Source organism: Pan troglodytes, chromosome X, assembly GCF_028858775.2.
Source record: "Pan troglodytes isolate AG18354 chromosome X, NHGRI_mPanTro3-v2.0_pri, whole genome shotgun sequence".
In the NCBI taxonomy this organism is placed as follows: Eukaryota; Metazoa; Chordata; class Mammalia; order Primates; family Hominidae; genus Pan; species Pan troglodytes.
In genome coordinates, this window is record NC_072421.2 from 61,669,308 (window position 1) to 61,813,486 (window position 144,179).

At 38.9% G+C, this 144,179-nt stretch overlaps 1 pseudogene; it reads left to right on the forward strand.

Annotated features, from left to right (window-relative positions):
• The first annotated feature begins 50,406 nt into the window (after positions 1-50,406).
• LOC744488 (heterogeneous nuclear ribonucleoprotein D0-like) lies at positions 50,407-51,732 on the forward strand (annotated as a pseudogene).
• The last annotated feature ends 92,447 nt before the right edge of the window (positions 51,733-144,179 follow it).

Below are 144,179 nucleotides of genomic sequence, written 5' to 3' on the forward strand. Positions count from 1 at the left end.
CCAGAAACAGATCCACACACCTACAGTGAACTCATTTTCAAAACAGGTGCCAAGAACATACAATTGGGGAAAAGTCAGGCTCCTCAATAAATCCTGCTGGGGAAACTGAATGTCTATATGCAGAAGAATGAAATCAGACCTCTATCTCTTACCATATACAAAAATCAAATAGAAATGAATTAAAGACTTAAATCTAAGATCTCAAGCTATGAAACTACTACAAGAAAACATTGAGGAAAAATCTCCAGGACATTGATCTGGGCAAAAATTTTTGAGCAATAATCCATAAGCACAGGCAAAAAATAAAAATGGACAAATAGGGTCACATTAATTTAAAAGCCTTCTGCACAGAAACAGAAACAATCAACAAAGGGAAGAGACAACTTACAGAATGGTAGAAAATATCTGCAAACTACCCATCTGACAAGAGATTAATAACCAGAATATATGAGGAGCTCAAACAACTCTATAGAAATAAAATGTAATAGAGAAATACAAATCGAAACTATAAGAAGATATCATCTCACCCCAGCTAAAATGGTTTTTGTTTGTTTGTTTGTTTGTTTTAGACAGAGTCTTGCTCTGTCATCCAGGTTGGAGTGTGGAGTGCAGTGGTGCGATCTTGGCTCACTGCACACTCCACCTCCCAGGTTCAGGTGTTTCTCCTGCCTCAGCCTCCCGAGTAGCTGGAACTACAGGCAAATGCCACCATGACCAGCTAATTTTTGTATTTTTTTGTAGAGATAAGGTTTCGCCACGTTGGCCAGGGTGGTCTCGAACTCCTGACCTCAAGTGATCCACCCTCCTTGGCCTCCCAAAATGCTGGCATTACAGGTGTGAGCCACCGCGCCTGGCCTTGAAATGGCTTTTATCCAAAAGACAGGCAATAAAAAATGCTGGCAAGGATGTGGAGAAAAGAGGAACCTTGTAGACTCTGGGTGGGAATGTAAATTAGTACCACTACTATGGAGAACAGTTTGGAGGTTCCTCAAAAACCAAACATTGAGCTACCATATGATCCAGCAATCCCACTGCTGGGTATATACCCTAAAATAAGGAAATTGGTATATCAAATAGATATCTGCACTCTTATGTTTGTTGCAGCACTGTTCACAACAACAAAGATTTAGAAGCAACCTATGTGTCCACTAACTGATGAATGGATAAAGAACACTTGCTATGTATACAAAATGGATATGTATAATGTATATGGAATATTCAGCCATAAAAAATGAGATCCTCTCATTTACAACAGCATAGGTGGAATTGGAGGTCATTATGTTAAGTAAAATAAGCCTGTCATAGAAAGACAAACAACACATGTTCTCACTTATTTGTGGGATTGAAAATTCAAAACAATTGAGTTCATGGACATAGAGAGTAGAAGGATGGTTACCAAAGGCTAGGAAGGGTAGCAGGGGAATAGAAGGGTGGGGATAGTTAATAAGTACAAAAAACATAGAAAAAATTAATAAAACCTACTCTCTGATAGCATAATAGGGTGACTATAGTCAATAATAACTTAATTGTATATTTTAAAATAACATTAAAAATGTAATTGGATTGTTTGTAACTAAATGGATGAATGCTTGAGGGGATGAATACCCCATTCTCCAAGATGTGCTTATTTCACACTGCATTCCTGTATCAAAACATCTCATGTACCCTATAAATATGTACACCTACTCTGTACCAACCAAAAATTTAAAATAATTTTTAAAAAGAAATCAATTCAAAAATAGACAAAGGATTTGAATAGATATTTCTCTCCAAAAAGATATACAAATGGCCCATAAACACATGTAATGATGCTTAACATCATTAGTCATCACAGAAGTGCAAACAAAATACAATGAAATATCACTTCACACTCTCTAAAATGCCTATGTAATTTAAAAAAGTGAGAAAATAACAAGTGTTCACAAGAATGCGGAGATTGGACCCTGCAGACTTTGCTGGCAGGATGTGGAAAGGTGTAGCCACTGTGATAAACAGGCTGGCAATCCCTCAAAAAGTTAAATACGGAAATACCATATAACTCAGCTATTTCACATGCAGGTATATAGCCACGAGAAATGAAAATGTATTCCTATTCAAAAATTTATATACAAATGTTCACAGCAGCATTATTCATAATGACCCCAAACTGGAAACAAACCAAATGTTCATGAATTGATGAATGGACAAATAAAATGTGGTATATCCTTCCAATAAAACAATATTCAGCTATAGGAATGAATGAAGTATGGACATATGCTACAACATGGATCAACTTTTGGAAAATGTTATGCTAAGTGAAAGAAACCAATCACAGAAAACCCCATATTGCATAATTCTACTTATATGAAATGTACAGAATAGGTGAATCTTAGACACAGAAAGTGGATTAGTTGTTCCCAGGCACTGGGGTGAGAGGGGAATGGGGAGTGACTACTAATGGGTATGAGGTTTATATTGGTGGTTATAAAAAAGCTCTGGAACCAACTATCATAGTTGCACAACCTTATAAACAGACTTAATACCACTGAATTGTACACTTGAAAAGGGTGAATTTTATAATGTGTGAATTATATAAAAATAAAGTGTCAATTTGTATAGGTAAGATAGTGGTATTGTGGTTATAGGAGAAAATATTTTAAATTTTTTGAGATGCATGCTGAAGTATTTAGAGTAAAATGCCATGATGTCTGTAATTTACCTTAAAATATATCAGCAAAAACTTGACAAAATAAGTAGGGCAGTTGTTAGCAATTGTTAAATCTACAACGTATATATCCAAGAGATGCCTTTTTGAGAAACTGATGGGTACATGGGGTCCCACATACTATTCTCTCTACTTTCTAGTACTCAAAAACTATTTGGTAGATGAATGAATAAATGAATGAAGCAAAGGACAAACATTAACCTCATAGACTGGCAACTCTAGGTGTCTTTTTAATTTTTTCCTTATTTTTAGCTAGTTAATATAATTTTATGTAAATAAACTTCATTAACATAGCACAAAACTGAAAACTATTAAAAGATGTGTGGTAAAGTCTATCTGCCTCTCCCTACCACAGGTAACCACTATTAGTTTTTTGAGTAGCTTTCCAGAGGATTTTGTAAATGCATATTAAAAACAAACACCAATATATAATTTAATTCCCACCCTTTTTACACAAACAGAATATCATATATAATATTTGGTACTTTGCTTTTTCAACTTTTCAACTCCACCCCTCCCCCTTTCAAGACTGCTTGGAGACAAACCAATTTGAATCAACCCAAGGTTAATCTGTAAAGAAGATCTAGCCATCTGTAAGTGTGTGTCTTCAGTCAGTCCAGCAAGGTACTGAATGATGATATGGACTCTAGTTAAGCCCAGTTCCCCAATGATATGGTCTGAATGTGTCTCCCAAAAGATCATGTGCTGGAAAGTTAATCTCCAGTGCAATAGTGTTGGCAGGTGGAGCCTAATAAGAGGTGACTGGATCATAAAGTGGAGTCCTCATAAATCATTTACTGTGGTTATCATGGGAGTGGGTTAGTAATTGCAAGACTGGGTTGTTCTAAAGCAAGTTCGATCCCTCATGCTTTTTTTCTATCTCACATGCTCACTTCTGCCTTCTGCTATGGGATGACCATAATCAGATGCCTATGCCATGTTCTTGGGCTTCCTAGCCTCCAAAACCATGAGAAATGCATTTTTTTTCTTTATAAATTACCCAATTGGTGGTATTCTGTTTTATCAGCAGAAAAAAAGACTAAGACATTCATGTCTAAATTCCTGTGCTGAACTGTATTTGCTCCCAACATCTATGTGAACCTGCAGGTGCTTGTGTATTGTGTGGAGGCAGGTGGACACGAAAGGGCTGCTATATTTTGCTGCCTCTGGTTTTGCTGCATACAGAACTCTTAACTAGTATCTTGACAAGTTCATCTATTGGAATGAAGCACAGTGCTAAAACAGAGGCAGACTGCCTTGCCCAGTACCCCAGTTGGGCAACCACTAAATCTAAAATAGGTGAAAAGATAAATAAAATATTGCTTTTGAAATCACCCATTAGGAAGATGGAGGAAAGGAAGAAAAGAAGTGGGCAGTCTTTTAGTGGCTCCTTGGCCAAAAAAAATGACTTCATAGGTCTTTCTCATCTTAGATTATTCTGATGTGCCCAACAGTAGCTGAACACTAAGTATTGGCATGAGGCCCAGGCTCTGTGACTCTCAGTTGTGCCCACACCATTGCTGAGGCTGTTCCTTTCCTCACTGCTTCAGGGGTGAGTTATATACCAAAACAAACAAACATTTCCTCACATAAAATAAGCCTGTATTCCAGTACTTTGGACCCCAGTATGTAGGCTCTCACCTGTGGGATTTGTTTCATAGTGATCAATCTCTTCTGAAGCTGGCATAGAGGCTGTCTTCAACAGGCCTGGTATAGCCAATTGGTGAGTAAACATTTGATTACCCATATTGAAAAATTTGTCCACAGCTCCCTCCTCTTCTCCGTTCCAGAAATCTGATTTGCTAAGGAGAACGCAAAGGAGTCCTCTAGAAGCAGCGCCTGCTCTGATTAGCTAAAATTCCTTGTTGCATTCCACATTATGTCCTTCAATTCCAGAAGGAGTATATCTCAAATCAGTAGAACAGCTGACCATTTGGGTGGGCAAGCCTATTGGAGGTGTGGAAAGGAAAGACTACTATTAACCATGAAATGGTAAAAGGGAGACCTTCAAGGAATTAAAATGTTAATGGAGGCAGGCACAGTGGTTCATGCCTGGAATCCCAGCATTTTGGGAGGCCTAGGCAGGCAGATCACTTGAGGACAAGAGTTCAAGATCAGCCTAGCCAATATGGCAAAACCCTATCTCTGCAAAAAATATTAAAAATTAGCCGGGCATGGTGGTCCATGCCTGTAATCTCAGCTACTTGGGAGGCTAAGGCACAAGAATCGCTTAAACCTTGTGGGAGGCGGAGGTTGCAGTGAGCCAAGATTGTGCCACTACACTCCAGCCTGGGTGACAGAGCAAGACTGTCTAAAAAAAATGTTAATGTGTAGAACTAGGATGTTACATTATGGAACACTTTGGTTTTATCCATAACCAAAATGTCAGTCAGAAAAACATTATATCTTTTCCTTCAGGAACAGCTGTGTCTTGTGCAGAGAAATTCTAAAGATGTTCAGCAGTCACCTCGATCAAGGAACGTAATAGTATAGACCCAATGGAGATAAAATCAAAGAAGAAAGAAATCTTTCCTCTCTTGAGCTCTCCTTAGTCTTGTGTAGGGACTGCTAGTGAAGATTGAGGAAGCAGGAGGAAAAGGGAAGTTGAGGTATACTCATTACTACTGTTGTTCCTGGACAAAAGGGATGTGGGGGTTGTCTCACTTCCTCCCCATCTGCTCTCAAGATAGTGGACGTGCATTAGAGGAATGCAGAGGCTTCACTTGCTATACAAACCAGCTGGGCTCATGTATTAGTCCGCTTACATACTGCTATAAAGAACTACCTGAGACTGGGTACTTTATAAAGGAAATAGGTTTAATTGACTCATAGTTCAGCATGATTAGGGAGGCCTCAGGAAACTTACAATCTTGGCAGAAGTGAAGGGGAAGCAAGACACCTTCTTCACAAAGTAGCAGGAAGGAGAAATGCTGAGCAAAGTGGGGAAATGCCCCCTATAAAACCATTAGATCTCGTGAGAACTCACTTACTATAATGAGAAGAGCATGGGGGTAACCACCCCATGACTCAGTTACCTCCCACTTAGGTATTCTGATCTGATTGCTGACATTTAGACTTTGTTTTCCTTTTGTGAGTTTTGTTTATTATCTATTATTTTCTCCTCTAAGAACTTTGCAAGCCCTAAAACTAGCCAGGCCTTTCAGGGGTCCTATGTGCATATCTTGCCTCCCGTCAGGAGTATACTCAAATCAGCTGGGAAAAAAAAACTTTCTTTTTTTTTTTCCTTAACTCACCCAAAAAAGACTATTATGTAACATTTCTTGACCACACCTCCTTGTGCCTCAGAGTAAGAAAGAAAGACCCCAGTGATCCCTCCCACAAAGGTAGGGATTATGGGAACTACAGTTTAAGATGAGATTTGGGTGCAGACACAGCCAAACCATATCAGCTAACTTTTGGCCTTTTTGGTTCATAGGGCTCTCAGAGGGCCACTATGCTGCACAACTTCAGGAGGTACCATTGACATTGCAAGTTAGATGACTGGCAACCCCTGAAGTTGACCAGTGCACAGTCTGTGTAGCTTTATACATCAGCCTTAGCTTTCTTAGGGGACCCTTAATGACAATTGAGAGGCAGGGGAGAAAATAAGATTTATCATGAGCTGCTGATTACAGGTTTCCCAACAGCCAGGCAAGACAATATTATGTTATGTTATTATATGCTATTATATATTATAATATTATTATGTAATGCCAAGAACGATAGTTTGGCTTCATGCTAGACAACATTAAAAACTTCCTTACGCTGATGCATGAGAAGATGTGGTTAAGAAATGTTACATAATAGTCTTTTTCAGAGAGTTAAGGGAAAAAAATGGAAGCTTTTCTTTTCCTAGCTGTATTGAGTACAGTCCTGACTGGAGGCAAGAGATGCACATAGGACCCTTGGGAGGCCTGGCTAGTTTTAGGGCTTGCAAAGTTCTCAGAGAAGAAAAGCACTGATACGGTTTGGCTGTGTCACCACCCAAATCTGAATTGTAACTCCCACAATTCCCAGGTGTCCTGGGAGGAATCTGCTGAAGGCGATGGAATTATGGGGATGGGTCTTTCCTGTGCTGTCCTTGTGATATTGAATGAGTCTCATGAGATCTGATGGTTTTAAAAAGAGGAGTTCCCCTGCACAAGCTCTCTCTTTTCTTGTCTGCTACCAGGTGAGACATGTCTTTCACCTTCCACCATTATTGTGAGACCTCCCCAGCCACGTGGAACCGTAAGTCCATTAAACCTCATTCTTTTGTAAATTGCTCAGTCTTGGTATGTCTTTATCAACCGCGTGAAAATGGACTAATACAGTAAATTGGTATTGGGAGTGGGACACTGCTGCAGATACCCGAAAATGTGGAAGGAACACTGAAACTGGATAACAGGCAGAGTTTAGAACGTTTGGAAGGCTCAGAAGAAGACAGGAAAATGTGGAAATGTTTGGAACTTCCTAGAGACTTGTTGAATGGCTTTGGCCAAAATGCTGATAATGATATGGACAGTAAAATCCAGGCTGAGGTGGTCTCAGATGGAGATGAGGAACTTGCTGGGAACTAGAGCAAAGGTGACTCATGTTGTTTTAGCAAAGAAACTGGTGGCATTTTGCCCCTGCCCTAGAGATTTGTAGAATGCTGAACTTGAGAGAGATGATTTAGGGTATCTGGTGGAAGAAACTTCTAAGCAGCAAAACATTCAAAAGGTGACTTGGGCGCTGTTAAAGGCATTCCATTTTAAAAGGGAAACAGGGCATAAAAGTTCAGAAAGTTTTCAGCCTGACAATGAGATAGAAAAGAAAATCTCATTTGCTGAGGAGAAACTCAAGCCTACTGCAGAAATTTGCATAATTAATTAGAAGCCAAGTGTTAATCACCAAGGCGATGGGGAAAATGTCCCCAGAGGATATCAGAGACCTTTGCAGCAGCCCCTCCCACCACAGGCCTGGAGGTTTAGAAGGAATAAAAGGTTTCCTGGGCTGGGCCCAGGGTCCCTCTGCTGTCTAGGGACTTGGTGCCCTGCTGCCCAGCTGCTCCCGTGATGACTAAAAGGAGCCAAGGTGTACCTCAGGCTGTTACTTCAGAGGGTGGAAGCCCCAAGCCTTGGCAACCTCCACGTGGAGTTGAGCCTGTGGTGCACAGAAGTCAAGAGTTGAGGTTTGGGAACTACCGCCTAGGCTTCAGAGGATGTATGGAAATGCCTGGATGCCCAGGCAGAAGTTTGCTACAGGGGCAGGGCCCTCATGTAGAACCTCTGCTAGGGCAGTGTGGAAGGGAAATATGGGGTCAGAGCCCCCACACAGAGTCCCCACTGGGACACTGCCTTGTGGAGCTGTGAAAAGAAGGCCACTGTTTTCCAGACCCCAGAATGAAAGACTCACCAACAGCTTGCACTGTGCATCTGGAAAAGCCTCAGACACTCAATGCCAGCCCATGAAAGCAGCTTGGAAAAGGGTTATACCCTGCAAAGCCACAGGGGCGGAGCTGCCCAAGACCATGAGATCCACCTCTTGCATCAGTGTGCCTTGGATGTGAGGCATGGAATCAAAGGAGATCATTTTGGAGCTTTAAGATTTGACTGCCCCATTGGATTTTGGACTTGCATGGACCCTGTAGCCCCTTTGTTTTGGTCAAATTCTCCCATTTGGAACAGCTGTACTTACCCAATTTCTGTACCCCCATTGTATCTAGGAAGTAACTAACTTGCTTTTGATTTTACAGGCTCATAGGTGGAAGGGACTTGCCTTGTCTCAGATGAGACATTGGACTGTGGACTTTTGAGTTAATGCTGAAATGAGTTAAGATTTTGGGGGACTGTTGAGAAGGCATGACTGGTTTTGAAATGTGAGGACATGAGATTGGGAAGGGCCAGGGGTGGAATGATATGGTTTGGCTGTGTCCCCACCCAAAACTCATCTTGAATTGTAACTCCCACAATTCCCATGTGTCACGGGAGGAACCCAGTGGAAGGTGACTGAATTATGGGGGTGGATCCTTCCTTTGCTGTTCTCATTATAGTGAATGAGTCTCATGAGATATGATAGATTTAAAAACTGGAGTTTCCCTGCACAGGCTCTCTCTCTTTTCTTGTCTGCCACCATGTGAGACGTGCCTTTTACCTTCTTCCATTATTGTGAGGCCTCCCCAGCCATGTGGAACTGTAAGTCAATTAAACCTCTTTCTTTTGTAAATTGCCTAGTCTCAGGTATGTCTTATCAGCAGTGTGAAATGGACTAATACAAGCACCTAGATAATAAACCAAACCCCCAAAGGAAAAAAAAGTGTAAATGCCAACAGTCAGATCAAAATATCTAAGGTTGGCAAACACAATCAAGGCAATAACCAGACTAAAACAATAACCAGAATAAGTCAGACTGTAGACAAGTGCACTGAAATGGTGAGGAAATTGTCATTCTGGTGATCCAGCCCTATAACTGATGACATAGCTTTATAGAAAACTAATGCTATTAGAGAAATTTAGGCCTCCTAACATTAAAGATAAGCAACATGGAGTTTTTTTGTTTTTTTTTTTTTTTTTTGAGTCTGAGTCTCACTGTGTCACCTAGGCTGGAATGCAGTGGCATGATGGCTTACTGCAACCTCTGCTTCCCGGGTTCAAACAATTTTCTTTCCTTAGCCTCCTGAGTACCTTGGATTACAGGCATGCCCCAACATTCCCAGCTAATTTTTGTGTTTTTAGTAGAAACAGGGTTTCACTATGTTGGCCATGCTGGTCTCGAACTCCTGGCCCTATGTGATCCACCTACCTCGGCCTCCCAAGGTGCTTGGGATTACCAGCGTGAGCCACCACGCCCAGCCAACACCATAGACTTTTATGTCAAAGTGCACACACACGCACACACACACACACACACATCTCAAAGGAATAAATAACCCAATGATAATTCCACAAAGCGTCTTATTAGTGAAACTCTGATTTCTTCTTTTGATTTTCCCACCATAGAAAAAGACTTGTTTTTATGTCGACTAAGGACACATTTCCTTACAATTAGGACAATTGGGAACCTTGAGGTTTGATTCCACTGAGAAATAGTGGTAAAAGAGACACTGAGCTGGGGTAGAAAAAAGAAAAATAATGATAAAGATAAAAAAAAATACTCTAGTTGGAGAAATCATATATATACAGATGATCCCCTACTTGTTTTGGTTCAACTTATATATTTTTTTTAATTTTACAATGGTGTGAAAGCAGTAGGCAAATAATTATCAATATAATTATATGATAAAAATATTGTAAGTATTTTCAATTTATGCAAAGTTTATCCAGATGTAACCCCATTTTAAGTTGAGGAGCATCTGTATGTGAAACTGACAACACAGGATAATGATGTAATATACATAAAAGTCAGATTATTGTTATTAGGAAAAGAATACAGAATTTTGCTGTGTGACCTTGAACAAATCCCTTCTCTTCTCTCTGCCTTGGATTCTTTATTTCTAAAATGAAGAAATTGGATTCCATTTTTAGAGCGACCTGCTGCCCCTGCTGCTCTTTGGCACTGTAATTGGGGACATTCTGCACTGTGCTAGTGTTGGTAAAGACCCCAGGATTTCAATTATCCAGGTGTTTGGAAAGATTGATGTGTGCAGATTTCAATGATCCCACTTGTAGGTGAAATTGATGAGTGGGGATTTTTATGATTTAGATTTTAGATGAAATTGATGGGCAAGATTTCAATGATTTAGGTTTCAAATAAAATTGATAAGTGGGGATTTTAATGCTTCAGGTGTCAGGTAAAATTGATGTGCAGAGATTTCTATGATAGAAATTTGCCTATTTCCTATGGACGTAAATGAATGAAAATATATTGAACAGGATCAAGTGTGTGCCCTATGCCTTAGACAGTCTTGGGATCAGGCTGCCATTAAGGCTAAGTAAGCTGTTGCTTCCTGCTAACTTTTCTTATTTTCAATCATGTCACCAGGCATTCGTTGTGGAACAGGAATTAAAATAAATTAAAGAATGTGTAAGCAGAAACTCAGTTGTATGTAAGAAAACCCAATTCCCCCTGAGAAAGAGAAAGAGCTGGAGTCCTTTAAAAATTAACTGCCTGTTTTTCTGTGGCTAGTGAGCCTTATCTCTCCTCCTTTCTCAGGCATTGTGAAGACCCTGTTTCTCTAGCTGTGCAGCTGTAAGGTCACTAGACAGATAAACTCACGTCGTAAAACATGTTTTTCCTTGAAAAGTAAGAAATGATGTAATGTATGTCTCAATTAATTGAATAACTGTCTTTGTTTCTCACTTCTGTAATATGCTTCCCCCTGCACAGATCTCCCCACGCCCCAAAAAACGCTTAAGAGGTAACTTAACTCTTTGTTCAGGGCTCAGTCCTTTGGATGTTAATCGGACTGGGCCAGTGCACCTAAAAAATAAATATCCTCCTGAACCCCATTGGTCTCTCTGATTCCTTAAAAAATCCCACCACGATTGGGGCCCTTCTATGTTCAGTATGGGTGAGTAAAAACTACAGCAAACTGAGTGTTAGGAGAAATGGATTTGAATTTCTTCTCTGTCCTGCGACCTTGACCAAGTCTCTTCTCCTCTCTAAACCTAAATATTCTCTTTTGTTAAATGGATAAGACATTTGTCATGTCACATTCACAGGATTTTCTTGAGGTTCAACTAAAATGATAGAGAATGAAGTGATTTTTAGACTATAAAACATCATATTATTATGAGGTGCCCAGTCTTTTGAGCACTATAAACTACCTACCCTTGAAAAGTTTACAATTCAGTAGAGGATGTGAAAGATATAAGTGAAACTGAATAATAAACCAAGGTAGGAAATAATCAAATCCAAATTTGTATTCTACAGACTAAGTGTTACAGGAATTCGGAAATGGGGGAGATCAATCCTGGGGCAGAACAGATCAGAGAAAGCTTACTAAAGAAAGAGATATCAAAAGATTATTTTAAAACTTATTTTGTATATTTGGTCAGATTTTCTTTGAACATAGGATACCACTGCAATTAAAAAAAATCAACACAAACCACCAACCTGGTTCAATTTCTTTTCTTTTCTCTTTCTTTCTTTCTTTCTTTCTTTCTTTCTTTCTTTCTTTCTTTCTTTTTTTTTTTTTTTTTTACAGGGTCTCACTTTGTTGCCCAACCTGGAGTTGTGTGATTGCAGCTCACTGCAGCCTCAACCTCTCAGGCTCAAACGATTCTCCCACCTCAACTCCCAACTAGCTAGGACCACAGTCTTGCACCACCACACCTGGCAAATATTTATTTTTTTTTTGTAGAGTCGGGGTTTTGCCATGTTGCCCAGGGTGGTCTTGAACTCCTGGGCTCAAGCCATCCTCTCTCCTTGGCCTCCCGAAGTGCTAGGATTACAGGCATCAGCCACAACGCCTGGCCCAATTCTTTCATTTTACAGATGGAAAAGCTAAGGCCTGATGCTTGGGCCACAGCAGGGAATTGGCATTTCTTGAATTGTTGGGCCTTAGTGTAATGATCCAGTCTAAAGTACTTTGTCTTTTGGTCATGGTGCCCACTTCTGAGAGTCAGAACTAAAACCCAGACCACCTACTTGTCAAACTCCTGCGCTTTTGATGACAGACTGCTCCTCACAAGAAAGAAGCCAGGGGTTCTGGACATCTGAAATACAGGCTATTAGGAAGATTAAATCTCACAGCATGGGCTGGAAGGACTGGAGACAGGGGAACTTGATGGAATATTGTTTCAGTAACCCAAGCTAGAGAGTAGAAAAGCCTTGACCATGGAAACAGAAAGGAAGAGAAGGAAACTGACAAAGCAAACACTTGATAGGTCATATTGATTGATGCTACAAGACAAGATGAAAGAGAAATTGCAAGGTTTGTATCCAGGATGGGGTGGGAATATACAAGGATATCCTTGACAAAGGCATAGTGGTGCGATTGCTGTGGAAGGTGACAGGGAAAAGTAAAAGTACTGTCAGAGGCATTTGAACCAGAGTGACTCAATTTTCAGTGAGGGCTAGGAAAATGAAGCTGGGACTTGCTGGGCTGCATTCTCAGAAAGTTAGGTGTTCCTAACCTCTAGATATTTACAGTTAAGGGAACAAATTAATAATGTTTACTAAACAGACCCTAACTTGGGAGTGTCCAGATAGCCCAATAACTGGAGAAAAAAGGCATTCCTAATTTTGCTTTAAAGATAATAACATCGATTCTTGCAAAATACAGTAATTAAGAAAATTAATCCTTTATCACAAACCCTTGTAGCAGAATACATCTTTCCATGTATACAAGCATTGTACCTAGGATGGATGCATTCCTCCTCTTACTTTCGGGAACATCCTACTCTGTCTGTGGAGCAGCTGTCTTTTCACCACTTTACTTTCTTAATAAACTTGCTTTGCTTTGTACTGTGAATGCGCCCTGAATTCTTTCTTGCACGAGATCCAAGAACCCTCTCTTGGGGTCTGGATTTGGACCGCTTTCCTGTAATCGTACTTTATTTCAGATAAGCTGTATTTGAGATGATGGAAGAGTGTACAAGTACACATATCCTCCAGGTAATGAGACAGGAATTTAAGATGCAGATTGAGTAGAGATATGAAATTACACAAGGCAATGAATTTTCTGAATTAGTTCACAGGATAAAGACTGGAGTATCTGCATGGATAAAGGGACATATAGATAACGAAGATCCAATGCAGGAAGCCAAAACACAATGCAGCAGTCCATACATTACTGTCTGCAAATCACTGACATATATATTACCCCATGGAATTCTCATAATAGCTCTTGCAGATTCCATTCATTAATTCATTCATATGTTCATTCAATACATATTTGAACACCTATTCTGTAAACAATATTCTCTAAAAGGGAAATTAGATAATAAACAAATGAGAAAAGATTAGTCAGGCAAGGATAAATAATATGAAATAAAATAAACCAGGGTTAGGAGATTGAGAGAAACAAGGGGTGCTGTTTAAAATGGGTGGTTGCAGCAGTGCTCCTTTCGAGTGGGCACCAGCTATGGGGAGTCTGTTCCTTGCAGACCCCTGACCCAGTGATGGATGAATAAATTACACTGAGACACAGAAATTCTGCTCTGCCAGTCCAGCTGAGGTTGTCCGAACCGCTTACAGACTTCCTGCTGAGTTCTGCAAACAGTTGCAACTCCACCCTGATCAGCTAGTCAGACTCGCACTTATTCAGTAAGATTAATGAACAAAAGCTTGAGTCAACACCATTAGAGGGTAACTGACATTGTGGACTTCTTGAGTAAAAAGCACTTAAGCAATTGCGGTACATCAAAGGTTACTCTTAAGATTATATGAGTCCTTTCTTATTACTATTTTAATTTGTTTAACTAAAGGTAAAGGGATCAGGCTGCCTTTGGCCAGATCTATTACCAAAGTTATACAAGCTTCTCGGCCTTCCAAGATTTGTGTCTATTTCTATAACTATCTCTAATATTTCTCCTACCAGCTTGGTAGGACTCCAACAGGTGGTCAGGGAGGGCCTCTCTGACAAAGTGACATTTGAGTAATACCCTGAAAGAAGTGATGGAGTAAGCCACTCAATATCTGAGAGCAGAGCAGTCCAAGCAATGGGGGAAAGTAGGTTCAAAGGCCCCAAGGCAGGAAGGCACCTGTGTGTTTAAAGAAACAAGAAAGTCAGTGTAGTTGGAGTGGAGTGAGCAAGACGAGCAGAGTACAAGATGAGGCCAGAGAGAATAAGGTCATGTAGGGATTCTGTGGGCCATTATCAGGACTTTTGATTTTATTCTGTGTGGATTGGAAAGCCACTGGAGGGTTTAAAGTAGAAAAAAATGTAAAGCCACTTATGTAAAGCTATAGAACTCATGAGTAACAGTGCCAGGATCCTAACCCAGGGTGTACTGCCTCTAGGTCCACAGAGTAGTCAGAGAGGTTGAAGGAGAACTAGGGAAGGAGCAAATAAATGACTACTTTGGTAACCAAGCACCCTCCTTTCAACCCCCTAAAAGAAAGTGGCTTTGGCCTCACAATCCTGGAAGTCAGATGCCCCCCATGCACACTATCCTCAAAACGAACCTCCTTTGTCCAACACTTGTTTCTTCCCTCCCATAGGTCAGAAAGGGGAACATATACCAGGATATTCAATAGAAAAGCTATCAAGATATGAAAATAGAACCCTCCCTTTCAGACCAGTAAACATGCTCATTCTTAACAGTTGCTTGCAAAATGAAAGGGTCCAAAGAGGAAAGGGCATCTATGTATGCTGCAGCCTAAAAAGGAATGATGTTTGGTGTGACTTTTCCCAGAGAGGGACTAAAAGTGACTAGACCCCTAGGACTACCCCCTCTCTGTGGTCTGGCATCTGGCCCACTCAGGGAAGTATCCCTGTTGACCCTTGTACCTTCTGCCCATCACCTACAGAAAACATGACCCTCAAATGACTGGAGAGTGTTTCATTCTCATGAAAATTTAGATAGGGTGGCCATCGTCTCCCACTTTAGGGATCCTCACCTCACATTCAAAATGCAAGCAGCCCTCAGACTTTGGAAAAAATACTTTTCTAGAAAAAGCACATCTAGGCAAATCAAATGTAAGCCGAATCTGATGTTCCCATAAAGGTAATGTCATAACTGGAACTTAGAGACTTATCCGAAGCTTATTATTTAAATATTTATAGTAATCTACCAGAGATCTTAAAAGCAATAGACTTCCAGGGCTGGGCGCGGTGGCTCACGCCTGTAATCCCAGCACTTTGGGAGGCTGAGGCAGGTGGATGACGAGGTCAGGAGATTGAGACCATCCTGGCTAACATGGTGAAACCCCGTCTCTAAAAAAATACAAAAACAAAACTCACCAGGTGTGGTGGTGGGCATCTGTAGTCCCAGCTACTCAGAAGGCTGAGGTGGGAGAATGGCGTGAACCTGGGAGGCAAAGCTTGCAATGAGCTGAGATCGCGCCACTCCACTCCAGCCTCGGTGACAGAGCGAGACTGCATCTCAAAAAAAAAAAAAAAAAAAAGCAATAGAATTCCATAAATTATTTTTATTCCCTGTATAAAGAGTTCTAAAACTTTACTATTTGAATCAATTAAACAGGGCAATGATTTAATTAATTTTATATATTTAAGAATGGTTTCCAAAAATCAAATACCACATGCTTTCACTTGTAAGTGGGAGCTAAACATTGGGTACTCATGGACATAAAGATGGCAACAATAGACCCTGGGGACTACCAGAAAGGGGAGAAAGGGAAGGGGACAAGGGTTAAAAAACTAACGATTGGTTACTATGCATAGTATCTCAGTAACAGGATCGTTCATACCACAAACCTCAGCATCACAAAATATACCCAAGTAACAAATTGGACATGTACCCCTGAATCTAAAATAAAAATTAGAAAAAAAAAGAAGTTTCCCCCTTTCCCCCAACACCAGGAGAGAAATGTACCTGTAATCTGGAGCCAAAAAAGAGGATTTTTCTAAATCAGAAAGATCAATTGAGTTCCACAGGACAAAAGCTGCTTGCTTCAAGTTTTGTGTATATGATCATGGGTACAATTAAGGAATAAAAAAGGTAATGAAGTCTGTAATGGAGTCTCATTGACTTGAAAGTAACCTATAGGTCACACAAAACATTGAGTTCAAACTGTACGTGCTTCTTGTGGTTACACTAACAGGAAATCCTCTGTATTAGCCTGTTCTCATGCTACTATAAAGACATACCGGAGACTGGATAATTTATAAGGAAAATGGGTTTAATTGACTCACAGTTCTGCAGAGTTGGAGAGGCCTCAGGAAACTTACAATTATGGCAGAAGGGGAAGCAGTCATGTCCTTCTTCACATGGCAGCAGGGAAGAGAAGAACAAAAGCCCAGTGAAGTGGGAAGACCCTTATAAAACCATCATATCTTGTCAGAACTAACTCACTATTACAAGAACAGGATGGGGGAAACCACCCCCATGATTATATTGCTTCCCACATGGTCCTTCCCACAGCATGTGGGGGATTATAGGAACTAAAATTCAAAATGACTTTTAGGTGGGTCCACAACCAAACCGTATCATTTCATCACTGGCCTCTCCCAAATCCCATGTCCTCACATTTCACAACACAATTGTGCCCTTCCAACAGTCCCCTAAAATCTTAAATCATTCCAGCATTAACACAAAAGTCCAAGTCCAAAGTCTTATCTGAGACAAAGCAAGTACCTTCCACCTAGGAACCTGTAAAATCAAAAGCAAGTTAGTTACTTCCTAGATACAATGGGGCATTGGGTAAATACACCTATTCCAAATGGGAGAAATTGGCCAAAAGAAAGAGGCTACAGGCCCCATGCAAGTCCAAAATCAAATAGGGCAGTCATTAAACCTTCAAGTTTCAAAATGGTCTCTTTTGACTCCATGTCTCACATCCAGGGCACACTGATGCAAGAGGTAGGTTCCTATCACCTTGGACAGCTCTATCCCTGTGGCTTTGCAGGGTACAACTCCCCTCTCAGCTGCTTTCATGGGCTGGCATTGAGTGTCTGCAGCTTTTCCAGGTGCACAGTGCAAGCTGTTGGTGGAGCTACAATTCTGGGGTCCGGAGGATAGTGACCCTCTTCTCACAGATCCTCTAGGCAGTGTCCCAGTGTGGATTCTGTGTAGGGGCTTCAACCCCACATTTCCCTATTACACTGACCTAGCATAAGTTCTCTATGAGGGTTCTGCCCCTGCAGCAAAACTTCTGTCTGGGCATCCAGGCATTTACATACATCCTCTGAAACCTAGGTGGTGATTCCCAAACCTCAGTTCTCAACTTCTGTGCACCCACAGGCTCAGCACCACATGGAAGCCACCAAAGCTTGGGGCTTGCATCCTCTGAAGCAATGCCCTGTGCTCTACATTTGCCCCTTTTAGCCATGGCTGGGATGCAAAGCACCAAGTCCCGAGACTGCACTAAGCAGCAAGGCCCTGGGCCTGGCCCACAAAATCAATTTTCCTCCTAGGCCTCTGGGCCTGTGATGGGAGGGGTTTCCATGAAGACTTCTGACATGCCCTGGAGACATTTTCCCCATTGTCTTTGTGATTAACATTTGGCTCCTCATTACTTATGCAAATTTCTGCAGTCAGTTTCAATTTCTTCTCAGAAAATGGGTTTTTCTTTTCTATAACATCATCAGGCTGCAAATTTTCTAAACTTCTATGCTCTGCTTCACTTTTAAACATAAGTTCCAATTCCAAACAATATCTTCATGAACACATAAAATTGAATGCTTTTAACAGCACCCAAGTCACCTCTTGAATGCTTTGCTGCTTAGAAATTTCTTCTGCCAGGCACCCTAAATCATCTCTCTCATGTTCAAAGTTCCATAGATCTCTAAGGCAGGGGCAAAATGCTGCCAGTCTCTTTGCTAAAACATAGCAAGAGTCACCTTTATTCCAATTCCTATCAGGTTCCTTATCTCCATCTGAGACCACCTTAGCCTGGACTTCATTGTCCGTGTCAAATGGTCAAAGCCATTCAACAAGTCTCTAGGAAGTTCCAAACTTTCTCACATTTTGTTGCCCTTTTTCTGAGCCCTCCAAACTGTCCCAACGTCTGCCTATAACCCATTTCCAAAGTCACTTCCAGATTTTTGGTTATCTTTACAGCAGCACCCCACTCTCCCCCACTCTCTGTTGTACCTATTTATTATATTAGTCCATTTTCAGTTGCTATAAGGACATACTCGAGACTGGGTAATTTATAAATGAAAGAGGTTTAATTGACTCAGTTCCACAAGACTGAGGAGGCCTCAGGAAACTTACAATCATGGTGGAGAGGAAAGTAAATACGTCCTTTTCCACATGGTGGCAGGAAGGAGAAGAATAAAAGCCCAGCTAAGGGGGAAGCCCCTTATAAAAACATCGGATTTTGTGAGAACTAACTCACTGTCACATGAACAGGATGAGTGAAGCCACCCACCATGATTAAATTGCCTCCCACTGGGTCCCTCCCACCACATGCGTGGATTATGGGAAATAAAATTCCAGATGAGATTTGGGTGGGAACACAGCCAAACCATAGCACCCTGGCATCAGGCCATCTTGAGTAATTCCAGGTGTCACAGTCTCTAAAACAAGCCCTAGCCCACACATCACTGACCTTGGGAATGTGGCCTATGCATAGATGTGCATCTTGACTTAGAGCTCCTCAGGGGGAGAGCAGGACAGCCAATGAACCTTTCCAATGGGTATCTTGAGGGATCCTTCATATCATAGACCCCTTCATCTGGGTGGTGAAAGAGTTGTGACATCAAAAAAGCGGGTGTCAGCAATGAGGCAGGGAACATGATAGGCCTTAGCAAAAAGGCACAGCTCTTTCTAGGTTGTGTCAAGTTTCCCTCTACCAGTTTTATACTTCCCTAAATGCCAGCTTTCCTAGCCCTGCTATACATCCATCTTCTGATTGAGAGACCTGTCATGCTGCTCTCACAGAACTGTCTGGTTGTAAATGCAAAGAATGGAGAAGAATAGATGGACTGGCTGTAGGAAGGGGAAATTAGTTAAAAAAAAGAGGGGCTAGGGCACTAAAATTCTGATTACCAATTGTCTTGCAGGTGCTCTTCAGAGAAGGCAAGCTGTGGCAGAGGAAAATAAAAACTCAATCAAAAATGATAAGTGTGAAGTCCCTGTTGATGTATGTGTTTACAAAATAAGGATAATTAAAAAGTGGGATGCAAAATTCTCCATGCATACAGACCACAGCTAGGCATAAAAAGATTGGGAGGGAGTTTAACGGAAAGGGTTTCTTCCATTAGTGTGCTGGAGCTGACCTGCACAAGCTGGTGAGAAAAGCTATTGTGCCTTCTTTCCACCTACACATTAAGTAACATCATGTCAGTAGCTTGGAATTGTCTATGGTTTGAGTATTTACGCTATGGAAATTGCCAATGAATAAAAATCACGTTGTTGTCGCTGTTTTTTCTGGAGAGTCGATTTTGGTTTTTTTTGAGATGGAGTCTCACTCTGTTGCCAAGGCTGGAGTGCAGTGGCGCGATCTCGGCTCACTGTAACCTCTACCTCCAGGGTTCAAGCAATTCTCTGCCTTAGTCTCCTGAGTAGCTGGCATTACAGGTGCCCAACACCATGCCCAGCTAACTTTTTTGTATTTTTAGTAGAGACGGGGTTTCACCATCTTGGCCAGGCTGGTCTTGAACTTCTGGCCTCATGATTCACCCACCTCAGCTTCCCAGAGTGCTGGGATTATAGGCGTGAGCCACTGCACCTGGCTGAGAGTCGATTGTTAAACATTTACCAAGACATCACTTAACAGAGCCTGTTTCAATTCTCAAAAGATTTGAGGAGCAGCTGAAAGGTAAGGCTGGTATTTTATGTCCAAGGGTATTGGATCTCCTCCACTAGACTATAAGCCACTTGGTGATAAAACTATCCCTTGTTCTTATATGCTTTCTCAACACCAACTGCAATATGTGACACATTGTAGGTGCTCAATCAATATATTTAGATATAAATGTGTACATTCTAATGCAACAATTGATTTTTGAAATTCATGAGTTTTCCTACTCAAGTGAAGAGCATAAATAATTTTTTCCAAAGGTTGCATTTCATTTATTTTGAGCACCTCCTTTATTAATCTTATGTATACACAACAGTGTGAAAAATAGCACAGCTCTGTATCAGGACAGAAAAATTCTAGTGTAAGGCTGCCATGCTGCATTACTATGGATAGATAACATGGGAATTGTACCCTCCAGAGTTGCGTGGTAGGACATCCCTGAGTCCTGACTCTATCATTGGCTGGCTGTGTGTCCTCAGCTTCCATTTCAGGTCCTGTAAAATGGCAGGGTTTAATGTAAGCAATTGTTTTCCAAGTCTTTATTTTGTTTTTGCCATGGAACCCTTTCTTCTAATGAAACACAATGCAGATGCTCAGTGGGGATGCTCTAGTTGAAGTTCAGACTGGAGCTCAGAGCCACCCACTCAAATTCCAAGTATAGCCCCCAGCCAGTGTACCATCAAGGCACCTTTGGTGAATTCTTAAAGTTCTAGACATCATGGGCTGAAAACCACAGGCCTGGCTAGCTTTTTCTTAAAGGACCTCCAGCTCAGCAATCTCTAATTCAATGGTGGGCTTCAGGAACATTTGTTAAATTATTAGTTACGTAAAGTTGGTTTACTTAGAAGAAGGGATAACTGCAACTTCATATTATATTTCTCACCAAAGTGGTTCTCTCAAACCTTGTAGACATCACATAACCTAGTGGGGCAGCTAGCCTATAATAAGTCCACTTTTCTTCTGCCAATTTTGCATGGGGAATAAGATGTTAAGACCTCTGGATCTCCTTTTCCATGCTCTTATACCTTTATACCACAGAGGTAAAACTCTAAAGAGATTTTGCCCCATGGTTTAGCTTTGAGACTTGGATAAAGAAATGGCCTAGTGATGTGGGCTTTCTGTCCTTGATATTTTTGACTATGAAAAACATATGAGATCCCTACCTCCGAACCTTCAAGTGAGTCTACTTCCAGCCATATCAGACTACTCACTATCGTCTCAATGTATAAAACGTATCCTTTACCACTAGTCTCTTTATGCATACTTTACATATTCATTTACTCAACCAACATATATCCATTAGGTATAGTCATACATTGCTTAATGACAGGGATATTTTCAGAGAAATATGTTGTTAGGTGATTTCCTTATTGTATGAATATCAGAGTACTTACACAAACCTAGACTGCATAGCCTACTACACACTTAAATTAAGCTACATGTTATAGCCTATTTTTCTTAAGCTACAAATCTGCACTACATGTTACTATACTGAATACTGTAGTCACTTGTAACACAATGGCAAATATTTGTGTATCTAAACATATATAAACATAGAAAAGGTACAGTAAAAATGGTATAAAAGATTTTTTAAATGGTACACACTATATAGGCTACTTATTCTGAATGGAGCTTGAAGGACTGAAAGTTGCTGCAGGTGACTCAGTGAGTAAGTAGTGACCGAATGTGAAGGCTTAAGACATTACTGTACACTACTGCAGATTATATAAGCACTATACACTTAGGCTATGCTAAATTGATATAAAAACCTTTGTCTTTCTTCAATAATAAATTGACTTTAGCTTACTGTAACTTTTTACTTCATAAACTTTTTATTTTTTTAACTTTTGGACAGTTTTGTACTAACACTTAGCTTAAAACGCAAACATGTTGTACAGTTTTACAAAAATATTTTCTTTCTTTACATCCTTATTTTATAAGCTTTTTCCCATTTTTTTATTTTTTATTTTTATTTTTTACTTTTTAAACTTTTCTGTTAAAACAAAGACACAAACATACATATTATTCTAAGCCTACACAGAGTCAGGATCAACAGTATCACTGTTTTCCACCTCCACATCTTATCACACTAGGAGGTCTTTGGGAGCAATAACATGCATGGAGCTTTCACATACTGTAATAACAATGCCTTCCTCAGGAAAACCCCCTGAAGACCCTGTGGGGTTATTTTACAGGAACCACCATTGTACATGCAGTCTATTATTTATTGATTAGTGATTAGTGATTATTATTAATATGGTCTATCATGACTTGAACTTACTGTGTGCTTAACACTGGATAAAAAGAACAAACAAGACAAACGTCATCCCTGCCTCATGGAACTTCAAATATAATGGAGCTGTTCCATTTTTTGGGAATTGTATCCTCATTCTCATCACAATTATTTTTCATTCAGAAAAATCTTTTTCATCCTTCAATTACCAACTCAGATACCAACTTCTCTGTTGAGTAGTTTTTCCTACAGCATTAAGCACCACATCTATCTTTATAAGTGTATAGCACTTATGTTTATCTTTTCAACTAAATAGGAACTTTTAAAAAGCCACAACTTTGTTTAATTTGCCTTTTTATGTCCTCCTATTACATATCTGGCACACAACAGGTAATAAATATTGGAATGACCATTTCTATAAGTGATATCATTCTCAAAGTATTTTCAAATTACATTTATTATTCTTAAAGCACTGATCTCTTTGGCTTCACAACACAACCATCAGGTACTTATCTCTGGCTTCTCAAGACAAAATAACAATAAGTCAGGTAGGCAAGGCAAAGATTACTATTTCCAGGTTACAAGTGAGTGAATTGGGCCCTGGAGCAGGACTTTGCATCCCTTAAGTTCAAGGTGGGATTGTAGCTGGATCCCTCAACCCTACCTCACTGTTCTTTTCTGTCCATTATGCTGCTGCCCTAAATTCAAGGCTCATTATTAACCTTTTAATACACATGGCAATCTGCAGACATAAGGGAGGGGGGCTGCACAGTATTTTAAAAAGTTAAATTAGCATCCAATAGTTACAAATAAGGAGATTTCACATTTAAAATTTCAGATTTCTACTCTTTCTTACATATTTGCCCATGATCCTAATCAGTTGGAGCTGAGGTCCAGTTGCTCTCTTTAGTCAGAGTGTGTAGTCTTCAGTGTGCCAAAATTCTCACTACTCTTTGTTGTATTGCATTAAACATCCTCCATTTATTTACCCATGTTAATGATTTGGGGCTCATTTGTGTATGCACCCTTGGACTAATCTGAATGCCATCTTTTCCCAAATGAGAAAATGGAAGGATAGGGAGAGAAAAGGACATGTCGAAGGTCACAGAAAAAAATCTAGACCTCTCTCACCACTCCTATTCAACATAGTGTTGGAAGTTCTGGCCAGGGCAATCTAGCAAGAGGAAGAAATAAAGGGTAATCGAAAAAAAGACAAGGAGTCAAACTGTCTTTGTTTGCAGATGACATGATCCTATTTCTAGAAAGCCCCATTGTCTCAGCGCAAAAGCTTCCTAAGCTGATAAGAAACTTCAAAGTCTCAGGATACAAAATCGATGTGCAAAAATCATAAGCATTCCTATACACCAACAACAGACAAGCTGAGAGCCAAATCATGACTGAACTTCCATTCACAATTGCTACAAAAAGAATACAATACTTAGGAATACAGCTAACAAGGGTAATGAAGGAAATCTTCAAGGAGAACTACAAACCACTGCTCAAAGAAATCAAAGAGGACACAAACAAATGTAAAAAACATTCCCTGCTCATGGACGGGAAGAATAAATATCGTGAAAATGGCCATACTGCCCAAAGTAATTTATAGATTCAATATTATTCCCATCAAGCTACCATTGATAGTCTTGATATTCTTCACAGAATTAGATAAAACAATTTTATAATTCATATGAAACAAACAAAAAAAAAGCCCAGGTAGCCAAGATAATCCTCAGCAAAAAAAACAAAGCTGGAGGCATCATGCTACCTGACTTCAAACTATACTACAAGGCTACAGTAACCAAAACAGCATGGTACTGGTACAAAAACAGACACATAGACCAATGAAACAGAATAGAGAACTCAGAAATAATACCATTTACAACCATCTGATTTGACAAACTTGACAAAAACCAGCAATGGGGAAAAGATCCCCTAGTTAATAAATGGTGCTGGGAGAACTGGCTAACCATATGCAGAAAATTGAAAGTGAATCCCTTCATTATACCTTATACAAAAACTGACTCAAGATGGATTAAAGACTTAAATGTGAAACCCAAACCTATAAACAACCTAGAAAAAAACTTAGGCAATGCCATTCAGGACATAGGCATGGGCAATAGCAACAAAGGTGAAAGTTGAAAAATGGGATCCTATTAAACTAAAGAGCTTCTGCAGAGCAAAAGAAACTATCGCCATAGTGAACAGACAACCTACAGAATGGGAGAAAAGTTTTGCAACCTATCCATAAGACAAAGGTCTAATATCTAGAGTCTAGAAGGAATTTAAACAAATTTACAAGAAAAAAGCAAACAACCCCATTAAAAAGTAGGCAAATGATATGAACAGACACTTCTCAAAAGAAAACATTTATGCAGCCAACAAACATATGAAAAAAAGCTTAACATCACTGATCATTAGAGAAATGCAAATCGAAACCACGATGAGATACCATCTCACTCCAGTGAGAACGGCGATTACTAAAGTCAAGAGACAACAGATGCTGGCAAAGCTGTGGAGAGATAGGAATGCTTTTACACTGTTGGTGGGAATGTAAATTAGTTCAACCATTGTGGAAGACAGTGTGGCAATTCCTCAAAGACCTAGAACCAGAAATACTATATGACCCAGCAATCTCATTATAGGTTATATAACCAAAGGTATAAAATAATTCTATTATAAAGATGCATGCATGCATATATTCATTGCAGCACTATCCACACTAGCAAAGACATGCAATCGACCTAAATGTCCATCAATGATAGGCTGTATAAAGAAAATGTGGTACATACGCACTCTGGAATATTATGCAGCCATAAAAATAAATGAGTTCATGTCCTTTGCAGGGAAATGGATAGAGCCGGAATCCATTATCCTCAGCAAACTAATGCAGGAACAGAAAACCAAACACCACATGCAGTGAAAACATGGAGACAGGGAGGGGAACAATACACATGGTGGCCTGTTGGGGAGGGTGGGGGAGGGAGAGTATCAGAAAAAATAGCTAATGCATGTTGGGCTTAATACCTAGATTATGGGTTGATAGGTGCAGCAAACCACCATGTCACACGCTTACCTATGTAACAAACCTGCACACCCTGCACATGTACCCCAGAGGTTAAAAAAAATAAAAAGAATCTAAGGCAGTGAAAGTTCAAGTACGCAGGCCTTCAGTCCCTAGGTTAATGCTTTCTCCTCTGCCTGGGTTTGCATGACCTATAACCATCTGCCATTTCGTGGTTGTGCTTAGGTAAGCTAGGAATCCATGCATCTTACTACAGTGACTAAAGACTTGTCAGGTCACACTATGTGAAGGGAGACACATGCAGCACACATTGGGTCACGTTCTTTCACCCTGTAGTCTGGCTGAGAAAAAGAGTTTGGTGCTGCTCCAGAGATAGCAAAAAGAAGGAAGTTCTGGCTACTGGCAGGTAGGGGAACTGGACTCAGTAGAGGGTCAGGGCCTTGGGGGGCTTGCCATGGAAGTGGGGATTGGGCCTCAGTTTTGTAGGGCCAGAAGTAGAATTTTACTGCCCTATGTTGAGATACGCCAGCTGAGGAAAACAAATCCCCTTAACTGAAGTTTTCAGAGCTTGATATAAGAAAGATCTTCTGTCATCTTGCTAATTTCCCCTGGGGACAGAGCTTATCAAGTTACCCACAACCACAATTCACTCAGTAGCCTTTTTTCCTGGTAGGTCATTTGGCTTGAGAAGCTGAATGTATCCACAGGAAGCTTCTTGGTCATAAGAGAATTAGGACAAAGGAGGTTTAACATTCCTCAAGGATGTTTCTCTTGATTTAAGGAGACTGTGGTTCAAATTTTCCTCTGAGTATCAGAGCCAAACTGACTCCTTCTTAGAAATTGTAAAACTACACTACTCCCCCTTTTCCAGCCTCTACATATCCCCTGACACACACACTCTGTTAAGACAACACAACAACGACCTCAGACAAGTTACAATACATTTGAGTGGAGTCATCAAGTATTTTAGCTAGGAGGTACTTAGATATCCCCTGGTCTTATCTCTTCATTTTAGAAATAAGGAAACCGATCTCCACTGAAAAAGCAGGATTTTCTGAACATCATGTGGTAAATTAAGAGCAAAGCTAGTATCCAAACTCTAGGGTTCTCAATCTCCATGAGAACTTCTCTCTCCAAAGTAAGATACTTTTTTGAGGATCAACTTATCTACCTGACTGAATTGAGAAACACAGGGATCCTGTCACCAGCCATTTGCACATGCCCTCCTCAGTTTTTGGCTGGGTCACTTTTGTAGTCAGCTAGCCTCATCTAGTAAGAGTTGATGTTTGCTAGTTTTTATTTCAGGGATCTTGGCCTGCTTTCATACCCTGTGATTGTTAATTTTATGTGTCACCTTCATTGGGTCCAGGGGTGTCCAAATTAAACACCATTTCTGGGCATGTCTGTGAGAGTGTATCCAGATGAGATTAGCATTTGAATTGGTGGACTCAGGAAAGTAGATTTTCTTTCCCGTTGTAAGGAGGCATCACCAATCTGTTGAGAGCTCAAGTAAAACAAAAGGCAGAGGAAGGAGGAATTTGTTGGGATTCTTCCTGCTTCAATGATTGAGCTCGAATATCTCACCTCATCTCATCTCATCTCATCTCATCATCTCATCTCATCAACATCTCATCTCATCTCATCTTATGTCATCTCCCCCTTGGACTGGGATTTACACAGTTGGCTTCCCTGGCTCTCAGGCTTTTAGACACAAACTAAATTACACCACTGACTTTCCTGAATCTCCAGCTTGCAAATGGCAGATCTTGGAACTTCTCAGCCTTTATAATCCTGTAAGCCAATTCATATATATCACATGTCTGTTTCTCTGGAGAACCTTGAGTAATATATACCCAGTGTCCTGGGACTGTAGCTTCTTTGACTGTTGTAGGTCTTAATACACACCCATAGTGGGTTGTGGTCCCTTTCTGTGCTGGAGGAGCCTCTTTCATATCTGGAAAAAGACTTTGAAGTGGGGTTGCAATCCTCCTGAGAACTCACATTTAAGTTTTTTCTTCTGAAAAACAGAAAAAGGATCATAACCCACTCCTCTAGAAACTCATTAACAGAAATGGGAAGCCCTTTCAGGTCTGAATGTTTGTATTCCTCCAAAGTTCACATGTTGAAATCAAGTCATCAGTTTGTTGGTGTTCAGAGCTGTGGTCTTCTGGAAGTGATTAGATTGTGAGGGCAGAACACTCATGAATGGATTAGTACTCATAAAAGAGGCCCCAGAGAGACCTCTTGCACTTTTCATCATGTGAGAACACAGTGAGAAGGTACTGTTAATGAACTAGATAGTGAGCCCCCACCAGACACCAAATCCGCTGGTGTCTTGATCTTGGACTTACCAATCTCCAGAACTATTTCTGTTGTTTATGTGCCACCACGGTTAATGGTAATTTCTTATAGTAGCCTGAACAGACTAAGCCATCATTCATGAAACCGCATGCATTAAAGAATGTTCCTTTCTCCACTGACACCTGACTGGCCTGTCCCTATGGTTCTCTTGGCATCTTTCTGTCATCTGTCTTTATATCCAGAATAGAAGCCCCAGGTAAAGACAACCATCCACCATTAGCGTCATTGGCAGAGGAGGACACATAAACACACACACACACACACTACACACACACACACACATACACACATATATATATTGCATGAGGCCCAGTATCAGCTGTGTTTCTCATCAGAGGTGTTTGGGAAAGCAAGACAAATGGGTAACTTTAGCCCATCCAGAGATGGAATAAAAGTATACTGGAATGTCTGTGTCTTGACACTAACTGTATAAAAAAGTCTCAAGTCTAGCTTTCATCCCAGTTTTTAGCACCTGATCTCTTTCCTGGAGCTTAGGGATGGCTCTGTCCAGGTGAAGCTTAGAAGAAGACTGAGAAATGCTCCAGACTCATTCTGAAGGGTAACTGAAAATGCCCTTTGCTTGCTTTTCCATAGTCTTCTAAACATGATCCTCCAGAGACCATCTTCATCCTCCTGCAAGAGTCAGAAGTGTTCTTTCCACCAAGAGTCACCTTAATCTCTTAGGAAAGACTGTTTAAAAGTTGCTATTGTCATCTTCAAAGCATGCTCAAAATATCCAGAAGGAAAAAATGATTTAGCTCTTTAAGTAAGAAAATTTTTGAAGAAAGAGAGTCTTTGAAATTTCTCCTGTAATAAGGTAGAAATAACAATATACAGAATTTTGTCATCTAAACTCTAGGGGAGATGAGATGACCAGATACATATTATTTAATGTACTAGATAGGAAAGGCTGGAGGCATCTAGAGTTTTATATGCTTCCATCCTGAACTCCAGCGACCAAGGTTCTGGAAATAAAGAAAACTGAACCATAGTGGAATGATATATGCATAAAGCCCAGTCACAGTGGCCTGAAGACCGGAAACAAGGAGACAGGGATTTTGGTATATTTTAGGAAAAGAAAACTAACATTTACACAACATCTGCCATAGGACACACTGTGCTAGACACCCTACATGTTATCTCATCAATCCTCATAACAATTCTATGTAGTGGGCATGATTATTTCAGTCCTACCGATAAGCAAAATGAGGCACAGAGAGGGTGATATGTATTTTGGCTGCCAAATATGCATTTCCCCTCCTCTCGATAAAATACCTCTGGTTGTATTTTAAGGACACAAGCTCCCCTCTGTTCTCAGTACATGTGCTTCAGGCACAGTTCCAAGAGTCGAGCATGTGGCCCAGCCATAGCCAATCATCACACTGATTCCCAGCCACCATGAACTATACATGCAGCCACAGAGAACTGCATATGATCTGAAGTGGTCAGATTAGAGTGAATTCTATACTTGCATGGGAATTTCCAGGAAGCATCCCTTCTCCAACACACACAGACATGCACGTGTGCACACGTGCATGCAGGGGTGTGCACCCCCCCCCCCCCGCCCCACACACACACACTTGGAATTATGTAGCATGGAACTGCTGGCAGATATCTTGCCACCCTGAAAGGAGAACCTTCCTATGTGTGTAGCCAACCAATGAAACAGGACCAAGAGAGAGAGAAAGAGATAGAGAGACAAAGACAGAGACAGAGGCTAGATACAAGTGACAGACTTGGAGCCCCTGGATCAAGCTCCATCTACCCCTGAATTTTTCAGTTATATGGGCTCATACATTCGTTTTTCTGCTTAATCCAATTTTATTTGTAATCTCTGTCACTTGCAATGAAAATAATGGACTAATAGAGTAAATGACATGTTCATCTTTATCAACCTAATAAGCAAAGAAACTGGAACTGAAATTTATGTAACTAAGCTTTTTCTCAACTATGTTGCCTCCTAGAGGATCTTTAAATCCTCTAGGCCAATCCTTTTCTTGAATCGACTTCAAGTCTATGTATACCCTGAGCACTCTCCTTTAGCCATGTTTCAGATAATTAAATGCTTTCTTAAAGGGTAGGGCCAGAACTAAATGCAGTCCTTCAGTTATGGCCTGGGCAGCCAGGAAAGAACAAGATGACTGCTTTCCTTCTTATAGAGCACATACTTCTATATGTGTAGCCTCAGATCACATTAGCTTTTTTAAAAGCCAAGCCACACTGTTGACTCACTATGAATATAACTATTAACTACTATCCCTGAATCTGCCAATGCTAAACCACACTTTTCTCAGCCTGACCTTGACTTAGTAGATATTTTAAATTATTGTTACAATTCAGCATTTTTAGTATATTCACCAAGTTGTACAACCATTACCACTATCTAATTCCAGAACATTTTCATCACCCCATAAAGAAACACTTTTAGGACCTGCACCACATTTTCCCTTCCTATCACCTTCTAGAAGCCACTAATGTACCTTCTCTGTCTATGAATTTTCTCATTATGGACATTTAATATGGGTGAAATCATACAGTAGGTAGCCATCTGTGTCTTGCTTATTTCACTTAACATGTTCTCAAGTTTCACACGTTATAGAATATATCATTATCTCATTGCTTTAAAATTTTTATTGTGGGAAAATGTATACAGTATTTATCATCTTAATCATTTGTAAGTGTACAATTCAGTGACATTAATTACAACCACAATGTTTTATAACCATCACTAGTATCTGTGCCCAAAACCTTTTCATCATTCCCGACGTAAACTACGTACCCATTAAACAATCCTTTACCTTCCTACCCATCTTCCCTCAGCCCCCAGTTACTTCTATTCTATTTTCTGTCTCTATGAATTTGCCTATTTGAGGTACCTCATATAAGTAGAATCATATGATATGTATCATGTTGTGCTTGGCTTGTGGTAATTATCATAACATTGTTGCATGTAGCAGAATTTCATTCCCTTTTAAGGTTGAATAATATTTTTTGGTTATACCATATTTGTTGATCCATTCATCTGTTGACACAGGTGGTTGTTTCCACCTTTTAGCTATTGTGAATATTGCTGCTATAAACATTGGTGTACAAGTATCTGTTTTAGTCCCTGATTTCAATACTTTTGGGTGTATACCTAGAAGTGGAATTGCTGGGTCTATTTCTAACTTTTTGAGGAACCACCAAATTGTTTTTCAAAGCAGCCATACCATTTTGTATTCCAACCAGCAATGCATGAGAGTTTCAATTTCTCCACATCTTCAGCAACACTTGTTATTTTCTGTTGTGTTTTATTTCATTTTGTTTCTAGCCATCCTAGTGGATGTGGAGTATGGCATTGTGATTTTGATTTGCATTTCCCTAATGTCTAATGATGTTGAGCACCTTTTCATGTGTTTTGTGGCCATTTGTATATCTTTTTTGGAGAAATGTTCATTCAAATATTGTGTTAATTTTCAATTGGGTTGTGTGTCATTTTGTTGTGGATTTGTAGAATTTCTTTATATATTATGGATGTTAATAGCCTGCCAGATATATATTTTGTAAACGTTTTCTTCTGTTTTGTGGATTGCCTTTTCACCTTGATATTGTTCTTTGATGCACTAAAGTTCTTAATATTGATGAACTCCAATATACCTATTTTTTGTTTTGTTTGTTTTCTGTACTTTTGGCAAAGTCCAATGCTATAAAGATTTTCCCTACATTTTTTCCTAAAAGTTTTATAGTTTTAGCTCTTATACTAAATTCTTATATATTCTGCAGGATATATATTCTCATTAGCACATGGAATGTTCTCCAAAATAGACCATATGACAAGCCGCAAAACAAGTCTCAATACATTTTTTAAGAATCAAAATCATATTAAGTACCTTCTCAGACCACAGTGGAATAAAACTAGAAATCCATTCCAGAAGGAACCCTCAAAATTATATAAATACTTCAAAATTAAACAATCCACTCCTAAATGAATTTGGGGTTAACAATAAAATCAAGATGGAAATTTAAAAATTCTTCCAAGTAAATGATAACAATGACACAAGTTATCAAAACCTCTGAGATACAGCAAAAGCAGTGCCAAAGAGGACAGCTTATAGCATGAAATGCCTATATTGAAAAGCCTGAAAGATCACAAATTGACAACCTAATGTCACCTCAAGGAACTAGAGAAACAAGAACAAACCAAACCCAAAGCTAGCAGAAGAAAATAAAAAATAAAGATCAGAGCAGAACGAAATGAAATTGAAACAAACAAAAAGAAAACAGGGCCGGGCGCGGTGGCTCACGCCTGTAATCCCAGCACTTTGGGAGGCCGAGGCGGGCGGATCACGAGGTCAGGAGATCGAGACCATCCTGGCTAATACGGTGAAACCCCGTCTCTACTAAAAATACAAAAAATTAGCCGGGCGTGGTAGCGGGCGCCTGTAGTCCCAGCTACTCGGGAGGCTGAGGCAGGAGAATGGCATGAACCCGGGAGGCGGAGCTTGCAGTGAGCCGAGATCGCGCCACTGCACTCCAGCCTGGGCGACAGAGCGAGACTCCGTCTCAAAAAAAAAAAAAAAAAAAAAAGAAAACAGTACAAAAAATTAATGAAATGAAAGTTTGGTTCTTTGAAAAGATAAAATTGATAGACCATTAGCTAGTTTATCCATTTTTTGGTTAATTTTTATAAGGTGGTAGGTAATAATTCAATTTCATACTTTTGCATGTGGTTATCCAATTCTCCCAGCATGATTTGTTAAAAAGACTGTCCTTTCTTTATTTAATGGTCTTGATAACCTTATCAAAAATCAATTGACCATACATGTGTTTTTTTTTTTTTCTGGACTCCTCTATTTTATTCAGTTGGTCTACATATATGTCCTTATTCCAAAAAACATATTGTTCAATTGCTGTACCTTTGCAGTAAGTTTTGAAGTAAGGAAGTCTGGGTCTTCCAACTTTAGTTTTCTTTTTCAAGATTATTTTGGCCACTTCGTGCCCCTTACAACTGCACAAGAATTGGAGGAATGGCTTTTCCAGTTCTGTGAAAAAAACCTGTTGACATTTTTTTAGGAATGCTGATGAATCTATAGATTACTTTGGGTAGTACTAAAGTCTAAACAATGCTAAGGCTTCCTATTCCTATTCATGTCATTCATTTATTTATATCTTTAATTTCTTTTCACATTGTTTTGTAGTTTTTAGCATACAAATCATTATCCTTAGTTACATTTATTTCTAAGTATTTAATTATTTAGATACTCTGGTAATAGAGTTAGTTTCTTAAATTCCTGTTTGGGTTGTTCATTCTTGGTATATAGTAACACAATGGATTTTTGTGTGTTGATCTTGTAGCCTATAACTGCTCAATTTGTTTTTTAGCTCTAGTAGCTTTCTTGTGGAGGCTTTGGGATTTTTGTATATATAGAATCATGTTCTCTGTGAATAGGGATAGTTTTACTTCTTCCTTTTCAATTTGGATAGCTTTTATTTCTTTTTCTTTTCTAATAGCTCTGGCTAGAACTTCCAATGCAGTGTTGAATAGCAGGGGTGAAAGTGGGCATCCTTGTCTTGTTCTTAGGTGAAAGCTTTTCTTTATTCACCATTGAATATGATGTAAGTTGTGGATTTTTTATAAATACCATTTTTCATGTTGAGGAACTTTCTATCATTTGCTGTCTGAGTGCTTTTATCATGAAAGATAGTTGATTTTTATTCAATTGCCCTTTCTGTGTTAATTGAGATAATTATTTGGGTTTTTTTCTTTATTTTATTATTGTGAATGTATTACATTGATTTTCTTTTTTTGTTGTTGTTGTTGCTGCTGTTTTTGTTTTTGAGACGGAGTCTTGCTCTGTCGCCCAGGCTGGAGTGCAATGGCATCATTTTGGCTCACTGCAACCTCCACCTCCCGGGTTCAAGTGATTCTCCTGCCTCAGCCTCCCAGGTAGCTGGGATTACAGGCATGCACCACCATGCCGGGAAATTTTTGTATTTTTAGTAGAGACGGTGTTTCACCATGTTGGCCAGGCTGGTCTCGGCTTCCTGACCTCATGATCAGCCCACCTCGGGCTCCCAAAGTGCTGGGATTACAGGCATGAGCCACCTCGCCCGGCCATTACATTGATTTTTCTAATGTCGTACTACCCTTGGATTTTTAAGAAAAATTCTGCTTAGCCATGGTGAATAATTCTTTCAATGTGCTGTTAGATTCTATTTGCTAATACTTTGTTGAAGATTTTTGCATCATACTCATAAGGGATATTGTTCTGTAATTTTCTTTACTTGTGATGTCTTTACTTGGCCTTGGTATCAGGGTAACACTGGCCTTATAAAATGAGTTAGAAAGTATTTTCTCCTTTTCAATGTTTTTGGAAGCATTTGAGAAGAACTGGTATTACTAATTCTGTAAATGTTTGGTAGACTCGAATAGTCAAGCCAGAACTTTTAGTTTTGAGAAGGTGTTTGATCAACTTTTTAACTTGTTATAAGTCTATTGATATTTACTGTTTCTTCTTGAGTTAGTTTAGGTTGTGTGTTTTGAAAAATCTGTTTTTCAGGACCAGGTTGGGCAACATAGTGAGACCTCATTTCTCTATATTTTTTTAAGCCAGGTGTGGTGCATGCCTGTATTCCTAGATGCTTGGGCAGCTGAGGCAGCAGGGTTGCTTGAGTCCAGGACTTCAAGGTTGCAGTGAGCTATTATTGTGCCACTGAACTCCAGCCTAGGCAATAGAGCAAGACCCTCTATTAAAAAAAATAGACCCTAACTAAAAAAATAATAATAAATAAATTAATAAGTAAATTTGTTCATTTCGTGTTATCTAATTTGTTTGCATATAATTGCTCATAGTATTATCTTATAATCTATAATCCTTTTGTGTCTCTGTAAGGTTGGTAGTAATGTCCTCACTTTCATTTCTGATTTTAGTTATCTGTATCTTCTTCAGTCTAGCTAAAGGTTTGTCAATTTTGTTAATCTTTTTAAAGAACCAATTTTTGGTATTATTAATTTTCTGTTATTTTTCTATTTTCTACATTGTCCTATCCTATTATCTACATTCTCTACATAGGTCATCTCTGCAAATATTTTTTCTTCTGCAAGTTTTGGGTTCATTTTGCTCTTCCTTTTCCTTAAGGTTTAAAGTTAGATAATTTATTTGAAATCTTCCCTTTTTTAATGAAGGTATTTGCAGCTATAAATTTTCCTTCTGAGCACCACTTTTACTGCATCCCATGAGTTTTGGTATGTTGTGCATTTATTTTCATTTGTCTTTAAGTGTTTTCTAATTTCTTTCGTAATTTATTCTTTGATTCATTGGATGTTCAAAAGAATGTTGTTTAATTTCTGGTGAGATGTGCGATCTATCCTGGAGAATGCCCCATGTGCACTTGAGAATACTGGGTGTTCTGCTGTTATTGGATTAGTGTTCTGTATCTATATGTTAAGTATAGTTAGTTTATTGTGTTGTTCGAGCCCTCTAGTTCCTTACTTAGCTTTTGTCCGATTGTTCTATCCATTATTGAAAGTGGGGGTATTGAAATGTCCACCTCATTGTAGAGTTGTCCATCACTCCCTTCGATTATGACAATGTTTGCTTCATATATTTTGAAGGTTGGATATTAGGCTTGTAAATTTTTATAATATTTATGTATTCTTCGTATATCAAACTTGTAATTAAAATATAAGGTTCTTTTTTTTCTCTCATAGGCTTGTTAGATGTAAAGTCTGTTTTGTCTGATAGTATTATAGCCACTAGCTATCTTTTGGTTATTATTTGTATGGAATATCTTTTTCCATCTCTTCATTTTCAATCTATTTGTGTCTTTAGATCTAAAGTGAATCTCTTATAGACAGCATATAATTGGGTCATTTAAAAAATCCATTTTGCTTATCTTTGCCTTTTGAATAAACTACTTAATCCATTCACATTTAAAGCAATTACTGATGAGAAAGGACTTAGTTCTGCCATTTTGCTAGTTGTTTTCTGTATGTCTCATATAACATTGTTCCTCATTTTCTTCATTAGTGCTTTCTTGTGTGGTTTGTCAAATTTTTGTAGTGAAGTGTTTTGATTCCCCTCTCATTTTCTTTTGTGTATATTCTATAGATATTTTTTGTTATGGCTACCATTGGGATTACAATTAACATGCTAAGGTAATAGTAATTTAATTTAAATGTATACCAACTTAACTTCAACAGCATATAAAAATTTTACTCCTAATCAGCTTCAAACACCTTTTTGAATTACTTGTATCACAAATTACATCTGTACACTGTATGCCCAATAACATAGGTTAATAATTGCTTTTATGCATGTCTTTTAAATCACGCAGAAAATAAAAAGTGGAGTTACAAACCAAAATTATAATAATTCTAGCTTTTATAGCTGTCCATGCATTTACCTTTATTGAGAACCTTTATTTTTTCATATGGCTTTGATTTACTATCTAGTATCCTTTCATGGCAACCTGAAGATCATCCTTCAGCATTTCTTGCAGGGTAGGTTTAATGGTAATATGCTCCCTTATCTTTTATTTATCTGAGAATGTCATAGTTTCTCCCTCATTTTTGAAAGACAATTTGTTGAGTATAGAACTCTCAATTGACAGGATTTTTTTCTTTCAGCTTTTGTAATGTATCAACTCAGTGCCTTCTGGTTTCTAACATTTCTGGCGATAAATCTGCTGATAATCTTATTGAGGATTCCTTATTTGTAACAAGATGCTTTTCTCTTTCTGATTCCAAGGTTCTGTCTTGACTTTCAACAGTGTGATTATAATGTGTCTCAGTGTGGGTCTCTTTCAGTTCATTTTATTTGGATTTCATTGAGCCTCTTGGACATTTACAGTCATGTCTTTCATTAGATTTGGAAAGTGTTCAGCCATTATTTCTTCAAATATTCTTACTGTTTTATTCCCCTCTCCCTTCTTCTTCTGGGATTGACACAATAAATATGTTGGTCAGTTTCATGGTGTCCCACATGTTCCCTAGACTCTGTTTACTTTTCTTCTATCTTTTTTCTTCCTCTTCCCCAGACTTGAGTATTTCAATTGTCCTATTTCATATTTGATAATTCTTTGTCTGCCAGATTAAATCTTTTCTGAAGCATCTAGTTTCTTTTTCATTTCAGTTATTACAGTTCTTAGCTCCAGAATTTCCTTTTAGTTCCTTTTTATATTTTCTCTTTATTGATAGTCTCGTTTGGTTCATACATTATTTTCCTGTATTTGTCCATGTCTTCCTTTAGCTCTTTAGGCATCTTTAAGACAGTTGTTTTAAGGTCTTAGTCTGGTAATCTCCCAGCTACTTTTCTTCAGGAGAGGTTTCTGCTCACTTATTTTGTTTCTTTAATTGAGTCATACATAGTTTCCTGTTTCTTCATATGCCCAGTGACTTTTTTTGTTAAAAATTGGACATTTGCATCGTTATAATGTGGTAAATCTGGAAACTAGATTCCCCCTTTTTTGAGAGTTTGCTGTTTATTATTATTTATTGTAGAATTTTTCTTTGCCAGGGATCAGCCTGAGGTGAAAAAATAAAGTCTTCTGAGGTATTTTCTGAATCTGTGTCTTTCCCTGGGCATATGCAGTGTTTTTGTAAATCCCTCCTGTATATTAAGTTGCTTTGAATATTCTAGTCCTTAAATGTCTTTCTCCCAAAAAAGGTGAAAATTGGAAAAGTAGAAGACACAAACAACAAAACCAAAAAATAATCACCAAACAAAAGCAACAAAAAAGGAGCTGTCAATTTAAGTCTTTTGGAAGCTTCTTCAGCTCAAGAGGGATGAACCAATACATGTGGGGGATTAAACAATAGCAGCCTGCCTCTGTGTCTGCACCAATGTGATCAGAAGCAGCAACCATCTATTAGAGCACAGATTCCTGATATTTGCAGGATAAAGCCCATATTGCTGACTCTGTCTGTCTGCAAAACCCTTTCCATAATAAGGACATGGCTGCCTATCATGAGGCTGAGTTGGGGAATGGGTAGTTGATACTGCTGATACTGCATTAACGGCTGAAATTGATTGAAACTGATTACAATTTATCATCCAGCTTTTCCCTTGATGCTGAAATTGTTTGGATAGAATCCAGAGTTCCAAAATAGACACTTCATAAGTTTTGATCCTATAGTTCTTGTCTAGGTGGAGAGACAGATTTCTGATGCTTCTTAATCTGCATTCTTGCATCTTTCCTGATGTCATGTGTATTTCTTTGCTTTTAATGATGTTGAATAATATTCCACTGTACAGATAAACCATATTTTGCCTATTCATTCTTTAATTGATGGAGATTTGGATTGTTTTCACTTCTTTGGCTATTATAAATTGTACTGCCATAAAAATTGTTTACAAGTTTTTGTGTGGACATAAGTTTTCATTTCTCTGGATTATATATCCAGGAGTGGGAATGCAAGGTCATGTAATTACTGTATGTTTAACTCTTTCAAGAATGACAGACTGTTTTCCACAGGGGTTATACCATTCTGCATTTCCACCAGTAATTTATAAAGGTTCCAGTTTCTCCATATCCTCACCAACTGTTGTTAATTTTTATTTTTTATTATAGACATCAAAAGAGATATGAAGTGGCATTTCATTGTGATTTTAATTTCCATTTTCCTAATGATTAATGATGTTGAGCAACTTTTAATGTGTTTATCAGACATTTGTATATCTTCTTTGGAGAAATGTCTACTTGTATCCTTATGCATTTTTAAATTGTATTACTTGTCTTATATTGTTGACTTTTAAGAGTTATTTAGATGTTCTATATACCAGACACTGAGAGAAACGATTTACAAATATTTTCTCCCATTCAGTGGGTTGTCTTATAACTTTCTTGATTATATTCTTTGAAGTGTCAACTTTTTAATTTTGATAAAGTTTATCTGTTTTTTCTTGTGGTGGTTAAGCTTTTGGTGCCATACCTTTAAAAACTATTGCCTAATTCAAAGACATGAAAATGTGTAACTATGTTTTTTTCTAGGATTTTTGTCATTGAAGTACTTACATTTAGGTCTTTGATCCATTTTGAGTTATTTTTAGTATATGGTGTGCGGTGGGGGCCCAAACTTATTATTTGTCATGTGAATCTAGTTTTTCCAGACATTTATTAGAAAGACTATTCTTTCCTCATGGAATGTTCTTGTCATCCTTATCACAAATCAATGGACTACAGATTACTGCTCTATTTATTGTTACTAGTCAAAATATTTTTGTATTTAACCTGATGCAGTTTATACTATTAATTTTAATAATATAGCAGCAAATGGTGAGAGCAAGATGGGTGACTGGAAGCTCCTAACAATAAACAACAAAACAAAAATTTAAAAAAATATAAACAAAAGCAATGAATAAACAAGTACTTTTTGGATAAAATAACCAAAAAACAGCATGACAGAACAGCATAAAAGCAAAGAAATTCTATAGAGCACAGAAACCCAGTATGGCTGAATGGAGAATGGAAGAAAGTGCCTTGCCTCCACCACTCTATTCCTCCAGTTGGGATTATCTCAGAACCAGGAGAGACTGCATGGAAGAGGTAAGCAAGAGGACCCCAGGAGCCCCTATCACCAGAGCAGAACATGCAGTCTTTGTTACTGAAGCCTCCTGCAGTCATCACAGGCTTGATCACATCTGAGGAAGCTCCCCAAAGTCTACATACTGAGCTAATCCCAGAGGAAAAGCCAATGCTATGCCTCAACTCCCACCCCATGGCCCATGCTGCTACTACTCTGTACTATCTTGGAGCTGGAGCCACTACTAGAGTGACTCCATGGAGCGAACAGCTATTGCTTCTCTTTATTCCTGAAGCTCAGCCACTTCTGCACCATGCCCACCCAGCCCACCCAGTAGTGTGCTGTCATTGAGCGGAGCTGCTGCTATGCCCTACCCAATAGAGCCAAGCTACTGGAAAGCTGTTCCATCCCCCTCATCCCAGTTGCTGGTAAACCTTCTCTTAGGGCTGAGCTGAAGTGGCTCCCTATGCCCCAGGACCCAAAATCTAGATGGACCATAGAAATCATGCCCTCTAAATGCCACAGCTGATGTAGCACCCTATGCCTCAGGTCCCTCAGGCTGCCTGCACACTGGAACAGTCATGCTCCCTTGGCACTACAGCTGAGATATCACCCTGCCTCCAAGGGACCTCAGGCCTTCTGTGCACCAAAGCAGTGGTGCCCCTAGCCCCAGAGCAGATGCAGCACCCCACCAGAGACCTCAGGCTTCCTGTACACCAGAGTAATTACTCCCTCTAGAACCACAACTGAGACAGTGCACTGCTCCCAGAGGACCTCACACCTCATGCACACTGAGCAGTCACATTCTTTGACCCTACAGCTGAAGGAGTCCCATGCTCTCCACCCAAGGACATCAGGCCTCCAGCACACTGGAGCAGTTGTACCTCTCAGCACGACAGCTGATACAATGCCCCACCCTTAGTGATCCGAAGGCTACATTGACCTATGTAGCCACTTTCTGAGGCTGAGCAGACAAAGCGGCTTAAATCCCATTAAATCAGAACCTTGGCTGAGTTGAGCCACCCTGCCCTCCAGGCCATACATCCAGAGCATTTCACCCACCTGGAATTCAAGCAGCACCCCGTGGTCTGAGCCTCTGTTACCCTTTCTCTCCAAGAAGTAGAGTCATCACTGCACTGTTCCCCCTCCCACTGAGGCCCAAGCCACAGTGGCATCTTGCCATTCCTGGATCCTTCTTGCTGCTGTACCTGGCCTCACAGATTCTAGCCTACTTTCATGTTCCACCATCCTAGAATTTAGAGTCACCCAGGAGCCTGAGCTACCACTGTGCCCTGTTGGTTCTAGGTCCCAAATTGCAGCTGTGTCCTGCTGGAGTACTCCTTCTTCTAGAGATCAATACCAGGGCCAGAAACACAACTATATCCAGTCCTCTGGGACTGAGCTGCTGGGATGTGCCTCAACAATAGACCACAAGTTAGTGAGAGAACCACAACTGGATATGCCTTAATGAATAAACCTGCATCTCAAATCCCAGGTGGTATAGTAGTTTTGCATGACTCTGAACCCAGGGACCTGGCTCCCCAGCCATTCCAAGCACTTGAGTCCTGAATCTCTGCTCTGTTGTGGCTGCTTGTAAGCCATGCCAAACTCAACCCCAAGAGAGATTCCCACAGCTAAAACTCTGCACTGTGAGGAAGACAAGAACAGAAGGACCCTAGAGCCCTTACTTAATAACTTAAACAGCCACCATCAGAGCTCCAAACTCCTGAAGCCTAGACCACTGAGGCACCCACAGTCATTGCTGATGACTAAAACTGAAGAAGCTACATGGACACCACACCACTGCTCACATGAAACCAGAGCCAGCACACCTTGCTCAACTGGCACCTTCAGGCCCATCTACAGTTAAAAGCCTTCTCCTATGAATGCCACTCTAAAGTTTGAAAGATGTAACTGCATCATCAGAAACACAGACATCAACACAGGGACACAAAAAATATGAAAAAGCAAGGAAACGTAATATCACCAAAAGAATACAATAATTATTCAGTAAATGATCCCTAATAAACCAAAAATTATAAATTGCCTGAAAAAGAATTCAAATTAATAATCTTAAGAAAGCAAGATAAAAGAAAATACAAATAGACAATTCAATGAATTCAAGAAAATAACTCATAATCTGAATAATAAATTTAACAAAGAAAATATCATAAAAAAGAACCAAACAGAAATCTTGGAGCTAAAAATTCAATCAACTAAATAAAAAAAATTATTGAAAGCTTCAACATAGACTAGGTCAAGAAGAAAGAATTGGTGAAATTTTAATATAGGTCTTTTTAAATGACTCAGAAGGAAAAAAGAAAGAAAAAAATATTAAAGACAGGCTATAGGACTTATGACACACTATTAAGTGAACAAATATTTGCATTATGGTATTTCCATAAGGAAAGAAGACAGAGAAAGGGACAAACAGCTCGTTCAATAAAATAATTCCTGAAAACGTCCTAAGTCTTGGGAGAGATATGGACGTCCAGAATCAGGAAGCTCAAAACTCCCACAATAGATTCACCTCAATGAGGTTCTCTCCAAGTCACATTATAATCAAATTATCAAAATTCAAAGACATCACTAATCATTAGAGAAATACAAATCAAAATCACAGTGAGATACCATCTCACACCAGTCAGAATGGCTATTATTAAAAATTAAGAACATAACAGATGCTGGTGAGGCTGTGAAGAAAAGGAAATGCTTATACACTGATGGTGGGAATGTAAATTAGTTCAGTCATTGTAGAAAGCAGTATGGCGATTTCTCAAAGAACTTAAAACACAATTACCATTCAGCCCCACAATCCAATTATTGGGTATATACCCAAAGGAATAGAAATCATTCTACCATAAAGACACACACACACATACTTTATTGCAGCACTATTCACAATAGCAAAGACATAAAATCAACCTAAATGCTTATCAGTGGCAGGCTGGATAAAGAAAATGTGGTACATACATACCATGGAATACTATGCAACCATCAAAAAGAGTGAGATTATGTCCTTTGCAATAACACAGATGGAGTTGGAGGCCATTATCCTAAGTGAACTAATGCAAGAACAGAAAACCAAATACTGCATGTGTTTACTTATAAGTAGGAGCTAAAATATTGAGTACACATGGGCACAAAGAAGGGAACAACACACACTGAGGCCTATCAGAGGCTGGACGGTGGGAGGAGGGAAAGGATTGAAAAACTGCCTATTGGGTACTATACTTACCATCACCATTACCTGGGTGATGAAATAATCTATACACCAAACACCCATGACATGCGATTTACCTATATGACAAACCAGTACATGTACCCCTGAACCTAAAATAAGTTTTTTTTTTAAACTCAAAGACAAGGCTAGGCATAGTAGCTTGTGCCTATAATTCCAGTACTTTGAGAGGCTGAGACTGGAAAATCGCTTGAGTCCAGGAGTTCAGGACTAGCCTTGGAAACATGGTGAAATCCCATCTTTACAAAAAATACAAAAAAAAAAAAAAGTTGGGCATGGCAGAACACTTGTGTAGTCCCAGCTATTCAGAAGGCTGAGGTAGGAGGATCACTTGAGCCTAGGATGTTGAGGCTGCAGTGAGCCATGATTGTGCCACTGCACTACAGCCTGGGTGACACAGTAATACTATGTCAAAAAAAAAAAAAAAAAAAAAAAGAAAGAATCTTAAAAAGTAGCAAGAGAATAGTATCAAATCACATATAAGGAAATGTCCATTAGACCATTGGGATATTCTTCACAGAAACCTTGTAGACAAGGAGAGAATGGGATGATATATATAATGTGATGAAAGATTAAAAGTGCATCGAAGGATACTTTTTCCAGCAAAGCTGTCCTTCCGAAATGAAGGAAAAATAAAGTCTTTCATAGACAAGCAGAAGCTGAGATAATTTGTTACCACCAGGCCTGCCTTGCAAAAAAATGTTTAAGAGAATTCTTCAAGTAGAAACAAAAGCTCAATAATTACTATCATAAATAAATATGAACATATAAGACTCACTGGTGGAGGTAAATATGTAGTCAAACCCAGAATACACAAATACTGTAATGGTGGTATGTAAATCATATATATCTCTAGTATGAATGTTAAAAGTCAAAATGGTCAAAATAAATAAGGCCATAATAAGTTGTTAAGGGATAAACAATAGAAAAAGATGAAAATTGTACATCAATAATGTAAATTTGGGGAAGGATGGTAAAAGTCTAGAGTTTTTGTATGTGACAGAAGTTGTTATTAGATTAAAATAAATTATATGATGTTTTATGTAAACCCCATGGTAACCATAAAACAAAAAATACAGCAGATATACAAATAATGAAGAGAAAGGGATCAAAGCTTAGAAATACAGAAAATGATTAAATCACAACAGCAGACAACAAGAAAGGAAGAAAAAAAGGAGGCATAAAACAGCCAGAAAACCAAAAACTGCAGTAATAAGTTCTTAACTATTGATGATGACTTTGAATGTAAATAGATTAGATTGTCCAAGCAAAAGACAGACTGGCTGAATGGGTTAAAAATAAATAGGATCTAAGGGCAGAGCAAGATGGCCAAATAGAAGCCTCCACTAATTGTCCCCTGCAGCAGGAAAACCAATCTTTACAACTAGCTACACACAAAAAAGCACCGCCATAAGTACCAAAAATCAGGTGACCAATTGCAGTACCTGGTTTTAAGTTTACATGACTGAAAGAGGCACTGAAGAGGGTAGAAGAGATAGTCTTGAATCACTAATGTCACCATCTGCCACCCCCCAGGAGCAGCCATGTGGCCCAGAGAGAATCTCTCCATGCGGGGGAAGGAGAGCACAGCAACAGAGGAACTTGGAATTGAACTCTGTGCTGCCCTGTAAAGTAGAGAGAAAGCAGTGCTGGGCTCAGCAGGTGCCCACTCATGGGGGTAGCATTTGAACCAGCCCATGACAGAGAGAAATCATCCATCCCAGCAGTTGGCATCGAGATGCTCTGGGATACTAGGTAAACGTGAAAGGCAGTCTAGGAGAAAAGAACTGCAATTCCAAAGCAAGTCCTATTGCTGGACTGGGCTTAGAAACAAAGGACTAAAGCAGCACATAACTTAGGGAGACACAGGCAGAGCAGCTAAGAAAGTGTTTTTACCACCTCTCCCTCAATCCCAGGCAGCGTAGCTCACAGCAACAAAAGTAACACCTTCCTTCTACTTGAGGAGAGAAGTGGGAAAAGTAAGAGGACTTCTTGCTGCATCTTGTATACTAGCTCAGCCATAATAAGATAGGGCCCCAGGCAGAACTGTGACAGCCTAGCTCCTGAACAACATTTCTTGACACATCCTGGGCCAGAAGAGAACATAGTTCCTTTTAAGGGATGATGCCAGTCCTGATAGAATTTATCACCTGCTGATTAATGGGTCTCTGGGCCCTGAATAGATAACAGCAATACCCAGGTCACATGTCATGGGCCATGGGTGAGACTCTGAGATGTGTTGGCTTCAGGTGAGACCCAGAACATTCCCAGCAGTGGTGGCTACAGTGAGAGACTCCTTCTGCTTGAGAAAAGCAGAGGTAAAAGTAAAGGGGACTTTGGCACCTTCGGTATCAGCTCAGCCACAGTGAGGTAGAGCACCAAGCAAGCTCTTGGGGTCCCCAGCTTCAGGCCTAGGCTTTTGGACAGCATTTCTGGACCTGTCCTGGGTCAGAGGGGAGCCCAATGCCCTGAAGGGTGAGTCTCAGGCCTGGCAGCATTCACCACAAACTGACTGAAGAGCCCTTGGGCTTTAAGTGGACATTGGAGGTGGTCAGGCAGAATTCCCCAGGAAGCAATGATGGTAGTGGCCACTGGGAGATACTTCTCAGCCTTTAGAAAAGGGAAAGAAAAACAATAAGGACGTTGACTTGTAATTTGAGCTTCAAGCTTAGCTTCAGTAGAATAGACCAGGAAGTAGATTTCTAAGGTTTGTGATTCCAATCCCTGGCTCTCAGACAAGATCTCTGGATCCACCAGAGGCCTGGCGGAACTTGGTGCTCTGAAGGGAAGAACACAAACATGGTTGGCTTCACCATCTGCTGATTGTACAGAGCGAGGGACTTGAATGAACATAGGTGGTAGCCAGGTAGTGGTTACAGCAGGCCTTGTGTGAGACCAAGTGTTATACTGCTTAAGTTCTGACCCATTGCAGTCCCATTGGTGGTGGCCAAAGTGGTGCCTGCATCACTCCATCCACAGCTCCAGGTGAGTCAACATAGAGAGAGTGGCTCAGTTTGTTTGGGAGAAAGTAAAGGAAGAGAACAAGAGTCTCTTCTTGGAAATCCAGAGAATTCTTTCAGATCTTATCCAAGACTACCAAAGTGGTACCTCTAAGAGACTGCAAGAACCACAGCGTCACTGGGCTTGGGGCACAAGTCACTTTGAATATCTAGAAAATCTTTTCAAGAAAGATGGGCACAAGCAAGTCCAGACTGTGAAGACTGCAATAAATACATAACTCTTCAATGCCCAAACACCAGTGAACAACCCCAAGCTTCAAGACCATTCCAGAAAACATGACCTCACCAAATGAACTAAATAAGTCACCAGGGACCAAACCTGAAGGAACAGAGATATGGGATCTTTCAGAAAGAATTCATAATAGCTGCTTTGAGGAGCTTCAAATAAACTGAAGATAACACAGAGAAAGAATTTAAAATTCTGTCAGATAAATTTAATGAAGAGATTGAAATAATTTAAAAGACAAGTATAAATTCTAGAGTTAAAAACTGCAAGCCTCATACTGAAGAATGCATCAGAGTCACTTATTAGCAGACTAGATCAAGCAGAATAAAGAATGAGACTGAAGACAGGTTATGTGATAATACACTGAGGAAACAATAAAAAGACTACAAGCAATAAAGCAACACCAAAAAGATCTACAAAATAATCTCAAAAGGTCAAATCTAAGGGGTGCTGCCTTTAAAGAGTAGGTAGACAAAGGCATAGGGGTAGAAAGTTTATTCAAAGGGGTATATCAGAGAATTTCCCAAACCTAGAGAAATATATCAACATTCAAGTATAAGAAGGTTATAAAACACCAAGCAGATTTAATCCAAAGAAGATTACCTCAAGGCATTTAATAATCAATCCCAAATAACAAGGATAAATAAAGGATCCTAAAAGCAACACGAGAAAAAAAGAAAAAAAAATAGATAACATACAATGGAGCTCCAATGCATCTGGCAGCAGATGTTTCAGTAAAAGCTTTACAGGCCAGGCTAGAGTGGCATGACATGTTGAAAGTGCTAAAGGAAAAAAAAAATACTTTTACCTTAGAATAATATATTCAGTTAAAATATCCTCCATGTGTGAAGGAGAAATAAAGACTTTCCCAAACAAAAGCTGAGGAATTTCATCAACATGAGACCTATCTTACAATAAATGTTAAAGGGAGTCATTCAGTCTGGAAGTAAAGCATTTTAATGAGCAACAAGAAATCATCTTAAGATGCAAAAGTCACTGGTAATAGAAAGCACCCAGAAAAACACAGGCTAATATAACACTGTATTTGTGGTGAGTAAACTACACTTATAAGTAGAAAGACTAAATCAAAAATAATAACTACAACATTTCAATACATAGAAAGTACAAGAAGACATAAAGAGAAACAATAAAAAGATAAAAAAAGTAAGATGCAATGAAAGTGTGGAGTTTTTATTTGTTTTCCTTGTGTGTGTTTGTTTATGCAATCAGTGTTAAGTTGTCATCATTTACAATAATGGGTTATAAGACAGCATTAGAAAGCCTCATGGTAACTTCAAATAAAAAACATACAACAGATACACCAAAAACTAAGATGCAAGAAATTCAATCATATAACTAGAGAAAATCTCCTTCACTGTAAAAAAGATAGGAAAGAAGAAAAGGAAGAGAAGACCACAAAACAACCAGAAAACAAATAAGAAATGGGCAGGAGTAATTTCCCACTTATCAATAATAACACTGAATGTAAATAAACTAAACTCTAATTAAAATACATACAGTGGCTGAAAGGATTAAAAAAAAATACAAGACCCAATGATCCATTGCCTACAAGAAATACACCACCTATTAAGATACATATAGACTAAAAATAAGGATAGGTAAAAAGATATTCCATGACAATGGAAACTTAAGCAGAGCAGAAGAAGCTATACTTATATCAGACAGAAAAAATTTCCATAAAAACCTATAAGAAACAAAGGTCATTATATGATAAAGGAATCAATTCATAGACAGGATACAACAATTGTAAATATATATGCACCAAACTCTGGAATACCAGATATATAAAGCAAATATTATTAAACAGAGAGAGATAGATTTCAATACAATAATAGCTGGAGAGTTCAACATCGCATTTGCAGCATTGGACAGATCCTCTAGACAAAAAAAAATCAACAAAGAAATATCTAACTTAATCTGCACTATGGAACAAATAGACCTAAAAGATATTTATAGAACATTTCATTGAAGGCCTGCACAACCCACATTCTTCTCCTCAGCACATAAATTATTCTCAAGGATAGACCATACATTAGGTCACAAAACAAGTCTTAAAACATTCAAAAAAGTGAAATATCAAGAATCTTCTCTGACCACAATGAAATAAAACTAGAAATCAATAACAAGAAGAATTTTGCAAATTATACAAATACATTGCAATTAAACAAGATTCTCATGAATGACCTGTGTGTCGATGAACAAATTAAGAAGAAAATTTAAAAATTTCTTGAAACAAATGATAAAGAAAACACAACATACCAAATACTATGGAACACAGTGAAAGCATTACTTAGAGGAAAATATAGCTATAAGTGCCTATATTAAAATGAAGCAAAACTTCAAATAAGTAACTTAATAATACATCTTAAAGAACTAGAAAAGCAACAGCAAACAAAACCCGAAATTAGTAGAAACACATAAATAATAAAGATCAGAGAAGAAAGAAATAAAATTGAAAAGAAAAATGACACAAAAATAAATAATATGAAAAGTTAGTCTTTTTAAAAGATAAATCAAATGGACAAACTGTTAGCCAGGCTAACTAAGAAAAAAAAGAGGAAATCAAAATAAATATAAGCAGAGATTTAAAAATTCAAAGAATTGATGGTGGCTACTATAAACAACTATATGCCAATAAATTGGAAAATCCAGAAGAAATGGATAAATTTCTAGACACATACAACCTACCAAGATTGAGCCATGAATAAATCCAAAACCAGAACAGAAAAATGACAAGTAATAAAATGGAAGCCACAGTAAAGTCTCCCAATAAAGCAAAACCCAGGACTTGATGGCTTCACTGCCAAATTCTACAAAACATAAAGAACTAATACAAATACTAACAAAACTAATCTGAAAAATAGAGGAGGAAGAAATACTTTCCAACTCCTTTTATGAGGGTAGTTTTATTCTGATACCAAAACCAGACAAAGACATATCAAAAAGAAGGCCAGGGGCAGTGGCGCGTGCCTGTAATCCCAGCGCTTTGGGAGGCCGAGGTGAGCAGATCACGTGAGGTTAGGAGTTCAAGACCAGCTTGGCCAACATGGTGAGACCCTGTCTCTACTAAAAATATAAAAATTAGCCATGCGTGGTGGCGGGTGCCTGTAATCCCATCTACTCGGGAGGCTGAGGCAGAAGAATTGCTTGAACCCAGGAGGCGGAAGGTGCAATGAGCTGAGATCATGACATTGCACTCCAGCCTGGGTGACAAGAGCAAAACTCCATATCAAACAAACAAACAAATAAACAAACAAACGAACAAAAACCTACGGGCCAATATCCCTAATGAATATTGATGCAAAAATGCTCAAGAAAATACTAGCAAAACCAATTCAATAATACATTAAAAAATCATTTAACATGACCAAGTCAGATTTATCCCAGGGATGCAAGGATTTGTCAATATACACAAATCAATCATTGTAATACATCATATCAACAAAAGGAAATGCAAAATCCATATGATCATCTCAATTTATTTTGAAAAAGCATTTGATAAAGTTCAACACTTCTTCATGTTAACCACTATTAAAAAACTGGGTATAAAAGAAACATACCTAAACATAATAAGAGCCATGTATGACAGACCCACAGCTAGTATTATACTGAATGGAGAAGAACTGAAAGTCTTTCCTCTAAAATCTGAAACATGACAAGGATGCCCACTTTCACCACTGTTATTCAACACAGTACTAGAAGCCCTCACTAAAGCAATCAGAAAGAAATAAAGGGCATCTAAATCGAAAAGAAAGACTTCTTATTATTCTTACTTGCAGATGATATAATCTTACATTTGGAAAAATCAAAAAGAGCTCAAACAACTCCTTAAGAATAAATTGAACAATCTGATTTAAAAATAGGCTAAACAGCCAGGCGTGGAGGCTCACGCCTGTAATCCCAGTACTATGGGAGGCTGAGGTGGGCGAATCACGAGGTCAGGAGTTCGAGACCAGCCTGGCCAACATGGTAAAACTCCATCTCTACTAAAAATACAAAAAAATAGCTAGGCGTAGTGGTGGGCACCTGTAATCCCAGCTACTCGGGAGGCTGAGGCAGGAAAATGGCTTGAACCCGGGAGGCAGAGGTTGCAGTGAGCCAAGATCACGCCACTGCCGGGACCACAGAGCAAGACTCTGTCCGAAACAGAAATAAAATAAAATAAAATAAAAAATGGGCAAAACTGCATTTTAGGTGGCCTGCGGGGGCGCCATCAAAGTGAGGAGGAGGCAAGAACTGTTGCCACTGCTGCTTATTTTTTTATTTTTATTTTTTATTTTGAGACGGAGTCTCGCTCTGTCACCAGGCTGGAGTGCTGTGGCGTGATCTCAGCTCACTGCAACCTCTGACTCCCTGGTTCAAGCGATTCTCCTGCCTTAGCCTCCAGAGTAGCTGGGATTACAGGCACGCGTCACCACGCCCAGCTAATTTTTGTATTTTGGGTAGAGACAGAGTTTCACCATGTTGGCCAGCATGGTCTCGATCTCCCGACCTTATGATCCTCCCGCCTTGGCCTCCCAAAGTGTTGGGATTACAGGCGTGAGCCACCGCGCCCAGCCTGCTTACTCTTTTTCAGTGCAGCCGGAGAGAGGCGGAGTGTGAGCCGCTCGAGAGTGGGAGGCGAAGGGGGAAGGCCAGGGAGAGGCACAGGAGCCTTTGCGGCCATGTGCGCGCCTTCCTTGTCTTGTGTGCTTCGCCAGGTAGAGCGGGCTCACAGCAGTGGTGGGGATTACTTTGCTGCTAGTTTCGGTTTGCAGCATGCCGCGGGTGTAGTCTCGGTGGTGACGGAGACGGTAGCACTATGTCGGAGGAGTTCAGCTGGGACAGGGCGGCGGCGGCAGCAACCGCGGCGGTAGGCGGCTTGGTGGGCGAGCCGGAGGGAACTATGGTGGCGGCGGCGGCACAGGAGGCAGCAGCAGTGGCGGGAAGCGGAGCCGCGATCGGGGGCTGAACCGAGTCTGGAGGCACCAAAAGGGACAGCGCCGAGTCGGAGGGGGCGAAGATAGGCGCCAGTAAGAACTAGGAGGATGAAGGCCATTCAAACTCCTACCCATGACACTCTGAAGCAACGACGGCACGGCGGGAAGAAGGGAAGATGTTTATAGGACACTACAAGGAAAGATCTGAAGGACTACTTTTCCATTTTGATAAAGCTGTAGAGTGCACCCAATCACAGGGCGATCAAGGAGTTTTGGCTTTGTGCTTTTTAAAGAATCAGAGAGTGCAGATAAGGTCATGGATCAAAAAGAACATAAATTGAATGGGAATGTGATTGATCCTAAAAGGGCCAAAGTCATGAAAACAAAAGAGCCATCTAAAAAAATTTTTGTTGGAGACCTTTCTCCAGATACACCTGAAGAGAAAATAAGGGAGTACTATGATGGTTTCAGTGAGGTGGAATCCATAGAGCTCCCCATGGACAACAAGACCAATAAGAGGCTTGGATTCAGCTTTATTATCTTTAAGGAAGAAGAACAAGTGAAGAAGATAATGAAAAGGAAATACTACAATGTTGGTCTTGGTAAATGTGAATTAAAAGTAGCCATGTCAAAGGAATAATATCAGCAACAGCAATAGTGGGGATCTAGAGGAGGATTTGCAGGAAGAGCTCGTGGAAGAGGTGGTGGCCCCAGTCAAAACTAGAACCAGCGATATAGTAACTATTGGAATCAAGGCTATGGCAACTATGGATATAACACCCAAGGTTATGGTGGTTATGGAGGATATGTCTACACTAGTTACAACAACTACTATGGATATTGTGATTATAGCAGCAGAGTGGTTATGGGAAGGTATCCAGGGGAGATGATCATCAAAATAGCTAAAAAACATACTAAATTATTCCATTTGCAGCTTATCCCCAACAAGTGGTGAAGCAGTATTTTCCAATTTGAAAATTCACTTGAAGGTGGCTCCTGCCACCTGCTAATAGCAGTTCAAACTAAATTTTTGTATCAAGTCCCTGAATGGAAGTATGATTTTGGGTCCCTCTGAAGTTTAATTCTGAGTTCCCATTAAAAGAAATTTGTTTTCTTTGTTTTATTTCTTAATTGCTATGTTTCAGAATCAATTTGTGTTTTATGCCCTTCCTCCCAGTATTGTAGAGCAAGTCTTGTGTTAAAAGCCTAGTGTGCTAGTGTGACAGTGTCATGATGTAGTAGTGTCTTACTGGTGTTTTAATAAATCCTTTTGTATTAAAAAATAGGCAAAACGTTTCTCGAAAGATAACATGCTATCTTGACAAAATGAGAAATAAGCATTTCTCAAAAGAAGAAATGCAAACGGCAAACAGGCATATGAAAAGATGCTCAATATTATTGATCATCAGAGAAATGCAAATCAAAACTCCAATGAGATATCTCACTCCAGTTAAAATGGCTTTTATCCAGAAGCCAGGCAATAACAAATTCTGATGAGGATTTGGAGAAAAGGGAATCTTTATACACTTTTTGTGGACATGTAAATTAATACAGTCACTATGGAGAACACTTTGAAGGTTTCTCGAAAAACTGTAACTAGACCCACCATACGTCCAGATATCCCACTGCTGGGTATATACCCGAAAGAAGATAAATCAACATATCAAAGGGATATCTGCACAACCATGTTTGTTCCAGAGCGGTTCACAATGGCCAAGATTTGGAAGCAGACAAACTGTCCATCGACAGATGAAATGATTTTTTAAATGTGCTACATATACACAATGGAGTACTATTCAGCCACAAAAAAGAATGAGATTTTGTCATTTTTAATAACATGGATGGAAGTGGAGGCCATTATATTAAGTGAAATAAGCCAGGAACAGAAAGACACTTCTCATGCTCTCACTTATTTGTGGGAGCTAAAAATTAAAACAATTGAAATGGAGAGAGAGAATGAAACAATGGTTCCCAGGGGCTGGGAATCATAGTGGGTGTATTTGAGGCAGGTAGTGAGGCTTGGTAATGGATACAAAAAAATAGCTAGAAAGAATGAATAAGATCTATTATTTGTTAGCAGAACAGGATGGCTACAGTAAAAATAATTTAATTGTATATTTTAAAATAACTAAAAGAGTATAATTGGATTATTTGTAGCATAAAGGATAAATGCTTCAAGGCATGGATATCCCATTTATCCTAATGTGATTATCTTGCATTGCATGCCTGTATCAAAGTATCTTATGTATCCCCTAAATATACACACCTACTATATACCAACAAAAATTAAAAATATAAGAACTAACTATATGTTGCCTACAAGAGATGTATTTATGCTTTAAGGACACACATAGGCTGAATATGAAAGATAAAAGAAGATATTCCATGCAAATCATAACCAAAAGATTGCAAAGGTGGCTATACTTGTGACTAGTAAAATAGGCTTCAAGTCATAAACTATTGCAAGATATATGTATATAAATCTTCTTAATGAATTGACATCTTTATCATTAAATACTGACATTCTATATCAGTATATATATTTTTAAAAAAAAAAAAGATAAAAATGGGGTAGGGGCCAAGATGGCCAATTAGAAGCAGCTGTGTTCTTCAGCTCTCATTAAGAGGAATGGAAATAGAGAGTGAATTCAGCGCCTTCAATTGAAATATTCATGTTCTCACACTGGGACTGATTAGGCAGACAATTGGACCCACGGAGAATGAGGGAAAGAAGGGTGGGGCAACAACCGACCCTGAGCAAAAGGAACCAAACTGGAGGAATCTCATTATGTGACTTCAAATTATACTACAGAGCTATAGTAATCAAAACCACATGATACTGGCATAAGAACAGACACATAGACCAAAGGAACAGAATACACAACCCAGAAGTGACATGAAGCCAAAAGAACCCCCACCCCTTGCTAAGGGAAGCAGTGAGTGATTGCATGACCCCACCTAAGAAACCATGCTTCTCCCATGGATCTTTGCAACCCATGGATCAGGAGATCCCCTCATAAGCCCACACCACCAGGGCCTTGGGTTTGATACACATAGCTGTTTGGAGTCTCAGCAGAGCAGTTGCTTAGGCTCACACAAAGATCCAGGAGTTTTACAGACTCTGGCCCCAGGAATCCTGGCAAGGTGGGAGATCCATCTGTACATTCCTCTAGAAAGAGGACTGAAACCAGAGAGCTAAGCAGCATCATTCTGTAGGTCCCACTTCCATGGCACCTCACAAGTTAAAACCCACTGCCTTGGAATTCCAGCCAACCAGCACAACCAGCTGGAGACTGCCTGAGATGAATGAGTTCCTGTGGGGAGGGGCAGCCACCATTTCTGCAGTTAGGTTGACTCAGACATTCTAGCCTGCTGGCTCTGGGAGATCCAGGTGTTCCTGATGAGAAGGAGCACCCCACAACATAGCACAGCTGCTGTACCAGATCGTGGCCAGATTGCTTAAGTGGGACCCCGATCCATCCCTCCTCACTGGGTGGGGCCTCCCAATGGGAATTTCAGCAACTCCAGCCAGGGTTATACAGACAGATTTCTGATCTTTCCTTCAGGCAGAGCCCCCAGGGGAAGGGGTGGCCACAGTCTCTGCAGTTTAATCCACTCAGCCATTTTAGCCTGCTGGCTCTGGAAAGTCTAGGTGGCCTGGACAAGGAGGAGCCCCCACAACACAGCGTACCTGCTGTGTTAGGTTGTGGTCAGACTTCTTCTTTAAGTGGAACCCCGATCCATCCCTCCTCATTGGGCAGGGGTTCCCAGTGGGAATTTCAGCAACTCCAGCCAGGGTTATATGGAAAGAACTCTGATCTCTCCCTTGGATGAAGACCAGAGGGAAGGGGTGGCCAATGTCTCTGTAGTTTAGTTAACTCAGCCATTCTAGCCTGCTGACTCTGGAGAGCCTAGGTACTCTGGATAAGGAAGGGTCCCCCCAATGCAGCACACCTTCTCAATCAAAAAGTAGCCAAGCTTCTTTTTAAAGCAGGTCCTTGATTCTTTTCCTCCTGACTGGATGAGAACTCTCAAACAGAGGTCTCCAGACACCTCCTACAGGAGTCTCCAGGCTAGCATCGGGTCAGTACCCACATGGGATGGAGCTTCCAGAGGAGGAAGCAGGCTGCCATCTGTGCTTTTACACAGCAAGCACTGGTGATACCTCCAGGTAAAGAAAAATCTGAGGCAACTAGGGTCTGGAGCAATCCCCCAGCAAACCACAGCAGCTTTACATAAGAGTGACCTGACTGTTAAAAGACAAACAAACAAACAAACAAAAATCAACAACAATAACATCAAAAAAAAAAAAAAACCCACAAGACCCCATTCACAGGTCAGCAACTTCAAAAATTGAAGGTAGATAATAAGATCACGAGGATAAGAAAGAATCAACACAAAAATACTGAAAACTCAAAAAGCCAGAGTGCCTCTTTTCCTCTAAATGATTGCAACACCTCTCCAGGAAGGGCACAGAAGTTGGCTGAGGCTGAGATGGATGAACTGACAGAAGTAGGCTTCAGAAGGTGGGTAATAAAAAAATTCATTGAGCTAAAGGAGTATGTTCTAACCTCAAACCAAAAAGAGCTTGTATAGCCAAGACAATCCAAGGCAAAAAGAACAAAGCTGGAGGCATCACACTACCCGACTTCAAACTTTACTATAAGGCTACAGTAACCAACACAGCATGGTACAGGTACAAAAACAGACACAAAGAACAATGGAACAGAACACAAAACTCAGAAATAAGACTACACATCTACAACCATCTGGTCTTTGCCAAACCTGACAAAACAAGCAATGGGGAAAAGATTTCCTATTTAATAAATGGTACTGGAAGATCTGGCTAGCCATATGCAGAAAATTGAAACTGGATCCCTTCCTTACACCTTATACTAAAATTAATTCAACATACATTAAAGACTCAAAAACCCAAAACTCTAGAAACCATAGAAGAAAATCTAGGCAATACCATTCAGGACTTATGTATGGGCAAAGATTTCATGACAAAAACATCAAAAGCAATAGCAACAAAACCAAAAATTGACAAATTTGGATCTAATTAAGCTAAAGAGTTTCTGCACAATAAAAGAAAATATCTTCAGAGTGAAGGACATACAGAATGGGAGAAAATTTTTGCAATCTATCAATCTGTCAAAGGTCTAATATCCAGAATCTACAAGGAACTTAAACAAATTTATAACAAACAAACAACCCCATTAAATAGTGGGCAAAGGACATGAACAGACACATCTCAAAAGAAGACATTATACATTTATGAAAAAAAGCTCAATGTGACTGATCATTAGAGAAATACAAATTGAAACCAGAATAAGAACCATCTCACACCAGCCAGAATGGCTATCATCAAAAAGTCAAGAAACAACAGATGCTGGTGGGTCGTTGGAAAAATGAGAACGTTTCTACACTTTTTGTGGGAATGTAAATTAGTTCAACTATTGTGGAAGACAGTGTGGCAATTCTTCAAAGACCTAGAACCAGAAATACCATTTGACCCATTAATCCCATTACTAGGTATATACTCAAAGGAATATAAATTATTCTATTATAAATATACATGCATGACTATGTTTATTGCAGCACTATTCACAATAGCAAGACATGGAATCAACCCAAATGCCCATCAATGGTAGAGTAGATGCAGGAAATGTGGTACATATACATCATGGAATACTATGCAGCCATAAAAAGGAACACGATCATGTCCTTTGCAGGGACATGGATGAGACTGGAAGCCATTATCCTCAACAAACTAATGCAGGAAATGGAAACCAAATCCCACATGTTCTCGCTTATAAGTAGGAGCTGAACAATTAGAACATATGGACACATGGGAAGGAACAACCCACACTGGGATCTGCTAGGGGGATTGGGTGGAGGGAGAACATCAGGAAGAATAGCTAATGGATGTTGGGCTTAATACCCAGGTGATGAGTTTATCTGTGCAGCAAACCACCATGGCACACGTTTGCCTATATGACAAACCTGAACATCCTGCACATGTACCATGAAGCTTAAAATAAAGGTTGAAGGGATAAAAAGGAAAATCTATCCAAAATAAATAAATTAATTAACAAAATTGATAAACAGATAGTATAATAAAAATAGTTGGAAGATTCAAAATTTAAAATGAAAGTAGAAATTATAACAAATGCCTCAGAAACAAAAAGGATCATAAGGTAGTCGTAAGAATAATTTTATACCAATAAGTTGAGTAACCTAGAGGAAATGTATAAATTCCTAGAAGAATACAACCTACCAATATTGACTCAGAAATATAAAGCTTGATTCGATCAATAACAAATAAAGTTATTAAGGAAGTAACAAAAAATCTCCCAACAAAGAAAAGCCCAGGATCAGATGGCTTCAGAGCTGAATTCTATCAAACATTCAAAGAAGAATTAATACCAACACTTCTTTAACTCTTCCAAAAAATAAAGCTAGAGTGAATACTTACAAATACATTTTATGAGGCCAGCATCACCTTGATACCTATGGCAGAAAAAGACATCACAAGAAAAAAACTTACAACCTGATAAATATTGATGCAAAAATTCTCAATTAGATATTAGTAATCCAGATACAATAATATGTCAAAAAGATTGTACATCATGACCAAGTGGGATTTACCTGTGGCATGTGGGTCTGTTCAACATATGCAAATCAATCAATGTGATACACCACATTAAAAGAGTGAAAGATAAAAACCATATCATCATCCCAATCGAGGCACAAAAGCAGTTGACAAATTCCTAAATACTTTCTTGTTAAAATCTCTTAACAGTTTAGGTATAGAAGGAAGTTCCTCAACATAATAAAAGCCATTTATGAAAAACTCACAGCTAACATTATAATCAATGGAGAAAAACTAAAACCTTTTCCAGTAAGATTGAGTACAAGGCAAGGAAGCCCACTATCACAGTTCTATTCAATGTAGTACTGGAAGTACTAGCAAGAACCGTCAGACAAGAAAAAGAAATAAATGGCCTCTAAATCCAAAAGGAAGTAAAATAATCTCTATTGCAGATGAGATGATCCTACATGTAAAATCTCCAAAGATTTTACAAAAAAATTGTTAAAACTAATAAATTTAGTAAAGTTGCAGAATATAAAATCAACATAAAAAATTTAGTAGAATGTTTATACTTAAATAATCTTAAAAAAGAAAACAATCTTATTACACATAGGATTTTGAAAACACCTAGGAATAAATTTAACCAAGGAAGTGAAATATCTGTATACTAAAAACTGTAAAACACAGATGAAAGAAATTGAAGAAGACATAAACAAATGGAAAGATATGGAAGACATAAACAAATGCTCATGGGTTGGAAGAATAAATTTTCGTACTACCCAAAGCAATGTACAGATTCAATGGAATTTGTATCAAAATCCCAGTGGCATTCTTCAAGAAATTTTTTAAAAGCCTAAAATTTGTGTGAAACCATAAAAGACCCAAATAGCCAAAAGAATTCTGTGAAAGAAGAATAAAGTTGGAGACATCAAACTTCCTGATTTAAAATTGTATTACAAAGCTATAGTAACCAAAACAGTATGGTACTGGCATTAAAACCAGGTACATAGTGGAACATAATACAGAAGACATAAATACAAAAATTTATGGTAACTTAATTTTTGACAAGGGCATCAAGAGTACACAATGAAGAAAAAATACTCTCTTCAATAAATGGTGCTTGGAAAACTGGATTTCCACATGCAAAATAATAAAAATTTTACCTCTGTCTTACATCATACACAAACTCAACTCAAACAGGATAAAAGACCCATATAGGACAAGAACCTATAAAACTCCTAGAAGGGAAAATAGAGGAAAATCTCCTGGACTTTGGCTTTGACAATATTTTTTTAAAATATCACTGCAAAAGTTCAGACCACAAAAGCAAAAATACGTGGGACTAAATCACACACAAAAAACCTTCTTCACATCAAGGAAACAATCAACAAAATGAAATGGCAGCCTATAGATGGAAACAAAATTATTTGCAAGCCATATATTTGATAAGGAGTTAACAACAAAAAATTATAAAGAACTTATACAACTCAGTAGTGGGAAAACAAATAACCCAATTTAAAAATGGCCAAAGACATGATTGATATTTCTCTAAAGAAAATACAAAATTGGCTAACAGATGTATGAAAAGGTGCTCAATATAATTATTCATCAGGGAAATGGAAATCAAAATCACTGTGAGATAACACCTCACACCCATTAGGATGACTATTATCAGGAAGTCAAAAGATAAATGTTAACGAGGAGTTGGAGAAAAGAGAACTCTTATACACTGTTGGTAGGAATGTAGACTGATACAGCCATTACGGAAAACAATATGAAGGTTTCCAAAGAAATCTTAAAAATAGTTGTACCATGTGACCCACCAATCCCTCTTCTAGGCACATATACCCAAAGGAAGTGAAATAACCACCTCATAAAGTTATCTGCACCTCCTTGTTCATTGTAGTATTATTCATGGTAGTCAAGGTAAGGAAGCAAATAAGTGTTAATTGATGGAAAAATGAATAAAGAAACAGTGTCTGGTACATATACACAATGGAATATTGTTCATCCATTAAAAAAAGAACAAGATTTTCCATTTGCCAGAACATGGATGAGTCTGAAGGATGTTATGCTAAGTGAAGTAAGCCAAATACAGAAAGAAAAAAATACTGCATGATCTCATTTATATGTGGAATATTTAAAAATTCGAATATAGAAATAGAGAGCAAAAAAATATGTTACATGATACAAAGTAGAAAATATGTAGGATGAACAAATCCAGAGATCTAATGTACAACTTGAGGATTATAAGAAATAAAATTGTACCATATATGGGATTCATGCTAAATGAGTAGATTTTAGTTGCTCTAGCCAAAATAACAAAAAAATGGGTAACTATGTGAGATGGTAGATATATTAGTCTGCTTCACTATAGTAACTTTTTTGCCATCTGTATTATTTATTCCAAACATCATGTTGTACACTTTAAATATGTACAATAAAATTTATTTAAACAATAAAATGAAAACAAAATTATAGCAGTAGCAACAGCAAAAAGAGTGGCAATAGTAGTAGCAGCAGCAGTACCCATATATTGGGTATGATCATTTAGCCAATCTCTATTTGTCCGTTTTGACCAAGAGACATTCAAAAAAGATGTGGTAATTTGCCTACCATAGGCCAGATAATCACATATTTCATTTCCCCCAATTTATTAGGCTAGTTACAATAAAGGCAATGCAGCTGATTCATCTGACAAGTAATTTGTTTTCAAGGTAAGCCTATGATAGCTGTACTGACTACTGCTTCCTTTTCTACATTCCCACACATTATTCTTCCCATGATCTGTTCCAGAATCTTGCCTAAAAACAAAGTTAAGCTGTTTGGTCTCTGGTTTTCAATATCTGTTACCTTCCTTTTTTTTTTTTTTTTTTTTTTGGAGAAATGAGGCATTTTTCTATCTCCTGCCTTTGGAATTATTCCTACTTTCCAGGATTATTGGCTAATGGTTAAACTTGGAATGAAACCCAGCATGGCAACAAAGATTTTGGAAACTTCAATGAGGTGCTCTGAGACATACCTAGGTTGGTTTGCCTGGGGATGGAAAAAATCTTGTTTAGGATACCTCTTTTTATCTCAGTTACCTGGAGTAGAGTGTCTGAGCTGTGACAAATTTAGGGATCCCAGGGAGTGGTATAGCTACTCAGAAAAGCTGAGCCACCTGATTCTCTAGGGCAGTCTAAAGACTCACAGAAGAGATAACTCACTGGGTAACCTTGGGCAAATCTCATTTGCCTCTTTGGATTTTTATTTCCCACCTGCAAGATGAGAGAATGGGCCAAGAAGATGGTGAAGATCCCTTTCAGTTCTGAGACTGGCTGTCCCTATGTGAAGGCTGTAGGACTCCAGTAGGGCTCGAGGGTGGAGAGATACTTATGAAAGAGGTAAAAGGGACTGGGCACAGTGGCTCACCCCCATAATCCAAGCACTTTGGGAGGCCGAGGCAGGAGGATCACTTGAGGTCAGGAGTTCAAGATCAGCCTGGCCAACATGATAAAACCCCATCTCTACTAAAAATACAAAAATCAGCTGGGCATGGTGTCATGTGCCTGTAGTCCCAGTTACTTGAGGGGTTGAGGAAGGTGGATCACCTGAGCCTGGGAGGCAGAAGTTGCAGTGAGCCGAGATCCCACCAATGCACTAAAGTCTGGGTGATACAGCAAGACTCTGTCTCACAAATTTTTAAAAAAGGTAAAAGGTAAAAGGTACTGATCCTTTCATTTCCCCGGGGCATGGGAAACTTGCCTATTTCCAGTCCCTCCCCACAACACCAATGTATTCTTGACCCAAAAATAGATATAAAATAAACACACAAAAATAAGGCCTAAGCGTCCAAAGGAATGCAGGCTGGCAGGAGTCTGCAAGGCTATAATCTCTGGGTTGTTTCCATTGCTTGGCTCCCAGGAGCCTAGAACAGCAAGTCTCTCAGGAGAGGAGAGAGACAAGGCTGTCTAAGTCAGTACCAATTTCTCCTTCCCTTAGAGGAGAGGGCATGACAGCCCCACTGGCAGATTGGAGGTTGGGGGCAGAGGTGTGGCAGAGAGCACAAATCCTCTGTGGGATTTTAAATCCAGGAAAAACAATTAAAAAGCAACAGCCATTGGCTCCAGAATAGTCAAGCACTAACAAGAAAAGGGCCCTGGGTCAGTCTGATGACCCAGGATAACAGCACTTCTGCATAGGGTGAAACAGAAACCCCAAGTCAGAATTCTGTCCTGTGGAGAGGACTCAAGCTTTCTCAGAAGCTGGGAGGAAAGGGACTGAGACATCTCGAGAGTTGACAGAGCACAGGAGAAAAGGAGAGTTTATGGAGGTGAGGGGAGAAAGTGCTTGGAAACACACCAGGACGACAAGTCAACACAGTAGGGAGAGGATGGAAGTTTATGTGGGCTATCTTCATTCATATGATGATACACTAGGCTGCTTTTGTGAGTGCTGTTTCCCTTACTACTCACAATACTCCTAGAAGTCATTATTAGCCCATGCTACTGATACAGAAACTGGGGCACAAAGCTGTGAAGTGATTTGGCCAAGGTTACACAAGTATTAACAAAGCTAGGATTTAAAGCCAGGTCTTCCTGCCTTCAAAGGTCTCCTTCTACTACATAAGCTGCCTTATATTTTTTAGGACCCCTTAAGTTCTTAAAACCACAGTCACTTGATTATATTCTCACTATCCCAGCTCATTCACTCATTTTTAAATTCATCTGTCTATTCAGCAAGCACTTTTGCACCCCATATTACACAGTGTGAATTCTCTAGGTGCTGGGGACATAAAGAAGAGCTGTGTCTAGACCATGAGGATCTTCCAGCTCAGTGGAGGATTCTAAAGGCAAGCAACTAACTCCATTATAATGTAGTTGGTGCTATAATGGAGAAAGTGCTGGTATAGGCTTTCCCAATAAGTTAATGGGTGAACAGAGCTTTCAATTACAATATCATAAATAATAATTTCACTGCCCTAAATATACCTTGTGATCCACCTATTCATCCCTCCCTCACTTCGCTGGAAGAACCTCTAGAAACCACTGATCTTTTTACTCTATCCGTAGTTTTGCCTTTTCCAAGATGTCATACAGCTGGAATTTTACAGTATACCATATTTTCAGATTAGCTTCTTTCATTCAGTAGCGTGTAGGTAAGGTTCCTCCATGTCTTTGTGGCTTGATAGCTGATATCATTTTATTGCTGAATAATATTTCATTGTATAGATGTAGCAAAGTTTGTTGATCTCTTCACCTCTTGAAGGATATCTTGTTTGCTTATGCATAAAATTGTTACACACATTCATATCCAGGTATTTGTGTACATATACATTTGTGACTTTTTGGGGTAAATACCAAGAAGTGCAATTACTGGATTGTATGGTAAGATTATGTTTGGTTTCATAAGAAACTGCCAAACTGTCTTCAAAGCGGCTGTAACATTTTTTATTTTCACCAGCAATGAATGAGTTCCTGTTGCTACACATTCTCATCAGCATTTTGTGTTATCAGGGTTTGAGATTTTAGCCATTCTAACAGGCGTATAGTGATATTTCACTGTTGTTGCAATTTGCAATTCCCTGATGATATATAATGTTGAGCATCTTTTCATATACTATCTATATTTTATTTGGTAAGATATATGTTCAGATCTATTTATCATTCTTTAAATTGAGTTTTTGTTTTTCTTATTGAGTTTTGAGTGTTCTTTGTATATTTTGGATACCAGTAATATCAGATGTGTTTTGCAAAGATTTTCCTCTGGTGTGTGGCTTGCCTTTATATTCTCTTAACAATGTCTTTAACAGCATAAATATTTAATTTTAATAAAATCCAACTTACCCATTTTTCGTGTCATGGATCATGCTTTTAGTATTTATCTAAAAATTTTTGCCAAACCCAAGATTACCTAGATTTCCTCTTATGCTATCTTCCAGGAGCTTTATAAGATACCACACTATCTTGATTATTGCTGCTTTATAGTAAGTCTTCAGGTCATGTAGTTTCACTCCTCCAACTTCGTTCTTCTCCTTCTGTACTGTGTTGGCTATTCTGGGTCTTTTGCCTTTTCACATAAACATTAGAAGCAGTTTATCAATATCCACGAAAAACTTGAAGGCATTTTAATTGGGATTGTATTGGTTCTCTAGATCAAATAGGGAAGAACTGGCATCTTGATAATATTGAGTATCCCAATCCATGCGCTTGAAATATTTACTCACTTATTTAAATTTTTGATTTTTTTAATCAGAATTGAATAGTTTTCCTCACTTTTTGTGCATATTCATTAGATTTATATCTATATATTTTTTGGTGCTCATGTAAATGGTGTTGTGTTTTTGTTTGTTTTGTTATTTTTGTATTGCTAAATTCTTTTTAATATATTCATTCACTCAAAAATATTTATTTCCTTTTTTCTCATTTTAAATATTGACTTTATGACATCATTTAATTCTTTATTACATAAGTTTATTTACCCTAAATAGATATTGAATTTATTACTTAATTTTAGAGCCCCACAATTGTATATCTTTCAGGCTCCACAGAGCATATATCCACTCTTTATTTATTTTTAATTATACTTTAAGTTTTAGGGTACATGTGCACAACATGCAGGTTAGTTACATATGTATACATGTGCCATGTTGGTGTGATGCACCCATTCACTAGTCATTTAACATTAGGTATATCTCCTAATGCTATCCCTCCCCCTTCCCCCCACCCCAAAACGGGCCCTGGTGTGTGATGTTCCCTTCCAGGGTCCATGTGTTCTCATTGTTCAATTCCCACCTATGAGTGAGAACATACGGAGTTTGGTTTTTTTATCCTTGCGATAGTTTGCTGAGAAGGATGGTTTCCAGCTTCATTCATGTCCCTAAAAAGGATATGAACTCATCCTTTTTTATGGCTGCATAGTATTGCATGGTGTATGTGTGCCACATTTTCTTAATCCAGTCTATCATTGTTGGACATTTGGCTTGGTTTCAAGTCTTTGCTATTGTGAATAGTGCCACAATAAACATATGTCTGCATGTGTCTGTATAGCAGCATGATTTATAATCCTTTGGGTATATACCCAGTAATGGGATTGCTGGGTCAAATGGTATTTCTAGTTCTAGATCCCTGAGGAATTGTCACACAGACTTCCACAATGGTTGAACTAGTTTACAGTCCCACCAACAGTGTAAACGTGTTCCTATTTCTCCACATCCTCTCCAGCACCTGTTGTTTCCTGACTTTTTAATGATCGCCATTCTAACTGGTGTGAGATGGTATCTCACTGTGGTTTTGATTTCCATTTCCCTGATGGCCAGTGATGATGAGCATTTTTTCATGTGTCTTTTGGCTGCATAAATGTCTTCTTTTGAGAAGTGTCTGTTCATATCCTTCACCCACTTGTTGATGGGGTTGTTTGTTTTTTTCTTGTAAATTTGTTTGAGTTCATTGTAGATTCTGGATATTAGCCTTTTGTCAGATGAGTAGATTGCAAAAATTTTTTCCCATTCTGTAGGTTGCCTGTTCACTCTGATGGTAGTCTCTTTTGCTGTGCAGAAGCTCTTTAGTTTAATTAGATCCCATTTGTCAATTTCAGCGTTTGTTGCCATTGCTTTTGGTGTTTTAGACATGAAGTCCTTGCCCATGCCTATGTCCTGAATGGTATTGCCTAGGTTTTCTTCTAGGGTTTTTATGGTTTTAGGTCTAACACTTAAGTCTTTAATACATCTTGAATTAATTTTTGTATAAGGTGTAAGGAAGGGATCCAGTTTCAGCTTTCTACATATGGCTAGCCAGTTTTCCCGGCATCATTTATTAAATAGGAAATCCTTTCCCCATTGCTTGTTTTTGTCAGATTTGTCAAAGATCAGATGGTTGTAGATATGTGGCATTATTTCTGAGGGCTCTGTTCTGTTCCATTGATCTATATCTCTGTTTTGGTAGCAGTACCATGCTGTTTTGGTTAGGGTGGCCTTGTAGTATAGTTTGAAGTCAGGTAGCGTGATACCTCCAGCTTTGTTCTTTTGGCTTAGGATTGACTTGGTGATGCGGGCTCTATTTGTGGTTCCATATGAACTTTAAAGTAGTTTTTTCCAATTCTGTGAAGAAAGTCATTGGTGGCTTGATGGGGATGGCATTGAATCTATAAATTACCTTGGGCAGTATGGCCATTTTCACTATATTGATTCTTCCTACCCATGAGCATGGAATGTTCTTCCATTTCTTTGTATCCTCTTTTATTTCATTGAGCAGTGATTTGTAGCTCTCCTTGAAGAGGTCCTTCACGTCCCTTGTAAGTTGGATTCCTAGGTATTTTATTCTCTTTGAAGCAATTGTGAATGGGAGTTCACTCATGATTTGGCTCTCTGTTTGTCTGTTATTGGTGTATAAGAATGCTTGTGATTTTTGAACATTGATTTTGTATCCTGAGACTTTGCTGAAGTTGCCTATCAGCTTAAGGAGATTTTGTGCTGATACAATGGGGTTTTCTAGATATACAATCATGTCATCTGCAAACAGGGACAATTTGACTTCCACTTTCCCTAATTGAATACCCTTTATTTCCTTCTCCTGCCTGATTGCCCTGGCCAGAACTTCCAACAGTATGTTGAATAGGAGTGGTGAGAGAGGGCATTCCTGTCTTGTGCCAGATTTCAAGGGGAATGCTTCCAGTTTTTGCCCATTCAGTATGATATTGGCTCTGGGTTTGCCATAGATAGCTCTTATTATTTTGACATATATCCCATCAATAGCTAATTTATTGAGAGTTATTAGCATGAAGCATTGTGGAATTTTGTCAAAGACTTTTTCTGCATCTATTGAGATAATCATATGGTTTTTGTTGTTGGTTCTGTATATGCTGGATTATGTTTATTGATTTTCGTATGTTGAACCAGCCTCGCATCCCAGGGATGAAGCCCACTTGATCATGGTGGATAAGCTTTTTGATGTGCTGCTGGATTCCGTTTGCCAGTATTTTATTGAGGATTTTTGCATCGATGTTCATCAGGGATATTGGTCTTAAATTATCTTTTTTTGTTGTCTCTCTGCCAGGCTTTGGTATCAGGATGATGCTGGCCTCATAAAATGAGTTAGGGAGGATTCCCTCTGTTTCTGTGTTTGGAATAGTTTCAGAAGGAATGGTACCAGCTCCTCCTTGTACCTCTGGTAGAATTCGGCTGTGAATCCATCTGGTCCTGGACTTTTTTTGGTTGGTAAGCTATCAATTATTGTCTGAACTTCAGAGCCTGTTTTTGGCCTATTCAGAGATTCAACTTCTTCCTGGTTTAGTCTGGGGAGGGTGTATGTGTGGAGGAATTTATCAATTTCTTCTAGATTTTCTAGTTTATTTGCATAGAGGTGTTCATAGTATTCTCTGATGGTAGTTTGTATTTCTGTGGGATCGGTGGTGATATCCCATTTATCATTTTTTATTGCATCTATTTGATTCCTCTCTCTTTCCTTCTTCTTGCTAGCAGTCTGTCAATTTTGTTGATCTTTTCTCAAAACCAGCTCCTGGTTTCATTGATTTTTTGAAGGGTCTTTTGTGTTGCTATTTCCTTCAGTTCTGCTCTGATCTTAGTTATTTCTTGCCTTCTGCTAGCTTTTGAGTGTGTTTGCTCTTGCTTCTCTCGTTCTTTTAATTGTGATGTTAGGGTGTCAGTTTTGGATCTTTCCTGTTTTCTCTTGTGGGCATTTAGTGCTAAAAATTTCCCTCTACACACTGCTTTGAATGTGTTCCAGAGATTCTGGTATGTTGTGTCTTTGTTCCTGTTGGTTTCAAAGAACGTCTTTATTTTTGCCTTCATTTCGTTATGTACCCAGTAGTCATTCAGGAGCAGGTTGTTCAGTTTCCATATAGTTGAGTGGTTTTGAGTGAGTTTCTTAATCCTGAGTTCTAGTTTGATTGCACTGTGGTCTTAGAGATAGTTTGTTATAATTTCTGTTGTTTTACATTTGCTGAGGAGTGCTTTACTTCCAACTATGTGGTCAATTTTGGAATAAGTGCGGTGTGGTGCTGAGAATGTATATTCAGTTGATTTGGGGTGGAGGGTTCTGTAGATGTCTATTAGGTCTGCTTGGTGCAGAGCTGAGTTCAGTTTCTGGATATCCTTGTTAACTTTCTGTCTTGTTGGTCTGTCTAATGTTAACAGTGGGGTGTCAAAGTCTCCCATTATTATTGTGTGGGAGTCTAAGTCTCTTTGTAGGTCTCTAAGGACTTGCTGTATGAATCTGGGTGCTCCTGTATTAGGTGCATATACATTTAGGATAGTTAGCTCTTCTTGTTGAATTGATCCCTTTACCATTATGTAATGGCCTTCATTGTCTCTTTTGATCTTTGTTGGTTTAAAGTCTGTTTTATCAGAGACTAGGATTGCAACCACTGCCTTTTTTTGTTTTCCATTTGCTTGGTAGATCTTCCTCCATCCCTTTATTTTGAGCCTATGTGTGTCTCTGCACATGAGATGGGTTTCCTGAATATAGCACACTGATGGCTCTTGACTCTTTATCCAATTTGCCAGCCTGTGTCTTTTAATTGGAGCATTTAGCCCATTTACATTTAAGGTTAATACTATTATGTGTGAATTTGATCCTGTCATTATGATGTTAGCTGGTTATTTTTTTCGTTAGTTGATGCAGTTTCTTCCTAGCCTTGATGGTCTTTACAATTTGGCATGTTTTCGCAGTGGCTGGTACCAGTTGTTCCTGTCCATGTTTAGTGCTTCCTTCAGGAGCTCTTTTAGGGCAGGCCTGGTGGTGAAAAAATATCTCAGCATTTGCTTGTCTGTTAAGGACTTTATTTCTCCTTCACTTATGAAGCTTAGTTTGGCTGCATATGAAATTCTGGGTTGAAAATTCTTTTCTTTAAGATTGTTGAATATTGGCCCCCACTCTCTTCTGGTTTGTAGAGTTTCTGCCAAGAAATCAGCTGTTAGTCTGATGGGCTTCCCTTTGTTGGTAACCCGACCTTTCTCTCTGGCTGCCCTTAACATTTTTTCCTTCATTTCAACTTTGGTAAAACTGACAATTATGTGCCTTGGAGTTGCTCTTCTCGAGGAATATCTTTGTGGCGTTCTCTGTATTTCCTGAATTTGAATATTGGCCTACTTTGCTAGATTGGGGAAGTTCTCCTGGATTATATCTTGCAGAGTGTTTTCCAACTTGGTGCCATTCTCCCCATCACTTTCACGTACACCAATCAGATGTAGATTTGGTCTTTTCACATAGTCCCAGAGTTCTTGGAGGCTTTGTTCATTTCTTTTTATTCTTTTTTCTCTAAACTTCTCTTCTCGCTTTATTTCATTCATTTCATCTTCCATCACTGATACCCTTTCTTCCAGTTGATTGAATCGGCTACTGAGGCTTGTGCATTTGTCACATAGTTCTCGTGCCTTGGTTTTCAGCTCCATCAGGTCCTTTAAGGACTTCTCTGCATTGGTTATTCTAGTTAGCCATTTGTCTAATTTTTTTCAAGGTTTTTAACTTCTTTGCCATGGGTTCGAACTTCCTCCTTTAGCTTGTAGTAGTTTGATCATCTGAAGCCTTCTCTCGACTCATCAAAGTCATTCTCCATCCAGCTTTGTTCCATTGCTGGTGAGGAGCTGCGTTCCTTTGAAGGAGGAGAGGCACTCTGATTTTTAGAGTTTCCATTTTTTCTGCTCTGTTTTTTCCCCATCTTTGTGATTTTATCTCCCTTTGGTCTTTGATGATGGTGACGTACAGGTGGGGTTTTGGTGTGTATGTCTTTACTGTTTGTTAGTTTTCCTTCTAACAGACAGGACCCTCAACTGCAGGTCTGTTGGAGTTTGCTGGAGGTCCACTCCAGACGCTGTTTGCCTGGGCATCAGCAACGGAGGCTGCAGAACAGCGGATATTGGTGAGCAGCAAATGTTGCTGCCTGATCTTTCCTCTGTAAGTTTTGTCTCAGAGGAGTACCTGGCCATGTGAGGTGTCAGTCTGCCCCTACTGGGGGGTGCCTCCCAGTTAGGCTACTCTGGGGTCAGGGACCCACTTGAGGAGGCAGTCTGTCAGTTCTCAGATCTCCAGCTGCGTGCTGTGAGAACCACTAGTCTCTTCAAAGCTGTCAGACAGGGACATTTAAGTCTGCAGAGGATTCTGCTGCCTTTTGTTTGGCAATGCCCTGCCCCCAGAAGTGGATTCTACAGAGGCAGGCAGGCCTCCTTGAGCTGTGGTGGGCTCCACCAAGTTCGAGCTTCCTGGCTGCTTTGTTTACCTACTCAAGCCTTGGCAATGGTGGGCGCCCCTCCCCCAGCCTCACTGCGGCTTTGCAGGTTGATCTCAGACTGCTGTGCTAGCAATCAGCGAGGCTCCATGGGCGTAGGTCCCTCCAGAGTCATTCGTGGGATATAATCTCCTGTTGTGCCATTTGCTCAGTTGGAAATGCAGAAATCACCTGTCTTCTGCATCACTCACGCTGGGAGCTGTAGACTGGAGCTGTTCCTATTCAGACATCTTGGCTCCACCTGGTGTTGTGTTTTTAATTCCAAATTCTAATTGTTTATTGCTGGTATATAAAAAGGCAATTGAATTTTATAGCTTTACTTTGCATCCTGCAAACTTGTTATACTTACTTATTAGTTTCAGGAATTCCTTGTTGATCTTTGGTATTTTCTAATATAATATAATCATGTTATCTGTGAATAAAGACAGTTTTATTTCTTACTTCCAAATGTGTATACATTTTCTTTACTTGTCTTACTCCATCAGCTAGGACATCCACTATGATGTTGAATAAGAGTAGAGAGAGTGGTCATTGTTCCCTTATCCCTGCTCTTAAGGAGAAATCATTCTGTTTCTCAATATTAAGTATGATATTAGTTGTAGGGTTTTTTTTTTTTTTTTGACAGATATCCTTTATCAAATTGACGAAGTTCCCCTTTATTCATAGTTTGCTGGGAGTTTTTATCCTGAATATGGGGTTGGATTTTGTCAAATGCTTTTCCTACATCTATTGATTAGAATCATATACTTTTTTTTAGCCTGTTGATAGATAAACTACATTAATTAATTTTCAAATGTTGAATCAGTCTTACATACTTGAAGAAATCCCTCTTGGCCCCAGTGTATAATTATTTTTCTAAATTATTAGATTCTCCCTGGGATGGAGTTCCCAGGAGAACAAGCGAGCTGCCACCTGTGCTCTTTGGGTGACTCAGCCCTTCCAGCCTGAGGGCTTTGGAAAGTCCAAATCATCTGAGAACAGAAGGGAACCCCCAGGACAGCACAACTCCTCTACCAAAACGTGGCCAGGCTGTTTCGAGTGGGTCCCCCATTTGTTCCTCCTCCTTTGTTTGGGCAGGACCTCCTGACCAGGGCCTCCAGCCACTCCTGCTGGTGTTCACTGGCTGACAGACATTTGAAAACTTCCTGGGAAAGAGTTACCAGAGGGAGAGGCAGGTCACCACCTTTGCTGTTTGGGCAATTTAACCATTCCATCCTCCAGGCTTTGGAAAGTCCCAGCTGGCTGAGGGCAGAAGAAGTACCCCAGCACAGCACAGCTGCTTTATGAAAGCATGGCCAGACTGCTTCTTTAAGTGGGTCCCCAATCCTGTTCCTCCTGACTGGGTGAGACCTTCCAACTGGGGTCTCCAGTCACCTCCTACAGGTGTATTTTGGTTGGCAACATGTTTGTGCTTCCCTGAGACAAAGCTCCCAGAGGAAGGGGCAGGCTGCTATCTTTGCTGTTTTGCAGCCATCACTGGTGATACCCCCAGGTACTGGAAAATCTGAAGTGACTAGGGACTGGAGTGGGCTCCCAGAAAACAGCAGCAGGCCTAAGGAAAGGTGGCAAGTCTGTTAAAAGAAAAGAACACAATAAAAAACAGAAAACTCCATCCAAAGGTCATCAACTTCAAAGATTGGAGGTAGATAAGCCCACAAAGATGAGAAAGATAAAGCACAAAAACACTGAAAACTCAAAAAAGTCAGAGTGCCCTCGTTTCTCCAAATGACCACATCACTTCTTCAGCAGGCGTTCAAAACTGGGCTGAAGTTGAAATGGCTGAAATGGCTGAAATGACAGAGATAGAATTTGAAATATGGATAAAAATGAACTTGCTAAAAGAGCATGTTGTAATCCAATTCAATAAAGCTAAAACTTATGATAAAACATTGCAGGAGCTGACAGACAAAATAGCCAGGATAGGAAAATATGTAACCAACCTGATAGAGCTGAAAAATCCTCTCTCCTCCCACCTTACACCCTTTGATAGACCCCAGTGTGTGTTGCTCCTCTCTACGTGCCCAAGTGTTATCCTCATTTATCTCCCACTTATAAGTGAGAAAATGTAGTATTTGGTTTTTTATTCCCGTGTCAGTTTTCTAAGGATAATGGCCTCCAGCTCCATCCATGTCCCTGCAGAAGACACGATCTCATTCTTTTATGTGGTTGCATAGTATTCCATAGTGTATATGTACCACATTTTCTTTATCTAGTCTATCATTAATGGGCATTTAGGTTGACTGCATGTCTTTGCTATTGTGAATACTGCTGCAATAAACATGTGTGTGCATGTGGCTTTGTAATAGAATGATTTGTATTCCTTTGGATATATACCCAATTATGGGATTTCTGGGTCAAATGGTGTTTCTGTCTTTAGGTCTTTGAGAAATTGCCACACTGCCCTCCACAATGGTTAAACTAATTTACTATCCCATCAACAGTGCATAAATGTTTCTTTTTCTCCACAACCTCACCAGGATCTGTTATTTTTTGCCTTTTTAATAATAGCCATTCTGGCTCATGTGAGATGGTATCTCATTGTGGTTTTGATTTGCATTTCTCCAGTGATCAGTTGCCAAGACCAGCTCGGTCGGGGAGACCCTAACACAGTGGCGCTAGAGGAATTAAAGACACACCCACAGAAATATAGAGGTGTGAAGTGGGAAATCAGGGGTCTCACAGCCTTCAGAACTGAGAGCCCCGAACAGAGATTTACCCACATATTTATTAACAGCAAACCAGTCATTAAGCATTGTTTCTATAGATATTAAATTAACTAAAAGTATCCCTTATGGGAAATGAAGGGATGGGCCAAATTAGAGGGATAGGTTGGGCTAGTTAACTGCAGCAGGAACATGCTGTTAAGACACAGATCGCTCATGCTATTGTTTGTGGCTTAAGAATGCCTTTAAGCGGTTTTCTGCCCTGGGTGGGCCAGGTTTTCCTTGCCCTCATTCCTGTAAACCCACAACCTTCCAGCTTGGGTGTTAGTGCCATGATGAACATGTCACAGTGCTGCAGAGATTTTGTTTATGACCAGTTTTGGGGCCAGATTATGGCCAGATTTTGGGGGGCTTGCTCCCAACAATCAGTGATGTTGAGCTTTTTTTTTATGTGATTATTGGCCACATGTATTTTTTTTTTTTGAGAAGCATCTGTTCCTGTCCTTTGCCCCCTTTTTAATGGGGTTGTTTGTTTCTTGTAAATTTGTTTAAGTTCCTTATAGGAGCTGGATATTAGACCTTTGTCAGATCCAGTTTGCACAAATTTTCTCCCATTATGTAGGTTGTCTGTTTACTCTGTTGATACTTTTGCTGTGCAGAAGTTCCTTAGTCTGATTAGATCAATTTGTCAAATTTGCTTTTTTGCAACTTTAACTGCTTTTGGTGACTTTGTCATGAAATCTTTGCCTGTGTCTATGTCCTAAATGATTTTGCTTAGGTTATCTTCCAGAGTTTTCATCATTTTGGATTTTACATTTAAGTCTTTAATCCATCATGAGTTAATTTTTGTATATGGTGTAAGGAAGGGGGTCCAGTTTCAATCTTCTGATTTTGGCTAGCCAGTTATCTCAGCATCATTTATTGAATAGGGAATTCTTTCCCCAGTGCTCATTTTAGTCAGGTAGAAGATGAGATACTTGTAGGTGTGCAGTCTTATTTCTGGGTTCTCTCTTCTGTTCCATTTATCCATGTGCCTGTTCTTGTACCAGTATCATGCTGTTTTGGTTACTGTATCCTTGTAGCATGGTTTGAAGTTGGGTAGTGTGATGCCTCTAGCTTTGTTCTTTTTGCTTAGGATTGCCTTGGCTATCTGGGATTTTTGGTGTTGTTGTTCCATATGGATTTGTAAATATTTTTTTCTAGTTCTGTGAAGAATCCCAATGGTAGTCTAATGGGAATAGTATTGAATCTATAAATTGTTTTGGGCAGTATGGCCATTTTAATGATATTGATTCTTCTGGTCCATGACCCTGGAATGCATTTTTATTGGTTTGTGTCATCTCTGATTTCTTTGAGCAGTGGTTTTTAGTTCTCCTTGTAGAGATCTTTCACCTCCCTAGTTAGCTACATTCTTAGGTATTTGCTTTTTTTGTGGCAGTTGTGAATGGAATTACCTTTCTGATTTGGCACTCATCTTGACTGTTGTTGGTATATAGGAATACTAAAAATTTTTGCACTTTGATTTTGTATCCTGAGACTTCGCTGAAGTTGCTTATCAACTTATGATGCTTTTTGGCTGAGAATATGGGTTTTTCTAGATATAGGATCATGTCATCTGCAAACAGGGATAGTTTGACTTCCTCTCTTTCTATTTGAAAGCGCTTTATTTCTTTTTCTTGCCTGATTGCCCTGGCCAGAACTTCCAATACTATGTTGAATAGGAGTGATAAGAGAGGGCATCCTTGTCTAGTGCCAGTTTTCAATGGGAATGCTTCCAGCTTTTGCCCATTCAGTATAATGTTTGCTGCAAGTTTGTCATGTATGGTTCTTATTGTTTTGAAGTATGTTTCTTCAATATTTGTTTATTGAGAGTTTTCAACTTGAAGGTATGTTGAATTTTATCAAAACCCTTTTCTGCACCTACTGAGATAATGATGTGGCTTTTTTCTTTAGTTCTGTTTATGTGATGAATCACATTTATTTATTTGCATATGTTGAACCAACCTTGCATCCCAGGAATAAAGCTTACTTGGTCATGTCTGATAAGTTTTTTGATGTTCTGCTGGATTCAGTTTGCCAGTATTTTGTTGAGGATTTTTGCATAGATGGTCATTAAGGATATTGGCCTGATGTTTTGTTTTTTGTTGTTGCTGTTGTGTCTTTGCCAGGTTTTGGTATCAGGGTGGTGCTAGCCCCACAGAATGAGTTAAAGAGAAGTCCCTCTTTTTCCATTTTTTTTTTTTGGAATAGTTTTAGTAGAAATGGTACCAACTCTTCTTTGTACATCAGGTAGAATTCAGCCATGAACCTGTCGGTTCCTGGGTTTTTGTTGTTGTTGTTTTGCAGGTTATTACTGCCTCAATTTCAGATCTTGTTATTGGTTTGTTCAGGAATTCAATTTCTTCCTGGTTCAGTCTTGGGAAGGTGTATGTGTCTAGGAATTTATCATTTCTTCTACATTTTCTAGTTTATGTGCATAAAGGTGTTTATAATATTCTCTGATGTTTGTTTTTATTTTCGTAGGGTTAATGGTAATATCCCCTTTGTCATTTCTGATTTTGTTTATTTGAATCTTCTCTCTTTTCTTGTTTTTTTTTTTAGTTTAGCTAGCAGTCTAACTATTTTATATCTTTTTTTCAAAAAATCAGCTCCTGAATTCATTGACCTTTTGAATTTGTGTGTGTGTGTTTGTGTGTGTGTGTGTGTTGGTGTGTGTGTGTGTGTGTGAATCCCCTTCATTTCAGCTCTGATTTTGGTTATATCTTGTCTTCTGCTAGCTTTGGATTTGTTTTCTGTTGTTTCTCTAGTTCATTTAGTTATTATGTTAAGTTGTTAACTTGAGTTGTTAACTTTGTAACTTTTTGCTGTGGACATTTAGTGCTATAAATTTCCCTCTTTCCTACTGGCTAGGAGTTAGTCTGTGTTTATTGTTTGCTGTAGCTGTAGAGGTCAGAGGCTAAAATTTCTTCTAATGTCCTCATTATTGTCTTCATCGTTGTCTCTGGATTTTTTTAGATATTTCTTCCTCATTATGTTTGGAGACATGTAATTCTTTCATTGTATTTCCCTGTCATTGTCCAGGACACCGGTTTATGTGGTACGAAGGTGTTGAGGGAGGAGAAGCATTCTATATTCTTATAATTAGGTCTCACTCTGTTAGTGAGCCTGTGACCTTGGGCTATAACTTCTACAAGTGCTTCTCAGTTTTTGTCCCCATCTGTTGTGAGATAGAAGGGACAGAGAGGGATGGAGTTGGTTATTTCTCTTAGCCCAGGTTAGTTAAGCTTTAGAAAAATTAAGTCAATTAAGATCTGATGAAACAGTTTCACTTGAAGGCAGGTATTGTTTAGAAAAACAGAAGACTCTGGGCCTATTGCAGAACTCTGGGCATATTTCCCACTCACCAGCTGGAATTAGTAGGAGATTATTCTCAGATTTTCTCTGTGAGAACCTCTGGACTCAGAGGGGTAAAACTCACACAAATGTGTATGTCCCCAGCTTTTCTACGCAGAGCCTTCAGCAATTCATAACTCTTGAGTTAACTTTTTTCTACTCCTATACTGTTACCAATGGAGATTTTTTTTCTTTTTTTTTATTATACTTTAGGTTTTAGGGTACATATAAACAACGTGCAGGTTAGTTACATGTGTATACATGAGCCATGTTGGTGTGCTGCACCCAGTAACTCGTCATTTAACATTAGGTATATCTCCAAGTGCTATCCCTCCACCCTCCCCCCACCGCACAACAGGCCCCAGTGTGCGATGTTCCCCTTCTGGTGTCCATATATTCTCATTGTTCAAATCCCACCTATGAATGACAACATGCGGTGTCTGGTTTCTTGTCCTTGGGGTAGTTTGCTGAGAATGATGGCTTCCAGCTTCATTCACGTCCCTACGAAGGACATGAACTCATCATTTTTTACGGCTGCATAGTATTCCATGCCGTATACGTGCCACATTTTCTTAATCCAGTCTATCATTGTTGGACATTTGGCTTCGTTCCAAGTCTTTGCTATTGTGAATAGTGCCACAATAAACATACGTGTGCATGTGTCTTTATAGCAGCATGATTTATAATCCTTTGGGTATATACCCAGTAATGGGATGGATGGGTCAAATGGTATTTCTAGTTCTAGATCCCTGAGGAATCGCCACACTGACTTCCACAAGGGTTGAACTAGTTTACAGTCCCACCAACAGTGTAAAAGTGTTCCTATTCCTCCACATCCTCTCCAGTGCCTGTTGTTTCCTGACTTTTTAATGATTACCATTCTAACTGGTGTGAGATGGTATCTCCTTGTGGTTTTGATTTGCAATTCTCTGATGGCCAGTGATGATGAGCATTTTTTCATGGGTCTGTTGGCTGCATAAATGTCCTCTTTTGAGAAGTGTCTGTTCATATCCTTCACCCACTTTTTGATGGGGTTTTTTGTGTTTTTCTTGTAAATTTGTTTGAGTTCACTGTAGATTCTGCATATTAGCCCTTTGTCAGATGAGTAGATTGCAAAAATTTTCTCCCATTCTGTAGGTTGCCTGTTCACTCTGATGGTAGTTTCTTTTGCTGTGCAGAAGCTCTTTAGTTAAATTAGATCCCATTTGTCAATTTAGTCTTTTGTTGCCATTGCTTTTGGTGTTTTAGACATGAAGTCCTTGCCCATGCCCAAGTCCTGAGTGGTATTGCCTAGGTTTTCTTCTAGGGTTTTTATGGTTTTAGGTCGAATGTTTAAGTCTTTAATCCATCTTGAATTAATTTTTGTATAAGGTGTAAGGAAGGGATCCAGTTTCAGCTTTCTCCATATGGCTAGCCAGTTTTCCCAGCACCATTTATTAAATAGGGAATCCTTTCCCCATTGCTTGTTTTTCTCAGGTTTGTCAAAGATCAGATGGTTGTAGGTATGTGGCATTATTTCTGAGGGCTCTGTTCTGTTCCATTGGTCTATATCTCTGTTTTGGTAGCAGTACCATGCTGTTTTGGTTACTGTAGCCTTGTAGTATAGTTTGAAGTCAGGTAGCGTGATGCCTCCAGGTTTGTTCTTTTGGCTTAGGATTGACTTGGCGACGCCGGTTCTTTTTTGGTTCCATATGAACTTTAAAGTAGGTTTTTCCAATTCTGTGAAGAAAGTCATTGGTAGCTTGATGGGAACGGCATTGAATGTATAAATTACCTTGGACAGTATGGCCATTCTCACGATATTGATTCTTCCTACCCATGAGCATGGAATGTTTTTTCATTTCTTTGTGTCCTCTTTTATGTCATTGAGCAGTGGTTTATAGTTCTCTTGAAGAGGTCCTTCACGTCCCTTGTAAGTTGGATTCCTAGGTATTTTATTCTCTTTGAAGCAATTGTGAATGGGAGTTCACTCATGATTTGGCTCTCTGTTTTTCTGTTATTGGTGTATAAGAATGCTTGTGATTTTTGTACATTGATTTTGTATCCTGAGACTTTGCTGAAGTTGCCTATCTGCTTAAGGAGATTTTCGGCTGAGACAATGGGGTTTTCTAGATATACAATCATGTCATCTGCAAACAGGGACAATTTGACTTCCTCTTTCCCAATTTGAATACCCTATATTTCCTTCTCCTGCCTGATTGCCCTGGCCAGAACTTCCAACACTATGTTGAATAAGAGTGGTGAGAGAGGGCATCCCTGTTTTGTGCCAGTTTTCAAAGGGAATGCTTCCAGTTTTTGCCCATTCAGTATGATATTGGCTGTGGGTTTGTCATAGATAGCTCTTATTATTTTGAGATACATCCCATCAATACCTAATTTATTGAGAGTTTTTAGCATGAAGGGTTCTTGAATTTTTTCAAAGGCCTTTTCTGCATCTATTGAGATAATCATGTGGTTTTTGTTGTTGGTTCTGTTTATATGCTGGATTATGTTTATTCAATTGCATATGCTGAACCAGCCTTGCATCCCAGGGATGAAACCCACTTGATCATGGTGGATAAGCTTTTTGATGTGCTGCTGGATTCAGTTGCCCAGTATTTTATTGAGGATTTTTGCATCAATGTTCATCAAGGATATTGGTCTAAAATACTCTTTTTTTGTTGTGTCTCTGCCAGGCTTTGGTATCAGGATGATGCTGACCTCATAAAATGAGTTAGGGAGGGTTCCCTCTTTTTCTATTGATTGGAATAGTTTCAGAAGGAATGGCACCAGTTCCTCCTTGTACTTCTGGTAGAAATCGGCTGTGACTCCATCTGGTCCTTGACCCTTTTTTAGTTGGTAAGCTATTAATTATTGCCTCAATTTCAGAGCCTGTTATTGGTCTATTCAGGGATTCAACTTCTTCCTGGTTCAGTCTTGGGAGGGTGTATGTGTCGAGGAATTTATCCATTCCTGCTGGATTTTCTAGTTTATTTGCGTAGAGGTTTTTATAGTATTCTTTGATGGTAGTTTCTATTTCTGTTGGATCAGTGGTGATATCCCCTTTATCATTTTTTATTGCATGCATTTGATTCTTCTCTCTTTTCTTTTTTATTAGTCTTGCTAGTAGTCTATCAATTTTGTTGATCTTTTCTCAAAACCAGCTCCTGGATTCATTGATTTTTTGAAGGGTGTTTTGTGTCGCTATTTCCTTCAGTTCTGCTCTGATCTTAGTTATTTCTTGCCTCTGCTAGCTTTTGAGTGTGTTTGCTCTTGCTTCTCTAGTTCTTTTAATTGTGATGTTAGGGTGTCAGTTTTAGATCTTTCCTGCTTTCTCTTGTCGGCATTCAGTGCTATAAATTTCCCTCTACACTGCTTTGAATGTGTCCCAGAGATTCTGGTATGTTGTGTATTTGTTCTTGTTGGTTTCAAACAACATCTTTATTTCTGCCTTCATTTTGTTATGTACCCAGTAATCATTCACAGTCAGGTTGTTCAGTTTCCATATAGTTGAGTGGTTTTGAGTGAGTTTCTTAATCCTGAGTTCTAGTTTGATTGCACTGTAGTCTGAGAGACAAAATTTGTTATAATTTCTGTTGTTTTACATTTGCTGAGGACAGCTTTACTTCCAACTATGTGGTCAATTTTGGAATAAGTGCAGTGTGGTGCTGAGAAGAATGTATATTCTGTTGATTTTGGGTGGAGAGTTCTTTAGATGTCTATTTGGTCTGCTTCATGCAGAGCCGAGTTCAATTCCTGGATATCCTTGTTAACTTTCCGTCTCGTTGATCTGTCTCATGTTGACAGTGAGGTATTAAAATCTCCCATTATTATTGTGTGGGAGTCTAAGTCTCTTTGTAGGTCTCTAAGGACTTACTTTATGGATCTGGGTGCTCCTGTATTGCGTGCATGTATATTTAGGATAGTTAGCTCTTCTTGTTGAATTGATCCCTTTACCATTAGTAATGGCCTTGTCTCTTTTGATCTTTGTTGATTTAAAGTCTGTTTTATCAGAGACTAGGATTGCAACCCCTGCCTTTTTTTGTTTTCCATTTGCTTGGTAGATCTTCCTCCATCCCTTTATTTTGAGCCTATGTGTGTCTCTGCATGTGAGATGGGTTTCCTCAATACAGCACACTGATGGGTCTTGACTCTTTATCCAATTTGTCATTCTGTGTCTTTTATATGGAGCATTTAGCCCATTTACATTTAAGGTTAATACTGTTATGTGTGAATTTGGTCCTGTTGTTATGATGTTAGCTGGTTATTTTTTTCGTTAGTTGATGCAGTTTCTTCCTAGCCTTGATGGTATTTACATTTTGGCATGTTTTCACAGTGGCTGGTAACGGTTGTTCCTTTCCATGTTTAGTGCTTCCTTCCGGAGCTCTTTTAGGGCAGGCCTGGTGGTGACAAAATATCTCAGCATTTGCTTGTCTGTAAAGGATTTTATTTCTCCTTCACTTATGAAGCTTAGTTTCGCTGGATATGAAATTCTGGGTTGAAATTTCTTTTCATTACGAATGTTGAATATTGGCCCCCACTCTCTTCTGGCTTGTAGAGTTTCTGCCGAGAGATTGGCTGTTAGTCTGATGGGCTTCCTTTTGAGGGTAACCCGACCTTTCTCTCTGGCTGCCCTTAAAATTTTTTCCTTTATTTCAACTTTGGTGAATCTGATAATTATGTGTCTTGGAGTTGCTCTTCTCGAGGAGTATCTTTGTAGCATTCTCTGTATTTCCTGAATTTGAATGTTGTCCTGCCTTGCTAAATTGGGGAAGTTCTCCTGGATAATATCCTGCAGAGTGTTTTCCAACTTGGTGCCATTCTCCCCATCACTTTCACGTACACCAATCAGATGTAGATTTGGTCTTTTCACATAGTCCCAGATTTCTTGGAGGCTTTGTTCATTTCTTTTTATTCTTTTTTCTCTAAACTTCTCTTCTCGCTTCATTTCATTCATTTCATCTTCCATCACTGATACCCTTTCTTCCAGTTGATTGAATCGGCTACAGAGGCTTGTGCATTTGTCACATAGTTCTCGTGCCTTGGTTTTCTGCTCCATCAGGTCCTTTAAGGACTTCTCTGCATTGGTTATTCGAATTAGCCATTCATCTAATTTTTTTCAAGGTTTTTAACTTCTTTGACATGGATTTGAACTTCCTCCTTTAGCTCGTAGTAGCTTGATCATCTGAAGCCTTCTTCTCTCAACTCATCAAAGTCATTCTCCATCCAGCTTTGTTCCATTGGTGGTGAGGAGCTGCATTCCTTTGGAGGAGGAGAGGCACTCTGATTTTTAGAGTTTCCATTTTTTCTGCTCTGTTTTTTCTCCATCTTTGTGGTTTTATCTCCCTTTGGTCTTTGATGATGGTGACGTACAGATGGGGTTTTGATGTGAATATCCTTTCTGTTTGTTAGTTTTCCTTCTAACAGTCAGGACCCTCAGCTGCAAGTCTGTTGGAGTTTGCTGGAGGTCCACTCCAGACCCTGTTTGCCTGGTTATCAGCAGCGGAGGCTGCAGAACAGCGGATATTGGTGAGCAGCAAATGTTGCTGCCTGATCGTTCCTCTGTAAGTTTTGTCTCAGAGGAGTACCCAGCTGTGTGAGGTGTCCATCTGGCCCTACTGGGAGGTGCCTCCCAGTTAGGCTACTCTGGGGTCAGGGACCCACTTGAGGAGGCAGTCTGTCCATTCTCGGATCTCCAGTTGCGTGCTGAGAGAACCACTAGTCTCTTCAAAGCTGTCAGACAGGGACATTTAAGTCTGCAGAGGATTCTGCTGCCTTTTGTTTGGCTGTTCCCTGCCCCCAGAGGTGGAGTCTACAGAGGCAGGCAGGCCTCCTTGAGCTGTGGTGGGCTTCACCCAGTTCGCGCTTCCTGGCTGCTTTGTTTACCTACTCAAGCCTCGGCAATGGTGGGCTCCCCTCCCCCAGCCTGGCTGCCACCTTGTAGTTTGATCTCAGACTGCTGTGCTAGCACTGAGCAAGGCTCCATGGCCATAGGACCCTCTGAGCCAGGCACGGGATACAATCTCCTGGTGTGCCGTTTGCTAAGACCATTGGAAAAGCACAGTATTAGGGTGGGAGTGACCTGATTTTCCAGATGCCATCTGTCACCCCTTTCTTTGACTGGGAAAGGAATTCCCTGACTCCTTGCACTTCCCGGGTGAGGCAATGCCTTGCCCTGCTTCGTCTCATGCTCAGTGCACTGCACCCACTGTTCTGAACCCAGTTTCTGACACTCCCTAGTGAGATGAACCTGGTACCTCAGTTGGAAATGCAGAAATCACCTGTCTTCTGCATCGCTCATGCTGGGAGCTGTATACTGGATCTGTTTGTATTCGGCCATCTTCACCAATGGAGATTTTTGCTCCTGGGCTTCTGTTCTGGTTAGCTATGATTCTCTGTATCTGCCAATCTATCTCTTCAATTTTGTGGCCAGCATTTTGCTCTATGATCTGAATTATTGTATGGATCTAAGAAGAGATATTGACTTTGGATTTGCTCAGTTTTTTTTCTTACTGAAGATGGAAGTGACAACATCTGAGCTTCTTACATGGAAGACCTGAACCTGGAAGTCCATTTATTCTTTTAAAAATTAATTCAGGATTCATTGAGCAGATACTACATGTCAAGCATTGATGTAGGAACAAGAAATACAGCAGTGAGTAAGATAGACAAAAGTCCTGCTCTCAAGTTTATATTCTGGTTGATAAGAATGAATAAAAAAATAAACATTCAAAGTAATAGCTATGGGGAAGCTGGAAAGATGGCTGAAGAGGAACAGCTCTGGTCTGCAGCTCCTAGAGATTTCAACACAGAAGGCAGGTGTTTTCTGCATTCCAGCTGAGGTACCCAGTTCATCTCTTTGGGACTGGTTGGACAGTGGGTGCAGCCCACAGAGGGTGAGTTGAAGCAGGATGGGGCTTTGCCTCACCCAGGAAGTGCAAGGGGTTGAGGAATTCTCTCCCCTACCCAAGGGAGGCCATGAGGAATGGTGCACTCTGACCCAGATACTATGCTTTTCCCATGGTCTTCACATACCTCAGACCAGGAGATTCCCTCCAGTGCCTATGCCACCAGAGCCCTGGGTATCAAGCACAAAACAGGGTGGCCGTTTGGGCAGACACCGTGCTAGCTGCAGGAGTTTATTTTTCCATATCCCAATGGTGCCTGGAATTCCAGCAAGACAGAACTCTTCACTCCCCTGAAAAGGGGGCTGAAGCCAGGGAGCAAAGTGGTCTGGTTTGGTGGGTCCCACCCCCACAGAGCCCAGCAAGCTAAGATCCACTGGCTTGAAATTCTTGCTGCCAGCACAGCAGTATGAGGTCCGCCTGGGACACTCAAACTTGGTGATGGGAGGGGTGTCTGCCTTTGCTGAGGCTTGAGTACACGGTTTTACCCTCACAGTGTAAACAAAGCTGCTGGGAAGTTCAAACTGGGCACAGCCTGCCACAGCTCAGCAAGGCCTCTCTAGATTCCTCCTCTCTGGGCAAGGAATCTCTGAAAAAAAGACAGCAGCCTCAGTTAGGGGCTTATAGATAAAATGCCCATCTCACTGGGACAGAGCACCTGGGGGAAGGGGCAACTGTGGGTGCAGCTTCAGCAGACTTAAATGTCCCTACCTGATGGCTTTGACGAGAGGAGTGGATCTCCCAGCACAGCGTTCAAGCTCTGCTAAGGGACAGACAAATGGATCCCTGACCCCCGTGTATCCTGACTTGGAGAACACTCCCAGTGGGGGCTGACAGTCACCTCATACAGAGAGCTCTGTCTGGCATCTGGTGGGTGCCCCTCTGGGATGAATCTTCCAGAGGAAGGAATGAACCAGGGTCTGGATTGCACCTGCAGCAAACACCAGCAGACCTGCAGCAGAGGGGCCTGACTCTTAGAAGGAAAACTAACCAACAGAATGGGATAGCATCAACATCAACAAAAAGGACATCCACTCAGAGACCCCATCCAAAAGTCACCAACATCAAAGACCAAAGGTAGAAAAATCCATGAAGATGTGGAGAAACCAGCACAAAAAGGCTGAAAATTCCAAAAACCAGAATGATTCTTTTCCTGCAAAGGATCACAACACCTTGCCTGCAAGGGAACAAAACTGGATGGAGAATGAGTTTGATGAATAGACAGAAGTAGGCTTCAGAAGGTGGGTAATAACAAACTTCTCTGAGCTAAAGGAGCATGTTCTAATCCAATGGAAGGAAGCTAAAAACCTTGAAAAATGGTTAGACTAATTGCTTACTAGAATAACCAGTTTAGAGAAGAACTTAAAAGACCTGATGGAAGTGAAAAACACAGCACAAGAACTTCGTGAAGTATACACAAGTATCAATAGCTGAATAAATCAAGAAGAAGAAAGGATATCAGAGATTGAAGATTCACTTAATGAAATAGAGAGAAGACAAGATTAGAGAATAAAGAATGAAAAGGAATGAACAAAGCCTCCAAACAATGTGGGTCTATGTGAAAAGACCAAGCCTACATTTGATTGGTATACCTAAAAGTGATGAGGAGAATGGAACCAAGTTGGAAAACACTCTTCAGGATATTATCCAGGAGAACTTTTCCAACCTAGCAAGACAGGCTAACATTCAAATTCAGGAAATAGAGAGAACACAACAAAGATTCTCCTCAAGAAGAGCAACCCCAAAACACATAATCATCAGATTCACCAAGGTAGAAATGAAGGAAAAAATGTTAAGGGCAGCCAGAGAGAAAGGTCGGGTTACCCACAAAGGGAAGCCCATCAGACTAACAGCAGATGTCTCTGCAGAAACTCTACAAGCCAGAAGAGAGTGGGGGCCAATATTCAACATTCTTAAAGAAAAGAATTTTCAACCCAGAATTTCTTATCCAGCCAAACTAAGTTTCATAAGCAAAGGAGAAATAAAATCCTTTACAGACACAAATACTGAGAGATTTTCTCAAAACCAGGATTGCCTTACAAGAGCTCCTGAAAGAAGCACTAAACATAAAAAGGAACAACTGGTACCAGCCACTGCAAAAACATATGAAATTGTAAAGACCATCAACACTATGAAGAAACTGCATCAACTAATGGACAAAATAACCAGCTAGCATCACAATGACAGGATTAATTTTATACAAAAGCAATATTAAACTTAAATGTAAATGGGCTAAATGCCACAATCAAAAGACACAGGCTGGCAAGTTGGATAAAGAGTCAAGACCCATTGGTGTGCTGTATTCAAGAGACCCATCTTACATTTAAAGTCACACATATGCTCAAAATAAAGGGATGGAAGAATATTTACCAAGCAAATGGAAAGCCAAAAAAAAAAAAGCAGGGGTTGCAATCATAGTCTCTGATAAAACTGTCTTTAAACCAACAAAGATCAATAGAGACAAAGAAGATCATTATATAACGGTAAAGAGATCAATGCAACAAGAAGAGTTAAATATCCTAAATATATATTCACCCAATACAGGAGCACCCAGATTCATAAAGCAATTTCTTAGAGACCTACAAAGAGACTTAGACTCCCACACAAGAACAGTGAGAGAATTTAACACCCCACTGTCAGTATTAGACAGATCAATGAGACATAAAATTAACAAGGATATTCAGGTCTTGAACTCAGCTCTAGACCAAGTGAACCTAATAGGAAAATACAAAACTCTCCACCCCAAATCAACAGAATATACCTACTGCTCAGAACCTCATTGCACTTATGCTAAAATTGACCACATAATTGGAGGTAAAAAACTTCTCAGCAAATGCAAAACAACAAAAACCATAACAGTCTCTCAGACAACAGTGCAATCAAATTAGAACTCAGGATTAAGAAACTTACTCAAAACCACACAACTACTTGCAAACTGAACAACCTGCTCCTGAATGACTAATGGGTAAATAATGAAATTAAGGCAGAAATAAAGATGTTCTTTGAAACCAATGAGAACAAAGACACAACATACCAGAATCTCTGGAACATATTTAATGCAGTGTTTAGAGAAGAATTTACAGCACTAAATGCCCACAAGAGAAAGCAGGAAAGATCTAAAATCAACAAGCTAACATTAAAATTAAAAGAACTAGAGAAGCAAGAGCAAACACATTCAAAAGCTAGCAGAAGACAAGAAATAACTAAGATCAGAGAAGAAATGAAGGAGATAGAGACGCAAAAAAACCCTTCAAAAAATCCATGAATCCAGGAGCTGGTTTTTTGAAAAGATTAACAAATAGATAGACTGCTAGCCAGAATAATAAAGAAGAAAAGAGAGAGGAATCAAATAGATGCAATAAAAAAAGATAAAAAAAGATATAACCACAGATCCCACAGAAATACAAACTACCATCAGAGAATACTATAAAATTTTTCTATGCAAATAAACTAGAAAATCTAGAAAAAAATGGATAAATTCCTGGATACATACACCCTGCCAAGCCTAAACCAGGAAGAAGTCAAGTCCCCGAATAGACCAATAACAAGTTCTAAAATTGAGGCAGTAATTAATAGCCTACCAAGCAAAAAAAGTCCAGGACCAGACGGATTCACAGCCAAATTCTAACAAAGGTACAAAAAGGAGCTGGTGCCATTTTTTTTCTGAAACTATTCCAAACAATAGAAAAAGAGGGATTCCTTCCTAACTCATTTTATGAGGCAACATCATCCTGATAACAAAACCTGGCAGAGACACACACAAAAAAAGAAAATTTCAGACCAATATTCCTGATAAAATCCTCAATAAAATACTGGCAAACCAAATCCAGCAGCACATCAAAAAGCTTATCCACCACGATCAAGTAGGCTTCAACCCTGGGACGCAAGCTTGGTTCAACATAACAAAACAATAAACGTAATCCATCACATCAACAGAACCAACAACAAAAACCACATGATTATCTCAATAGATGCAGAAAGGTCTTCAATAAAATTCAACAGCTCTTCATGCTAAAAACTCTCAATAAACTAGGTATCAAGGGAACGTATCTCAAAATAACAAGAGCTATTTATGACAAACCCACAGCCAATATCATACTGAATAGGAAAAACTGGAAGCATTCCCTTTGAAAACTGACACAAGACAAAGATGCCCTCTCTAACCACTCTTATTCAACATTGTATTGGAAGTTCTGGCCAGGGAAATCAGGCAAGAGAAAGAAATAAAGGGTATTCAAATAGGAATAGAAAAAGTCAAATTGTCTCTGTTTGCAGATGACAAGATTGTATATTTAGAAAACCCCATGGTCTCAGCCCAAAATCTCCTTAAGCTGATAAGCAACTTCAGCAAAGTCTCAAGATACAAAATCAATGTGCAAAAATCACAAGCGTTCCTATACACTAATAATAGACAGAGAGCAAAATCTTGAGTGAACTCCCATTAAAAATTGCTAAAAAGAGAACAAAATACCTAGGAATCCAACTTACAAGGGATGTGAAGGACCTCTTTAAGGAGAACTACAAACCACTGCTCAAGGAAATAAGAGAGGACACAAATAAATGGAAAAACATTCCATGCTCATGGATAGGAAGAATCAATATCGTGTAAATGGAGATACTGCCCAAAGTAATTTATAGAGTCAATGCTATCCCCATCAAGCTACCATTGACTTTCATCACAGAATTAGAAAAAAGAACTTTAAATTTCATATGGAACCAAAAAAGAGCCTGCATATCCAAGAAAATCCTAAGCAAAAAGAGCAAAGCTGGAGGCATCACGCTACCTGACTTCAAACTATACTACAAGGCTACAATAACCAAAACAGCATGGTACTGGTACCAAAACAGAGATATAGACCAATGGAACAGAACAGACGCCACAGAAATAATACCACACATCTACAATCATCTGATCTTTGACAAACCTGACAAAAACAAGCAATGGGAAAAGGATTCCCTATTTAATATATGGTGTTGGGAAAACTGGCTAGCCATATGCAGAAAACTGAAACTGGATCCCTTCCTTACACCTTATACAAAAATTAGCTCAAGATGGATTAAAGACTTAAACATAAGACCTAAAACCATAAAAACCCTAGAAGAAAACCCAGGCAATACCATTCAAGACATAGGCATGGGCAAAGACTTCATGAGTAAAACACCAAAAGCAATGGCAACAAAAGCCAAAATTGACAAATGGAATCTAATTAAACTAAAGACTGTCTTCATAGCAAAAGAAACTATCATGAGGGTGAACAGGCAACCTACAGAATGGGAGAAAATTTTTGCAATCTGTCCATCTAACAAAGGGCTGATATCCAAAATCTACAAATAACAAACTAATTTACAAGAGAAAAACAACCCCATCAAAAAGTGAGTAAAGGATATGAACAGACGCTTCTCAAAAGAAGACATTTATGTGGTCAACAAACATATGAAAAAAAGCTCATCATCTCTGGTCATTAGAAAATGCAAATCAAAACCACAATGAGATACCATCTCACACCAGTTAGAATGGTGATCATTAAAAAGTCAGGAAACAACAGATGCTGGAGAGGATGTAGAGAAATAGTAACGCTTTTACGCTGTTGGTGGGAGTGTAAGTTAGTTCAACCGTTGTGGAAAACAGTGTGGCGATTCCTTAAGGATCTAGAACCAGAAATACCAGTTGACCCAGCAATCCCATTACTGGGTATATACCCAAAGGATTATAAATCATTCTACTATAAAGACGCATGCAGAAGGTTTTTTTTTTTTTCAACACTATTCACAATAGCAAAGACTTGGAATCAACCCAAATGTCCATCAATGATAGACTGGATGAAGAAAATGTGGCACATATACACCATGGACTACTACGCAGCCATAAAAAAGATGATTTCATGTCCTTTGCAGGGACATGGATGAAGCTGGAAAACATCATTCTCAGCAAACTAACACAACAACAGAAAACCAAACACCGTTCTCACTCATAAGTGGGAACTGAACAATGAGAACACATGGACACAGGGAGGGGAACATCACACACTGGGGCCTGTCAGGGGGTGGGGGCTAGGGGAGGGATAAAATTAGGAGAAATACCTAATGTAGATGATAGGTTGATGGGTGAAGCAAACCACCATGGCACATGTATACCTATGTAACAAAACTGTACATTCTGCACATGCACCCAAGAACTTAAAGTATAATTTAAAAACTACTAGGTATGCAACTGTATACAAAATATTTTATTTAAATCAACTATTTTTTTACTTGCAGAAATTCATTTTAAAAGGAAACTATAACACTTTTTTAAGTGGAGAAGCAGCAATATTCCATCATCAAAAGATAAGCATAAAATAAATTTCTAACTTGTAAAAAAATGATCATGGTAGCCACTATAATCATATCCAATGTCACCTCCAGAACCCATGCCACACGTTGGGAAGCATTTAGTTGAGCCCATTGCTTTTTATATGAGGAAATCAAGATTCATAAGGCAAGAGTAATTTGAGCACATCCTCAGTCAGATCTCATATATCCAAGGGCCAAATATATTCCCCCATTTTTTTATCAAAGAGAAGAGACACACAAGACAGCTGCATATGGTCATGCAAGTTCTCCATAGCACAACTCTAGGACATGCCAGTTACTTGGACTACAGTGTGAATGATGTTCCTTGGAGTTGAACAGTGTACAACCTGAACCTGTGTGACCATATGCAAAGTCCCTCAGGACTCAATATTAGGGAAATAAAGCACAGTGATTAAAAGTGCAAGATTTGGAGACAGCTGCTACCCCTCTTCTGGCCCTCACTGTGCTCTTGGTAGAAGGTGGTTGCTCTTATTTTGATGCTTACAGGACAGAAAAGCATCAGAAGGGTGAACCTAGAAGGACAATCACTGCTCTCAAGTAATCCATGTTTTTCTTTTGTCTCTCCAAGGATAAAAGATGTGGGGTCTCTATGGAGTAGATACTCCTGGTCTTTCCACACTGAAGATGCATCAGGGGCATAAGTAAAAATTACAAAACAAGTCATAACTGCAAAGGAAAAACGTACCTTTATAAAGGAAAGGTCACTTCATCAAATGATCAAACATAGCTTCGTTAATAAAACACAAACCAATGTGTGTGTGTGTCTTGATGTGCTGTACAATACTAAATACCAGCATCACCTATGAAGTACTCTTACCAAAAATATTTAATCTAAAGCTATTTATTCCTTTAGACCTAAATTCCAGTTTTACAGAAAATATAGGGGATGGAGGATCAAATTAAATTACACCCTGGGGAAGCAATTAAACAAATCCAGGATGTGGAACATTTATAAGACAATTGATCTGGTCTCGTTAAAATATCAATATCATGTGGGAAAACAGATGAGAGGACCTTCCTAGATTAAAGAGACATAATGAAATACAACTTGAGGACCTTCGTTGGATTCTGCTTCAAAAATTCCATTTTGGGGATCTACTGGGGAAAATTTGAATGTGGATTATATATTAGATAATATTGTGAGTTATTACTAATTTTCTATACCATGGGGATTGTATTACAGTTACGTAGGAAAATGCTCCCCATTTTTAAAAGCTGCCTGCTAAAGTATTTAGGGGTAAAGTATCATGTTATCTGCTACTTACTTTCAAATGGCTAGCCAAAACTAAAGAATATACACGAAGTAACATTTCTCAGGAAATCTTTTGTGGACTATATGGAAAACTTTAACCGGACGATGCTACAGTTTGGTGGACTTAGCTGTTCAAAAACCCATACCTAAATGGAGCTCAACTTATACCAACAGATGAATGGAAAACAACAATGTGATATCCAAAAGGGATAAAGTGAAATCCTAAGCTTGGATTTAAAAAGAAATCAATTGTATAAATACAGGATGAGGAAGATCTGGCTTAACAGCAAGTCAAGTGCAAAACACAGAATAAAATCCAGGCTCTTCAGGTGACTCAGAGGGGAATTTTAAGCAATGGCCCCACATGATTTACATACACATCAAGGACTTGGTGAACTTAGTGACTGATCAGACATGGGACGGAAGGAGGGGAAAGGAAAGAGACAAAAGAGGAGCTTGGGCTAAGGAGTCAAACTGCCTGGGTCTTAATTCTGATTCTACCACTTATTAGCAGGCAAACATGAATAAGTCAGTTAATCTCTCTATGCCTCATTTCCTCTATAGTGGAAAAACACACTTGCCTAGAATCGATGGGGCTTAATTCAGTCACTATCTGTCTGGGCCTACCTTTAAATTAGGGAAGCACTAGGTCATCTATACGGCCCTATCAAGCTCCATCTTTCAGTGCCCCTGGAATTCTGCACCTCCTACTTTGAGGCTGGGGCAGAGATTAGTTTAAATGCCTGAGGGGATGCATTCTTGAAGTTGGAAAAACTATCAATTTGCCATAAAGCTCGGCCTGCATTGGTAAAATGTGGTCTCTAGAGGGTGCTCAAAACACAAAAAGTACTCAATTAAAGGTTCTCAGAAAGAGAACCTAATCAGTAGGATTCCTATAAGCAGGAATAAGCAGAGGAGACAGCTATTGTCAAAGAGAAGGCCTAATTGGTGACTGCTGTTCTAGATACATGAGGGCTCTCCCAGAGTACAGTCAAGGGTGGGGTGAGTACTCATTTATCAGCCCCTGTCCTACAGTTTAGCTGTGAGCACAATCCCAATGTTGACAAGAAATGGTACTGAAGTTTTGACATCTCATTTCCCAATAGCTTCCCAGCTGGGTCCAAGTGTTATGTAGGATTTCAGAGACCCTGGGAAGAAGTGATACTGGTGGAAGTATATTCAAAGGTTTCCTCTCCCAAATGAGATTTGGAGGTGGAGGAGGTGAGGGGAATGTGAATAGCCTAAAAGAGAGGACATACAGATACTCAAAAGATTACTCGTTCCTGGACTGGGCTTAAGTGACCATGGAGCCCTCTAGAAAAGGAACTAAGCTAATGAGGCCTAAGTGAGGTCATGAGGCAGAGAGAACTTAAACGTTCTTCCGTGACCTGAGCAGTGAGAGTTTGAGAGTCTGGTTTCTGAGTGGGGTGCCCCAGCTTTCTTCCCCATTCCCAAACATGGCAGGCCTCTTTCCTGCTACGAGCAACTCTGACACTCAAACGAGACAATTTCTAAAAATATTATCTGCCGTTTGCCTATTTCCAATCTTTGTAAAGTATAAAATCTTAATCTTTGGGTTTAAGGAGGTGCTCACCCACACACTTTAGCTGGAATCCTTCCCTCATGACCTTCTTCCCCTTTCCTCTACCAAATTAGGGCTCAAAAGGCACAAGGAGAATGAGCTTTCTACTAGAGATCCCTTCCCAGGTCTGATGTCTTGTCTTGTTGTTTTTTTCCTCAGAAATGATTTCATCTGAACATAAATCTCCTCAAGAATGAAGATGGTTATTTCTCTGGGCCTGTTTCTCCATGTCAAAAAAGGAAAAGACCTCAGTGAATTTATGTTAGTGTTAAACCTCTTAAGGAGTCTAAAGACTATTAGCCAAGCTTTTCCTGAGAGCCATTTGGGGAAAGGAAAGAAAGGAAGAGAACATGAGAAGAGCATAGAGGCCTTTAAAGGAGTATTATCACAAAGGGACTCAGCATTCTGGGGGCAGTGCTTACTTACTCTGGCCTTTTGCTGCCTGAATGTGGTGATTGGTGATACCCCAGGGCAGCAAAAGAAATATTCCTCCCCTGAGTCTATACCCACAGGATACTCCTGGTTCTGACTGGAACCTTCCCCAGGCACAGCAGTCCACTGTACTAAAATATGCCAGGTCATATTATAAGAAATCTAGGAATGTTTTGTTATGCCTTTGCTTTGTTTTTGTTTTTTTGCAAGGTGACATAAAACATGGAGAACATGTGGGGTTTAGGCATCAGACAGCTCTCAGCTGGAATCCAAGTTTGACCACTTCTCCTGGTGACCCCAGGCAACTTACCTAACTTTTCTATGCTCCTCTTTCTTCACCTGTGAATTATGGATAATCATATTCTGATTCATGGTGAGTACTAATTATAATGTACCCAATTATAGTGCTCAGTTCATATTGTACTCAGCAAAGTGGAGGTTTCTTCCTTCATGAGTCCTTGTCACACAATGGCTTCTGAAAAATATTCTGTAATCTTTCTGGGCCAACATTTCTTCATCTGCAGAATTGGGGTAGTGTGGATAGGAGACTGTCACTCAGAGGAAATGTGGGCCTAAATGGAATGAAGTCATGGATAGTGAGGGACCTTTATTACATCTCAAGAGCTAATGCCAAAAAACAAACAAACAAACAAAAACAAAAAACAAACAAAAAACCCTGTAGTTGTAGGAACTAAACACCTGATGATTTTGCCAGCTGGTTTGGAGGTCAAATTCGGTTTTGGACTCTGAGCTTTGCTTATTCCTGAAAGATTTGGAGGAGCTGTGGGCCCAACCTCAGATTCTAAGTGTGAGAAGAGAACAAACTGCTCACTCTGAGTAACTTAAATCACAGGCTGGGTACACTGAGCAGGAGTATCTTGCTGCTATTTAACCCACACACAAATGCTCGCTGCCAAGGTAAGGTGTAGAAGGTGGCTCCAGTGCTAACACTGAACTTAAGGCCATTTGGGGATGGCTATCTAGTGCCAAAGAAATTAAAAAGCAGGAAACAGAGGGCAATCACAAAGTCTCACTGATGGAGTTCAAATTGACCACTGTAGCCTCATTCTGACCCTCCCCCAACTCACATGCATGTGTTTGCACACATACATACAAACACTCAGGCTGTGGTAACCAGGAGCAGGAAGATAGGATGGAAGGGGGTATTTTTGAGCCCAGAGAGAGTTTCTGATGGTACTCTGTCAGAGAGTGAGATAGAAGAGCCAGAGGTTTTCAGACTGAAAATGCTTCCATTCCACTTGTCTGGAATCTACAGGTCTTGGTCAGCCAAGGCTGCCTCCTCCAACTGTCAGGGCTATGGTCACCTAGAGGACAGCTTCTCCTTGCTGGGATCAGAAAGCAATGGAAAAAGTGAGGACATTCACTTACCCAGCTTCCTGAAAAGCCTAAACTGCTATATAAATGTCAGGAACAGCAATTTGTATTGTACTTGATTGGATTCTGCTTGTTGGACGTAAGGTCTGTCCTGAAGATAATTGTGTTCCAAATCAGATAAGTGCACGAGTTACCTTTGTTGGATTTTTTCCTCCTGACTTTATGAAGCTCTTTGGAGAAAATAATGTTTTCCACAAGGCAACTGGAGGTAGTTTTAACAGCTCTCAAATTGAACTGGAAATACTAAAATTTTGTCACTGAAAGGGCCCTAAGAAATTCTTTAGAAAAGCAGCTTCATGTTATGAATGGAGACACTGAGGCATAGAGAGAGGTTAGATAATAAAACAGATTTATGATCAGTGACTGAGACATACATCTGGCAACAAAAGTCTTCTTTGCTATAATTTGGATCATTCTCAGGTTCAGTCCCCTCCCCAAGAATCAGGAGGGAAGAAAAGAGGTTAATTGGAAGGACAGATCCTTACCTATTTACCCCACCGAGACAATTCAGAAGTAAATCCAGCAGCCCCAAGGGGCATACCATAGCCTGATTTAAGAAGCCTCACCCCATATTAGAGTTAGTTGGCAGTCAGATAACTAAAATAATGGTAACAATAGTTTAAACTATGCTGGTTAATACTGGTTTAGTATCTCTCATCTGGTTCCTGTACTAAATGCTTCACACACAATCTCTCATTTCATTGTCACATTCACCCTGCAGGGTAGGTCTGAATGTCCCCATTTTATAGATGACAGAACGGAGGTTTAAAAAGGTTGCATAACTTGTGTAAGGACACATAGCTAAGCAGTGGAGGTGCTGGCTTTGGAACCCAAGTCTAGCTGAACCCAAGGTCTGGGAGCTTAATTATTACAGTCTCCTACATGGGGTCACAAATGTCTCCTTCATCTGAGGGCTACCCAATCTTTCCTATCAAGAGCTCTCTCACTCTCTCGCTCTCTCTCCTAAATTCCCTTGTCATGGCTTTCTGTCTTATATTCTCACTATTTGTGTCTTTGTCTTATTTCCCTCACAGGCTATAAGCTTTTTGATAATATAGGCTGTGTGCATGTGTGTGTGTGTCTGTATATTATTAGCATCTAGACCAATGTCACGTATATAGAAAGTACTTCCATTTCATAAATGTTTATTGACTAAAAGATGTTGATGACAGCCAGGTTTGCAGAGCAGCTATGCAAAAATGACAAGCCAGGTTCACATCCCTGTCTTTCTACCAGTTTGAAGTAAAAAGGCTATCTTCAGGCTTCGCCTGAAGTCAGACCACTGATACCAAGCCACCAGTGGTGACAGCCTTTTCAATATTTCCTTTCCTCCTTCATCTCCATGGAAACACCATCCTCAGCTTCTACTGGGGGGAAAACGACCCCCATAGAGTGGCTTTACGGCTGACAGAAGCATAAAAAGGGCTGGCCTAATTCTAAACAGGAGGCTTTGAGTCAACAAATGCTCCTAGACTTTGATGGTAGGTGCTGGCAATAGGCTGAACACCCCATGAATCATATCAGCCAAGCCACTGTGGGTTAGACCTGAACATCTCGATAGAGACATGAAAGACCAGCCATCCTCACTTCACAGACAGGGGAACTGAAGCCCAGAGAGGGGAAAGGACTGCCTCAGTATCACATGTGCATTCAGTGGCCAAGCCAAATCTGGATCCCTAGGCACATTGTTGCTTAGCATGGGGCTGTCCCCATTCCACCATACTGTGTTTTTGATCAGAAAGGCTTCCATGGATTGTCACCCTAGGGGGTGACAGTGCTCCCTGAAGTAGATTTGAAAAGTGATACAATAGTTTTATTTTCCAGAGTGGGAAAATGGAGGCCTGGGCAATGAGCTCCCTCACACAAAAGTAAATAAAAATTCAATAAAAGGGAAATTGTTTGATGAGGAGAAAAAAGGAAGAGATAATTCTAAATAAATATATCACTTTTCCATGTTTTTTCTTGGTTCTCCCACACATTATTATAAGGTGGCAGTGGGTTACAACTCCCTAATAGGTCTACTAAAACACACCTTGAGATTGTACAATCTTCCCATGCTGATTGCCATTGCCAACACCCTGTCTCCTCTATCCATGCTTTGGGAGATTTCAAGAGAATGGAAATACGAAAATGTTTCCATTCTCCTGCCAGCAAGGAGTTATCACAGGGTTCTTGAAATAACATTATTTTTTTACTTTGCTTAGCAGAAAAACATTAAGGACTTCTGTTGGTAATAGTAAGATCTAGGTACTGGCTCCAGGCAGAATTAATATTAGTTATATAGCATTTAACAGTTTATTTATCCTTTTTAAGCCTCAGTTTCCTCAATCTCTTTGGGATCCCACTCATTCACCTGACCACCCACCCTCTATTTTCTGAACCACCTGCCTATTTATCCACCCATCCACATATCCATTTGCCCACTGTTTGCGTATCTACTGCTTATCCTGGAGAGGTTAAGGGGTTAAGTAATAGCTCTGGTGACAAAATTGCTCAGTTTGAATCCTAACTTCTTACTTTCTGACTGAGTGATATTAAGCAAGTAACTGAATCTCTCTGTGCCTCAGTTTTCTCATGTAAAATTGGAGATGATAATAATATCTATGTCATATGGATGTTTTGAAAATTAAATGAGTTAGTCTGTTTAAAGCATTTGAAAGGTGCTTGACATATAATACACACCAGAAAGTAAATGTTAGCTTCTATTGTTGCCTCCCCACTAGATGTCAGGCACTTTTCTGGGTTCTGAGGATTCAAAGTGAGTTAAGATAGTCCCCCAGACTTTCAGAGTTCCATGTAGAGGGGAAGGCAGATATAGAAAAAAAGAATACATTATAATTTAGTGAGAAAATTGTATTAATATAAGTTTTTGCAAGGTACAGTAGTAGCAAGAGAAGTGAGGGACCAAGATTGCTGCTGGTGTTGGGGTTGAGGAATGCCTAGCAGAGAGAAGATAACACTGAGCTTGGTATTAATGGGCAAGGTACAAGGGATGATGTGAGAGTGCAGTGCCTGCAAACGTGTGTAGAAGTCCCAGATGATGTGGTGCATTTGGAGAACTACAGCTCTGTCAGTATGGCTGGTGAGCTAAGCCTAGGCCGGAGTGGCAGGTCCAATCAGAAAAGTCCTCATAAGCCATGATAAGGAGCTTATCCTTTACTGACAGCAGTGGGAAAAAAACAGAAGTAGGTTTCTAGCAAGGTAGGGACAAAATCAGACATTTCCTTGGGGACAGGCACTCTAGGCACTGGGTGAATCTATAGGGTAAGGTGGAAGCAGGAGAAGAGTCTGGAGATATGTTGAGGGCCTGAGTAGACAGGAAGATAGAAGAAGTGCAGGCAGCCTCAGAACATTTGCATTCAAATATAATGTTGCATTCAAATATAACCTTGCATCAGAGAATAAACAAATAAAGAAACTCAGAACAGAGGTGTCCTAGATGAGGTAGGCATGGGAATCCTAAGGGACCTCTAAGGAGGTTCCACCAAATCCAGAGTTCAAAAACCCTGAGCTTGGCAAAAAATCTAATGAAAAGTGACCTCTCAGCCCATGTAGCTATTTTTAGACTTGTGTATTGGGAGCAACATGTGCAGAAGAGCATGTACATGGCTCATTTCTGCTCTTCATTTAGATCTCTGGGCACACATCACAAACTCAGAGAGGCCTTCCCTGACCACTGTGTCTAAAATAGTAGGGTTCTATTCATGGGTTACCGCTCTCTGCCCAGGCCAGACTAGGTTCTACTGTGGGCAGAGGGAAAAGAAACAGCCCCTTGCCCTCAAGATTCCCACAGTTTGTGGCTCTGTCTCTCCCTCTCTCTCTCTCTCTCTCTCTCACACACACACACACACAAACAAACACACCATCCACCAAACAAGAAAGCAGCTAGTTAGTATAAATATTATGATGCGGCCTAGAAGTGTAACAGAAGTTGACAAGATAAACAGAAGAGTGTGGGAGGGGAGCGAGCTAAGTTTCTTCAGAAAGAGGGTGGAATCTGAAAGTGCACTGAAAGATGAGCAGGAATTTAGGTGAAGTGGACAGGTGGCAGAATAGTGGTGAAGAACTTGGGCTCTGAAATCAGCCAGTCTTAGGTATGAAAGTGGATTCTGCTTACTATATGTTCTTGGACAACTTGCTTTGGCTTTGCCTATCTAAACTCCAGTACTCATCCATAAAATGGAAAAAGCGAAAATACTTATTTTATAATGTGATTGTGAGTATAAAGGACATGGTGAAGCAGTCAGAAAATCTTAGCTGTTGCTTTTATTGATCTTCCATGCCTTCTGACATTCATTTTCTGTGATCTTCTCACTTAAGATGGTCGCTTCCTCACAGGGTCCCAAAGACCTACACCCACTGTGGCACCCCACTCAGGCTTTCCTTCTAGGGAAAATTCCATGTGTTATCAGTGCTTTTTCTTCCTTTTCCTCTTCATATCTGACCTGGTCTGTGTCGCATTTCCATAGGACTCTGTTTCCTAGCTCTTTGATCTGATAAATTAATTTCTAGTAAGAGGTCAGTAATTGATAATGACCTCTTTCAGAGATTTTTCATTTATTTGTAGGACTCCTAGGCACATAATATTAATCCCCAGAGGCATCTAGAGAAACCAGAGGTTGTCCAAACAGTCTACATCTTTAAGAATTGGAGACATGCCCCTGCTCAGGCCTTAGGTACCTCTAAGGCATTCCTTTCCAGTCACCTGCTCTAAGAGGAACCTCTTCCCACTGTTCTCCTCAGGCCCCAAACTGCTTGCTTCTCCATTTTTCTTTGGCTTGTCCTGCATTTCAGCTCAAAATGGTTTACCTTAGCATTTCTGATTGGAAACGCACAGGACACTGTTTTTCAGTAACCTTAAGACACCTGGCCGAGCACCAAGCCCAGACCCACATTCTTCCTTGACCTGAAGTAATTGAGCTGAAGGGACACCATGCCCTTCAGGCAGACCAGAGGCCTGTCTTTTGATCTCTTGCTCAGACTCATCAATTATTCCTTTAACACTGGTGCAGCAAGCACACTATGCAGATCTCCCTGGCCAAGCTGTTCTTGCCAAATCCTGCACCTAAGTGCAGGGGAGTGTTACAGCCTAGAAAGTGTTACAACATTAGGAAGGGTTAAAGATAAAAGATAGCACAGAAATTGACACCTGGAAAGTATCTGGGGTAAATTTCATATTATCAGCCTGGCTTCATCCTGTTGCCATGATTAACCCTATTCCGAGTGTTAGGTTCCTATTCTTGCTAGAAGTTGGCATTTTCTGGGAAGGATTTTACTGTTCCTTCCTTCTGGAGTGATAATCACTACTTATCTGTGTGGCCCCCCGACAGACAACATAGTCACAATGGCCATGTATAACAATAACAACATCAGCAAAACCCCACTTATGAGCAGCTTACTTTGTGCCAGGCACTGCATTAAGTACTTAACAGACAGTAACTCATTTAATCCTCACAATAACCCTAGAAGGAAGGTGCTATCATCGTGATTATTATCCCCCATTTTACAGATGAGAAAACTTAGACACAGAGAGGTTGAGTGACTTGGTCAAGGTCACACACCTAGCAAGTGGTAAATCTGGGACTCAGAACCAAACAGTGTAGCTCTCTCAGCCATGTCCTTAATCCCCATTCTATATAGTCGCTCAACATTGACTTCACATATTGAGTGAAGCCTTATTAACGGAGCACCAACGGTAATGGATTTGCTGCATCTATGTGCAAGAGGTTTGTTGAGCTGATTGCAAGTAAACTGGTAACCCACTTAAGAAAAAATATCTTTCCTTTTATAGCTGCTAAAATTAAAAACAGAAACACCACCATGGCCTTGAATTTTTGTATCCACCAGATCTACACACATTTGCACATATTTGACGTTCCAAAGAGTCTGTATTCATTAAGGCAAGCCCACTCTATGTGAGTAGATAATTCATGCTATTGTATGTGCTAACATGAAACAGCATATTGTTCTCCCAAATTCAACGATTCAGATAAGCTTCATTCCAAATTAATCTTAGTTTGTATAGTACAACATATCTTGGCTTTTTAGGGTCCCTTTACTCAACAGGCTTACCAAACACCTACCATGTGCCAGGCACTGCTTGGGGTGCTAGAGCCAGAGACTGATGTAATATGAGCCCCACCTCCAGCAGTCCACAATATTTCCATGTCGAATGTGGAGCACCATAGGTACTAGGAGAGGCATGGTTTGGAGGCTCTGGGAGGGCAGGGACTGCTGTATCCCCAATGTCTTTAATATAATGGGCACACAACAAATATTTGTTGAATGAATGAGCAAGAGCAATATTTAAATGAGTTGTTAAAATTGTGGTTTTGCCCACAGAAATTTGTAATTGGGAAAATATCACATGCAAAACAGACTTAATATTTACCAAATATAATAAACTAAATCACAAGTGTGATCCAACTAGTTCTGAGCACTCCTATAGCTGCCCTTCTTTTTTCTCATAACAGTCATGAGTTAGAGAGGGACAGGAACTTTTCTCTGCAGGATACAGGTGGAGAAATTGAAGCCCAGAAAAACATAGACTTGTAGGGTCAGAAGGGATCTTAGAGGTCATCCTGTGCAACTTCTAACCCTGCCCAAAATGATGTTTTCCCTCCACCCCGCCCCATAACTATTGGAAAATTCTGAAAGCTGGAGATAAACCTCTCATTCCCTAGTAAAAGGGTCCAGAATTCTCCCCACAGCATCTCTGACCAGAGGTCATTCAGGCCCTCATGTTTACTGGTCCTTTGTTGGACAACTTGTCTTAATAGACAAGTCTTCATTAGATAGGACTGCAACTTTCCTCCCTATAACGTGTCCTGGGTTTTCCTCTCTGGAAATCATCCAAATGATCCTCCCTCTTCCACATGCCAGCCCTTCAGAGAAAGAAAGAGGTGTATCCAAGGCCACTGGAGGTCCTCCCATTTCTACCATCCAAATTGTGATTTTCAAGATAACAGACATCTTTTCATAGAAAGCAGTGATGATATTCACTCAATAAATACTCTTTGAACATTGGGCTAAGGAAGGCTGTGCCCTCTAAAAATTACCAATCTAGTAAAAAAAAAAATGTTTATTTTCCTCATAAACTTGTTGCCATATATGGAGTAATTAATGCAATACCTGAGGTGCTGTACATAAGAAGGGGATCTAGTTGGTAAGGGACTCAGGGAATGCTTCACAGAAGTGGCATATATTTTGGCCTTAACAATTGAGAAAGGGTTCTCTAGATGGAGAACCTAAAGAGCTTCAAGAAAGAGAACAATGTGCGAAAGTTCAAGAAAACATGTGCTTAGGGATATAGGAAAAAGATTGGTGTGGCTGGGGTAAGCCTAAGGAGAGGAAATGGTGGAAAATAAAGAGGTAGATCTGTAAGGGCCTCCTTTGGTCATGCCAAAGTGAATGGACTTTACCTGCTGACCAAGAGCCTAGTAAGTTATCTATGGTTTAAAAGTAGGAAAGCCAAAGTCAAAGAGTGTCATAGATTAAATGTGAGAATGAACTTGGGTGGTAGCAGCAGCAAGGATAGAGGTTAAAAGACAATACCAATTCATGATTACTAATGTATATGCCCACAGAAACAAGGCAGACAACATAAATGAGTGAAATGGGCTAGATGCAATACTACAGGGAGTGCTGGGGACTGTGACAATTGAGATATAAACTGTGCCAAAAGGGAGTTGATACTCAGTTCTAGTTGATAAATACCCTGCAGGAATAGGGGAAATCAGATTTTTATGCGAAACTTCCCAATCACATTTAGTGACTTCTGTGCTAAGTGTAAACTCAAAATGACTAATGGAGATGGTAAGGAAGGGGGAGAAGTCTACTTTGGGGAACTGGGAGGAATGGTTGTGCCACTCAACTAGACATGGAATAGAAGAGGAGGGGCTGCTCTACCTTGGAGGTGGGGGTACAGAGTAGCAGAGGATAATGAGTTCTGTCTTGGACATAATGAATTACAGGATATGTAGAAAGCCAGATGGCGATGGCAGCTAGGATTTTGGAAATATCATGGATCTGGAGAAAGCAAGTTGAGATTAGAGGTTTAGGGGACACTGACATAGGTAGAAAGCACATATGAAACTAATGATCCTTTTGGCTCTTTCTCAAGACAGAAAAGCCCAGATCACAGTTCCTGGACCGTTCATTGAATCATAGGCCCAGGGAGTTCTCTGGATACATATGGCTGTGTTGAAGGTGGGGAATTGGAGAAAGCTAAGAGTACTCAGGGAAAAAGGAAGGAAGGAAGGAATGAAAGAAGGAAGGAAGGAAGGAAGGAAGGAAGGAAGGATGGAAGGAAGGAAAGAAGGAAGGGAAGGAGGGAGGGGGGGTGAGGGGGCGAGGGGAGGAAAATGGAAGGCTCACCTTCAGTGGGGCCACCAAAATCAGTTTCCCATTAGCTAGCTGTTTCATATCATTTAGGGAACCTTTTAAAATATGGATTCCCAGCTCCCCCATATACCTACTGAGTCTGAATGTTTCTCTTCACGACTACCCCAATCAGTCTTAGTCCTCACCACCTCCTTACTCTATTATTCAAGAAGCCATAGTCCTTAAGGCTCACGAGGGCCCCAGAAACCATCTCATTCAAGTCTTTTAATAACTCAGATGGGGAGCTGAAGACCAGGAAGGAGACAAGACTTCTAAAAGTAAGTCATAAAGCCAGGACCATATTCTGTAATCTGAATTACTCAGCCTCTTTTCTGATGTGTATGTCTGTGAGAGAGATCATTCATGATCTGTCTTTCAGCATAAGGCTGAGTTCCTGCCCTTGGTGAGTGACTTGGAGCAATTCCGTCTTCCCAGCTGAGCCAGAGACTAACCATGAATGTTGCCTCCTGAGTAGCATCTGGCGCCTGACTATCCCCAAAGCAGCAGGAATATATATGTATAAAATGAGGCACTGATGCAGATACATAGACAGGTCTTGAGAGAAAATCAATACCGGAAAATGCACAGCAATGAAACACCAAAGAACCCATAATAGGAAGCCCTGCCCCCCATTAAGGAACAGATGGACAACCCTGTTCATACCTGTCAAAGTCTTAGAGTCTGACGCCCAGCTGCTTGGCCACAGGAAAAGACTTTCAGAAGTCTTTCCACCTCAGAATGGATGCAAATCAGGCAATTTTCAAACCATTCATTTACTATCTTTCTGGATATCCAGTGTTTGGGTTTGAAAACACCATCCTCTAAATTAAAACCTGGCTGAAAGCCAGGGCCTGAGGAGTGCAAGGGGGCAAGAGCAAGCCACAGCTAACCACAGAAAAGGTCTGCCTGCTTAAGGGTCTCCTCAGTGCTCCCAAGAATGTGGAAATGCCACTAGCTTTGTGGGGAAATAGGTCCCAAAATAACTGTCATGCAGTGGAGTCATAGAAGTAAACACAGGTGCTGGAGAAATACAAAGGAGGCATAGTCACAATAGCTAAGAGATGGTCAGGGAATGCATTCTAGAAATGTTATCTCAGCCAAGTACTGAAGGGTGTCAGTCAGATGCAGGAGAAAAGGTAGGCAATCCATGTGAATGGAGTAACACAGAAGTGAGGGAGACATGGGCCCTAAAAGAACTGTAATGTCAGTCTGCAGAGGAGGTTATGAATGAGAGAGCCGAGAGAGATGGAGCTGGAGAGGCTGATAGCAGTCAACTCAGGAACATTGCCGTAAACCAATCAAAGAATTGGGACTATACATGGAAGGAAATTGATAGCTATGGAATTGGCTTTAAGGTAGATTAATATGGTTAGCATTCACTGTAGCAACAGCATTGAGAATAAATTGGAGGGTGAAAAATTGGAGGTTGAGTGACCACTTGGAAGATTGAGGCAATAATCTAGGCAAAAGCTAGTAAGAACATAGAAGTTCCTTCATGCTGCCCCTTTGTAGGCATATCCTCCCCACCTCTAGTCCTTGGCAACACCATTGATCTGTTCTTCATCACTACAGTTTTATCTTTTCAAGAATGCCATATAAATGGAACCATACAGTATGTAACCTCCTAAGGCTAGCTTATTTCACTGAGCACAATATCTTTGGGATTCATCCATATTGTTCTGTGAATCAGTAGTGTATCCTGTTTATTGCTGAATAATATTCCATTGTATGCATATACTATATTTACCTATTCATTCATTGAAGGACATTTAGTTTGTTTCCACTTTTTGGCTATTATAAATACTGCTGCTATGAGCATTTATGTACAAGTTTTTGTGTAGGCATATGTTTCCATTTTTCTTGCCTACCTATATACCTAGGATTAGAATGGCTGGGTCATATGGTAACTCTGTGTTTAACCTGGTGAGTAACTTCAAACTGTTCTTCAAAAGTGGCTGCAATTGATGATCCGTGCAGTGAACCACCATGGCACACTTCTACCTATGTAACCTGTACATCCTGCACATTTTATTTTATTTTACTTTATTCTTCAACTTAAAATAAAAGTTGAAGAATAAAATAAAATAAAATCCCACCATCAATGTATGAGGATTCCAGGTGTTCCATATCCTCATCAGCATTTTGTATTGTCAGAGTTTTGTTTTGTTTTGAGACATTCTAGTGAATGTGCCATAGTGTCTCATTGTGGTCTCAATTTGAATTTTTTGCATTTTCCTAATAGCTAATGATGTTGAACTTCTTTTCATGTGTTTATTTAACATCTGTATATTCTTTTTAGTGAAATGTGTGTTCATGTCTTTTGCCCATTTTCTAATTGGATTTATTTTTGCTGAATTTTGAACACTATTTTAGACACTAGTTCTTTGTCAGATATGTGGTTTACAAATATTTTCTCTCAGTATATAGCTTATCTTTTCATTCTCTTAACAGGATCTTTTGAAGAGTAGAAGTTTTGATTTTGACAAAGTCCAATTTCTTTTTTTAATGAATTACGCTTTTGATGTCTTGTCTAAGAACTGTTCACAATGCTTTTGATGTCTTGTGTGAGAACTCTTCACAAAGCACTAGGTCCCAAAGATTTTTCTCTTGAGTTTTCTTCTCAAACTTTTAAAGTTTTATGTTTTATATTTAAATATGTGATCTGTTTCGTGTTAATATTTGTATAAGATGTGGGGTTTATACTGTTTCCTTTAAAAATTTTTTTTCTTCTTATGGATGTAAACAATTGCTCTATCATTTGTTTTAAAAGGTTATCTTTCCTTCATTGAAATGTTCTTTTAATTTTGTCAAAAATCAGTTGGCCATAATTTGTGAAACTATATCTGTGTTCTTTATTCTGGTCCACATTCCATGTGTTTATCCAGTCACCAACACCATCTTATCTCGATTACTCTAACTTTACAGTAGGTCTTAGAGTCAAGTAGTTTATGTTCTACAACTTTTTCTTTTTTCAAGATTGGGTGAGTCTAGTTTCTCTGTCCTTTCATTTAAATTTTAGAATATGCTTGTCTATATATACAAAAATCATACTAGGATATTGATCAGAATTGTGTCATATCTATAGATCAATTTTAGAGAATTGAATCTTAGCGATACTGAATCTTCCAACCCATGAACACATTATGTTTCTCTTTATTTAGATCCTCTTTGATTTATTTCATCAGCACTTTGTAGTTTTGAGCAACAGATATTGCAAATGTTTTGTTAGATTTATACCTTATATTTTCTGAGCTATTCTAAATTTTATTTACTTTAAGATTTTCTTCTCTCATTGTGTGTTGCTAGTATATAGACATACAATTTGTTTTATAAATTGATCTAATAACCTGTGGCTGCACTCAATTTGCTTCTTAGTCCTAGGCATTTCTTTGTAGATTCCTTGGGATTTTCTATGTACAAAATCATATTGTCTGTAAATAGAGCCTGTTTCAGTTCTTACTTTCCTGACTTTATGCCCTTCATTTTCCTGCCCTGTTGCACTGGGTAGGACTTCTAAAACAATGTTGAATAGGAGTGGTGATAAAGGAGATCACTGACTTGTTATGAAATTGAAGGAGGACGCATTTAGTTTTTCATCATTAAATATGATGTCAACTACAGGGATTTTGTAGATGTCCTCTGTCAGGTTAAGAAAGTTCTCTTCCATTCTTAGTTTCCTGAGTTTTTATAATGAATAGATGCTGAATTTTGTTAAATCCTTTTAATGAATCCATTGATAATATTATGCAAATTTTCTTCTGTTTATAATATGGTGGGTTGCATTGATGGACTTTCTTTTTTTTATTATTATTATACTTTAAGTTTTAGGGTACATGTGCACAATGTGCAGGTTAGTTTCACATGTATACATGTGCCATGCTGGTGCGCTGCACCACTAACTCGTCATTTACCATTAGGTATATTTCCCAATGCTATCCCTCCCCCCTCCCCCCACCCCACAACGGTCCCCAGAGTGTGATGTTCCCCTTCCTGTGTCCATGTGTTCTCCTTGTTCAGTTCCCACCTATGAGTGAGAACATGCGGTGTTTGGTTTTTTGTTCTTGCGATAGTTTACTGAGAATGATGATTTCCAATTACATCCATGTCCCTACAAAGGACATGAACTCATCATTTTTTATGGCTGCATAGTATTCCATGGTGTATATGTGCCACATTTTCTTAATCCAGTCTATCATTGTTGGACATTTAGGTTGGTTCCAAGTCGTTGCTATTGTGAATAATGCCACAATAAACATACGTGTGCATGTGTCTTTATAGCAGCATGATTTATAGTCCTTTGGGTATATACCCAGTAATGGGATGGCTGGGTCAAATGGTATTTCTAGTTCTAGATCCCTGAGGAATCGCCACACTGACTTCCACAATGGTTGAACTAGTTTACAGTCTCACCAACAGTGTAAAAGTGTTCCTATTTCTCCACATCCTCTCCAGCACCTGTTGTTTCCTGACTTTTTAATGATTGCCATTCTAACTGGTGTGAGATGGTATCTCATTGAGGTTTTGATTTGCATTTCTCTGATGGCCAGTGATGGTGAGCATTTTTTCATGTGTTTTTTGGCTGCATAAATGTCTTCTTTTGAGAAGTGTCTATTCATGTCCTTTGCCCACTTTTTCATGGGGTTGTTTGTTTTTTTCTTGTAAATTTGTTTGAGTTCATTGTAGATTCTGGATATTAGCCTTTTGTCAGATGAGTAGGTTGCGAAAATTTTCTCCCATTTTGTAGGTTGCCTGTTCACTCTGATGGTAGCTTCTTTTGCTGTGCAAAATTAGATCCCGTTTGTCAATTTTGGCTTTTGTTGCCATTGCTTTTGGTGTTTTTGACATGAAGTCCTTGCCCATGCCTATGTCCTGAATGGTAATGCCCAGGTTTTCTTCTAGGGTTTTTATGGTTTTAGGTCTAAAGTTTAAGTCTTTAATCCATCTTGAAATGATGGATTAAATTCATCCATTATCCCTGGTGTAAGGAAGGGATCCAGTTTCAGCTTTCTACATATGGCTAGCCAATTTTCCCAGTAGCATTTATTAAATAGGGAATCCTTTCCCCATTGCTTGTTTTTCTCAGGTTTGTCAAAGATCAGATAGCTGCAGATATGTGGCATTATTTCTGAGGGCTCTGTTCTATTCCATTGATCTATATCTCTGTTTCGGTACCAGTACCATGCTGTTTTGGTTACTGTAGCCTTGTAGTATAGTTTGAAGTCGGGTAGTGTGATGCCTCCAGCTTTGTTCTTTTGGCTTAGGATTGACTTGGCGATGCGGGCTCTATTTTGCTTCCATATGAACTTTAAAGTAGTTTTTTCCAATTCTGTGAAGAAAGTCATTGGTAGCTTGATGGGGATGGCATTGAATGTATAAATTACCTTGGGCAGTATGGCCATTTTCACGATATTGATTCTTCCTACTCATGAGCATGGAATGTTCTTCCACTTGTTTGTATCCTCTTTTATTTCCTTGAGCAGTGGTTTGTAGTTCTCCTTGAAGAGGTCCTTCACATCCCTTGTAAGTTGGATTCCTAGGTATTTTATTCTCTTTGAAGCAATTGTGAATGGGAGTTCACTCATGATTTGGCTCTCTGTTGTTGGTGTATAAGAATGCTTGTGATTTTTGTACATTGATTTTGTATCCTGAAACTATGCTGAAGTTGCTTATCAGCTTAAGGAGATTTTGGGCTGAGACCATGGGGTTTTCTAGATATACAATCATGTCATCTGCAAACAGGGACAATTTGACTTCCTCTTTTCCTAATTGAATACCCTTTATTTCCTTCTCCTGCCTAATTGCCCTGGCCAGAACTTCCAACACTATGTTGAATAAGAGTGGTGAAAGAGGGCATCCCTGTTTTGTGCCAGTTTTCAAAGGGAATGCTTCCAGTTTTTGCCCATTCAGTATGATACTGGCTGTGGGTTTGTCATAGATAGCTCTTATTATTTTGAAATATGTCCCATCAATACTTAATGTATTGAGAGTTTTTAGCATGAAGGGTTGTTGAATTTTGTCAAAGGCCTTTTCTGCATCTATTGAGATAATCATGTGGTTTTTGTCTTTGGTTCTGTTTATATGCTGGATTACATTTATTGATTTGCATATATTGGACCAGGCTTGCATCCTAGGGATGAAGCCCACTTGATCATGGTGGATAAGCTTTTTGATGTGCTGCTGGATTCGGTTTGCCAGTATTTTATTGAGGATTTTTGCATCAATATTCATTAAGGATATTGGTCTAAAATTCTCTTTTTTGGTTGTGTCTCTGCCCGGCTTTGGTATCAGGATGATGCTGGCCTCATAAAATGAGTTAGGGAGGATTCCCTCTTTTTCTCCTGATGGGAATAGTTTCAGAAGGAATGGTACCACTTCCTCCTTGTACCTCTGGTAGAATTCGGCTGTGAATCCATCTGGTCCTGGACTCTTTTTAGTTGGTAAGCTATTGATTATTGCCACAATTTCAGATCCTGTTATTGGTCTATTCAGAGATTCAACTTCTTCCTGGTTTAGTATTGGGAGAGTGTATATGTCCAGGAATTTATCCATTTCTTCTAGATTTTCTAGTTTATTTGCATAGAGATGTTTGTAGTATTCTCTGATGGTAGTTTGTATTTCTGTGGGATCGGTGGTGATATCCCCTTTATCATTTTTTATTGCGTCTATTTGATTCTTCTCTCTTTTTTTCTTTATTAGTCTTGCTAGCGGTCTATCAATTTTGTTGATCCTTTCAAAAACCAGCTCCTGGATTCATTAATTTTTTGAAGGGTTTTTTGTGTCTCTATTTCCTTCAGTTCTGCTCTGATTTAGTTATTTATTGCCTTCTGCTAGCTTCTGAATGTGTTTGCTCTTGCTTCTCTGATTCTTTTAATTGTGATGTTAGAGTGTCAATTTTGGATCTTTCCTGCTGTCTCTTGTGGGCATTTAGTGCTATAAATTTCCTTCTACACACTGCTTTGAATGTGTCCCAGAGATTCTGGTATGTTGTGTCTTTGTTCTCGTTGGTTTCAAAGAACATCTTTATTTCTGCCTTCATTTCGTTATGTACCCAGTAGTCATTCAGGAGCAGGTTGTTCAGTTTCCATGTAGTTGAGCGGTTTTGGGTGAGATTCTTAATCCTGAGTTCTAGTTTGATTGCACTGTGGTCTGAGAGATCGTTTGTTACAATTTCTGTTCTTTTACATTTGCTGAGGAGAGCTTTACTTCCAACTATGTGGTCAGTTTTGGAATAGGTGTGGTGTGGTGCTGAAAAAAATGTATATTCTGTTGATTTGGGGTGGAGAGTTCTGTAGATGTCTATTAGGTCCGCTTGGTGCAGAGCTGAGTTCAATTCCTGGGTATCCCTGTTGACTTTCTGTCTCATTGATCTGTCTAATGTTGACAGTGGGGTGTTAAAGTCTCCCATTATTAATGTGTGGGAGTCTAAGTCTCTTTGTAGGTCACTCAGGACTTGCTTTATGAATCTGGGTGCTCCTGTATTGGGTGCATATATATTTAGGATAGTTAGCTCTTCTTGTTGAATTGATCCCTTTACCATTAAGTAATGGCCTTCTTTGACTCTTTTGACCTTTGTTGGTTTAAAGTCTGTTTTATCAGACACTAGGATTGCAACCACTGCCTTTTTTTGTTTTCCATTTGCTTGGTAGATCTTCCTCCATCCTTTTATTTTGAGCCTATGTGTGTCTCTGCCCGTGAGATGGGTTTCCTGAATACAGCACACTGATGGGTCTTGACTCTTTATCCAATTTGCCAGTCTGTGTCTTTTAATTGGAGCATTTAGTCCATTTACATTTAAAGTTAATATTGTTATGTGTGAATTTGATCCTGTCATTATGATGTTAGCTGGTTATTTTGCTCGTTAGTTGATGCAGTTTCTTCCTAGTCTTGATGGTCTTTACATTTTGGTGTGCTTTCACAGTGGCTGGTACCGGTTGTTCCTTTCCATGTTTAGTGCTTCCTTCAGGAGCTCTTTTAAGGCAGGCCTGGTGGTGACAAAATCTCTCAGCCTTTGCTTGTCTGTAAAGTATTTTATTTCTCCTTCACATGTGAAGCTTAGTTTGGCTGGATATGAAATTCTGGGTTGAAAATTCTTTCCTTTAAGAATGTTGAATATTGGCCCCCACTCTCTTCTGGCTTGTAGGGTTTCTGCCGAGAGATCCACTGTTAGTCTGATGGGCTTCCCTTTGAGGGTAACCCGACCTTTCTCTCTGGCTGCCCTTAACATTTTTTCCTTCATTTCAACTTTGGTGAATCTGACAATTATGTGTCTTGGAGTTGCTCTTCTCGAGGAGTATCTTTGTGGCATTCTCTGTATTTCCTGAATCTGAATGTTGGCCTGCCTTGCTAGATTGGGGAAGTTCTCCTGGATAATATCCTGCAGAGTGTTTTCCAACTTGGTTCCATTCTCCCCGTCACTTTCAGGTACACCAATCAGACGTAGATTTGGTCTTTTCACATAGTCCCATATTTCTTGGAGGCTTTGCTCGTTTCTTTTTATTCTTTTTTCTCTAAACTTCCCTTCTTGCTTCATTTCATTCATTTCATCTTCCATTACTGATACCCTTTCTTTCAGTTGATCGCATAGGCTCCTGAGGCTTCTGCATTCTTCACGTAGTTCTCGAGCCTTGGTGTTCAGCTCCATCAGCTCCTTTAAGCACTTCTCTGTACTGGTTATTCTAGTTATACATTCTTCTGAATTTTTTTCAAGTTTTCAACTTCTTTGCCTTTGGTTTGAATGTCCTCCTGTAGGTCAGAGTAATTTGATCATCTGAAGCCTTCTTCTCACAGCTCGTCAAAGTCATTCTCCGTCCAGCTTTGTTCTGTTGCTGGTGAGGAACTGCGCTCCTTTGGAGGAGGAGAGGTGCTCTGCTTTTTAGAGTTTCCAGTTTTTCTGCTCTGTTTTTTCCCCATCTTTGTGGTTTTATGTACTTTTGGTCTTTGATGATGGTGATGTACAGATGGGTTTTTGGTGTGGATGTCCTTTCTCTTTTTTAGTTTTCCTTCTAACAGACAGGACCCTCAGCTGCAGGTCTGTAGTACTACCCAGCCGTGTGAGGTGTCAGTCTGCCCCTGCTGCGGGGTGCCTCCCAGTTAGGCTGCTCGGGGGTCAGGGGTCAGGAACCCACTTGGGGAGGCAGTCTGCCCATTCTCAGATCTCCAGCTGCGTGCTTGGAGAACCACTGCTCTCTTCAAAGCTGTCAGACAGGGACATTTAAGTCTGCAGAGGTTACTGCTGTCTTTTTGTTTGTCTGTGCCCTGCCCCCAGAGGTGGAGCCTACAGAGGCAGGCAGGCCTCCTTGAGCTGTGGTGGGCTCCACCCAGTTGGAGCTTCCCGCCTGCTTTGTTTACCTAAGCAAGCCTGGGCAATGGCGGGCGCCCCTCCCCCAGCCTCGCTGCCGCCTTGCAGCTTGATCTCAGACTGCTGTGCTAGCAATCAGCGAGACTCCATGGTCATAGGACCCTCCGAGCCAGGTGCGGGATATAGTCTCCTGGTGCGCCGTTTTTTAAGCCCATTGGAAAAGCACAGTATTCGCGTGGGAGTGACCCGATTTTCCAGGTGCCGTCTGTCACCCCTTTCTTTGACTAGGAAAGGGAAATCCCTGACCCCTTATGCTTCCCGAGTGAGGCAATGCCTGGCCATGCTTCGGCTAGTGCACGGTGTGCGCACCCACTGACCTGCGCCCACTGTCTGGCACTCCCTAGTGAGATGAACCCGGTACCTCAGATGGAAATGCAGAAATCACCTGTCTTCTGCGTCGCTCACGCTGGGAGCTGTAGACTAGAGCTGTTCCTATTCGGCCATCTTGGCTCCTCCCCGGACTTTCTAATATGGAATCAGCCTTGCATTACTAGAATAAGCCCCATGTGGTCATGGTGCATTAACCATTTTTCCTTTTTGTTTGTTTTGATCAAATTTTTATTGTGGTAAAATATAAATAGCCTAAAACTTACTATTTTAACCATTTTTAAGTGTATACTTCAATGCCATTAAGCATATTCTTTTTTTGGCTTTTATTTTAGGTTCAGGGGTACGTGTGCAGCTTTGCTACATAAGCAATCTTGTATCACAGGGGTTTGATGTACAGATTATTTCATCACACAAATACTAAGCATATTACCAAATAGTTATTTTTCCTGCTCCTCTCCCTCCTTCCACCCTCCAACCTCTGGTAGGCCCGAGTGTCTGTTGTTCCTCTCTTTGTGTCCATATGTTCACATCATTTAGCTCAGAATTATAAGTGAGAGCATGTAATATTTGGTTTTCTGTTTCTGTTAGTTTGCTAGGGATAATGCCCTCCAGCTCAATCCATGTTCCTGCAAAGGACATGATCTTATTCTTCTTTATGGCTGCATAGTATTCCGTAGTGTATGTGTACCACATTTTCTTTATTCAAGTCTTCCATTGATGAGCATTTAGGTTGACTCTATGTCTTTGTTATTTTGAATACTGCTGCAGTGAACACACATGAGCAGTTGTCTTTATGATAGAAAGATTTATATTCCTTTAGGTATATACCCAGTAATTGCTGGATAGAATGGTAGTTCTGTTTTTAGGTCTTTGAGGAATTTCCACACTGCTTTCCACAAAGGTGTAACTAATTTTCACTCCCACCAACAGTATATAAGCATTCCCTTTTCTCTGCAACCTCTCCAACATCTATTTTTGACATTTTTCCTTTTTTTCTTCAAATTTTGCTTTAAGTTCAGGGATACATGTGCAGGATGTGCAGGTTTGTTACATAGGTAAATGTGTGCCATGGTGGTTTGCTGCATAGATCATCCCATCACCTAGGTATTAAGCCCAGCATCCATTAGCTATTCTTCCTGATGCACTCCCTCCTTCACACCCTCCTCCAACAGGCCCCAGTGTGTGTTGTTCCCCACTTGTGTCCATGTGTTCTCATCATTGAGTTCCCACTTATAAATGAGAACATGTGGTATTTGGTTTCATATCCTGTGTTAGTTTGCTGAAGGTAATAGCTTACACCTCCATCCACGTCCCTACAAAGGACATGATCTCATTCCTTTTTATTGCTCCATACTATTCCATGGTGTATATGAACCACATTTTTGTTATCCAGTCTATCATTGATAGGCATTTAGGTTGATTCCTAAATGCCCATTTTCACTATTGTGAATATGCTGCAATGAACATACATGTGCATGTGTCTTTATGATAGAACAATTTATATCCTTTTGGGTATATATACAGTAATGGGATTGCTGGGTCAAATGGTATTTCTGACCTCTAGGCCTCTGAGGAATTTTCACACTGTCTTCCACAATGGTTGAACTAATTTACACTCCCACCAACAGTGTAAAAGTGTTCCCTTTTATCTGCAACCTTGCCAGCATCTGTTGTTTTTTGACTTTTAAATAATAGCCATTCTGACTGGTGTGAGATGGTATCTCATTGTGGTTTTGATTTGCATTTCTCTAATGATTAGTGATGTTGAGGGTTTTGTTCATATGTTTTTTTGACTGCATGGATGTCTTCTTTTGAAAAGTGTCTGTTCATGTCCTTTGTCCACTTTTTAATTGGGTTGTTTGTTTGTTTCTTGTAAATTTGTTTAAGTTCCTTTTAGACTCTGGATATTAGACATTTGTCAGAAGGATAGATTGAAAAAAAATGTCTCCCATTCTGTAGGTTGTCTGTTCACTATGATAATAGTTTCTTTGGCTGTGCAGAAGCTCTTTAGTTTAATTAGGTCCCATTTGTCAATTTTTGCTTTTGTTGCAATTGCTTTTGGTGTCTTCATCATGAAACCTTTGCCCATGCCTATGTCATGAATAGTATTGCCTAGAACTTTTTCTATGGTTTTTATGGTTTTTACATTTAAGTCTTTAATCCATCTCGAATTAAGTTTTGTATATGGTGTAAGGAAGGAGAAAAGTTTTATTTTTCAGCATATGGCTAGCCAGCTCTTCCAGCACCATTTATTAAATAGGGAATGCTTTCCCCATTGCTTGTTTTTGTCAGGTTTGTCAAAGATCTATGGTTGTAGGTATGCCACCTCCTTTCTGGGCTCTCTATTCTGTTCCATTGGTTTATGTGCCTGTTTTTGTACCAGTACCTTGCGTTTTGGTTACTGTATCCCTATAGTATATTTTGAATTCAGGTAGTTTTAGGTCACCCACTTTGTTGTTTTGCTTAGGATTGCCTTGGCTATTTGGGCTCCTTTTTGTTTTCATGTGAATTTTAAAATAGTTTTTCTAATTCTGTGAAGAATGCCTTTGGAAATTTTGTAAGGATAGCATTACATCTGTAAATTGCTTTGGGCAGTATGGACTTGTTAACAATATCGATTCATCCTATTCATGAGCATGGAATATTTTTCCATTTGTTTGTCTCGTCTCTATTTCTTTGAGCTGTGTCTTTGTAATTCTCATTGCATAGTTCTTACACTTCCTGGGTCAGCTGAATTCCTATGTATTTTATTCTTTTTTATGTCTATTGTGAATGGGATTGCATTCTTGATTTGGATCTTGGCTTGGCTGTTGTTGGTGTATAAGCATGCTAGTGATTTTCATACATTGATTTTGTATCCTGCTACGTTGCTGAAGTTGTTTATCAGCTTAAGGAACTTTAGGATTGAGACTATGGGGTTTTCATGATGATATGGAATCATGTTATCTGCAAACAGGGATAGTTCAACTTCCTCTCCTCCTATTTGGATGTGTTTTATTCCTTTCCATTGCCTGATTGCTCTGACCAGGACTTTACATACTATTTTGAATAGGAGTGGTGAGAGAGGGCAACCTTGTCTTCTGCCAGTGTTCAAGGGAACTGCTTCCAGCTTTTGCCCATTCGGTATCACATTGTCTATGGGTTTGTCATTGATGTTTCTTAATTTTTTGAGGTATGTTTCTTGAATACCTAGTTTTTTGAGAGTTTTTAACATGAAGAGGTGTTGAATGTTATTGAAAGCCTTTTCTGCATCTATTGAAGTGATCATGTGATTTTTGTCTTTAACTCTGTTGATGTGGTGAATCACATTTATTGACTTGCCTGTGTTGAACCAACCTTGTATTCCAGGGATAAAGCCTACTTGATTGTAGGGGATAAGTTTTTGATGTGATACTGGGTGCATTTTGCTAGTATTTTATTGAGGATCTTTGCATCAATGTTTATCAAAGATATTGGCCTGAGGTTTTCTTTCTCTGTTGTGTCTCTTGCAAAGTTTTGCTATCAGGGTGATAACTTATTAGAATGAGTTAGTGAGAAGTCGCTCCTCCTCAATTTTTTGGAAGAGTTTCAGTAGAAATGATACCAGTTCTTCTTTGTACATCTGGTAGAATTTAGCTCTGAATCAATCTGGTCCAGGGCTTTTATTGGTTGGTAGGCTATTTATTACTGATTAAATTTCAGAGCCCATTATTGGTTTGTTCAATGATTGAATTTCTTCGTGGTTCAGTCTTTGAATGGCATATGTGTCCAGGAATTTATCAGTTTCTCCTAGATTTTCTAGTTTCTATGCATAGAGCTGTTCATAATAGTGTCTGACAATTATTTGTATTTCTATGTGGCTAGTGGTTATATCTCCTTTGTCATTCTTGATTGTGTTTATTTGGTTCTTCTGTTTTTATACTGTATTATTCTACAAGTAGTCTATCTTATTAATTTCTTTGAAAAACCACTCAGCTTCTGAATTTATTAATCTTTCTAATGTTTATTTTGTGTCTCAATCTCCTTTAGTTCAGCTCTGATTTTGTTTATTTCTTGTCTTCTGCTCACTTTGGGGTCAGTTTTTCTCTTTCTTCTCTGGTTCTTTTTGTTGTGATGTTAGGTTAATTTGAGATCTTTCTAACCTTTTCATGTGGCTATTTAGTGCTACAAATTTTCCTCTTAACAGTGCCTTAGCTGCGTTCCAGAGATTCTGGTACATTGTATCTTTGTTTTCATTAGTTTCAAAGAACATCTTGATTTCTTCCTTAAATTCATTATTTACCCAAAAGTCATTCAGAAGCAGGCTGTTTAATTTCCATGTAATTATGTGATTTTGAGCAATTTTCTTAGTCTTGAATTCTATTTTTATTGCACTGTGGTCTGTGAGAATGGTTGGTATAATTTTTGTTATTTTGCATTTGCTGAGGATTGTTTTATGTCTGACTGTGTGGTCAATTTTAGAGTATGTGCCATGTGCAGATGAGAAGAATGTATATTCTGTTGTTTTAGGGTGGAGAGTCCTATAGATGTCTGTCAGATCCATTTGGTCCAGTGTTGAATTCAGGTCCTGAATATATTTGTTAATTTTCTGCCTTGATGATCTAATATTGTCAGTGGATTGTTGAAGTCTCCCACTATTATTGTGTGGGATTCTATGTCTTTTTGAAGGTCTCTAAAACTTGTTTTATAAATCTGAGTGTTCTTGTTTTGCATGCATGTATATTTAGGATAGTTAGGTCTTCTGGTTCAAGAAGACCTTTACCATTATGTAATATCCTTCTTTCTTTGTCTTTTTTGATCTTTGTTGATTTAAAGTCTGTCTTATCTGAAATTAGAATTGCAACCCCTGATTTTTCTGTTTTCCATTTGCTTGGTAGATTTTTCTCCATTCCTTTATTTTGAGCCAATGTTTGTCATTGCATGTGAGATGGGTCTCTTGAAGACAGCATACTATTGGGTCTTCCTTCCTTATCCAGCTTGCCCCTCTGTGCCTTTTAGTTAGGGCGTTTAGCCCATTTACATTGAAGGTTAATATTGATATGTGTGGATTTGATCCTGTCATCATTAATCATATTTTATGTTGCTGGATTCAACTCACCAATATTTCGTTGAATGTTTTCAGGTCTATGTTCATGAAAAAATACTGGTTGACATTTTCTTTTCCTGTATTGTCTTCATCTGGCCTTTTAAAAATTAATTTTTAATTTTTGGGGTACATGGTAGGCATATGTCTTTATGGGCTACATGAGATATTTTGATACAGATGTGTATTGTGTATTAATCACATCAGGGTGAATGGATCTTGCTCATTCTTTCTAAATAATTTTTGTACTCGATAACCATCCCCACTTTTCCCCACCCACTACGTTTCTCATCCTCTGATAACTATCCTTCTACTCTCTATGTTCATCAGTTCAATTATTTTAAATTTTAGCTCCAACAAATATGTGTGAACAGGCAAATCTTGTCTTTCTGGCTTATTTCACTTAACACTTAAAAATGACATCACGATTAACAAATGACAGGATCTCTTTCTTTTTATGGCTGAATTGTACTCCATTGCATATACATACCACACTTTCATTATCCATTCATCTGTTGATAGACAGTTTGCTTCCAAATCTTGGCAATTGTCAATAGTGCTGCAGTGAACATCGGAGTGCAGATATATCTTTGATATACTGATTTCCTTTCTTTTGGTTATATACCTAGTACTGGGATTGCTGGATTATATGGTAGCCCTATTTTTAGTTTTGTGAGGAACTTCCAAACTCTTCTGGTTGTACTAATTTACACTTCCAGCAACAGTGTACAAGTGTTCCCTTTTCTCCACATCCTTGCCAGCAGTCGTTATTGCCTATCTTTTGGATACAAGACATTTTCACTGGGGTAAGAGGATATCTCATTGTAGTTTTGATTTTAATTTCTGTGATGATCAGTGATGTTGACCACCTTTTCATATACCTGTTTGCCATTTGTGTGTCTTCTTTTGAGAAATGTCTATTCATATTTTCTGTCCATTTTTAAATTGGATTATTTGATTTATTCCTATAGAGTTGTTTGGCTCCTTATATGTTCTGGCTATTAATCCCTTATCAAACAGATAGCTTGCAAACATTTTCTACCATTATGTGGGTTGTCTGTTCACTTTGTTGATTATTTCCTTTGCTGTGCAGACAGTTTTTTACTTCATGTAATCCCATTTGATCACTTTTGCTTTGATTGCCGGTGCTTGTGGGGTATTATTTGAGAAATATTTGCCCAGCTCAATGTCCTGGAAAGTTTCCCCAATGTTTTTATAGTAGTTTCATAGTTTAAGGTCTTAGATATAAGTCCTTAATCTATTTTGATTTGATTTTTTGTAGAAGTCTAGTTTCATTCTTCTGCATAAGTATATTCAGTTTTTCCAGTACCATTTATTAAAGAGACAGTCCTTTCCCCAGTTTATGTTCTTGGCAACATTGTCAAAAATGACTTTACTGTTGATGTATATATTTGTTCTGGGTTCTCTATCCTGTTCCATTTGTCTATGTCTCTGTTTTTATATCAGTACCATGTCTTTTTTTTTTTTTTTTTTTTGCTATAGTTCTGTAATGTAATTTGAAGTTAGGTAATATGATGCCTAGAGTTTTTTTTATGTGTTTTTTTTTTCCCTCAGGATAGATTTGGCTATTCTGGGTCTTTTGTGGTTCCATATAAATTTTAGGATTTATTTTTTCTGTTTTTGTGAAGATTGCCATTAGTGTTTTGACAGAGAGTGTTTCGAATCTGTAGATTGATTTGGGTAGTATGGACATGTTAACAATATTGATTCCTCCAATCCATAAATATGCAATATATTTACATTGTTTCATGTCCTCTTTAATTTCTTTCATCTATGTTTTATAGGTTTAATTGTAGAGATCTTTCACTTCTTTGGTTAATTCCTAGGTATTATATTTTATTTGTAATTACTGAAAAAGTGACAACTTTCTTAATCTCTTTTTCAGATTGTTCACTGTTGCCATATAGAAATGCTACTAAATGTGTATGTTGATTTTGTATCCTGAAACTTTATTAAATTTATCAGTTCTGATAAATGAAAGAAGAGACATTAAAACTGATACCACATAAATGCAAAGGATCATAAGAGGCTATTGTAAATAATTATCTGCCAAAAATGGATAACCTAGAAGAAATGGATAAAGTACTAGACACATACCAGACCGATAATAAGTGAGGAGATTTAATCAGTAACAAAAATTCTTCAATCAAAGAGAAGACCAGGACCTGATGGCTTCACAGCTAAATTCTAAAAAACATTTAAAGAACTAATACCAATTCTCCACCAACTTCCAAAAAATCAAAGAGAAGGCAACACTTCCAAATCTTTTTTACAAGACCAGCATTACCCTGATATCAAAGCAAGACAGACATCACAAGAAAAGAAAACTACAGGACAATATCCTTGATGAACATAGGTGCAAAAATCTTCAACAAAATGCTAGCAAACAAAATTCAACAACACATTAACAGGATCACTCACCATGATTAAGTGGGATTTATCACTGGAATACACGGATGGTTCAATATACAAAAATCAATAAACATGATATACCACATTAAAAGAATGAAAGAGAAAAATGATATTATCATCTCATTAGATGCAGAAAAAAGTATGGGACAAAAGTCAACATCCCTTCATGATAAAAACTCTCAACAAATAAGGTATAGGAGAAATGTACCTGAACACAATAAAGGCCATATACAGTAAACCCATGAAAACATCATACTGAACAGGGCAAAGTTGAAAGCTTTTTCCTGAAGATCCAGATAAGACAAGGATGCCCACTCTCTCCACTTTGATTCAACAACTATTGTAAGTTCTTAACTTAGCAATAAGGCAAGAAAAAATAAATAAAAGGCATCCAAATTTGAAAGGAAGAAGTAAAATGTTGCTGTTTACTGATTACACAATTTTATATATAGAAAACTCTGAAGATTCTGCTAAAAAAAAACCTGTTAGAATTGGTGAACAGATTCAGTAGAGTTGCAGGGTACAAAATCAACATACAAAAATCAGTAGTGTTTCTATAGACTAACAATAAACTTTCTATAAAAGAAATAAAGAAAATAATCCCATTTATTATAGCAACAAAAAATGAGAATAAATTTAACCAAGGAGGTGAAAGATGTGTCCATTGAAAACTATAAAACATTAATGAAAGAAATTGAATAAGATACAAATAAATAAAAAGATATCTTGTGTTCATCAATTGGAAGAATTAAAATTGTTAAAATGTCCAAACTACCAAAGTGTCTACAGATTCAATGCAATCCCTAACAAAACTCCAATGTCATTTTTTATAGAAACAGAAAAAATTCCTAAAATTCAGATAGAACCATAATAAGCTCCAAATTGCAAGGCAGCTATGAACAAAAAGAACAAAGCTGAAAGCATCAAACTATACATCAAAGAGATAGTAATTAAAACAGCATAGTACTGGCATAAAAAATAGGCACAATGACTAACAGAAGAAAATAAAGGGCCCAGAAATGAACTCACACATCTACAGACAAGTGATTTTTGACAAAGGTGCCAAGAATATACATATAGGAAAAGGATTGTTTCTTCCATAATGTTGGGAAAACTGGATGTCCATATGCAAAACAATAAAATTGGATCCTTAACTGACATCATATACAAAATCAACCCAAAATAGATTGCAGACTTAAACATAAGACCTGAAAACATAAGACCTTAAGCATAAAACTACTAGAGAAAAACATAGGGCAGGAAACTGTGCAACATTGGTCTGGGCAATATTTTTTTAGATATGATCCCAAAAGCACAAGAAACAAAAGCAAAAATACACCAAGAGGATTACATCAAAATAAAAAGTGTCTGCACAACAAAGGAAACAAAACTGAAAGGACAACCTATGGATTGGGAAAAATATTTGCAAGTCATATATTTGAAAAGGAATTAATATCCAAAATATATAAGGAACTCAACTCTACAGTATGAAAACAAATAATTCAATTAAGAAATGGGCAAAAGACCAGAATACACATTTCTCAAAAGAAGGCATACAAATAGCTAACAACTAAATGAAAATGCTCAACATCATTGATCATTAGGGAGATACAAATTAAAACCACAGTGAGATATCACCTCATACCTGTTAAAAAGGCTGTTATCCAAAAGATGAAAGATAAGTCTGGGCAAAGGTATAGAGTAAGGAGAATGTTTGTATACTGTTGATGATAATGTAAATTAGTACAGCCATGAAAAAAGTACAAAGTTTCCTCAAAAAACTGAAAGAACTTGCATATAATCCAGCAATCTCACCTCTGGGTATTTACCTGAAAGATTTGAAATCAGTATGTTGAAGACATGTCTGCACTCTGATGTTCACTGCAGCACTATTCACAATAACCAAGTTATGAAATCACCTAAGTTTTCATCAAGGAATGAATTAATAAATAAATTGTAGTATATATAGACAGTAGAATATTTTTCAGCCATAGAAAAGAAGAAATTCTGTCATTTATGATGACATGAATGAAATTGGAGAATACTATGCTAAGCAAAATAAACCAAACCCAGAAAAACAGTTCATATGTGCAACCTAAAACAATTAAACTCATAGAAGCAGAGTATAGTATGATGGCTACCAGAGGAAGAGGGTGAGGGAAATAGGGAAATTTTAATAAAGGGTACATAGCTTCAGTTAGATAGGAGGAATTAGCTTGATTTTTTTAGAGCTATTCACAGTGCAATAAATACAGCTAATAAGTAATGCACACTTCAATATTACTAAAAGTAAATTTCAAATGTTCTCATTGTACAAAATGTTTGATATTTGAGGTGAGGTGTTGAATATGTTAAATAGCTTGATTCAATCATTTCACATTGTATTCAAACGTCATAATATTGCTTGTTACTTCATAAATATATACACCTATAATTTCAATACATTAATACAAGAAATACATTAATACAACAAAAATCAACACATTAATACATTAATACATTAATATGAGAAAAATTTTAAAAGATATTGAACAATTCATGTTGTCTATTTATTCTTTTAATCTTGGATAAAGTTTAATAGTTCATGGGTTTCAAGGAATTGGTCCATTTCAACTAACTTGAATTTCTTTGCATAGTATTCTTCATTTTATTTTCTTATTTTGTTTTTAATGTTTGTAAACTCTCTACTGATATCCCCTTCTTTTATATGAGATATTGTTGACTTATGTCTCTTTCTATTTCTCTCTGTCAGTTGGGCTAGAAGTTTATTGGTTGTATTGAACTTTTCAAAGAGCTAGCTTTTGGTTTCCTTAAATTTTCTCAATTTCATTGATTTCTGCTTTTTTCATTATTATTTCCTTTCTTCTACAGCTTTGGGTTTACTTTGCTCTTTTTTCTAGTTTCTTAAGTTGGAAGCTGAGATTATTGATTTGAGGTGTTTTCTTCTTTGGTAGTATTAGCATTAAAAATATAAATTTCCCTCTGAGCACTGCTTTAGCTGCATTGCACAACATTGACATGTTGTATTTTCTTTTCTTCATTGAAAATATTTTCTAATTTTATTTGAGACATTTTCTTTGACCCACGAGTTATTTATAATTGTTTTGTTTACTTTCTAAGGATTTGGAGATTTTCCAATTATTTTTCTGCTATCAATTTCTAGTTAATTCTATTGTCAGAAAAAAAATTCATTGTTGGATTTCAATTCTCTTTAATTTCTTAAAGTTTATTTTCTGATTCAGCATATGGTCTATCTTAGTGAATGTTCCATGTTTATTTGTAAAGAATGTGTATTGTACTGTTGTTGTATAAAGTGTTTTATAAATTTCTATTATATCTAGTTGGTTGACGATGTTTAAATTTTCTATATCCTTGCTGATTTTCTGAGTACTTCTCTGAATTACTGAAAAATGAATGTTGGAAGTTTCCAACTATAATTGTGAAATTTTGTATCTCTTCTTTCATTTTTATGAGCGATTGCTTTATTTGTTTTGAAACTCTGTTGTTAAATGCATAGGCATTTAGGATTGTTATATCTTCTTGGTGAATTGACCCCTTTATCATTACATAATGTCTCTCTGTATCCTGGGTAAGTTCCTTACTCTGAAGTCTAGTTGAGTTGGTATTAAATATAGCCACTCCAGCTTTCTTTTGAAGAGTGTTTGCATGCTATATTTTTCCCATAATTTCCTTTTGAACTACCTACATCATTATATATAAAGTAGGTTTCTTTTTTCCTTTCTTTCTTTCTTTCTTTCTTTTTCTTTCTTCTCCTTTTTTTTTTTTTCTTTTTTCTTTTGAGAAGGACTCTTGCTCTGTCCCCTATGCTGGAGTGCAGTGACATAATCTCGGCTCACTGCAACCTCTGCCTCCCAAGTTCAAGTGATTCTCCTGCTTCAGCCTTCCGAGTAGCTGGGGTTACAGGCACGGCGCCACCACAGCCGGCTAATTTTTGTTTTTTTAAGGAGAGACGGGGTTTCACCATGTTCGCCAGGGTAGTCTCTAACTCCTGACCTCAAGTGATCCACCCGCCTCGGCCTTCCAAAGTGCTGGGATTACAGGCGTGAGCCACTGCACCCGGCGCTAAAGTAGCTTTTTTTATAGGTAGCACATAGGTGGATTGTGTTCTTTTATCCGCTCTGCCAAACTTTGTCTTTTAATTAATGTGTTTAGGTCATTTACCATTAATGTAATTATAGATATGTTTGAATTTAAATCTACTTTTCAATGATTTTTCAGTTTTTTGAATTCCTGTTTCTTAATCCTTGCCATCTTTTAGATTATTTGATTTTAAAATTCAACTCTAATGTATCTGTTGGCTTTTTGTGTGTGCTTATTTTTTACTGTATCTCTTTGTATAGTTTCTCCTGGTCACACTGGGAATTAAACTATACATAATTACTTTTTCACAGTTTATTTACCTCTTCAGGTGAAATGTAGAGCTCTTATTACCCTATAGGTCACTTTACTCTCCCCCCTTTTTGTTGTAGATGTAGGTGTATTACATCTACATACATTAAAGTCTACATACCTTACATCTACATACATTAAAGTACGTGTATAATTTTGTATTTTAACCAATCAAACATTTTAAGTACTTAAGAAGACAAAAATTATCTGCTATATTTACCCAGATGTTTACCATTTCTATTGCTCTTCCTTCATTCCTGATATTCCAGGTATCTCACAATCCTTTTTATTTCTGTGGAATTGGAAGTAATGCCCCAACTTTCATTTCTGATTTCAGTAACTTAGGTCTTATTTCTTTTTATCTTAGTCAGTCTAGTTAAAGGTATGTTAATTTTGTTAATTGGGACAAATAGTCAATTACACAATAATACAGACTCCAAAATCTCAACTTGTAATAATAGATAAAACAACCAGACAGAAGATCACTAAGGAAAAAAAAAGACTTCAGCAACACTATAAACCAATTACACCTAAAAGAAATTATAAAAAAAAACTCCACCTAACAACAGCAGAATCCATACTCTGTATTAACATGTAACTAGTAAGGAGATTGAATCAGTAATCAAAAACCTCCTAACAGAAGCCCTGGATCACATGGTTTCACTCACGAATTTTACCAAACACTTAAAGAAGAAGGAACACAAAGAGCTACCATCATTCTCAAAGGTGAAAGTGTAACAGTTTTTTCTCTAAGATCAAGAATAAGGCAAGGATGCCAGCTTGCACCACTTCTATTAAACTTAATTTTGAAAATTTTAGCTAGAACAATTAGGCAAGATAAAGAAATACAAGGCATCCAAGTTTTGAAAGGGAGAATAAAGTTATTTCTGTTAACAGATGACACAATGTCATATTTATAAAATCCTGAAGATTCTACAAAAGTCTGTTAGAGCTAGTAAACAAATTCGGCAAACTTGCAGGTTACAAAATGATCAATAAACATCACTTGCATTTCTTTACACTAACAACGAGCCATCTGGAAAGGAAATTAAGAAAACAATTCCATTTACAGTAGGATCTAAAAGAATAAAATATTTTGGGATAAATTTAATCAGGGAGATGAAAGTCTAGTACCCTGAAAACTGTAAAACATTGCTAAAATAAATTAAAGACATAAACAAATGGAAATTCATCTTGTGTTCATGCATAGGAACACCTAATACTGTAAGGATGACAATATCCCCAAAGTGATTGATGGATGCAATCCCTATCAGAATTCTAATGGCTTTTTTTTTTACAGAAATGGAAAATATGGCCCTAAAATTCATATGGAATCTCAAGGGACCCTAAGCAGTGAAACAATCTTGAAAAAGAACACAGTTGGAGGATTCACACTTTCTGATTTCAAAACCTACTACAAAGTTACAGTCATCAAAACAGTGTGGCACTGGCCTAAGGACAGACTTATAGACCTTTAGAATAGAATGGAGATCCCCAAAATAAACCCTCACCTGTGTGGTCAATTGATTTTTGACAAGGATTCCAAGACCATTCAATTGAGAATGGACAGTCTTTTCAATAAATGGTGCTGGAAAAACTGGATATCCATTTCCAAAATAATGAAGTTGTACCCTTACCTTACATCACACACACAAAAAATTAGTGAAAATGGATAAAAAATCTAAATATAAGAGCTAATAGTATAAAACTCAAGGAAAAAAAACATAGCAAATCTTCACAGTATTGATTTTGGCAATGATTTCTTGGATATGACATTCAAAGCACTAGCAACAAAAGAAAAACAGATAAACTGTACTTTATCAAGATTAAAAGTATTTTTTAATCAAAGAACACTTTCAAGGAGGTAAAATATAACCCTCAGAAAGGGAGAAAATATTTGCAAATAATATATCTGACAAGTAATTAATATCCACAATATATGAAGAACTCCTCCAAGTCTATTGTAACAACCAAAAATGCCATTAAATAATGGACAATGAACTTGAACAGACATTTTTCCAAAGAAGACATACAGGTTCTCAATAAGCATATCAAAAGATATTCAATGTCACTAGTTATTAGGGAAATGCAAATCAATCCCACAGTGAGATACCACTTCACACCCACTAATATGGCTATTTTAAAAAATGGAAACTAACAAGTATTGGCAAAAATGTAGAGAAACTGAAATATTCGTGCATTGTTAGTGGTAAAGCTAACAATGGTACAGCCACAGTAGAAAATGGGTTGGCAGTCACTCAAAAAAGTTAAAGAATTATCACATGATCCAGCAATTCCACTTCTATGTATACACCCAAAAAAATAAAATCAGTGCTGGGCATGGTGGCTCACACCTGTAATCCTAGCATTTGGAGACCAAGGCAGGTGAATCACTTGAACCCAGGAGTTTGAGACCAGCCTTGGCAACATGAAAAAAACCCTATCTCTACAAAAAATACAAAAACTAGCCAGGTATCGTGGCATGCACCTGTCATCCCAGCTACTTGGGAGGCTGAGGTGTATGGAATGCTTGAGCTCTGATCACATCACTACACTTCAGGCCAGGTGACAGAGTGAGACCCCGTCTAAAACAAATAAACAACAACAAGAACAACAAAAATTAAAAGCAGGGACTCAATCAGATTTGTGTACACCAATGTTCATAGCAACATTATTCACAATAGCCAAAAGGTGGAAACAACTTGTGTCCATCAAAACAGATAAACAATGGATAATCAAAATGTGAGATACATATGTATTTACATATATATATAGGAATATTATTCAGCCTTAAGCCTTAAAAGGAATACAATTCTGATATATGCAATAACATGGATGAACCTTAAAAACATTATGCTAAGTGAAATAAACTAGATACAAAATGCCAAATGTTGTATGGTTCCATTCATGTGGGGTACCTAAAATGGGCAAATTCATAAAGACTGAGAATAGAATAGAGGTTAACAGAGGCTACAGAGAGAGAGAAATGGACGTTATTATTTAATGAGTACATACTTTCTGTTTGGGATATTGATGAAAATGTTCTGGAAATGGATAGTGGTGATGGTTGCATAATATCATGAATGTACTTAATGCTTCTGAACTGTACACTCAAAATTTAGAAAATCATAGAGTTTTAAAATTTTTATCTATAAGTATCTTTAATATGCTTGGTTAATTTCTAGATACTTAATTCCTAGACACTAGATCATTTTCATTGTTATTGCAAATGGTACCTCACATATCTTTTTTATTATGTTGCTGAGACAGAGAAATGTTATTAATTTTTGTAAGGTGAGTTTTATTTGGCATGCTAAACTCACTTATTAGTTTTAATAGTTTATTTTTTGGTATTTCGTATCTGCAAATAATGAAAACTTTAGGCCTTCTCTTCCCATACTCACGCCTCTTTTTAAAAATTCTACACTGAATCGTGTAGAAACTCCCATACTCTGTGAAACAGTATGAGTGATAGTAGGCATGGATCTTGATCTCAGTCTTAAATGGCATTTTATTTAAAGTTCCTCTATTGAGTACAGACAGTCCCCAACTTATAATGGCTCAATTTATGATTTTTTTGACTTTAGATGGTGTGAAAACAATATGCATTCAGTAGAAACTATACTTCGAGTTCCCATACAATGATTCTGTTTTTCACTGTCACTACAGTATTCAATAAATTACATGAGATATTCTTTTTTTATGTAAAATAGGCTTTGTTTTCAATGATTTTTTTCCCAACTGTAGGTTAATGTAAGTGTTCTGAGCATCTTTAAGACAGGCCAGGCTAAGCTAGGATGCTCAGTAGATTAGGTATATTAAATGCATTTTTGACTGATGATATTTTCAATTTACAATGAGTTTATCAGGAAGTAACTCCATCAAAAGTCAAGGAGCACCTGTATGTTTGCTGGCTTTTTCATACATAACATCTACAAAGTTAAAAAGTTTTCTTTTTATTCCTAATTTACGAAGACTTTCTGTTGTTACTGTCAATAAGACTTGAACCTTATCAAATATATTTCCTGCAACAATATGTCTGCCTCCCTTGACAGACTGTGAACATCATGAGTGCAGGCCTCAACTCTGTCTTGTTCATTGTTTGTTTTTATTTATTAATTATTATTATATTTTAAGTTTTAGGATACATGTGCACAATGTGCAGGTTAGTTACCTATGTATACATGTGCCATGCTGGTGCGCTGCACCCACTAACTTGTCATCTAGCATTAGGTATATCTCCCAATGCTATCCCTCCCCCCTCCCACACCCTACAACAGTCCCCACAGTGTGATGTTCCCCTTCCTGTGTCCATGTGTTCTCATTGTTCAATTCCCACCTATGAGTGAGAATATGCGGTGTTTGGTTTTTTTTCTTGTGATAGTTTACTGAGAATGATGATTTCCAATTTCATCCATGTCCCTACAAAGGACATGAACTCATCATTTTTTATGGCTGCATAGTATTCCATGGTGTATATGTGCCACATTTTCTTAATCCAGTCTATCATTGTTGGACATTTGGCTTGGTTCCAAGTCTTTGCTATTGTGAATAGTGCCGCAATAAACATACATGTGCGTGTGTCTTTACAGTGGCATGATTTATAGTCCTTTGAGTCTATACCCAGTAATGGGATGGCTGGGTCAAATGGTATTTCTAGTTGTAGATCCCTGAGGAATTGCCACACTGACTTCCACAATGGTTGAACTAGTTTACAGTCCCACCAACAGTGTAAAAGTGTTCCTATTTCTCCACATCCTATCCAGCACCTGTTGTTTCCTGACTTTTTAATGATTGCCATTCTAACTGGTGTGAGATGGTATCTCATTGTGGTTTTGATTTGCATTTCTCTGATGGCCAGTGATGGTGAGCATTCTTTCATGTGTTTTTTGGCTGCATAAATGTCTTCTTTTGAGAAGTGTCTGTTCATGTCCTTTGCCCACTTTTCGATGGGGTTGTTTGTTTTTTTCTTGTAAATTTGTTTGAGTTCATTGTAGATTCTGGATATTAGTCCTTTGTCAGATGAGTAGGTTGCGAAAATTTTCTCCCATTTTGTAGGTTGCCTGTTCACTCTGATGGTAGTTTCTTTTGCTGTGCAGAAGCTCTTTAGTTTAATTAGATCCCATTTGTCAATTTTGGCTTTTGTTGCCATTGCTTTTGGTATTTTAGACATGAAGTCCTTGCCTATGCCTATGTCCTGAATGGTAATGCCTAGGTTTTCTTCTATGGTTTTTATGGTTTTAGGTCTAACGTTTAAGTCTTTAAACCACCTTGAATTGATTTTTGTATAAGGTGTAAGGAAGGGATCCAGTTTCAGCTTTCTACATATGGCTAGCCAGTTTTCCCAGCACCATTTATTAAATAGGGAATCCTTTCCCCATTGCTTGTTTTTCTCAGGATTGTCAAAGATCAGATGGCTGTAGATGCGTGGTATTATTTCTGAGGGCTCTGTTCTGTTCCATTGGTCTATATCTCTGTTTTGGTAGCAGTACCATACTGTTTTGGTTACTGTAGCCTTGTAGTATAGTTTGAAGTCAGGTAGTGTGATGCCTCCAGCTTTGTTCTTTTGGCTCAGGATTGACTTGGTGATGCGGGCTCTTTTTTGGTTCCATATGAACTTTAAAGTAGTTTTTCCAATTCTCTGAAGAAAGTCATTGGTAGCTTGATGGGGATGGCATTGAATCTGTAAATTACCTTGGGCAGTATGGCCATTTTCACGATATTGATTCTTCCTACCCATGAGCATGGAATGTTCTTCCATTTGTTTGTATCCTCTTTTATTTCCTTGAGCAGTGGTTTGTAGTTCTCCTTGAAGAGGTCCTTCACATCCCTTGTAAGTTGGATTCCTAGGTATTTTATTTTCTTTGAAGCAATTGTGAATGGGAGTTCACTCATGATTTGGCTCTCTGTCTGTTGTTGGTGTATAAGAATGCTTGTGATTTTTGCACATTGATTTTGTATCCTGAGACTTTGCTGAAGTTGCTTATCAGCTTGAGGAGATTTTGGGCTGAGACAATGGGGTTTTCTAGATATACAATCATGTCATCTGCAAACAGGGACAATTTGACTTCCTCTTTTCCTAATTGAATACCCTTTATTTACTTCTCCTGCCAAATTGTCCTGGTCAGAACTTCCAACACTATATTGAATAGGAGTGGTGAGAGAGGGCATCCCTGTCTTGTGCCAGATTTCAAAGGTAATGCTCCCAGTTTTTGCCCATTCAGTATGATATTGGCTGTGGGTTTGCCATAGATAGCTCTTATTATTTTGAGAGATGTCCCATCAATACCTAATTTATTGAGAGTTTTTAGCATGAAGCGTTGTTGAATTTTGTCAAAGGCCTTTTCTGCATCTATTGAGATAATCATGTGGTTTTTGTCTTTGGTTCTGTTTATATGCTGGAATACATTTATTGATTTGTGTATATTGAACAAGCCTTGCATCCCAGGGATGAAGCCCACTTGATCATGGTGGATAAGCTTTTTGATGTGCTGCTGGATTCGGTTTGCCAGTATTTTATTGAGGATTTTTGCATCAATGTTCATCGAGGATATTGGTCTAAAATTCTCTTTTTTGGTTGTGTCTCTGCCCGGCTTTGGTATCAGGATGATGCTGGCCTCATAAAATGAGTTAGGGAGGATTCCCTCTTTTTCTACTGATTGGAATAGTTTCAGAAGGAATGGTGCCAGTTCCTCCTTATACCTCTGGTAGAATTCGGCTGTGAATCCATCTGGTCCTTGACTCTTTTTGGTTGGTAAGCTATTGATTATTGCCACAATTTCAGATCCTGTTATTGGTCTATTCAGAGATTCAACTCCTTCCTGGTTTAGTCTTGGGAGAGTGTATGTGTCCAGGAATTTATCCATTTCTTCTAGATTTTCTAGTTTATTTGTGTAGAGGTGTTTGTAGTATTCTCTGATGGCAGTTTGTATTTCTGTGGGATCGGTGGTGATATCCCCTTTATCATTTTTTATTGCATCTATTTGATTCTTCTCTCTTTTTTTCTTTATTAGTCTTGCTAGCGGTCTATCAATTTTGTTGATTCTTTCAAAAAACCAGCTCCTGGATTCGTTAGTTTTTTGAAGGGTTTTCTGTGTCTCTATTTCCTTCAGTTCTGCTCTGATTTTAGTTATTTCTTGCCTTCTGCTAGCTTTTGAATGTGTTTGCTCTTGCTTTTCTAGTTCTTTTAATTGTGATGTTAGGGTGTCAATTTTGGATCTTTCCTGCTTTCTCTTGTGGGCATTTAGTGCTATAAATTTCCTTCTACACACTGCTTTGAATGAGTCCCAGAGATTCTGGTATGTTGTGTCTTTATTCTCATTGGTTTTAAAGATCATCTTTATTTCTGCCTTCATTTCGTTATGTACCCAGTAGTCATTCAGGAGCAGGTTGTTCAGTTTCCATGTTGTTGAGCAGTTTTGAGTGAGATTCTTAATCCTGAGTTCTAGTTTGATTGCACTGTGGTCTGAGAGATCGTTTGTTACAATTTCTGTTCTTTTACATTTGCTGAGGAGAGCTTTACTTGCAACTATGTGGTCAGTTTTGGAATAGGTGTGGTGTGGTGCTGAAAAAAATGTATATTCTGTTGATTTGGGGTGGAGAGTTCTGTATATGTCTATTAGGTCCACTTGGTGCAGAGCTGAGTTCAATTCCTGGGTATCCTTGTTGACTTTCTGTCTCGTTGATCTGTCTAATGTTGACAGTGGGGTGTTAAAGTCTCCCATTATTAATGTGTGGGAGTCTAAGTCTCTTTGTAGGTCACTAAGGACTTATTTTATGAATCTGGGTGCTCCTGTATTGGGTGCATATATATTTAGGATAGTTAGCTCTTCTTGTTGTATTGATCCCTTTACCATTATGTAATGGCCTTCTTTGTCTGTTTTGATCTTTGTTGGTTTAAAGTCTGTTTTATCAGAGACTAGGATGGCAACCCCTGTTTTTTTTTTTTTTTTGTTTTCCATTTGCTTGGTAGATCTTCCTCCATCCTTTTATTTTGAGCCTATGTGTGTCTCTGCCCGTGAGATGGGTTTCCTGAATACAGCACACTGATGGGTCTTGACTCTTTATCCAATTTGCCAGTCTGTGTCTTTTAATTGGAGCATTTAGTCCATTTACATTTAAAGTTAATATTGTTATGTGTGAATTTGATCCTGTCATTATGATGTTAGCTGGTTGTTTTGCTCATTAGTTGATGCAGTTTCTTCCTAGTTTCGATGATCTCTACATTTTGTCATGATTTTGCAGCGGTTGGTACCTGTTGTTCCTTTCCATGTTTAGCGCTTCCTTCAGGAGCTCTTTTAGGGCAGGCCTGGTGGTGACAAAATCTCTCAGCATTTGCTTGTCTGTAAAGGATTTTATTTCTCCTTCACTTATGAAGCTTAGTTTGGCTGGATATGAAATTCTGGGTTGAAAATTCTTTTCTTTAAGAATGTTGAATATTGGCCCCCACTCTCTTCTGACTTGTAGAGTGTCTGCCAAGAGATCCGCTGTTAGTCTCATGGGCTTCCCTTTGAGGGTAACCCGACCTTTCTCTCTGGCTGCCCTTAACATTTTTTCCTTCATTTCAACTTTGGTGAATCTGACAATTATGTGTCTTGGTGTTGCTCTTCTCAAGGAGTATCTTTGTGGCGTTCTCTGTATTTCCAGAATTTGAATGTTGGCCTGCCTTGCTAGATTGGGGAAGTTCTCCTGAATAATATCCTGCAGAGTGTTTCCCAACTTGGTTCCATTCTCCCCATCACTTTCAGGTACACCAATTAGATGTAGATTTGGTCTTTTCACATAGTCCCATATTTCTTGGAGGCTTTGCTCGTTTCTTTTTATTCTTTTTTCTCTAAACTTCCCTTCTCGCTTCATTTCATTCACTTCATCTTCCAGCGCTGATACCCTTTCTTCCAGTTGATCGCATCGGCTCCTGGGGCTTCTGCATTCTTCACGTAGTTCTCAAGCCTTGGTGTTCAGCTCCATCAGCTCCTTTAAGCACTTCCCTGTATTGGTTATTCTAGTTATTCATTCTTCTGAATTTTTTTCCAAGTTTTCAACTTATTTGCCTTTGGTTTGAATGTCCTCCCGTAGCTCGGAGTAATTTGATCGTCTGAAGACTTCTTCTCTCAGCTCGTCAAAGTCATTCTCCGTCCAGCTTTGTTCCGTTGCTGGTGAGGAACTGCATTCCTTTGGAGGAGGAGAGGTGCTCTGCTTTTTAGAGTTTCCAGTTTTTCTGCTCTGTTTTTTCTACATCTTTGTGGTTTATCTACTTTTGATCTTTGATGATGGTGATGTACAGATGGGTTTTTGGTGTGGATGTCCTTTCTCTTTGTTAGTTTTCCTTCTAACAGACAGGACCCTCAGCTGCAGGTCTGTTGTAGTACCTGGCCATGTGAAGTGTCAGTCTGCCCCTGCTGGGGGATGCCCACCAGTTAGGCTGCTCAGGCATCAGGGGTCAGGGTCCCACTTGAGGAGGCAGTCTGCCCGTTCTCAGATCAGCTGCATGTTGGGAGAACTACTGCTCTCTTCAAAGCTGTCAGACAGGGACATTTAAGTCTGCAGAGGTTACTGCTGTCTTTTTGTTTGTCTGTGCCCTGCCCCCAGAGGTGGAGCCTACAGAGGCAGGCAGGCCTCCTTGAGCTGTGTTGGGCTCCACCCAGTTCGAGCTTCCCACCTGCTTTGTTTACCTAAGCAAGCCTGGGCAATGGCGGGTGCCCCTCCCCCAGCCTCGCTGCCACCTTTCAGCTTGATCTCAGACTGCTGCGCTAGCAATCAGTGAGACTCTTTGGGCGCTAGGACCCTCCGAGCCAGGTGCAGGATATAATCTCCTAGTGCGCTCTTTTTAAAGCGCTTCAGAAAAGTGCAGTATTCGGGTGGGAGTGACCCGATTTTCCAGGTGCCATCTGTCACCACTTTCTTTGACTAGGAAAGGGAACTCCCTGACCCCTTGTGCTTCCCGAGTGAGGCAATGCCTCACCCTGCTTTGGCTCACGCATGGTTCACGCACCCACTGACCTTTGCCCACTGTCTGGCACTCCCTAGTGAGATGAACCCGGTACCTCAGATGGAATTGCAGAAATCACCTGTCTTCTGCATCGCTCACGCTGGGAGCTGTAGACCGGAGCTGTTACTATTCGGCCATCTTGGCTCCTCCCCAGGGGTCCTTGTTCATTGTTATATTTTCAATGTTCAGCAGTATTCCTGACACATAGTGGTTACACAATGAAGGTACATTGAAGTGAATAGATTCAAACCTTTGAGTACCTGTGTGCGTAGAAGCCATCAATCTTGGACTTCAGCTCAATATATTCTTTCAATAAATACAATTTTTTAATTGTATAACTCAAATGACACTGAGCATCTCACTAGTTTATGGACTGTCTTGAATGCCACGGCACTCTCTTATTCATCTACCCGAATCCTCTAGCATCTAGCCTCGTCCTGGCACCTAACCAGTTTATAGTTCATGAATGGATTTCATTTTTGAATTTTTTTGTTTTTAAAATCTCATCCTTTGAAAGCACAAGTAGAAAAACATTCTGTTTTGTCAGGCCACACATTTAGATTTTCTATTTGGAAAATAGGGATTCTGTACCTGTATGCTAGGAACTGGGTTAGCTATGCCACCAACACCATCCTTTCCCTTTCTTGACTTCTACTCATTGTCTAGACCACACAGCCCAACACTCAACACTCAATTTTATTGATAATAACGAAGTAATTGCTATTTCCTCTGTGCCAGGTACTATGATAAGCATGTTGATATTTATTCTTACATTCACTTCTCCATGAGATAAATACCATTATTAGCCTTATTTTACAGATGGGGAAAGTCAGGATCACAAAAAGTTACACAACACATAATTGGTGGATCTGGAATTCAAATTCAAACCCAGGTGAGTCTGACTACAAAGGCATACACTCTCAACCATTATATCAGTGGCTTTCAAATATTTGTCCACTACCCACAGTAAGAAATTCACTTTAAATTGCAAATCTCTATACACTATTAAACTTATGCATGTGTGTATATAACATACATATGTATGTGTGTTTATATCTAATAAATATAACTATATATAATACATACATAACAGATAGTTTCACAAACCAATACCTGGAATGACTGCTATTTTTTATTCTATTCTGTTCTGTTCTTTAAAACACAAATATCTATATGCTGTATTGATTTCACAACTCACTAATGAATTGTGACCACCAGTTTGGAAAACACTGCACTACACTGTGCTAAATCCTGAAACTTATTTGTCCTTCACCACCTCCATTGTTACCACCTTAGTCCAGGACACCATCATCTCATGCTTGAATTATGGAAAGAACTCCTTCGCTGGGCTGTTTACTTTTGCTCTTGCCCCATTCTTAACACAACAGCCAGAGGAATCTTTTCCAAATCTAAACCATGTCAATCCTATTCAAAACTCTCCAAAAATTTCCCATGACATTCAGAATAAAATCTGAACTCCCAATCAGCCTACAGAGGCTTGCATATGCTAGACACTGCCTACCTTTCTGATGTCATGTTTTTCTCCTCTCCCCTTTGCTGGCTATGCTCCAATCACATAGGCCTTCTTTGTGTTCCTTGAACACCACAGCTCGCTCCTGATAAAGGTTTTTGCACTTGCTTTCCCTCGATCTGGATCACTCTGTGCTCCAATTTTCTTGTGCCTGGCTCTTTCTCCTCCTTCAGATTTTAGCACCAATGTCATATCTTCAGAGAGGAATATTCTGACCACTTCATATCAAGTAGCTCCTTAAACCAACCCAATTTTCTTTCTTATAACACCACCATCTTATTTTCCACATAGCACTCTATCACTATCCAAAATTACTTTAATTTTTATATATGATTATTGTCTGTCTTATTCACTGTTGCATTCCCAGCACCCAAAACAATGACTAGAACGTAGTAGTTGTTAAGTAATATATTTGATAAAGGAGTGCTTCCTGGTCTACTCCCTCAACTTAAGTCTGAGTACAGGCAATATGCACATTTTTTCTGACTCCTCCAGGGCCCAGCCTAGGCCAGTGCCCACATTTTTGACACAATTTATGTTTGCCCAATGGTTGTTTCAGCTGGTCCTTATCAAGAGAAGAACAAGCCTTCTCTTTGTCCTCATAGTCCCTCCAAGAAGCAGGGAGAGGCAACCATCCTGGTTCCTTCTTGAAGGCCAGAAATGAGGGCCAGAGAGAGATTCATGAAAATTCTATACCCAGTCAGTGGCTATAACCCAGGCATTCTGGAAACTTGGACTCCTTGCATCTAAATCTCATGGTTTTAAGAGAAGAAGTCTTATCCTAATCAGTTCAGGACTCTGGAACCAGATGAGGCATCAGAGTCAAGGGGCTACTTCATTTAAAGATGGGACACAGGGAAGAGAGGAGGCAACCTCCAGCCCTAGACAGCAGTCTTCTCAGGCAAGGAACTTTGACCTCCCCTGCTCACAAGGGGTGAGTCAGTGACGAGGTGTGTCCCTCAGTCTCAGGTGGCCCTAGCCACCTAGCAAGAGTAAAAAAAAGCAGATTCAAGGGAATATAGTGTCTGGTTTCTGGACCTATCAAAGGTTGTCACTAGCAGAGGGAGCAGACTGCTCTGTGTTGCCCCAGGGTGCTTAACTAAGACCTGTGGGTAAAAAATCCCAGGGAGGTAGATATCAGCTAAGCACAAACATAATATCAATGACGATATGTACTGTTTTGTGAAGCAATGAACTCTCTGTTACTAGAATTGCTCATGCAAAATTGTATGAGCACCAACTTAAAGCCATTGACCTAGCAGTTTTTTCACCTCTAAAGGTTCTTCCCTATGATACTTGTATGGCTGGGTGCTTCTTGGCCTTCAGATCTCAGCCCACATGTCCCTTTCTCAGAGAGGACTTCCTGACCATCCAATACAGAGTAGCAACCCAGGCAATCCTATTTCAATTCTCTGCTCAACACTAATCATTATCTAATACATATTGTGTTTGTTCCTTGCCCCCACATCATGACAATACCCTCTAAAATATAGGCTTCATGAGAGCAAGGACCTTCTTTTGTCTGTCTTATTTAATTTTATATCCACAGAGGCTAGAGCATCGTGTATCACATTGCTAGTGCTTAATAAATACTTGTTGAATGGCTAAGTGAAAAGGCCAAATGACATATGTCAGGAATATTGCAGAAAAGACTTCTACATACTTCTACATACATAGTAAATCTTCTACAAGGTTTACTAGATGACTTTTTTTATACTAGATAACGATTTACTTTATGTAATAATATTATTCAAATCTCTTTAAATATAGATGAAGTCTATGGCTATACCACCCTGAACATGCCCAATCTCATCTAAATATAGATGCAAAAACTCTCAACAATATACTAGAGAAGTGAATCTATCAATATATAAAAAGACATATACTTCATTACTGAGAGGTAACCCAGGAAAACAATGTATTTTTGCATCCGAAAGTCAATTAATGTAACACACCGTATTAATAGGATAAATGTCAACAACCACAGGATCATCCAAAAAGATGCTGAAAAATCATTTGAAAGGTTCAATGCTCCTTCACAATAAAATACTCAATAAATAATAAACATAAGAGAAATTTTTCAACTTACTTTAAAGCATGGATGAAAAGCCCACAGCTAACATCATTAAAAAAAAGTTTCCCATAAGAAAAAAAAAGTAGAATATGTATATAGTGGATAAGGATATCCAGTACCTGCCAAGTAAGGAAAGTAAATATTCAAACAATTAAAAAAGACTAATTTTTCAATGACCCATTAATTATAGAACAATTAAACAACTATATACATTTACACTTACCTATAAATTAGAAAAACGTTTCAATTTACCCGTAGATTTAACACACTTTAGAATGAATAGAAAAAAAAAATACTCTGGGACACATTTAAAGCAGTGTGCAGAAATTTATAGAACTAAATGCCCTCAAGAGAAAGCAGGAAAGATCTAAAATTGACACCCTAACATCACAATTAAAAGAACTAGAGAAGCAAGAGCAAACACATTCAAAAGCTAGCAGAAGGCAAGAAATAACTAAGATCAGAGCAGAACTGAAGGAGACAGAGACACAAAAAACCCTTCAAAAAATCAATGAATCCAGGAGTTGGTTTTTTGAAAAGATCAACAAAATTAATAGATTGCTAGCAAGACTAATAAAGAAGAAAAGAGAGAAGAATCAAATAGATGCAATAAAAAATGATAAAGGGGATATCACCACCGATCCTACAAAAATACAAACTACCATCAAAAAATACTACAAACACCTCTACGCAAATAAACTAGAAAATCTAGAAGAAATGGATAAATTCCTCCATACATACACCCTCCCCAGAATAAAACAGGAAGAAGTTGAATGCCTGAATAAATCAATAACAGGATCTGAAACTGAGGCAATAATTAATAGCCTACCAACCAAAAAAAGTCCCAGACCAGACGGATTCGCAGCCGAATTCTACCAGAGGTACAAGGAGGAGCTGGCACCATTCCTTCTGAAACTGTTCCAGTCAACAGGAAAAGAGGGAATCCTCCCTAACTCATTTTATGAGGCCAGCATCATCCTGATATTAAGGTCTGGCAGAGACACTACAAAAAAAGAGAATTTTAGACCAATATTCCTGATGAACATCAATGCAAAAATCCTCAATAAAATACTGGCAAACCGAATCCAGCAGCACATCAAAAAGCTTATCCACCATGATCAAGTGGGCTTCATCCCTGGGATGGAAGGCTGGTTCAACATATGCAAATCAATAAATGTAATCCAGCATATAAACAGAACCAAAGACAAAAACCACATGATTATCTCAATAGATGCAGAAAAGGCCTTTGACAAAATTCAACAGCCCTTCCTGCTGACAACTCTCAATAAATTTTGTATTGATGAGAACTATCGCAAAATAATAAGAGCTACTTCTGACAAACCCACAGACAAGATCATACAGAATGAGCAAAAACTGGAAGCATTCCCTTTGAAAACTGGCACAAGACAGGGATGCCCTCTATCACCACTCCTATTCAACATAGTGTTGGAAGTTCTGGCCAGGGCAATCAGGCAAGAGAAAGAAATCAAGGGTATTCAATTAGGAAAAGAGGACGTCAAATTGTCCCTTTTGCAGACGACATGATTGTATTTTAGAAAAGCCCATCATCTCAGCCCAAAATCTCCTTAAGCTGATAAGCAACTTCAGCAAAGTCTCAAGATACAAAATCAATGTGCAAAAATCACAAGCATTCTTATACACCAATAACAGACAAACAACCAAATCATGAGTGAACTCCCATTCACAATTGCTTCAAAGAGAATAAAATACCTAGGAATCCAACTTACAAGGGATATGAAGGACCTCTTCAAAGAGAACTACAAACCACTGCTGAACGAAATAAAAGAGGACACAAACAAATGGAAGAACATTCCATGCTCATGGATAGCAAGAATCAGTATCATGAAAATGGTCATACTGCCCAAGGTAATTTATAGATTCAGTGACATCCCCATCAAGCTACCAATGACTTTCTTCACAGAATTGGAAAAACTACTTTAAGGTTCATATGGAACCAAAAAAGAGCCCACATTGCCAAGACAATCCTAAGCCAAAAGAACAAAGCTGGAGGCATCACGCTACCTGACTTCAAACTATACTACAAGGCTACAGTAACCAAAACAGCATGGTACTGCTACCAAAACAGAGATATAGACCAATGGAACAGAACAGAGCCTTTAGAAATAATACCACGCATCTACAGCCATCTGATCTTTGACAAACCTGACAAAAACAAGCAATGGGGAAAGGATTCCCTATTTAATAAATGGTGCTGGGAAAACTGGCTAGCCATATGTAGAAAGTTGAAACTGGATCCCTTCCTTACACCTTATACAAAAATTAATTCAAGGTGGATTAAAGACCTAAATGTTAGACCTAAAACCATAAAAACCCTAGAAGAAAACCTAGGCATTACCATTCAGGACATAGGCATGGGCAAGGACTTAATGTCTAAAACACGAAAAGCAATGTCAACAAAAGCCAAAATTGACAAATGCAATCTAATTAAACTGAAGAGCTTCTGCACAGCAAAAGAAACTACCATCAGAGTGAACCGGCAACCTACAGAATGGGAGAAAATGTTTGCAATCTACTCATCTGACAAAGGGCTAATATCCAGAATCTACAAAGAACTCAAACAAATTTACAAGAAAAAGTCAACGCTATCAAAAAGTGGGTGAAGGACATGAACAGACACTTCTCAAAAGAAGACATTTATGCAGCTAATGGACACATGAAAAAATACTCATCATCACTTGCCATCAGGGAAATGCAAATCAAAACCACAATGAGATACCATCTCACACCAGTTTAAATGGTGATCATTAAAAAGTCAGGAAACAATAGGTGCTGGAGAGGTTGTGGAGGAGTAGGAACACTTTTACACTGTTGATGGGACTGTAAACTGGTTCAACCATTGTGGAAGACAGTGTGGTGATTCCTCAAGGATCTAGAACTAGAAATACCATTAGGATCTAGAACTAGAAATACCATTTCACCCAGGAATCCCATTACTGGGTATATACTCAAAGGATTATAAATCTTGCTGCTATAAAGACACATGCACATGTAGGTTTATTGCGGCACTATTCACAATAGCAAAGACTTGGAACCAACCCAAATGTCCAAGAATGATAGACTGGATTAAGAAAATGTGGTACATATACACCATGTAATACTATGCAGCCATAACAAAGGATGAGTTCATGTCCTTTGGAGAGACATGGATGAAGCTGGAAACCATCATTCTCAGCAAACTATTGCAAGGATAGAAAACCAAACACTGCACGTTCTCACTCATAGGTGGGAATTGAACAATGAGAACACTTTGACACAGGAAGGGGAACATCACACACCAGGGCCTGTCGTGGGGTGGGGGGTGGGGGGAGGGATAGCATTAGAAGATATGCCTAATGTAAATGACGAGTTAATGGGTGCAGCACACCAACATGACACATGTATACATATGTAACAAACCTGCACATTGTGCACATGTACCCTAGAACTTAAAGTATAATAAAAAAATATATATATAACTGCCTTTTAAAAAAAATACCTATTAAACTCATGCACTATTTCTTTAAAAGTACCTACTGAATTCTCACTGCAAAGCTTACTTGCAAAAGCAGTGAAAATCCAGTCTAGATATCCTCTTTAATAATGAGTTACTGATAAACACAATAAATAACTCATATACCATTTCATTCATGTTCTGAATTTTCTCAACCACTCTACAATAATGAGTTTGCATCAGGCTTTCCATATTACTTACATTTATAGGATTTCATTCCAATAGATGTCATGTGATTTTTAATATAATTAAAATGGAATATTTCTGTATTTTCCATATTATTATGCACAGTTGCACAGTAAGGGGCGCATTCTTATATTTATATGGTCCATTTCCAGTGTGCATTATCATGTGTCTTTGAATAAATATGAAAGAAATGAAGGCATTCCCACATTTTAGACATTTATAGAGTTTTTCTCCACAATGAGTTATTTTATGTCATCAAATAGAACTGGAAGAGCTGAAAGCCTCATAATATTTCTAACACTCATAAGGTTTTTCTTCAGAGTCCTTTCCCATTTTCAAACCACATTTCTTCTAGTCATAGGGTTTTTTATTCAGTTTGTTTTGTTTCATATCTTTGAAAGAAACCAAGAAAATTAAATGCTCTTCTACATTTCTTCCATTCACAAGATTTCACTCCAGTGAGTTATTTCATGTATTCGAGAATCACCAGTATATCTGAAGGCTTTAACCACATTTTTTTAGGTTTATAGAATTTTCATAGGGTTTATCTCTGGTATGAGTTATTCCACGGTTATAAAGATGGCTGGAACAACTGAAGGCTTCCCCACATTCCTTATATTCACAGGGTTTCTCTCCGCTATGGTTCTTTTATGTCTATAAAGGTAACTGGAATGACTGAAGGCTTTCCCACATTCCTTACATTAATAAGGTTTCTCTTCATGATAAATTATTTCATGTCTATAAAGGTTCCTGGAATGACTGAAGGCTTTACCGCATTTCTTACATTCATAGGATTTGTCTCCACTGTGAGTTCTTTCATGTCTTTGAATAAAATGCTCAATAAATAATGAACAGAACAGAATGACTGAAGGATTTACCATATTGCTTTCATTAATAGGGTTTCTCTCCAGAATGATATTTTTCATGGTTATAAAGAGAAATAAAATAGCAAAGGATTTACCCCATTTCTTACACTGAGAGGGCTTTCCTCCAGAGTGAATACTTTCATGTCTTTTATTAAAAAACAAGGGAAAATCAAATGATTTCCCACATTCCTTATATTCACTGGGCTTTGCTCCAGTGTAAGTTCTTTTATGTATTGGACAGGAAATAGAAAACCTGAAGAGATTACAATTTTGTTTACATCCACAGGGCTTACTGCAATGGGAATTCTCTGCTTTATTTGAAATAAATTGGAAAAATCAAAGGCGTTCTCCCATACTGTACATTCATAAGGTTCATTTACAATGGGAGTTACCATGTGTCTTTGAATAGTTGTGAGATAAATGAGGGCTTTCTGACACTGTTTAGATTTAGATGGCTTCTCTCCACATTCTGCACACTCATATTGTTTGTATCCAGAGTGAGATATAATGTGCCTATGAAGGGACAAGTGATATATGAACACTTTTCAACACAATGCATTCATGTAGTTTTACTCCAGTGCTAAGGATTTTTGTTCAGGCTAAGATTTGGAACCTGGGTGAAGGTTTCTCTCCACTGACTACATTATTTAATTTCATCCAGTCTCTTTATCATATGATATCTGGAAAAATGACTACCACATTATTAATCGTTGTCCCATTAATGATTTTCTATTTATTAAAAGGTCTTTAACTTAGATTGCTACCAATATCAGAAAATTCCAGATTTTCTGCCCTGACTAAAATGTTTGAAAGTAAATGGATTGATTACTCCCCAGCAGAGCTACCTCCACCATAGCTATTATCAAATATTTATATATGCAGTTTCTTAGCACTGTTTCCAAGTGAACTACTTTGCAAACACTGAGCATTTATGTTACATGGAAGCATATATTTTTGGTCAACATTTTTTATGAATAAATATATTCAAACTTTGCTTATTTTTTTGGTTTGCTTGAAGTTAAATGACTGTGACATGTTGAGATTCCCTTAAGGAATAATGTTTTCTCTTGTGAGTGGAAATTACCTTAAATCTCTGAAAGAATTTTTTGTACTGATTTTCAATATGTTTGTCTCTCCATTGGTTTTCTATATAACCCAAGTTCCTTAAGATTTGTTGGATCACATTTTTATGTAGATTCTTCCAGGAAGGACCTTGCAAAGGCCGCTCTTCCCAGGTAAAAGTCACAATCACATCTTCAAACGCCACTGAGTCCATTTCCTGACTTATTGGGTGTGCTAGCACCCTTTCTGCAGATCTCCCAGTACCTACAGGTCACAAGGGTTACAGAGGTTGTGATGAAGCCCCCGTGGGATTCCAGGAGCTGAGGAGAAGAGCTATAGAGATGGGACCCGGACCTCATGCCATGGAAACCAAAGTCTCACGAGATTGTGGAAAGCAGTCCCATTCTCTCTGGCTGCATGCCTGATTGGACCTACTAGATGACTTTCTTTAACTTTTATTTTAGGTTTAGGGCTATCTGTGCAGGTTTGTTATATAGGTAAAATTGTGTCATGGGGATTTGGTTGTACAGATTATTTCATCAACCAGGTACTAAGCATAGTATCCATTAGTTATTTTTCCTAATCCTCTCCCTCCTCACACCATCATCCCTCAAGTAGGCCCCAGTGTCTGTTGTTCCCCTCTATGTGTCCATATGTTCTTATCATTTAGCTCCCACTTATAAGTGAGAACACGTGGTGTTTGGTTTTCTGTTCTTGCATTAGTTTGCTAAGGATAATGGCCTCTAGCTCCATCCATGTTCTTGCAAAGGAAATTATCTTGTTCTTTTTTACGGTTGCATAGTATACCATGGTGTATATGTATCACATTTTTTTTTTATCCAGCCTACCGTAGATGGGCCTTTAGGTTGAGTCCATGTTTTTGCTATTATGAATAGTGCTACAATGAACATACACATACATTTGTCTTTATGGTAGAATAATTTATATTCTTTTGGGTATATACCCGGTAATGGGATACTAAATGACTTTTAAGGTTTTTGCAGTTTCAAACACAAAGGTATCAGAGCTTGTGACATGTGTGAGGCAACCATATGGGTCTCAGAGTTGTTCTTGAGAAGTGATTCTCAAAGTGCAGTCCCCAAGCCAGGAATATCAGCATTATCTGAGAACTTGTTAGAAATGCAAATCCTTGAGCTTCACCCAGACTGACTGCACCCAGGCCAACTGAATCATAAACTTTTGTGGAAGGGCTGAGAATGTGTGTTTAGATATGCTCTTCAGGTAATTCTGATGCATGCTCAAGTTTGAGAATCACTGGTCTAGAGAAAGCAGTAGTTGGCTCCCTATGGCAGCCCAACACACAGCACTAGGCAGGGCACATCTTATTCCTACTTCCATGGCCTCAACTGCCACCTTTCTGTATCTCGCCAAGACCCTTGCCAAGGCTCTTGGTATTGCCTTACATTCAAATTGTCTAAATGAGAACTTACAGAATTCTCCCCAAACCTGACTCTTTTCCCTTGAGCCAAATTTTGTCCTTTACACAGAATCCCTCAGACTCCAAATCCTGAGTCCTTCTATTTCTCTCTCTCTTTCAAATAGTCACCAAATCCTGTTGAGTCTTTTGGACAGCACCTGTTGCATCTGTCTTTTTCTTTTCATCTCCACTGTTTTCCCCCTTCCATTTCTTCCCCTCCACAGCCTG